This window comes from Saccopteryx leptura, chromosome 2 (genome assembly GCF_036850995.1).
Source record: "Saccopteryx leptura isolate mSacLep1 chromosome 2, mSacLep1_pri_phased_curated, whole genome shotgun sequence".
NCBI classification, from domain to species: Eukaryota; Metazoa; Chordata; class Mammalia; order Chiroptera; family Emballonuridae; genus Saccopteryx; species Saccopteryx leptura.
Window position 1 is genome coordinate 231,593,148 of NC_089504.1, and position 123,436 is coordinate 231,716,583.

At 40.7% G+C, this 123,436-nt stretch overlaps 1 protein-coding gene, 1 long non-coding RNA gene and 1 pseudogene across 4 annotated transcripts; 1 reads left to right on the plus strand and 2 right to left on the minus strand.

The window, feature by feature from the left end:
- Positions 1-566: 566 nt before the first annotated feature.
- Positions 567-1,637, minus strand: LOC136391875 (large ribosomal subunit protein eL18 pseudogene; annotated as a pseudogene).
- A 15,456-nt stretch (positions 1,638-17,093) lies between these two features.
- HORMAD2 (HORMA domain containing 2) lies at positions 17,094-105,607 on the minus strand. 3 transcript variants are annotated; one of them, XM_066370533.1, is made up of 11 exons: positions 105,410-105,607; positions 95,837-95,924; positions 88,390-88,531; positions 79,448-79,511; positions 77,068-77,104; positions 70,654-70,674; positions 69,023-69,049; positions 60,508-60,575; positions 56,049-56,200; positions 55,632-55,882; positions 17,094-18,016 (listed from the first exon to the last, which is right to left on the minus strand). In XM_066370533.1, the coding sequence occupies exons 2-11, from the start codon at positions 95,885-95,887 to the stop codon at positions 17,909-17,911; spliced, it is 921 nt and encodes a 306-aa protein (XP_066226630.1). In that variant the 5' UTR covers positions 95,888-95,924; positions 105,410-105,607; the 3' UTR covers positions 17,094-17,908. The 3 variants fall into 3 exon arrangements, with proteins under 3 accessions (XP_066226630.1, XP_066226632.1, XP_066226633.1); XM_066370535.1 differs by lacking the exon at positions 70,654-70,674; XM_066370536.1 differs by lacking the exons at positions 69,023-69,049; positions 70,654-70,674.
- A 2,832-nt stretch (positions 105,608-108,439) lies between these two features.
- LOC136395551 (uncharacterized) lies at positions 108,440-120,630 on the plus strand. The gene is made up of 3 exons (XR_010749349.1): positions 108,440-108,530; positions 112,365-112,529; positions 119,467-120,630. It is a non-coding gene; the product is annotated as an uncharacterized lncRNA (long non-coding RNA).
- Positions 120,631-123,436: the final 2,806 nt, after the last annotated feature.

Below are 123,436 nucleotides of genomic sequence, written 5' to 3' on the forward strand. Positions count from 1 at the left end.
GAGCTGTCTGGAGCTGGCTTCTTCCTCATGAGTAACTTCCCCAAACGTTGGGAAATTTGCCCAACACCGTGAACTTACAACCACCAGATAAACTTCTCAGAGCAGAGAAAGAAAACCCATCACACTGTCAGTTTTGAAAGCTAGCACTGACCTCTCGTTTCTTTTTTGCTCTTTCCTCACTCTCCTTTCTTGCTCACGGCAATTCCTGCCCCCTTTTTCGACTAAGCATAAAATTTGGGTTCCCAGCTTCGACCTAGAACTTAAAGCGTGGATTGTTGGCCTGCTTGTGGTGTTGCTCTTTCTTATAATGTCTCGGTGATGGGACATTCCGACATCAGGAGGAAGCCTGGTTTCCAGTTATTTCCATTCTGTGCTGCACTATCTTCAAATGGGTCTGTCCATATTTCTAGGACCTTGCAATGCTATAATTGTTCTAGAAAATGAGCCACAATAAAGTTTTTTATCTTTTCCCTCCAGCATCCACAATCTTTTTAATAACAAGGTAGGATCTGGGGTTACTTTTGTAGCCTGAGCTGGCCCATGGCCTCTTGCATGCTTGAACTTAACTAGGGTTTGGTGTGGCTGTGGGGGGTTCCTGGGGCCTTGCTGAAATGCCTGTACACTTCTCTGCCCTTGCAAGGACCAGAAAGCAGGACGGTGCCATGGCCCTTGGGGGAGTTTAGGGCCAGCTGGTCGAAGGTGAGGATCTTGCCCCCAGCCTTGAGGATATGGCTCCAGGTGTGGCTGCTCACAGGGAGTGCACACACCTTCAGTTTGGACACCTCCTGGACATGCACGTCATTGGTTATAGTCCCAACAACCACAATGGTTTTGCCCTCCCAGCCAGAAAGCTTCATCTTCAGGACCATCCAGGAAAGGGACAGAGGCGGCCGGTTGGTGCGACTCGTGAGCAACCTCTTCAGCACCACTCGGTTGAAGATGGAGTTGGTTCACCTGGCCAGAAATCTGTATAGCTTGACCAACAGCTTTAGGTAGCTGTCCTGCCTCTTGGGCTCCTTGTGCCAAACCTTTTGGTCTTTGTTGTGGTAGATGTGGACTCCCAGGGTGGTGCCTTCTTCAAGTCCTCAATCTTAACACTTACTGGCTTTCATTTCTTATGGGCTCAGGGCCACTTTCACTGCTCCAGTTTCTTTCCATCCTCCTCTTTCCCTTCCTTCATTTCCTTCTGCTCTCCTTTCCCTATGGGGTAAGCCTCCATGACAAGAGCACCTCAAGCCCGACAGAGCACGGTTGTCTCTGTCACCCCTTACCAGATGTTAGGCTGGGGCATGAACAGGTGCTGATGCAGAACTTAACAGTAGCAACAAGAGATGGCACCACGGGAGTGACCGCAAGACAGGACCATTCTGGGGGTGGCTGAAGGCATACAATTAAACCAGCTGTATCAACCTAATGTCCAGAGCCCACATCCAGAAACCAGATGATTTTTAAATGAGTCTTCCCCTCCATAACATGGTAAATGAAATCAGCTTAAAGTACAGAAAAAAATTGATTCCTTTTTTTAATTGTGATAAAATACACATAAAATTTTACGATTTTAGCCAAATTTCGGTATACATGTAGCTCTGTGGCATTAAGTCCATTCACATTGTTGTGTAACCATCACCATCATCCATCTCCATAACTTTTGCATCTTCCCCAAATAAAACTTTGTACCTATTAAACACTAACTCTCAATTCACCACTCTCCTCCAGTCCTTATCAACCACCGTTCTATCTTGTCTCTATGCTTCTGACTACTCTAAGTATCGCAAATAAGTGGAATAAAGCAGTATTTGTCTTTTTTTTGTGACTGGCTTAGTTCACTGAGCATAATGTCCTCAAGTTTCATCTGTGTTATAATGTGTGTCAGAATTTCCTCTCTTTTTAAAGCTACATAATACCGTAATTCAGTGTATGCATTCACCACATTTCATTTACCCATTCCTTATTGATTGATTCTATGTTGTTTTTATAATAGTGAAGTTTGTATTTTAACATTGGGGAGTTGAAGAGTCGGGGGAATATGGTGAGAAGAGCACTGAGCTGGACATTAGGAAACCTGGGTCTTAGTTCCAGCTCTGAAGCGGGTAACCTTGGATGGATGGCTCCTGCCACAGTGGACTGGGGGAGCCCCTGCACCGGAACCAGCTGGGCTACCTGGGTGAATTACAGACTCCGTGGATTTGTCTCTGAGAGTCTGTATTTCTAAAAAGCACCCCAGGTATTCTTGTCTATTTAAGTTTGAGAACTGCTGCTCTGGGCCTTATTCTTCCACAGGGCTATCCCAGAAATTTTTCGAATGAGGCTGCACTGTTGCGCGGAAGAACAGCAGGGTTTCCAAGAAGGACAAGAGGACTCCCAGGTGTGGGCATGCGAGACCCAGAGCAAAAGGGAAATTCAGAGGCAGGACTTGTGTCCTTGCCCCTACTTGCTTTATCTCTTCTGCCTCTTAAGAGTCTACAGAATTCTTTAAAGAAACATTCAAACCAGTAGGATCATATTAAAAACCACTTCTGGCCCTGGCCGGTTGGCTCAGTGGTAGAGCGTCGGCCTGGCGTGCGGGGGACCCGGGTTCAATTCTCGGCTAGGGCACATAGGAGAAGCGCCCATTTGCTTCTCCACCCCCCCTTCCTTCCTCTCTGTCTCTCTCTTCCCCTCCCGCAGCCGAGGCTCCATTGGAGCAGAGATGGCCCGGGCGCTGGGGATGGCTCCTTGTCCTCTGCCCAGGGCGCTAGAGTGGCTCTGATCCTGGCAGAGCGACCCCCACCCCAGGGGCAGAGCATCGCCCCCTGGTGGGCATGCCGGGTGGATCCTGGTCGGGTGCATGCGGGAGTCTGTCTGACTGTCTCCCCATTTCCAGCTTCGGAAAAGTACAAAAAAAAAACCCAACAAAAAACCACTTCTACTGAAATTAAATGAATTTCAAAATTACAAAATGTATTTTTGAAATTATCACTGAGTACTAAACATGATTGTTTTATAAACTTAATTGGTTTTGAACTCTCTTGTTTAAGATTTAATACAAGGTTGTTTTAATTTAATTTTAAGCTCTGGCAAAAGGTTTCCATAGAGCTCTGGATGTTCTTCCTGCCAAACTGCCAATAGGCCATTTCTGTAAATGGGCTTTTAGTATGTAGACTCAGTTCTCCGCGGGCCCTGTAGAATGCATATTTTGGTCCACATGTCATAATGCTGCCTAATCTCTAATAATTCTAATTCTTGATTATAAAGTATGACCTCTGGGCAAAGCTAGCATCTAATTTCCACTCTCATCTTGGCTCCACCTGGCTGTTGTTTGATCTTAGACAAGTCCCTTAACCTCTCTACAGGAGACCTCTTTTCTCTGGTTACTTCCCTAACCTCCCAGCCCCTCTCCTCAATAAACTGGGTAACAGAAAGAGCCATTACAAAGAGAGACAAGAATGAGTTGTGTGTGTAGAAAGAAGCAGAAACAGTACCCCAGGTACCCTGGGTTTCTAAAGGCTTTGCAATTTCCAGCTCTGGTCCCTTCCCAACAATAGACTGCATGCCTTGGGTTCTATGAGACATTCCCGTTATAACAAATTCTCTCTTTTCTTCCCCTTGGCTTAAACTAACTTAGGATGGTGTCTGCCATTTGCAATTGCTGAATTATAACTAAGATACCCTGTAAAATATGAGTCCAAACCAGTTTATAGGAGTATCATAAGAATAAATTCAGATATTTGTATGAATATGCCATAGAAGTATTAATGCTAATTTATTTTATATTATAATAATAATTATTATTATATTATTAACTGAGTCCCCACTTTCCCTTTTGATAAAAATATTGCATGCATTGGCCAGACTTAATATTCTAAAGTTATTCTTCTATTTGGAATAAGGCATTAAAGGTTGAGGGGATTTTGAAATGAGAATATTTTTCAAGTAACAGTAACATACTTAAAAATAATTGAGCACTCTATGTGTATCAGGAAAGGCACCAAGAATATTCATTCATTCCTTTCTTGCTTTTTCTGAGTCAGGAGTAGGGGCTGGGACCAACGTGGTTCAGGCCTCAGCGAGCTACAGGCAAGCAAGGGGTGAGCAGCCAGGCAGTGTGTCTTAGGTGCTAGGATGGGAAGAAGACAGGAGAGGGCACAGAGGAAGGCATCTGACTCAATTCAGGAAGACTTCCTGGAGGAAATTTTGCTTAAACTAGAGAATGAATAGAATGAAAAGAATGAATGGGGAGAGTGTGTTGTAGAACAGCCTGTTCAATGTCCTAGGGGTGAAGGAGAGCATTGGAAACACTGATGAGGTGAACAAAGGCAGAGCATGCAAGGCTTGTGAGCCACACCAGGGAGTCCGGACTTGACTCTGAAGCCCTGAGCAAATGGGGAGGAGGGGGGAGCACTTCTGGAGGTTTTAGGTAGGAAGTACTTATACTCTGGAAAGACCCCTTTGGCCAGGGAGAATGTATGCTGAAGACCAGGTCTAGAGGCAGAGGCTGCTGCAGTAATCTAGGAGAGGATTGTGCCTTGAAATTTGTTTTAGGAGAAAAAGACAGGTTTATGGGGAGAGAAGGAATTCAGTTGACAGATATAACATTCTGAAAGTGATCCTCACAGGCAAAGAATTGTTATCTCCATTTTAAAAGTGAAGCTTAGAGGGACTGAATTGTTCGCCCAAACTTACACAGTAAGTAGTCCCGAGGGGTTTGGGGGTATTAGAATAATATGCCATTGCCAGCTCTTAATCTCTTGGTAAACATTGGCTCCCTAAAAGGACTTGGAAAGATGGGGGCAGAGTGAGTTTAATTGTGAGAGAAAAGGTCAAGGTTCAAAGTGGACTGGTTATCCAGGAGGTAACACCAGGCCTGGGTGCAGTGTTGCCTCAGGGAGTCCTTGGAGAAAGGGAGATATGGGGACAGCAAGGATCTCAGGAAAGGAGCCTCAGGACGAGGTAGAAGGACACCAAGACCAAATGTTGGCTATTTAACAGAATCGTTTAACTGGTCAGTAAGCCTTGGAAAAAGACACCCCATGACTGCAGTATAAGACATCCCTTTAGAGCTGGACAAGGTGTGGATGAGGGTGACCAAGTGTGAGGGGAGAAGGAGGCCTCAGTGCACACATCACAGCACTCAGACCCAGGTACGATGTCACTGTGATCTGGGGCAGGCAACACTACCTCTGAGCTGTGGACCATGGTCACCTACCTCATGAGACAACTGTAATATTTCAGTGAAATGAAACACATTGGAAGTACGTTGTAAATCCTATGTAAAGGTGAGCTCTATATTGTCCTGAGTCGCAGTTATTATCTACTCAAGTCCTCTCTGGAGACAGGTGGTTAGTCTGGTTTTCGCCATTCATTCTTGCCCAGATCTTCAACCCCTCCCTTGAAGGAGTCTCTATGGAATCTGAGAGAAGTGATGACCCTGAACAGCTCACAGTTAATTGGAAGAGGCGATTAATTCCCTGTCCCAATGCCTTGTCATTCCCCCAGGACTAGAAGACTCAGACAGAAAGAAGTAGAACTAGTTTTCAAAACACTTGCATCACAAAGAGAGAAAACAGATTTGACCTTAGTTTTAGGGTCAAAGAAAAAGTTCATTTTATACATGTGACTGCCTGGTATTGCATCTTAAATTTCAAACAGCTTCTGCCTGCAACAGCTCCAAGGGGGCCTAGGACCAGTGACTTTGGTAATTTAAAGGGGAACAAAAGGGGAGGGATATATTTAGAGGCTCTAGTTAGTAAATTCTGGTTTACAAAAAAAAGCCAAGTTTGACTTAGCAATTGAGATACACCTGAGCAATTGAAATACACCTGATTTTCTGGTAGCACAACTCAAGTTAGAACATTGGACAGGAAGCTTGAAAGAGCAATTCAGTTGTATGCAAACTCCAGAAGGTACTTATTGTGGAAATTTATGTGCATACAAAAGTAATTCCCAGAGAAGGCCCTTTGAAAAGGTTGGCCCTTGGCCCTCCTCTCCACTTCCTCACCTGCAAATGAGTGAAACAGCTCAAGGAAAGAGTGAAGATTGATATATCCGTGTTTGTAATGACTCAAAGACTTTTTTTTTTTTCAGAGATCGGTGTCATTCTCTGACATTCCCTTTTGAATACTATTTTCTGTTTCTGCCTCTTTAATCAGAGCTAGAAATTCAATTAACAAGGAGGAAAAAGGGAAAGTGTTTTCAAGCCAATTTCCTGGTGCTCATGAGAGGTTTTAAGGTTAGGTCAGCACATATCTGTGCTGTTTACCTCTCTGGCTGTTGACAGGATGACACGTGACTGAGCCAAAAGCTATCGCCAGCCATAACAATGACCATGACTGACTTGGCTTTAGAGAGACTGCTCTTCAATATCTTGGCATATAATAACAGTTTTGTTTACCAGGTAAATGTTTTTTTCCCGAACATTTATTATTTTTGCAACACCTATCAAAGAGAAAGCAGCTATGCCAGGGTATGATTAGAGGCCACTGTGCTGCATCAAGGACTTCAGATTTCCTGTTGACTAGCCTACATTTTTCTTTGCACTAAGACTCACCCCCCTGCCCCTCCCCTAAGAAAACTGAACAATACAAAGTGGACATAACATGAAATGCTTTGAAGGGGAAAGTCACGCTATGTTTTTAGGCTACAACACTTTTTTTCAGGCTGGTTAAAAGAACTCAAGCTGAGTCCATTTTCAGGGAAGCAATTTGAGCTTGGAGAAATAAGGCATCTACTAAGACAGCATCCCCCCCCCCACTCACCCCCCCCCCCAATCATTAAGCGCTTCTGAATGTGGAGGGGCTGATATTTACAAGGTAGACTAAGAAAATTGTTTGTTCAATCAAATTAGTATCTTTCTATGGGAAAATGTTCATAAGATATTGCTGAGAGAGAAAGAGGTTCCACTAAGTTAAACGCTTTTTTGTATTACACAAAGGAAATATACTAAAATGGGTGGTGAGATGATGGATAATTTTTTCTTAGTGGCCCTGGCCGTGGCTTCTGGCTTTACAGATCTGCTCCTGTATGTGCCCTGACCAGGGATTGAACTGGCAACCTGTGTGCTTTGGGACGAGGCTCTAACCAACTGGGCCATACAGCCAGGGTGATAATTTCTTTTCTTTATGCTTTTCTTATTTTTCCAAAGTTCCTACCATAAGCAGGTATTACACTTATAGTTTAATACAAGAGCCAGACTGACTTGCTCAAATCCTTGGTCTACCACTTCCTGTATTGACATTAAAGCAAATTACTGATTTTTTTCTCTTTTTTTCCTAATCTGTAAAATGGTGATAAGGATTATACCTATCTATTGGGTTGTTAGGAAAACTAGAGTTAATAAGGGTAGCGTGCTTAGAAAATGTCTAGCACATAGTAAGTACTATGTAAGTTTGTTGTTAAAAAATAATTTTAAATTTAGTCAAGTTTTGGTTCATTTTCTCTGGAATGTCATTGGCCATATTCATATTTTACGATACATGTTGCTAAAAAGAGTAGACATATATCCCTATGTCTATATTTACCCTCAACTAATATAGTTTGGGTAGATAGATAACATTTGACAGGTAGCTAAAATTCTTAGTTATTTGCCAGGTTATGACAAAGAGCAGGAATTTCCCAAGGGTATATACTCTGATTTCCCTCCCCACCCTCCCAGTTTGGTCCTAGATGAATTACAGCAAGCCTATTTCTCTCCTAAACCACAAGTTACACTACCACAATTTGATTCATGACGTCCACAGAACTGAAAGGATCCTTGACCTTTGGTAAATTCTGCCCCCTTGCCCAGGTTGAAATGCCCTGGATAAACCTGTGTTGGGTGATACGTGCTTCACTTCCTCACGTAGGCCAGGGAGGAGCAGAGGGAAATGAGAACCGGCTTTGTGGTAGATAATCAAATAATTGTGAAATTGTTAATGACTGATAGGAGAAGATGAAGGATATAATGACGAGGCAGAATGAGTTCAGAAAGATCTTTTCCCAACATTAAGAGAGTATCCACACAAAAGCAAATCCATAAGCACATTTTATGTCATCTTGCAGACTAAAAACTGAATGATTGAGTTCATTTGTCATTCCGTAATAAAAATGTTTTGGCGAGGTGTAGCCCAGGAACTGACAGAAATAAATAAATTAAAAAAAAAAAAGAAGCAACTAGCCCCAAAGGTGGGGTGCCTCCTGCCTGAGGGAGGGAGGACAAGATGGCACTGAAAATCATTTAAAACCACACTGATGTTGTTTCCTTTCGGGCAAGGGAAAAATATTCTAGAAAAAGGAAACTCCAAATCTCTTGTTTACCCAGCTGTCTGTACAAAGTGAATTATTCATGATTAAATGTGAATAATAAACCTATGCAAATATTTGTTGTATTTTCAATTTTGAGGAGGTTGGGGGAGCAGCAGGAAATGAAGTCACTTTAAAGTGATTTAGTTAACTATCTTTTTTAGAAATATATCAAGAAAATAAGTTTTGATTGTTATTTAAATAACACTCCCCCCTAAAAAAAGGTTGGGTTTTCTTTAGGAATCTGTGTCCTATAGGCAATGACAATCTATAGCTTTTCTCTTAGTATCATGACCTTTATATAATTTCCTTAGAAACTAATTGTGAAAGTTTTTTTTAAATTTTCTGACATTAGAGGGTTAAAAAGCTTACAGCAGTTCTTATAATGGGAAACCTTAACTGACAAGTTTCCAAGTACTGCTACTTACTGTAAATTCTTACCTATAAATTTCAGTTATAAGTTTTTGATAAAGGGAATATTACAATAATACTGATACCTGACAGTTTTAAACTATTTATCTTTTTGGTTACAGAGTTGGTTTAACAGTTTCCATTAGAACTGTTAGAATTTTAGCTAGAACTAGGTTAGGACTAGGTAACTTGTCCATTCTAAGAAACACAAAATCCAAGCGATAGCAAAATACTGAAAGGTGTTTTTATCATCTTGCAACTTCTGTAACTTTTCAAAGTCACTTTACATAGTGTGTCATCACCATAATCTCATAAAGAGTTTATAGCATGCAAATGACTCTCTATGTATACTGTAATCATAAATGAGTTTCATTAATTAAAAAAACAAAACAAAAAACTTTCCCCTGAGTCCTATTCTTATGGGTGAGTTCATTCTGACTCAAGCCCATGTTTCAGTTAACCATTTAAGACCTTGGTCTAGGTTCAGATGAATTTCACTTTTGCTCAACAATAATCTTAATGTCTGAAGAAGGGGCCAGAGAATTGTCTGGTCTCTCTTGGCTGCTAGGCTTCAGGTTCTGTCCAGAACCACTGATGAATGGCTGGCCCTCCAAGGGAGCTCTCATCCCTCCTCCAAGTTGTCCCAGAGCCCAAGCAGAGGGACTTCAAACACCATACCAGAGTTAGGGTACACTGCCACACCACCCATTGCTTCTACATCTTGGTTGTTAAAAACCCTCGGTGGGTCACTATCATACACTTTTCTCAGCTAACAGAACAGAAGAAGAGAGAATATAAACAATTCACCCAGAGAAAAAGGAAAAATTAAGATTAAGGTTAAAATCCAGACTTCGACTGGCTAATCTCTGGTAAATTCTCCACATTACACTACCCTGTACAACCTTCCCCAATCTACCCAGAAACCAGTGAATTGGTGGTTTATCAATAACTAGCATAATCCCTAGCGCTATCAATCCTTTGCCATTATCTTTTTCTCCTGCTATTGTCATTTCTGGAAATGTGAACAGTGTGACAATGGGCCACACAGAGAATGAGAGACCAGAGAGTCATCTTTTCTGCTCCCAGGTGTTAGGCTGCACTGCACTGAAACAATCCTAGACTTTTAGAAAAGATACTTCTACCACCTTCTCTCAAATTTGAATCTCACATAATGCATCTGTAATGCATTTTATTACATTCTATGTTGACTCAAGATAACTATTTTATTAAAAAACACATTAAAATTGCATTTTAAAGTTAATTGGCAATATTAGTAAGTGGCAAACATGGGCCTCAAGTAAGAGTTGGTAGTAACAAACTTGAAATGTTTAGAAAAATATAATTTTTTTTAACTAGACTACAGGACCACCATCATTTATTATTATTATTATTATTATTTTTAATTTATTCATTTTAGAGAGGAGGGGGGGGAGAGAGAGAGAGAAGGGGGGAGGAGCTGGAAGCCTCAACTCCCATATGTGCCTTGACCAGGCAAGCCCAGGGTTTCGAACCGGTGACCTCAGCATTTCCAGGTCAACGCTTTATCCACTGCGCCACCACAGGTCCGGCCGAAAAATGTGATTTATATTTAATAAAACTGTATCAGTGAGTGAAAACTGGCTTCATTATTAACATTTTTCACTACCCTGTTTCTCCTTAATTTCTTCAGTTATCTTAGCAAATTTGCCTCTCACTTTATAGGAACTTGTCTCCAATATGATTTAGTTCAGTGGTTTCTTTCTCATTCTATTACAGCTGAGGAGCCATTTCATTATGCTGGGAAGTTTCTGAACCTGTAATGTAATTAATTCCTTTAATAGGCTCCTCTTTAGGGAAGGCATTAGTAGACATCACTATGAATTAACATCTTAGTCCAGGAGAAAAGCTCTTTGGAGACAAAGTGAAACAGATAAATCTTTGTTGAGAGATGTGACCAGGGGACTTAACCACATTCCTTGTGGTTTCAGAATGACATGCATATTCTGGGACCCATAGATAGGCAGAGATAGTCGTTCTCAGTAATGCCCTGACCACACCAGTTCTTTAACATAAAAAGATAGTTCTAAATGTTATAATTTCTTAGAAGAAAGCAGCGTGGCTGGTGTGCATATTGAAGGAAAGGGAATGAAATTCTGCCCACGAACTAATGCCTGTGAAGAAAGTTTACCAATCATTTAAAGGACACCCGAAGGCTGCTGGACAAATCCATTTTATATTAACCTATGAAGGATTTATTTTTCTCCCTTGATCTTGTTAAATAGTACCAAAGTCTTCCTGTTGGAGTTTGAATATTTTATTGATTATTTTCGCGTAGTCTCTGGAAGATTACTCTGGGTTCAAAATTCTGCTCTTTACTAGCCGTGTAAACTTAGACAAGTGATTTAACTTCTCTGTATCTTAGATTTCTCATCTGATTGAGATGACAGCAGCACTTGCCTCATTTGCTTGTGGAGAGGATAAATGAATGAGCACATGTAGGTGCTTAGAAGAGTGCCTGGCCCAGAAAAAGCACTACTGATGTTGACTGATACTATGATTAGATCTGCTGAGTGGAGGTCCCACCATGCCACGTAGGTCTAAAACACAAAAACTGAAAAAACTGACAAAGCAGAGGAGTAGGTGTGTGGCCCCGGAACATTGGCTATAAAAGGACATGAGGGAATGTCTGGAGGTGACAGAAATGCTCTATATCTTGACTGTGGTGATGGTTACCCTGGTGTAAGCTTAAAAAAAAAAAAAAAGAAAACACTTAATTCTCTCCCTGATTACCCCCTGAAGACTAGTCCAGGCCCTACTCACTTTACATCTTGGTTAATACAAAAGTCTCCTGGTTGATTTTCCATCTCTGAGCTCCCCCTTCTCTAACCTCCTTAGTGTGCCCATGCTCACCCCCACTTCTGGGGCCACTTCAATAAATATGCCAAGTACAGTATATTTTGTCATTTGTTTCAAAAGAAAGGAAAGAAATGAATGTGCTAGTAAAGTAAGTCCTCAATGTCGTTAACAGGTTTCTGGAACTGTGGCAAAATGACACATAAGAAACTAACTTTACCATAGGCTGATTGATATAAACGAGGTAAGCGACTGCGGCATCTCATCAACATCATAACAAAATGACACTAAACAAAAGGACATTACTGGAAGACCTGCTGTATGTTTACTTGTTTATTCCTAAAATAGCTCTGGAAAGATATATGAGAAAGTGGTTGTACTAGTTACCTACAAGGAGGGGAACTGGGTGGCTGGGAACAGGCTAGGAGGGATGTTTTTCACTATAGTCTATTATTCTTTTTGAATTTTAAATCATGGAATTTATTACTTAATCAAAAATAAATAGAATGTAGGAAATAATAAGAACCCTGCCAGGTTAATCTATTCAATTAAAAGAAGTTTACTATTGCAGGGTTAAAGTATCCATAGCCATGATTGTTTCACTGGGATCCTTGATAAACTGTGCATCACAGGTCCTGCCTTCTTGTTTAGCTTGAAAGGTTGCTTACTGGAGACAGAAAGTGCCTTAGTTAATTGCAGTGGCCATGGCTGACATATGATCTAGGAAAAAACAAGGTCAGGATCAATTATGCTATAAAGGACCTTCTTCCATATACTGAAAAGACGTAAAAAGCTGTAGAGTGGCCAGGATGTCAGATAATACCTCATAACTAACAGGTATTGAGCATTAACTTTCTATGTGCCAGGAATTCTTCTAAGTGCTTTACCTGTGTTAACTCATTTAGTTCTTACAATAACTCTGTGAGGAAGACACTATTATTGCCCCATTTTATAGATGAGGACGTTGAAGAACAAAGAATGTGAATATCTCACCCAGAGTCACACAGCAAGTAAGCAGGATGGCCAGGGTTTGAACCCAGGCAATGTCTAACTCCAGAATCCTGTTTTAACCACTTTACTACCTTTTTGGGAAAAGATTTACAAAATGTATCTTGCTCTAAAATATGTCTGTTGAAATTCTTTCATTAATTAAAATGTCATAGAATTTTACCACTGGAAGAGGCCACAGTATACATTTGAATCAATTCCAATTCAAAAGGACAGCATCCTGGACAACTTGGTTTGAACATCTCTCGAGATGGGGAGCTCATTAAAGCTAGAAGCAGTCTGTAGCTGACAGCTCAAATTTCTAATAAAAACATTAAAATGTCAATCACCTTCCACGTGCCAGGCATTTTTGCTAGAGCATGGGAGAGAAATTCTTAAACATGTTAAGCCCATATTTGCCTCCCTGCAACTTCTTTCCACTGGGTCTGTGTTCTGTCTTTGGAACAACACTGAGTTTGTGTTTCCTTGCATTTCACAACAGCCTCATATATATTTGAAAGTTCTCCTCAGACTTTCCCCTGTTTATTCAATCTCTCTTATATCAAATTCCCTAGGTGAGATTCATTGTTCTTATTAGCAACTTCTGTTTTAAAATGCAAATGTGGGAGGGCAGCACATTAGGCTTAATCTAATGCTTCCTTCCATCAAACTGTCTTGAGGGAAAGGAAGTTCTGATTTGGGGAAAGGAGTGGGGAGAATGCTCAGAGCAGAGGCAATCAAAAGTATGATTCAAGTGCTAGCCCAAGCTTGGAGAGGATGTTGATGCAGGAGTTCTGGGTAGGCAAAAAGCAGCACAAGAATCCCGAGCTCCTGAGAATAAGGAAGAAGTGCCAAGTTAAAAAATAGCAATTATGGGCCCTGGCTGGTTGGCTCAGTGGACAGAGTGTTGGCCCAGCATGCAGATGTCCCAGATTTGATCCCCAGTCAGGGCCCACATGAGAAGCAACCATCTGCTTCTTTTCCCCTCCCTTTCCCCCTTCTCTCTCACTTCCCCTCACACAGCCAGTGTCTCAATTGGTTCAAGTGTTGGCCCCAGGTGCTGAGAATAGCTTGGTTGATTCAAGCATCATCCCCAGACAGGGTTGCCTGGTGAATCCCAGTTGAATCATATGGGGGAGTCTGTCTCACTGTCTCCTCTCCTCTCACTTAAAAAAAAAGCAATTATGATGAACATCTGTTAAGCACTGACTACATGTGTGTGTTTGAATTGCTTCGCTTAATCCTCACAACAGTGTTACTAGGCAGGTATCATTATTATCCATGTATTACTGGTTGAGTAAAATGAGGGCAACAGAATTTCTAACCTGTCTAGAAAATGGCAGTCAGGTTTTGAAGCAGCAACCTAGACTTTTTCTTAACTACCATGCTAAAAGGAAGATGAAAATCTAACTTTGCCTGCTTCCTCTAGAGCTGATTAGTAATTATCTAAATGGAAACTAGATGCCCCAGACTTCTCCCACCTTTGGGAGCCCTGCAATATCCTAATGAAGACCCCCAAAGTCTACTCTTACACCAGGTTTCTACCCCTAAGTGTTTGAGTCCCCAAGGAATGTTCTGTGCTCCACCAGTCTGTCTTAAATGCTTTTGGCGCGCGTGTGCATGTGTGTGTGTGTGTGTGTGTGTGATAGAGACAGAGAGAGACACAGAGAGAGGGACAGATAGGGACAGACAGACTGGAAGGGAGAGAGATGAGAAGCATCAATTCTTCGTAGCAGCACCTTAGTTGTCCATTGATTGCTTTCTCATATGTGCCTTGACCAGGGGGTTATAGCATAGTGAGTGACCCCTTGCTCAAGCCAGTGACCTTGGGCTTCAAGCCAGTGACCTTTGCGCTCTAGCCAGTGACCATGGGGTCATGTCTATGATCCCATGCTCAAGCCAGTGAACCCATGCTCAAGCTGGCAACCTTGGGGTTTCATACCTGGGTCCACCACGTCCCAGTCCAACACTCTATCCATTGTGCTGCCTGGTCAGGCAGATGTTTTTGGCTATCGTAATCAGCCTGCCTCTCCACTCCTGCCATGGGAAAACCCTCATACTGCTGAACCTCATGCCACAGTTAAGTCCACACTAAAATGTTTAGTGAGACTTTTTCTCAGGGTCCCCTAATGAGCAAATCTCATGTGCAACTTGCAGCCAGTTGGGTAAGAGATCAGTCTAGCCACTGGCCCCACACAGTCAGTTTGCAGTATTTGTGAGACCATCACATCTTACAAGAGTCAGTCTCAACAACTTTGACATTCCCAATAAGTAAAACTCTATTTGCAAAGACGTAGTACACCAAAGGGGAAATTACATGAGATTAGTACCTCAAGTCTCTCAATTTCTGGATAGGATCTTGGCTTTTCAATGTATAACCAAAGGGCCCATTAAGGTCCTCATCCTCTACAGAAACTGAAAACTGCATAGCAAGTCTCAGCCAGGGCTTCATTATACAAACACTAAATCACACTTAAAATACTACTTTTTAAAAATATAAACTAATAATTTCTAGAAAGGATACATTTGGGACAAAGAAAGGCATTTTCTCATTTGTATAGAATCATACAATGTGGAGGACCTTACTTTAACTCTTATAAGTAGAGTATGGTAAGTCTCATTTAGTCATCTGGGTCCCACTTCTGAATGATGATGATTATAACTAAGAATTATTTTTACTGTAAGAATCTGTGGAAATCTCTAAGGATCCAAGACTATTGGATTTGAAACCATAAATTAATTGAACATTTTAAGACACAATGAAAACTGGCTGTAATGGTTAATGTTATTTTAAAAACATGTACATGATGTTGAACTTGTATGAGTGCAACTTTGACACTGATGAAATGTTCAGCTTCACTTCCAGCCTCTTCTTGGCAGAGGTAAGCTGGAGAATGAAAGAACGCAGACACCAGAGGGACCCGATAGAGGGGAAATGAAGGTGCGGTTTCGGTGCCTGGCTTCAAAGACTGGCGGCAGTCAAGAGCCTAACCCCTCTCTTTCCAGCTAGACAAACTTTCTGTAAAGACAGAAAAACCCCAAACAGCCAAAGTCAAATTTCCCCTGCATAATTTTTAACTTAACAATGTCCCAGTTTCCAAGCTATCATCATCTAATCTTTGTAATCACACTGATGAACCACGCACAGTCAGGGTGAGGGAATGGCTAGTGTGGGGACAGCTCAGGCTCCCAGCTCGGGGTCCAAGTTTTCATTCTTTCCACTGAAGTTCCAGCTTCTTGATGAACTTGTGTTTACTCATTTTATTACTATTAAGGACATAAATGAATAGACTAGAGAAAATATTTTTTTTCTTAATAAATCATTCAGTAAATAGATTGAATACCTTCCAATCTTGATATCTGGTTGCACATATAAGCTCTGCCATGTAAAATCAGCTAGTTCACATTTTCATGGTTCTCAGGTCCTCCTGATAACAGATCTTCTTCCCTGTGTACTCAGCCAAGGGCATAGGCCCAGCAAATTCTCTCTATTGCCTCACACACACTGCATTAGACATACATGTTTTACCTATTGGCATCGATAAAAGACTGTTTATTGGGGCAGGGAGTATTAATAAAAACAATAAAATCATTACAAAAAAATTCTAGACAGATTCAGATTCTAGACTTTAACTTAAAGGATCTGTCAACCTTAAGCTAAGTTTATAAAAAGTGTAAACATAGATTGAGAGCTAAATTCTCTTTTCAAGCAAAATAGTTCTGTCTGAAATCCAGACTGACTATTCCATGTAACTAATTTGCTTTGAGTGTCAAAAACTCCTAGAGCCTTTGTAAAGCTCCTCCATGTTCAAACACTTGTAGTGGAGGTATACTCACTACCTCACAAGGCAGCAGCCCATTTCAAAATTTTGACAACCTGTGGAGTTATAAAGTTCCTTCTTATACTAAGCAAATTGACCTTCTGTAGCTTTCAACAATTTGGTCTTAGATCTACCCTCTGGAGAGACACAAAATAAACCTAATCCCTTTAGTAGACAGCTAATCTCTTTATATGATTCTCTTAAAAGAAATTGTGGTGACTCAGGCTACAATTCTATTAAAGATATAATAAACGCAATACCTTTTCCCTTCTGCTTTTAGTGGCAGAGTAAGCTTATGTGAGTACACTTAACATGCTGGGAGAAAATGCTTCTTTCACAGCAGGCCCTGGTGTACAGCCTACTTCAGACCCCCGTTTGTAGGCTGCCTCTGGAAGGTCAGAAATAGATGACAGTCTGGCCGACGGTGTTGCTGGACAGGCAGTCTCCCTCAAATTTTCCTCTCTTTGATAACACGGGCTTTTGCTAGCTAAAGTGGCTGTCTGGCCCAGACATACTTTTATTAGTCTGGGTCAGAGGTTTTAGGTTCTCAATATTTTGTGTGCGTTAGAATCCGGGAGTTTTTCATAGGGCCCCACCCCATGGGATTTTGATCCAGTAGAAATGAAGAAGGCCTTGTAAACATATTTTAACAAGTGCTCCAGGTATTGATGTCCTTACTACACTTGAAGAAACATTCACCTAAGCCAAGAAGAAAAGGCAAGCAAAAAAAATCTTGCATTTTGGTTTATTTAACCAGAAAACTTAATATCTCATATATTGGCCCTATCCATTTAAATGATTAAATTTCATGTTATATAAATAATAAAAACAACACTTTAAGTAATTTATAACTCATTAAGTCTATCAAAATTCTTTCAAAATAAGGAGGGAACTAGTAACATCATCTGCAAGTGACAGACTGATGTGTAAACTGAAGGCTTGTTGGGAAGCATTGACATGGGTTTTACTTGCAAAGGGAGTCCGGCTCCTGCGTTGCAACCTATTTCCCAGTCTCAGGTTGGCCAACAGATCAGGGCCTAGGGCCAGATTTGAAGAACTTTACAGGGAGAGTACCTTTTGGTCCAACACTTAGCTTATTAATCTCGTGACTGAAATTAACACAAAAATCACACCTGAATAAGCACCACCGCATACATCCTATGCAATTCTGTGGGAATTCTAATAAAGCTGTAGGGGGATTCCAGAACACAGGTTACAACAAGTTAAAACATTTCATAGTAGTCTAAATACCTGGGGAGTTTAATTATGCAAAGAAAATCCTTTCCTTTGAGAACAACAGCTTATTTCTTTTCAAAACAGCTACTGTAGTTCTTTTATAGATATGAAAGATGTCTCATCTTTAAATCGGTCTTCAAGTAATGCTATCCCAAGGCAGCCCTGGTGACCATGTTTCCTTGTGGCAAAGTTAACACAGGAACTCCCCAGTAATTTATCACTTAGTAAACTGACTAATTAAGTTGAGCAACACATTTAGTAAAAGGTTTTGGTGATAGGAACTTACTCTACTACTAAGACTCTTCATGTAGCTTGCTACAAAACAAAATTATTTTAGAACAAATGTAGCAAAGGCCATCTAACTTTCATTTTCTGTCAGGGATGAAGACTTTTGCTGGTTCGCTGATCTTCCTCTTCTTCCTGAAGCTCTCAGGAGAACTTTGCTGACTGCATACATTATTCATTCTTTGAATCTGTGAGAATCACCAAAGAGAGGCACAATTCAGCAAAGATTTTGACATCTGCATAAGGCATATACAAGACAGGTAAACCAAGTATTAATCCTTCTAGCTGCATAACGGATCCAAACCTGCTTCCCTGTGGGCTGGTTTGGCCCTGCACAGAGGCCCTGCTGCCAGTATCAGAGTCTGGTATTCCAAGTTTCAGGAGCTGAGGTCCCCTGGAGGCAGCCAGTTTCAGGGACAGTTTCTTGGCTCTCTTTAGTGAATTCAGCACATCCAACTCTTGAGGGAAAAGTTGTCAAGGTGTGGGGCCAACAAGGAGCAATTAAGGGTCAGGAGAGATCTAGGGCACTGATTGCTTTAGAAGCAAAAATAATTTAAGTCCCAATTTCATTTAGCAGAAACACACAGCCTTATCTTTTCTATCACAGGTTCAGATTAATGAATTGGGAAGGACCATGGCCATTCTTTCTTCTTGAAGAGAAGTGGATGTTATTGATTAAAGGAAAGTTGATTAGTGAATCATCATAGGTATATAATTCTCCATTGGCAGCTTTGGTAAAGATTTAAAAACTTATTTTTGCTTAACTGAATGAACAACTAGATATATTATAATTTGTCAGACAATCTCTAGTGCCTGAAATTGCAGTAAACACATAGAGTAGATTTTTATAGTTTGTAGCCACTAGATGGGAGGAAAGCTTTTGCCATGTCCTCCGTTCTTTCTTTGGTAGAAAAAATAGAATAAGAAATATTTTTAAGCAAGACTTGTCATAATATCTAGTACAGCTTCCAACATTATCCTTTTTTCTTTTGTTATAGATATAGGTTATTATTATTACTATTGATATGTTATTACAACAAAATAGTGGGAGTGTCAATAAAACATTTAAGTGCCATTTACATTAAAAAATTGGCTCTACAAATGGTTAATCCAATCACTAACTTTTAGTTTTAGGGAGAAGTTGAAATTCTGATTTTAGAAACCACAAATTCCCTTTGGCTTAAACTAAGACACTGACTACATAAAACAGTAAAACTGAGAAATAAATAGAGCAGCTTACCAAATAATTGGTTTGCTCAGATATGTAAAAGCTCTAAAGTAAGAAAAATAGCAATATAAAAACCCAAAGCACAAAAACCAACTTCTTTATCTATTCGTCTCGGTGGGCTGTAAAAAAAAAAGTACTTGCTAAGATTTGCTTTTCTAGAAATATTGCTTGAGAATACTTGTCATTCAAATGAACTTATCCTCAATTCTATCAAGTCTTGGTACACTGGGAAGAAAAAAAAATGGATATACAAATCCTCAAATGACAAGTTGACCTGATGGTTTTAATAGTTTTGTTTTTTTCCCCTTTTTGCTTAAAAGTAAACCAGAGTTTTACTACAAGTTTCAGAACTATAATTTCATTGCAGTGGGTTGATGGCAATTTAAATAATATATACAATCTCAAGGAAGCCAGTGAGACCTGGGAACTCTCAATGGTTTACAGAAAACTAGTGGGTTCAAAAGATCAGTCAGGGGACACTTCCTAAATAGATCAATAATCTATATGAACTATATAAACCAACAAATTTATCCATACAGAGAAATATATTTCAGATGTGTTCCAATAGAATGAGTTTGCATATCTGATGCCAAAGCCAATCAATCAGGCAAGCAAAGGGCCAGTGATCAGGTAGGCTAGACAAATTATCTAGGTAATTTGAGCAATACTGATGATCATCAAATGATTTGTAATGCATGATATATATATATATATATATATATATATATATATATATATATATATATTTATTTATTTATTTAAATTTTTAGTGAGAGGAGGGGAGGCAGAAACAGGCTCTCGTATGCATCCCTAACTGGGATCCACCCAGCAAGCACACTAGGGGGTAATGCTCTGCCCATCTGGGACTGTTGCTCAGTTGCAAACACAGCCATTTTTTAGCGCCTGAGGTGGAGGCCATGGAGCCATCCTCAGTGCCTGGGGCTAACTTGCTTCAATCAAGCCATGGCTGCAGGAGGAGAGGAGAAGAGAGAGAGAGAGAGAGAGACAGAAACAAGAAGGGGAGGGGTGGAGAAGCAGATGGGCACTTCTCCTGTGTGCCCTGACTGGGAATCGAACCCAGGACATCTGCTTACCAGGCCAATGCTCTACCACTAAGCCAACCAGCCAGGGACATGATATATATTTTAAACAGATAGACTTTAAAGTGTTTCTTGTATATAGAGTAACAATGATCCACTTACTAATAGAGCCTCAGGAATAGAGTATTGTATCTACAATATATGTCTGGAAAAAAACTCTGAACTTATGCTTTCTTCTGTATAATATTTTCCTACTTTTCATTTTTGGTTTGCTAACATATTCTCCACTTGGGAAGCTAAAGAGCAGTTAGCTGAGTTGGTAGCGGTATTTGAACAGCACTGGAAGGGGTCTCTTCTTTTAAATGGGTCCACTTGTCCTTCATTTACTTTTTTAAACGTTTGGTATTTGAATGTTACTGCTTTTGGCTGTCTTTTCTCCTTATTCTCTACACTCTCTGGGTGTGACTCCCAGGAAGCAGTTCACATGGATAAGCAAAGACCCTTACATTTTTTTTTGTATCCAAATATGTATTGGGATGGTTCTCCACTTATCTTGAGTCAGGGTGCATTTAGTGCTGCTTCCTTCTGAGGGAGCATCCTTCTATAAGCCTTGCTTTTCCTCCTGTAGGCTGGCAGAGGACAGTGGAGCAGCTAAGACACAAAACTACAATTCATGCATGGCTAAAAACGGAAAGATCACTACATTTATACATTCAGCCTAGATCTTCCTTTTGAATTTCAGATCCATGTGTGTATTCAACTGCCTACTAGAAGTCTCCACATGGATGTTCCAAAGAAAACTCAGATGCAATGTGTTCAAATTGGATTTGATCATCTGCCTCTTTGTTCTCTCTGTGATTTCCCTGGAGGTGTCCAAGTTATATACCTAGGAGTCATCCATGCTGCTCCATCATTCTCACCCTAACATCTAATCAGTCACTAGTTCCTATTGATTCTACCTCCTTAATATCTCTCAAATCCATCCATTTTTCCCTATTGCCCTGCCTCTATGTTAGCCCTGTCCAGCATCATCTCTCCCAATTCCTGGGCCTGGATACCTTCTCTTACTGCTTCTCCAATCCATATTCTATTCTGGAGCCTAAATAGTCCTGCGGTCTATCTGACCACCTCACTCTTCTGATTCATCACATCCATCCGTTAATGACTTCCAATTGTCCTCAGGATAAAGTCCAGATTCCTTACAGCCCTGGCCTATCACTATATCTTCATCTTGCCCTAGACTTGCTTAGCCACCTGCAATTCTCCAAATCGGCCCTGCTCTCTCCCCGTCTAGACTTTGCCTTTTATGCCCACTCCCATGCTCTGCTCCTCCCTTCACCACCAGGCCTAGGGTCAGCTCTTGAATTTCTTCTGCCTACTGTCCTTCCCTGATACCTCTAGCACTGTGCTCTGTTCTTACCCTTGCTATAGCATTTACTATATAGTATTAACAAGGCCTATTTACCAGTCTTCTAATCCCCAGTATTAACTACTTGAGATCAGTGATACTATATTAGTCATCGTTTTATTCTTGTGTTCCCAACATTTGGTAGGCACTCTTAAATTATTGGCTGAATGAATGAATGCATTTTGAAATTAATTTTAAGTCAGGCATTGTTCTGGGTGCTAGCACCATATCTCTAGTAATATAAAAATGAAAAAGACACAGTCATTATGAAGAAGTGAGTCTTATAAGGGAGAGCATAAAGCACATGATTACAATATAATACAATATAGCCCTGGCCAATTGGCTCAGTGGTAGAGCATCGGCCTGGCGTGCAGGAGTCCCGGGTTCGACTCCTGGCCAGGGCACACAGGAGAGGCGCCCATCTGCTTCTCCACCCCTCCCCCTCTCCTTCCTCTCTGTCTCTCTCTTCCCCTCCTGCAGCCGAGGCTCCACTGGAGCAAAGTTTGCCCGGGCACTGAGGATGGCTCTGTGGCCTCTGCCTCAGGCGCTAGAATGGCTCTGATTGTGGCAGAGCGATGCCCCAAGATGGGCGGAGCATCGCCCCCTGGTGGGCGTGCCGGGTGGATCCCGGTCGGGCGCATGCGGGAGTCTGACTGCCTCCCTGTTTCCAGCTTCGGGGGAAAAAAAATACAAAAAACCCAAAAAAACAATATAATACAATATAATAGACATTCATTTAATAGCCACAACAGACATTCATTCATTCAGCAATTATTTACTGAGTGTCACTTCTGTGCATGGTACAGTTTTAGGTGCTTTGGGCACATTAGTAATAAAAGAGATAAAAAATCCCTGCCCTGTAGATTTTACAATCCAGCCATTTTGGGCTCAATAATGTCCAGTGGCCTCTCACTGCTTTTAGGACAAAGTCCAAAGACCATGCTTGGGCCTAGAGAGGGAGAGGTGTCACAGACTGACTCTAAGACCCTGATGAAAGCTATAAACTCCTCAGAAAAATGTTCACAAAAAAGAAAAAGAAATGCTTACAAACTCATTTATTGTAGCAGGCCATTTGAGGGGGCTCCGAGACCCCTTGAATTCCCCCCAATTAGAGAATGTCCCCCAAGGCCTGGCTGTGCCCAGCAACACCAGCCTCATTTCTTGCACTCTACTTCTCACTCTCTGTCTACCCTTTCAGTTTTCTCATACTTTGCTTCTTCCTGATTCTAGACCTTTGCACGTTATGTTCCTTCTGCCTAAAATGCTCTTTCCCCTCCATCTGCCCTCTCTTTGCCTAATTAATTCCTAGTCATTCTTCAGATCTCAGATGAAAAATTATTTCCTCAAAGACATTTTCCCCACCCATATTACAACTTAGTTAGGTCCCCTCAATCATATGCTTTTAAATAGTGTTCTAGGAGAGCAGACACATGCCTGTCTTGGTCACAAATTGCACATAGCAGGGGCTCAATAAATATTTTTCAATGAATGAATAAATCTTTAAAGAGTACTCTGCTAGCAGTGTAGAAAGGTACTGGAGGCATCAAGTGGATGCAGGGTGATGAATCATGCCATTGTAGTAGTCAGGTGATAACTTGTAGGGCAGTGCAGATAGAGAGACATCAACAGTGAGAAATATTTAGAAGGTAGAATCAAATGCATGGCCAATTGCTTATGATGGTAAAGAAGAGGTAGGTATGTCAATAATGATTCCAGTTTCTGATTTAGCTAAATTCATAGATGAAAGTATGGTTTCCTCCTGTAGAAAACAATAGGAGTTTTGAATGTGTTGAGTTTGGAGTATCTGTGAAATCCCAAGTGGACATATTGAATAAGCAGCTGTATATAGGAGTCTGAAGCTCAGGAGAGAGGTCTGTGTTAGAGATGTAAATTTGAGAGTTATCAGGATATGGAGGCTAATTAATGCCATGGGTGTGGAAGAGTTTGCTTATTGAGAGATCAGAGCGTGAGAAGGGAAAGGGGCCAGGACATAGCCTAAAGAACTCCAACATTTAGAGATTAGGTGGAAGATGAGCCAACAAAGGATACTAAGCCAACAAAGGATACTGAGAAAGAGAGATAAAAGAAGACAAGCAGACTGTCATATAAAGAAAACCAAGGGAAGAGTTTTAAGAAGAGTGAGTGGAGAAAATAAAAGGAGTGATGGTGGTGGTCAGTAGTTGCAAGTGTTGCTAAGAGGTCAAGGAAGATGAGGACTGAAATATGTCCATTTCTTTTTTTTAATAGTTTTTTAGATTTTATTTATTCATTTTGGAGAGAGGAGAGAAAGAGACAGAGAGAGAGAGAAGGGGGGAGGAGTGGGAAGCATCAACTCCCATATATGCCTTGACCAGGCAAGCCCAGGGTTTTGAACCGGTGACCTCAGAGTTTCAGGTCGACGCTTTTATCCACTGCGCCACCACAGGTCAGGCTATGTCCATTTCATTTAGCCACATGTAGGTTACTAGGTATAGGTATAATGGATTGGTGGAGTTGGTGGGGGCAGAAGTCATCTTGAAGTCAGTTGAAGAGAGTGAATAAATTATATTAAAAAATGAGATAGCAAGTATACAAAGTTTTCCATTCTTTTTTTTAAATTTTTCTCCCACTGATTTAGAGAGAGAGAGAAAGCATCAACTCATTGTTTACTTAGTTGTGAACTCATTGATTGCCTCTCATACATGCACTGACTGAAAATCAAACCCATGAATACAAAGATTTATAAATAAAAGAAATTGAGCCCTGGCCGGTTGGCTCAGCGGTAGAGCGTCAGCCTGGCGTGCGGGGGACCCGGGTTCGATTCCCAGCCAGGGCACATAGGAGAAGCGCCCATTTGCTTCTCCACCCCTCCCCCTCTCCTTCCTCTCTATCTCTCTCTTCCCCTCCCGCAGCCAAGCCTCCATTGGAGCAAAGATGGCCCGGGCGCTGGGGATGGCTCCTTGGCCTCTGCCCCAGGCGCTAGAGTGGCTCTGGTCGCAGCAGAGTGACGCCCCGGAGGGGCAGAGCATCGCCCCCTGGTGGGCAGAGCGTCGCCCCCTGGTGGGCGTGCCGGGTGGATCCCGGTCAGGCGCATGCGGGAGTCTGTCTGACTGTCTCTCTCTGTTTCCAGCTTCAGAACAATAAAAAAAAAAAAAAAAAAAAAAAAAGAAAAAAAAGAAATTGAGACAGCTAGTATAAAACATTTTATAAAAGTCAAGAGGTAATGATCAATAGCCTGGGGAATTTAGAGAGGGCTTCTTACCAGAAGAGGGACTTGACTTGGGTCTTAAAGAATGAGTAGGAGTTCACCAGACTGGAGATGATAGGAGAGGTGAGGAGAGGTCACTCTAGGCAGAAGGTCAGCATGTTTAAAGACACTGAATCATGAAAAGACATGGAAGGTATATGGGACAGTGAGGAATGTCCCTTTATTAGCTTGGCTCTTAGGGTAAGGTGCTATATACCTAACACACTCTGTTAAAAATGTAAATTCCCCTGGTATTATTATTCAATATGATGTTAGTGTAAGTTAACTTATCAAACGGTCCCCAAGTGGCAGCCTGCTGAAAGCAGGAACTCACAGGCTTTGGAAAGAAGACAGATAAATTTCTATATAGAAAGAGCAGTCAAGGCACAGTACTTACTTTGCATTAAGAGGTAGACCTGTGTGGGGAACCATGGCAGTAAGGGCAGCCCCAGGCAACCAGAAAATATCGTGACTACTTTGTGTTCATAAAGTGAATATATAGAGAATTTTGCTTACTTCAAAATTATTTGTCAGGTCAAATTTGGCAAAAAGTCTTTTCTTTCTTTTTTTTTTTTTTTCTTTTCTGAAGCTGGAAACGGGGAGAGACAGTCAGACAGACTCTCGCATGTGCCCGACCGGGATCCACCCGGCACGCCCACCAGGGGCGACGCTCTGCCCACCAGGGGGCGATGCTCTGCCCCTCCGGGGCGTCGCTCTGCCGCGACCAGAGCCACTCTAGCGCCTGGGGCAGAGGCCAAGGAGCCATCCCCAGGGCCCGGGGCCATCCTTGCTCCAATGGAGCCTTGGCTGCGGGAGGGGAGGAGAGAGACAGAGAGGAAGGAGGGGGTGGGGGTGGAGAAGCAAATGGGTGCTTCTCCTATGTGCCCTGGCTGGGAATTGAACCCAGGTCCCCCGCACGCCAGGCCGACGCTCTACCGCTGAGCCAACCGGCCAGGGCCAAAATGTCTTTTCTTTAGAAAACCAGAATACATTTAAAATAAGTGCTAAGTATGGGATTTTTGAATTTGGAAGTTCCCAGATCAAGAAATGTTATGGTTCATATAGGGTCTGTGCCCCTATAAGTAAGTTGTTTTAGCAGTGATGTTAGTTTTAATTCCTTTCTTGGACATTTACCTTTTTTTTGCACAATGAAAAGTAGATCAACAGCGATTATAAAATAAATGCTGTTAGCATAAATGTATCTCATGTTAACATGTGATAAATGAGCACTAAGAAATCAAATGCTTAAAGAGAACACTTACCTCCAACTCCAGTGGAGCTGTGAGTTCTCTGATAGTTTGGGAAGTGTTTCATGTTTTATTGGGATTAATGAAGTTTACCCATTCATTTACATTCTTGATTTTCTGTAGTTTATGACCAGGGTTCTGGACTATGGCTATCTCTATTTAAGAGTAAATAAATATATATATTCTCTTTAGAGTCATAACCACATATTTCCATTAATCTCTAAAAGTTATTAAATCAATTCTTCCTTCCTCCCTATTTTCTAAGGGATTATATGGTTTTAAAAGTTCTGTAATTAATTTATTCAACAAATGTTTTTGAGCATCTTCTTTGTGCCAGACATTGTGCCAATAAGCACTAAAGACACTAAGCTGGTCAAGTCAAACTTATGTCCTCAAAGAGGGTCTGGTGGGAGGAAACATACTGGTTATAGATGAAATGATAGAATCATGTATGCAGTGATTATCAATCTTTTTACACATCAGGATCGGTAAAAATAAGAGAATTGTTTTGGGGTCCACTAAGGCAGAAATCACCTAAGGCATAAGTGAATTTGACTAAGGTCATTAGGTCTATAATCTTCATACAACATCAGGGTCCTTAACTCTTTCATGGACCAACAGGAAATTTCTGGCGAACTAGTCTGCAGATTGGCAGCTGAAAAGCACTGAATTGTACAGGGTAAAGAAAAGGTTCCAAAAAACTCTTATCAGCTCTTCCTGGGGAGGCCTGGCAAAGCTTCAAAGGGGTTGTGAAACTTAAAATAAGTAGTACAAGATGAGCAGACATCCACTAAGCAAGTGGCAGTAGAGACTAAGATTGCAGAGAGAACATTCTGGACAAAAGCAGCACAGGTAGAGGGATACAAAACAGAATACTTCTGGAGAATTGAGAACGGGAAGGGTGTAGGGTTAGACATTGTCATTCCCTGAAGTTTGGGCCACTGAAGTGTTCTAAGCGCATATTTATTTTTGAAAAGGTCCCTGTGGCAGCAATGTGAAGAGTGGACTGGAGAGGAGTGAGACAAGAAGCAATGAGGCTTCTTCGGAAGAGAACTTTTCTGAACAAGAACAAGAGCAGCAATGAGGTTACAGAGGAGAGGACTAGTAAGGCAGAGAGCTGAGGAGAGATAAAATGAATGCCTGAACCCAAACTCTAACATGACTTGATCATTAACTGAAATAGGCACAGGGATAGCAAAGGAAAGAAAGGAGTAAAAAATTACAAAAATTACCCACATTTCTGGTTATGCCAATGACCAAGATGGAAAACAAAAAGCTGAGGGGGTGGGTGATGGGAACACAATGGGAAGGGTAGAGGGAGAAATAACTGACTCTGCTTTAAGATTTTGAATTACAGGTGAGACAGCCAAATGAAGATGTCCACCAAGGCCTTGACTACATGTTCTGGAGCTCAGAATGGAGGAAAGTGCATCAAGAGCACATATGCAAAGATGTATTCACTTTGGACAAGAGATGTGATTTTACTTTCGGTCTGGAAGAAAGGAGATAAAAGTGAATACAAATATAGATAAATTTTAAAATATGGGGGCAGGAAATAGAACGATGGTCTTAATTATGTCTATGAAATAGAGTTTAGGTTATCAGCTTAGAAAGGGAGGGAACTGGTAGTCTTGAGTAGCGCTTAAGACACTTATGTGATGAAATTAGGGACAATAGGAAGGGAGTGAACAATAGACTTTTAAAATTAATATTAACTGTTGCTTAGAATCCAGATAGCTTTAAGATGTATCACCTTCAAATTAAAACTTATCAGACCATATTAAAATTTTTGCTCTTCTTTTTACAAACATTTAAAAGCTTACAACAGACCATATACTGTGCTGATAACATTACAAATGTTACCTCAATTATTTCTCAAACTACAGTGTGAGGACAGGGGGAGTTTTTATTTCTCTTTTACAGATGTGGAAACTGAAGTTCATAAAAGTGAAATGACTTGTCCAATTCACATATTTAGTAAATGGAAGACTTGAACCCAGACCTGATTTCAAATTTAGTGCTCTTCATAATTTGCTTCTTCAACCCAAAGGGGAAAACAAAGGTAGAAAATTGCAGGTGAGACAATCAGAACTCTATGCAGGGTTCATAAGTTTCTATTTGGGGTTGACCCTTTTGGGACATAAGCTATGGGGACCTCAAACTAAACATAGCCAAAGCCAAGTTCATTGTTTTTCCTTCGTGAGCAATTTTTCCTCATGACTTTTCAATTTGTGTTAATCACCATTTCCCAGTCATCATTAAAGTAAAAAACATAGTTACTTCAGATTCCTCTCCCACCCCCTAGTGCCTACAAAGAGTTCTTATAATGAGTAAGTGGAATAAAACAGAGCACCTGGTACAACATCACACATATGCAAGTCATTCAGTGACTGATGGCTGTTATCATTCCTACTGCCTTAGGTATCTCATACCTAGCCAAACTGGACAGTTGTGGTAGACTGAAAAATAGGGCACCATTTTTCAATGTGACCATCAAGGCAGAGACTGGAGTGATGTAGCCACAAGCCAAGGAATGCCAGCAGCCACCTGAAGCTGGAAGAGGCAAAGAATAGAATCTCCCCCAGCGTCTCCACAGGGAGTATGGCTCTGTGTACAACTTGATTGCAGCCCAGGGTCACTGATTTTGGACTTCTGGACTCTCATGAAAGAATCAATTTCTGATGTTTTAAGCCACCAAATTTGTGGTAATTTGTTACAGAAGCCCTAGAAAATTAACATAGTTACATTCCCCAAACATGCTTCATTCCTTCCCCTCTTCTATATTTCTCCACATTTTAGAAAACAAAACTCTTCCTTTACTTATGCATTTTAAATTTTGAATAATTCCTTCAAGGTCAATCACTAAAACGATTTCATCCATAAAGCTTTTTCAGATCCTTTAATCATATATAAACTTTCTTTCTTTAGCAAAATCCTACAGCACATTTCTGTACTTTTGTTTTTATTTCTTTTTCTTAATTGAATTTTTATTGGGATGACACTAATTAACACAATTAAATGACTTTAGGTGTCTAATTCTACTACACATCTCTGTACACTGTATTGTGTGTTCACCCCCCCCCCCGCAATGTGATCGTGTTTTTCTGACAGAATAAATATTTTTAAACAATTTGTCCTTTACCTGGGAATGGGTTTTTTTGTTTATTTTATTGTTTGTTTGTTTTTAGAGAGTCCGAGAGAGGGGTAGATAGGGAAGACAGACAGGAATGGAGAGAGATGAGAAACATCAATCATTAGTTTTTCGCTGCGACACCCTAGTTGTTCATTGATTGCTCTCTCACATGTGCCTTGACCAGGGGCCTTCAGCAGACCGAGTAACTCCTTGCTGGAACCAGCGACCTTGGGTCCAAGCTGGTGAGCTTTCTGCTCAAGCCAGATGAGCCCGCACTCAAGCTGTTGACCTCGGGGGTCTCGAACCTGGGTCCTCTGCATCTACCTGGGAATGGGTTTTAAGTTCTTTAGGAATTTATTTGTATTTAACATTATGGTCTTTAGACTCTGTACCTTATGCAATGTCTTTCACACAGTAGGTATTGATCATTCTTTTGCTATCTACATTTACTACCTACAAAAGTGTTCAATTACACAGTGATTCATATATCCTAAAGGTTCATTGTTTATTACGGTAGCCATTAGACACATGTGAACATTTAAATTTAATCAAAATTAAATAAAATAAAAATTTAGTCCCATTTCAAGTGTTCAACAGCCATATATGAATGTTCAATTCTAGCATTCAATAACATATAGTAGACATCACAGATATAGAACATTTTCATCATCATAGAAAGTAAAATTGGAAAGAACTGCTTTACAGAAGCTATCAGAGTATAATCCAAGAAAATACAAAATTCCCTGTGGACCATAGAGATAACAGAAACTAAAAATACTTTTTTTTTCTCAAACTGCAGAGTTATTACTGTAAAAATGTCAATTTTCCCAAGATTGTTTTATCAAGTCAATAGAATCCCAATCAAATTCCAATTATATGTCTATTGGGATTTTAAAGCTGATTCTAATAGTCAACTGAAAGAGAAATTGTATGGGAAAATCTTTAAAATACTGGGGGAAATGTACTATAAAAGGAAAAGAGTTGCTCTTTCAGAGAGCAAATTGTAATATCAAGCTAGAGTAATTAAAGCATGATAGCAGTAATATAGAAGTAGACAAATGGATCAGTGATATAGAATAGCAATTTAAAACCAAACCTATGTTTCTATGGGTTTTTAATTTACGATAAAAGTGGCATTCAAATTAGCAGGGAAAAGACAGACAATTCAAGTGGTACCAACACAATAAAAAATGTTCTCACATTGAAAAATAAAAAAATCCCAGCTACTTTAAGGAGCCAAATGTAGAGAGCAAATATAGAAATTTATTAGAAGCAAATATAGGCCCTGGATGGTTGGCTCAGTGGTCGAGCATTGGCCCAGCATGTGGTTGTCCTGGGTTTGATTTCTGGTCAGGGCACACAGGAGAAGTGACCATCTGCTTCTTCACCACTCCCCCTCCTCCTCCTCCTCTTCCTTCTTCTTCTCTCTCTATCTCTCTCTCTCTCTCTCTTCCCCTCCAACAGCCATGACTCGACTGATTTGAGTGCATCAGCCCCAGGTACTGAGGATGGCTCCATGGAGCCTCTACCTCAGGTGCTAGAAAATACTTCAGTTGTGAGCATGGCCCCAGATAGGCAAAGCATCAGTCCCAGATGGGGGTTACTAGGTGGATCCCAATTGGGGCACATGCAGAAGTCTATCTCTCTGTATCCACTTCTCTCTCTTGGAAAAGAAGGAAAAAAAATTTTTTTAAAGAATAAAGAAAAATTTATTTATAACTTTAGCATTGAGAAGAACTTCTTAAGCAAGATATAAAATGATCAAACCATAGAAATACAACCCATGTTTCTAAATTAAAAGAGTTAATATTAAGATGTCAATACTACCCAAAGCAATCTACAGATTCAATACAACCCCTACCAAAATCTTAATGACACTTTTTGAGGTAATAGAAAAATCTATTCTAAAGTTTATATAGAATATCGAGGGATCCTAAAATTCCAAAATAATCTAGAAAAAGATCAAAATTGGAAGCCTCACTCTTCCTAATTTCTTCCTGATTTACTACAAAGCTATAGTAATCAAAATATGTGATACTGGCATAAAGACAGACATATCGACCAAGGATAGAATAGAAATCCCAGAATAAACCCTCACTTATATGGTCAAATGATTTCAACAAGGTTGTCAAGAATGTTCAATAATTTGCAACAAATTATGTTAGAAAACTAGATATCCACATGCAAAAGAATGAAGTTGGACTCTTATACCACATACAAAAATTAATTCAATACTTCAAATGCACATAGCCTCTGACCCTTAGGCATCTACTCTAGGAAATGCTTGCATATGCACACAGAGTCATGTTCAAGGACATTCCCCAAAGTACTGTTACTAAGAAAAAGCAAAAACAATTTAAATGTTCCAGTAATAGCAAAAAATTGAAATAAATCATAGTACTTTACCACTGAGGAATACCACGCAAAAGTAAAAAAGAATGAGGTTAATATAAATATACTGACAAAAATCTCCAAGATATGTTAAGTGAAAAAAGTAAGTTTCAGCCTGACCAGGCGGTGGCGCAGTGGATAGAGCGTCAGACTAGGATGCAAAGGACCCAGGTTCAAAACCCCAAGGTTGCCAGCTTGAGCATGGGATCATAGACATGACCCATGGCTGCTGGCTTGAGCCCAAAGGTCGCTGGCTTGAAGCTCAAGGTTGCTGGCTTGAGCAAGGGGTCACTTGTTTGCTGGAGCCCCCCAGTCAAGGCACATTAGAAAGTAATCAATGAACAACTAAAGTGCTGTAAATGAAGAATTGATGTTTCTCATCTCTCTCCCTTCCTGCCAGTCCCTATCTGTCCTTCTCTGTCCCTCTCTCTGTCTGTCACACACACATACACATAAACAGAAAAAGATTTCAGAAAAATACAGTATTATCATATTTATGCTTTAAAAAGTTCACAAATCAAATATATGCACATATGTATATATGTATATCAACATAAAAATTATTGAGATAGTTTATATTCTTTTTTCTTACTACATCTTCACAATTCAGTAGATACCTCAACTCAAATTAGCCATATTTCAAGTTCTTAATAGCCATATGTAATTCTCTTAAAATTATTTTTTATTTGATATTTTTATAATCAACTTGCTTATTACTTCATCTCTTTCCTTTATTTCATTGTGATGAAAGCTTTATTATGAAACTATTTTTTATTTGTAAACTGAAAAGGTAATGAAAGAATACAAAAAATACCTTAACATTTATTTGGCTTACCTTTCACAATTATAAACTATTCAAAAATATGATTAGGTACTTTTCATAGTGAATTCCTTTTTTTTTTTTTTTTTTAGAATTTTTTATTTTTTATTTTTTTATTCATTTTAGAAAGGAGAGAGAGAGAGGCGAGAGAGAGAGAGAGAAGGGGGGAAGGAGCAGGAAGCATCAACTCCCATATGCGCCTTGACCAGGCAAGCCCAGGGTTTCGAACCGGCGACCTCAGCATTTCCAGGTCGACGCTTTATCCACTGCGCCACCACAGGTCAGGCCAGTGAATTCCTTTTTTTAAAATTGACTTTAGAGAGAGAGGAGAGAAAGAAGGGGGGAGAGGAGCAGGAAGCATCAACTCATAGTAGTTGCTTCTCATATGTGTCATGACTAGGCAAGACCAGGGTTTCGAATCAGAGACCTCAGCATTCCAGGTTGACACTTTCTTTATCCAATGCACCACCATAGGTCAGGCGATTAGATACTTTCAATAGACAAATGTCAGTTACTTCCCTAGTTTCAATTGTCTGAGTAATTAACTATCAATTCTGTGGTAGCTAAAGTAGACATATAAAATCACACTCAAGCACATACTTGAAGTAATTATAAATGAAAACGTTTTTTCTTGGTTTGTGGCCTGTAGGAGGAAACCTACAGGCAATGACATGATGATGTTATTAGATGTACTAAATTTGACATAGATTTGCTGATTCTTCAAAAAAGAGATGAACAGATCATAGATACAGAATTGGAAATGTGATACCCTGCTTCTCATAGACTTGCTATGTAGGTCATTTGCTTGAATCTGAGTCTCTATAAAGTACTTTAGCAGGTGTCGAAAGGATCATAGCATAACTGTGAGTATAGAAATGATTATAGAGATAGGTCCCATAAATATACAGCAAAAGACCACTCTGCTGTGAAGTTTGATATCCAAATGTCAGGTCATAACTGCCTACTCTCATTGCAGGAAGAAGAGGGCAAAGGAGATGATACTTAGGAACTCTGGCATCCTCTAAGTAGTTCTTCCATACAAAGTAGAAGCAGAATGGCAAAGATATATTCACTAAGAAGTCAGAGTGTCAGCCTGGTGTATGGACGTCCTAGGTTCAATTCCCGGTCAGGGCACACAGGTGAAACAACCTGCTCCTCTCCCTGCCCTTCTTCTCTCCCACTTCTCCTCCCGCAGCCAGTGACTCAATTGATTCCAGCATCGGCCCGGGCACTGAGGATAGCTCATTGGTTTGAGCGTCAGCCTCAGGTGCTAAAAGAAAAATTGCTCTTTTGATTCAAGCATCCGCTCCAGACAGGGGTTACTGGGTGGATTTCAGTCTGGGCACCTGAGGCAGTCTGTCTCACTATCTCCCCTCCTTTGACTTAAAAAAAAAAAAAGGGGTCAAATTTTTCACTTTAAATTGTCCCTAAGTTCAATTGAAGAAAATAAGACAAAAGAGAAAAAAAAACCCTAAAGAGAAGAAATTGGGTGTTTAGAGTAAGGATAAGTTTTATATGAGGAGCAAACACTTAAACTTACTTTTTATTTTGCTTTTCCCGCAAACAGTGAAACATTTTCAGTTTCTAAAACAGAATGAAGTAATCATTATCTCTCTTTCTGATCTTTTATTTTTAACATATTTGAATCATTTCCTATAATTAACAGAATTTTCTATGGCATTAATTTAAGTTGATGTCTAGTTATTTAATTGCCTACTTCCACTTTTTATTTACTTCAATTATTAATATGATCACATAGTATAAAATTCAAAAGGTAAAATAAAGATACAGTGAGACATTCCTTGCCAACCCGGAGCCATTCAATTCCCCCCTAGAAAACAACCACTGTTACCAGTTTTTTGTACATCCTCTTAGAAACTGTGTTCTGTTTTCATTTTGAAATCATCTGTTTCACTAAAAACTTAAACTGCTATAAAATTGACAGTATCATTGTCTTCAAATTGTTTTACGAAAGCTGGAACAGGCCTGGCCACAGTAAGAGTAAATGAGGAGGTAAAGCCTTGAGACAAAGTAACACTCCAATCTGCAGGGTTACTCTTGAGCTTATATTTTATGGATGTGGGCTTTCTTCCCATTGCCTCCAGTTATTTTCCCCATCTAGAGATCATGTTTTCCTCAGGACTAAAGGGAAAAAAAGAAAATCAAAGAGTGGGAGGGTAAAAGACAAGGGTCAGGAAAGCGGAGATTCAAGGTACCATGCTAAGAGCTGTGGTGGTGATGGGTGCAACAGGCTGGCACAGTAGGGATGGGCAGCCGAGTGTTTCAAGGTAGTAAGGAACATAGGTGTGTAAACAACAAAGTCGAACCAACACTTAGCACAAGTAGGATGAAGTAAGAGCTAAATAAAGATACAAGCAGTATGTGGTAGAAATGTAGAGGAAGGAGAATGGGGGGAGGGACCTCGTAAATAAGCCCAGGGCTGGTTGAGCACGTCTGATGAGCTTCTTAAACCGCACACGTTTTCCCTGACTCATGGAAACCTAGAGTTGGAAGAATGCCAGACCAGTGTGCTGAAGCTCAGTCAGTAGAGAAATCTTTTGAACGAGTATGGAGAGAAAAAACTAAGAACTTTGTACACACAAAAAACATAAGGAATAATAATAAATGTCCTACTGCAGGTCACAACAGATCTTTAGTTGTGAATCAGAGAAAAAACGAGCATTTTCAAAAGCTTTCCTAAAGTCAGGGCTGCCAGGCATTGCTCACCTTCAGGGGGCGCCACTCAGATTGTTGTCTGTTTTAGCTATTACTGGAGTTGTGCAGTCCACAATCAGTGGCAACCATCATTAGGGCAAACATCAGTTTTTTTGACAACCACTTTCTAAATTTCCCCATCATTAAACTTTTATTTGGGATACAGGGTATTCCTTTTGGCTAATATTTCCTATGACAAGGAAAAACAAACAGAATGTTATGAATATATTTTCTTAAAAACCCAAGGTTGTTGAGTATAAACTGCAGTGTAGCTATGCTACAGAATATGACTAGATTATATACCTAAAGTATGACATACTGTACATATTTTCCAACCTATAAAGATTTTCCATGATGGAGTAGGGCTGCTCAGTTTCAAATTAAACAGTATTTATTTAGAAATGTAGGGCCATTTCAAATCAGGCTAGGCCAGAAAGCAGAGTAGACTAGAATTATTGTTGCAGGGCATCTGGCACGTTTTACTCTGAGGCTTTCAGAATTTAATGATTAAAAGTTGAAAGTTTCTCCTCATTATAGAAGAATTTTTCTGATTTCCTCACTCACTATCTCTTTTCACTGCCATTATCTAATTCAGCAATGTACAGACATCCCCCAATTTGGACAACAGCAAGACAGTTAGTTGGTCATATAAAACAATTTAAAAATGAGACGTGAAACTGATTTTTGTGAGTGTTTAAGATCATGCCATTGTAGTTTGTAATTCCTGGTTCTAATATTCCTGATTAGAAAGCATCTAACCAAGTAAAATCAAATACTTGTCATCATAAGATACAGCTGTTTTGTTCTCTTCTCTGCTTTGCATTAATTGTTAAGTCTGCAGGAATGAATCTTTTAAGTTTTGTGTGTGTGTGAATATTGAGCTAATTCCTGGTGGTTTTTTGAATTTACCCACATTTTCCCTTTTTGTGGAAATATTTACACTGGGGATTTCCACTAAGGGAATTAAAGTTAATTGAGCTTTTTTTTTTTTTTTTTTTTTGGATTATAGCAGCTGAGGCTATATTTCTATTAGTGCCCTTTTTTTTTCCTTGCCCTCCTCTCAGAGAGTGTTTCCACACAGGAGACTTAATCTAAATGGTTCTCATGGAATATTACATATGTAAAATAAGATCATGTATTTGAAAATGTTTGGCACAATATATGGTACATGTTAATCACTCAATACAAACTGAATATGTGATTACTCTAAATGAAATGTGCCCTGAGCTGGCATGGGGATTAAAAAAAAATCCAGCCCTGCCTGATAGCTCAGTTGGTTAGAGCATCGTCCTAAAGTGTAGGGGTTGCTGGTTTGATCCCTGGTCAGGGTACATACAGGAACAACTCTATGTTCCTCTCTCTCTCCCACTTTTTCTCTCCCTCTCTCTCCCCTTCCTCTCTCACTAAAATCAATAAAAATTTTTTAAAAATCTAACTTCTCTTGAGGTATGAGAAGTACAAGGAATCTTTGAGTGATAAGTGAGATTACATATTCACTTATCAGTGAATATATCTTTCACTTCAAACTTCAGCTACAAACTTCTAGGGTTCCTATAAATGCAACAATGGGCAATGAACTGCATATGTTTGGAAATGCTTAACTTAAAATGAAGAAGTAAAAGAGCATGGAACCTAGAGAACACTGAAAATTGAAATGCATATGAATTCATAGATACGTCCTCTCAAATGCATACATCCTCTCAAATCCCACCCAAGAAGCAATGAATAAGCTTGAAAAAATTATTCATCTGGCTTTTTTCATGGTTTAGCGCAAAGACTGAGAACTAGGGGGCTGGGTTCCATCACTGACTTGCAAGTTTCCATCACAGTAAAAAAAAAAATGGGAGGGGGAGAATATTTGCCATGTACCAAACAGCGATGCTTTGAGGATTAATGACATAATGTCTGTAAAGAGGCTGGAGCTTGGAAAAAAGACACTACATAAATATAAAGTAGTATTAATATTTAGGCTTAGTCCACAATGTGAGACCTGCTTTCTTTGGCTCATGAGGTCATCAGCAGTTTTGTAAAGTGTGTTCAAACACCCACAGAGAAGCCTTGTTAGGTTCCTTCTAAGTGGACTGTAAAGCTAATCTGACCTACCTGGTCGGAGCAGTCATGGAGGTTATGTTCCCTTTTCATGGTCTCCAAGAGGGTACAGATGGTGAGTGCTTGACTCCATAAAGGAATGAGACATAGCTAAGAGAGCACTTCAATAGCATTTAGGTCTTCCCAGGAATGCAGTGGGAGTTTGCAAATGTTTTGGCTTAGAATTAAACAGAAGTCCAGTCATATCATATCTTGATTTAAAAGAAAGGCCAAATTTGCCTTTCTCAGAAAAAGAAAATTTGAACTAAGAGTAGGAATGAGACAGTAACTTCTTGGAATGGTTAGCTTATATCTTTAAAGGATTTGGAGGCAAACCTGGGTATTTTTGTCCTGGGAAAGACCTTGATGGCAATATCCTGATTCCTCATGAGTGCTTCATATCTGTGGAATGGTTAGCAAGGTCAGTCTTACAGAGGTTTCAGTTCTCAAGTTTCAAAGGATAATTCAATGTAGACATTGCCTTGCAAAGTCTTGTGGTATAACTGAATGACAGTAATGTTATTGTGACAAAATATTTTCATTTTTCAGTTTTAAAAGATAAAATTAATTTTGATCCAAGAGTCTCAGGCATCAGAAACCATCTTCAAAATGGAAGGTTCATAAACTTATTATAATCATTAGCACTCAATAGTGATTCTGAGGCTGTGTCTAAAAAACAGATAGAAAAAATGTGAGGAATCTTTTTACCTGGATGTTTTGCTATTACCTTGATCTAGGTTTAGTGTTCTTTCAGATATGATTTGGCTTCTTGTCCACTGATTACAATGCTATTTCAGATGATTGATGTTGATAATACATGCTTTTTTAAGGGAAAGGGAACAGAAATGTTTTAGCCTTCTCAACTTGTAGTCAAATCTACACTAACTAAAAGGCTTTGCTGAATAAAATATTGACCTTAGTTCTTCTTCGTCTTCCCATCTCATGATGAATATCTTAGTCCTAACGGCAGTTAGGTGCGGCAGAGCAAGGTAGGCATCCACACGGAGAGGTGTCAGAGCCTGGACAGGGTGAGAAGGGTGTCCTTGCGGAGAACAGGCCTGGCATGAGGAGTCAGCGGCTAAATGAAGCGAGGAAGGCCTCACAAGTATTGACCCACAGTAGGATGTCAGAGAAGAAGTCCAGGACAGGATAGTCAAGAGCCTTAAGGAGGTGAGATGGATATCTATGTGTGGGTAGGGAAAGTGGCAAGGATGGGAGTTGGTTACATTTAAGGGGACCAATGAAATAAGTAAATATGTTTAGTAGAATGGGAACCAGGTTTCTTACTGATGGAGAAATTACAATATGGACAGTAAGAAAACTAGAATAATTTCTATAGTATTAAATCAGAATTGTCAATATAGGTGTGAACTCATGGATTCTGTATAAAGACATAAATAGAGATATGTATGTGTGTATGCATGTATGTGTGTGTGTGTGTTATAGATATATTCTCTAGCTCTCTCAATTGAAAGAGTCCACATCTAGGCAACTAAAAGGGACCACTAAAAAACCAGGGGAAATAGCTGACTCCAGAACTGGGACAGGAATGTGCTCAAGATGAGCCTGGAACAGCTTGTTGTGCTAGAATGTAAGAAAGTGGGACATGTCAAAAACACAGCTCAAAAGGGCAAAATCTGAGAGTGCGAGCATCAAAATAAATACATAAATAATAGTAATGATAAAATAAGTATCCAGAGTCTATACTGATATAAATAATAAATAAATGGGAAGTTTAATAAGAATGGGATAATTTACATAGTTTCAAAGTACTTCCCTACAAACTACTTATTTATTACATAGGGGAACAAAGTAAGTTTTCAGTAGAGAAGCTTGGCAGAAACCATCTGAATCAAGTGACCAACATAAACACCCTCAGTAACGGACAGATCAGAATCAAGTGCCATTCTACGGGAAGCATTGAGTATGAGTACTTGGCACCTTCTATGGTATTCTTGAAAAAGATGCATACCCTGAATTTATGCATAAGGAAACATCAGACAAACCCAAACTGAAGGACCTTCTACAAAATAAGTGGCCCATTCTATAAATACATGTTAAGGTCATGAAAGTCAAGGAAAGACTGAGGAACTGTTCCAAACTAAAGGAGGCTAAATAAATTTAACAACTAAATGCAACACCTCTAACCTGGATCTTTTTGCTATAATGGGCATTATTGGGACAATTAGAAAAATCTGAATTTGAAGGTTAAATGGTAGTAATGTATCAAAATTAATTTCCTGGTTTTCATGGTTGTATTGTGATTATGTAGGAGAATGTCCATGCTTCTAGGAATTGCATTCTGCAGTATTCTGGAGTGCTGAAACAACTGGTTCAGAAAAAAAAAATCATTTGTGTTGTACTTGCAGGTTTTGTGTAAGTTAAGAGAGTGTTTCTTTCTTCTTTTTAAGTGAGAGGAGGGGAAATAGACAGACTCCCACATGTGCCCTGACTGGGATCCACCCAGCAACCCAAAGCTTGAATCAACGGAGCTTTTTTTTTTTAGCACCTGAAGCTGACCCTCGAACCAACAAGCTATCCTCAGCACCCAGGACTGATGCTCGAACCAACTGAGCCACTGGCTGCGAGAAGTGAAGAGGAAGAGAATAAAAAGAGGGAGGAGGAGAGAAGCAGATGGTTGCTTCTCCTATGTCCATAGCCTGGCCAACACTCTATGCACTGAGCCAGCTGGCCAGGGCCTAGAGAGTGTTTCAAATTAAAAATTTATATTAAAATATTAATTTTAGTCTGACCAGGCAGTGGCGCAGTGGATAGAGCATCAGACTGGGATGCAGAGGACCCAGGTTCGAGACTCCAAGGTCGCCAGCTTGTGTGTGGGTTCATCTGGTTTGAGCAAAGCTCACCAGCTTGGACCCAAGGTCGCTAGCTTGAGCAAGGGGTTACTCAGTCTGCTGTAACCCCACGGTCAAGGCACATATAAGAAAGCAATCAATGAAAAACTAAAGTGCCACAACGAAAAACTGATGTTTCTCATCTCTCTCCCTTTCTGTCTGTCCCTATCTATCCCTCTCGCTGACTCTCTCTCTGTCTCTGTCAAAAAAATAAAAAATAAAGTACATATATCTTTACAAAATATATTAATTTTAAAAATATTGTATATTTTCTTATTTTTTCTTGTTAATATAATATATATTTTACAGACAAATATTGTAGAAATTGAAAACATTTATTCTATTCAAACCTGTCCAGTGATTATTTTGAAATGTGTCCATGTGAAAGTGAGGTATCAATAAGCTTGACTGGTTTTAGAAACAGAAAAAAGGCCAGAGAAGCTGGAGATGAAGGAGTGAGGAGAAATTGGCAGGAGCTAGGGTCAGAGCCTTAGGCTAGAGCAGATCAGGTATGGCCTTGAAGGCCATGGAAAGTGAAGGGACATGAACAGATTCATATCTTTAAAAGATGACTTGATGTTTTATGTCAAATAAACTGTGTGAGTAAAAAATGAAAATCGAAAGACCATTGCATTGGTACTGTTTACTTGTGTTAAAGTGGTAGCAATGAGATAGTGATAGTGGTGAGATCTGAAATATACTTCAAAAGGAGAGCTCACTGGACTTGCTGGTGGACTGGCTGTGGGTTACAAGGGAGAACTAAGAATGGCTCTGAGGGTTCAGTCAGAGCAGGTGGGTAAACTGGCAGTGTCATTCACTGAGATAGAAAAGACTGAGAAAGTGACTATTGACTGGAAAATAATGAGAAATATGTATTGGACAGTGTAGTAGTGGGGTTGAACACCTGATTAAAATAGCTTAAAGAGAATAGAAAGTGAGGAAGTAGACCTAGCAAACATAAACAACTCTCTTGCAAGATGGATATGATTTGGTATCAACGGAAAGAAGAAAGGCATTCCAGGCAAGAGAAAGTATATTTGATAAGATATGGAGGCAGAAATTAACTTGGCTTGTTCTCGTGACAGTAAAAAACTGACCTAACAAGGAAAGGGAACATGTTGGGTAATAGTGGGAAATGAGATAGGTAACATGGAGCCAGATCATGAGCGGCCTGAAAGCCTGTTAGAGGTGTTTAGACTTGATGTAGTAGGAAGTAGGAGTCATGAGATACTTCAATTAGGCAAGTGATATGATGAAAGTTATATTTAAAGACGATTAGACTGGCAGTGGTACATGGGATAAGAGCAGAAGGCTGTGGGAGAGCCTGGAGGCTGTGGCAGCAATTCAGATGTGAGAGGATGAAGGCCTGGACTCAAGTTTTGGCAGAAAGAACAGGCTAGAAAGGGAAGGCTTGGGGGAATTTTGATACCTGACTAAATAAGGGGAATGATTTCAGGATTCTGAACTTCAGACACTTAGAGCATAAAGGTGATGCCGAGAGGCAGGGAAATTGGGTAGGGAAATGTCCTGGGTGTGAAAGACAGAGGACAGTGGTGAATAAAAAGGTCAGTATACAAGATTTGACATGATAGTGAGTCACCAAAGTGGAAATGCCTAACAGAAGGTTGAAGATATAGTGCTGGAGCTCTGGGGCATGATCAGGGCTCAAGATCTAACATTTGAGAGTCTACCATATGGGTGATGCTTGAAGCCCTGAGTATGCAAGATTCTCCAAAGGAAAGTACATGGAGATTGAAGAGTATATGGTCAGAGTCCTTGGAGATATCAGGGTTCTCCTGTAATTAGGGGTGGGAGGAGGAACAAAAGTGACAGAGAGAAACAAATGGCAGGTAAGACAGATGGAAAAAGAATGAGAACAGTTTAACATCATAGAAATAAGAAGGAACATTTAAAAGAGAGAATATAATCAACATCACAAAATAGGTCAAGAAGAATAAAAGCATGTGTAAAGGCTGTGAGGTCAATTAATTAAAAAGTCATTGTTCATTTTGAAGAGAGTAGTTAGAAAAGTGAAGATAATTGAAGAAACCAGCTTTCTGAGTTGAGGAGCACGTGAGGAGGGGCGCAATAATTGGAAAGCATCTTGTGAGAAATTTGGTGAAGAAACAGCAAATAGAGGTGTGATTAGAACCACATGAAAGTTTTTCTACCTATTAGGACCAACGTCACTCAAATTTTCCTACTCTCCTTCTACTCTGAGATTTCAAAGTCTTGCTTTTGAACAAAGTCAGAATTATGGTACGAAGCATCCAAAACCAAGAGGAGGAATTTGATCTTTTTGTGTGTCTTATAAATTAATAAAAAAGTATCTTGGTGGACTTTCAAACTATCTTCTGCCAATTTTTTCCCTAAATTGAAACTATAGATGTTCTGGCAGCTATGAAAAGATATAGTATGATTATATCCAGTGGCCTTTTGAGATGTTTATTACCCAAATGAGGTGTTTATTTCCAAGCAGAAGACTATAAGCTAAAATTCTCTTCTTCAGACCATTTAGACTTAAATTCTTTTAAGTACAATTTTGTAGTATTTTTATAGTATTATGAAGTGTTCTTCATGTTAAATTAGGCAAGACTTTATCAATTCTCAAAAATCTTGTATAAAGTAGTAATATTATCTTTATTCTTCAGACCAAAATACCTAAAGAAAAAAATGCGTGGCTTGTCCTATGAACTAATTTGACTATTTTTTTAATAATATATTTACTGACTTCTGGGTAAAGATGGTAGATGGACACACACATTATTTGGTTTCCTCCTCAAACCCCACCAGAAGGATCGTAAAGAGACTTATTTAAAGAGTAGAAACTCCAAAGGATAGAAAAATAAGAGAGACAACAACAGCAATGAAATTTTGAAAGTGGGAAAATAGACAAGTGAGAGGTAACTAACATAGCTGGTAAATTAGTAGTGGCGCAAACCAAGGACCATCCAAATGTACATTAGTCTAAGGAATTTCCAGCATCGGGTACTTTGGAAGAGAGAATAAAGAGAGTGGGTAAAGGAACTAAAATAAAACCAACTGAGAGATATTATGAAGCAGTTGGGATCTGCAAATCTCTTCCTCACTTTTGCAATACTGAATAGTTGCTCCTTGCCTACCTGGACATAAAATCAGAAGTTTATGCCTGACCAGGTGGTGGCGCAGTGGATAAAGCGTCAGACTGGGATGCGGAGGACCCAGGTTCGAGACCCCGAGGTCACCAGCTTTAACACGGGCTCATCTGGTTTGAGCAAGGCTCACCAGCTTGGACCCAAGGTCACTGGCTCGAGCAAGGGGTTACTCGGTCTGCTGAAGGCCCATGGTTAAGGCACATATGAGAAAGCAATCAATGAACAACTAAGCCTTAGTTGCTAAGGTGTCACAATGAAAAACTGATAATTGATGCTTCTCATCCCTCTCTGTTCCTCTGTCTGTCTGTCCCTATCTATCCCTCTCTCTGACTCTCTGTCTCTGTAAAAAAAATAAATAAATCAGAAGTTTATTCTCTGAAGTTTGTATTGGGTAGTGGGATACAAAGCACAGCTGAGGCAGGGTTATGGTACTGGAAAGAGAATTAAGTGAAAATATGCATACTGAATGTGGAGACTCTCAGCCCTCTATGTGACTCCCAAAACACTGGTGGCCAACATAGATTGTGAGAAAACAGACCAAGACGAAAAAATTTTAAATGAAGATATTGAGAATTGTCCCAAAGGCCTGACCAGATCATTCTACAATGAAGGTCACAATTACAATCATCCACAAACTCAGAGCTTTCTAGCCTTTCCACTCTTAAATATGAACAGACAACCAAGAACTGCCAGCCATCTTTGGACTCCTGAGGAGAGAGAAGTAGAGGAAGTGGATAAGGGTAGAGGAAGAAACAGTGAAGAAACAGAAAAAAACAAACACAGACACATAGAGGGAAGAAATCTATCTAGAGAGAATTAATCCTTTGAGGTAAAAGACAATTCTGTAAGCATAAAGAACAAAAAAAATGCCATAAAGAAGAAGATTCAGAGAACAACAAAAAGCTCTTAGAAATGGAAATATAGTAGCACAAGTAAAAACTCAATAGAAGAGCAGGATTATATTGAGAAGTTATCCATAAGAGCAGAACCAAAGTACAAAGATATGGAAAACTGGAGGAAAATATCTTTTAAAATAAGAGTATTTGTACAGGTGGTCCACTATCTAAATATTAGGAGACCAAAATTAAAAAAAAAGAGAGGAATTTGAGGGAACATAATTTTCATCAAGGAAATAATTCAAGAAAATTTCTCAGTTCTGGCCTGTGGCTCAGTGGATAGAATGGATATCCCGGGTTCAATTCCCAGTCAGGGCACCCAAGGGAAGTGACCATCTGCTTCTCCCTCCTCCTTCTCTCTCTTCTCTCCCTCTCCCACTTCTGCAGCCAGTAGCTTATTGGTTCCAGCATGGCCCTGGGCACAGAGGATAGCTCGGTTGGAGCGCATCAGCCCCAAGTGCTAAAAATAGCTTGGTATTCAAGCATTTGCCCCAGATGGGGTTGCTGGGTGGTTGGGGAGCATGCAGGAGAGTCTGCCTTACTATCTCCCCTCCTCTCACCTAAAAAAAAAATCCCCAAACTAAAGGAATATCCAAGTTACCAGATTCAAATGGGCCACAGAGTGACAAGCATAAATAATGAGTGAAAATAGACCTTCATCAATGTACAACATTAAGAAATTTCAGAGAAAAAAGCTTCCAGACAGGAAAATGTAGATAATACAGTGTTTCTGTAAAGTCATGGTACACTTTTGACTGGTCACAGGAAAGCAACAAAAGACAATAGAAATGTGAAATCTGCACCAAGTAAAAGGAAAACCCTTCCAGTTTCTGTAGGATGATGTGGCAGCATGTGCGCATGTGCAGATGATGACGTAACACCGTGTATACAGCGGAGCAGCCCATGGCCATGCCAGTCGAGATGTGGACAGTACAGAGCAAAGTTCAGTGTGTTCTGTGGCACGCTAAATTCGAATCTGTGACCAAAGTGCAACGTGAATATCAGCGCGTTTATAACGAAGCGCCACCACATAGGAATAACATTACTCGGTGGGATAAGCAATTGAAGGAAACCTGCAGTTTGGTGGAGAAACCCCGTTCTGGTAGGCCATCAGTCAGTGACGAGTCTGTAGAGGCTATATGGTATAGCTACCTAAGGAGTCTTAAAAAATGTGTGCGTGAGCCCACATCGAACTGCACTGAATAGGTATGAAACTGGGAGAGTTTTCCTTTTATTTGGTGCAGATTTCACATTTGTATCGTCTTTTGTTGCTTTCCTGTGACAGGTCAAAAGTGCACCATGACTTTACGGACACACTGTATACAAAAACATGGAATAGAATGGTTTGGAAGTTCTTAAAAGCACAAGTGAAATCTAGAAGACAAAGAAACAATGCCTCAAAATTCTCATGAAAATACTTGTCCTCCTAGATTTTTATTTCCAGCCATACTCTCAATCAAATATAAGAATAGAATAATGATATTTATAGCACATATAAGACCACAAAAAATTACCTTCTATCTAGCCTGTGGTGGTGCAGTAGATAGAATATTGACCCGGAATGCTGAGGTTGCCAGTTTGAAATCCTGGGTTTGCCTGGTCAAGGTATATACAACAACAAGCAATCAATGAACAACAAAAGTGAAGCAACTATGAGTTGATACTTCTTGCACCAAACCCAGCTCTCCTCTCTTTATAAAATCAATAAATAAAATCTTTTTTAAAAAGTTACCTTCCATCACACTTCTCTAAGGAGGTTATCAGAGGATACACTACATGGAAATGAGAGAGCAAACCAAGAATAAAAAATAGGAGATCTAACAATACAATGAGAGGCAAAGGATTCCCTGAAAATTGGTGAAGGGAGATTCCAGGATGAGAGGCAGGCATCAGGCAGAGAGAGCAATCATCCACATTTGGTCAGAGGTGAAAAGCTTCAGAAGTTTCTCAGTGAGGATGAGATATTACTTCTGAATATCTGACAGCAGATTTAGACCAGCACTTTCCATTAGGTCTTTCTGTGACGATGGAAATGTTCTATATCTGCACTGTCCAATACAGTAGTCACTAGTGAGGGCACTTGAAAAGTGTCCAGTGACTGAGAAACTAAACTTATCATTTTATTTTATTAAAATTAATATAAATGTTAATAGCCACATGTGGTTAGTGAATACCTTTTTGAACAGTTCAAGTTTAGATAAGTAGCAAAAAAGTTAAAGTTGAATTAGGAATAAGTATAGAGAAACTAAAGAAATGAAAACAATTACTAACCACAGGTAAAACAAAAACATATTACAAGAAAGGAAAAGCAATCATGGCTTACTTTATAATGCATTTCTTTTTTTTTTTTCTTTTTTTTTGTATTTTTCTTAAGTTGGAAATGGGGAGGCAGTCAGACAGACTCCCGCATACACCCAACCGGGATCCACCCGGCATGCCCACCAGGGGCAATGCTCTGCCCATCTGGGGCGTCGCTCTGCCACAATCAGAGCCATTCTAGCGCCTGAGGCAGAGGCCACAGAGCCATCCTCAGCGCCCGGGCAAACTTTGTTCCAGTGGAGCCTTGGCTGCGGGAGGGGAAGAGAGAGACAGAGAGGAAGGAGAGGGGGAGGGGTGGAGAAGCAGATGGGCGCTTCTCCTGTGAGCCCTGGCTGGGAATCGAACCCGGGACTCCCGCACGCCAGTCCAACGCTCTACCACTGAGCCAACCGGCCAGGGCCTATAATGCATTTCTGTATAGAATTATATAGTTATAAAAATATAACTTGAGGTGGTGAACACACAATAAGTGTACAGATGATGTGTTGTAAAATTGTGTACCTGTAACCTGTATAATTTTGTTAACCAGTGTCATTCTAATAAATTAAATTTAAAAATATATAAGTACAAGTCATTGACATAACCCACATTAAATTATATATTGGGAAGCTCTTAGGTGGCTTATTTTATTTTACCTTTATTTACCAAAAAAGTATAGTACATATATTTTCTCAATATCAATAATATTACTTCTCGCTTGACCAGTGGTGGCACAGTGGACAGAGCATCAGCCTGGAGCCCTGAGGTTGCCAGCTCGATCCCAAGCTCCCCAGGTATGTATGAGAAGCAATCAATGGAAGCACAACTAAAGTGGAGCAATGAGTTGATGCTTCTCTCTCTCTTTCTCAAAAATAAAAACAAAAATAAAAATAAAGAATTTTATTACTCTGAGTTGTTGTTGTCGTTGTTGTTGTTGTTCTTCTTCTTCCTCCTCTTCTTCTTTTGGTAAGTGAGAGGAGTGGAGATAGAAAGACTCCCATATGGGCCGTTTGGGACCCACCTGGCAACCCCAGACTGGTGCTGATGCTTGAGTCAACTGAGCTATCTGCAGTGTCTGAGGCTGACAGTGGGACCAACTGAGCTATCCTCAGTGTCCAAGGCTGAAGCTCAAACCATTCAAGCCACTGGCTGTGAGAGGGGAAAAGAGAGAGAAGGGGAAGAGAAGCAGACTGGGGATCAAACCCAGGACGTCCACACGCCAGGTGGATGCTCTATTCACTGAACCAACTGACCAGGGCCATTTACATTTCTACTTAAATTTTAAAATCAGCTTATCAATTTCTAAAAAGAGGCCTGTGGAATTTTGACTGGGATTGCATTGACTGTATAGATCAACATGGGGAGAAGTGATATTTTAATCAAGTCTTTTAATTGCTGAACATGGTAATTTTTTGCATTTATTGTGATCTTCTTTAATTTATCTCAGCATATTTATTTATTTACTTTAGAGTGAGAGGAAGGGAGAGAGAGAGAAAAACAATTTTTTGTTCTACTTATTTATGCATTCATTAGTTGATCCTTGTATGTGTCTTGAACAGGGACTGAACCCACAACCTTGCCACATCAGGATGGTACTCCAACCAATGGAGGTACCTGGCCAGGCCAGAAACTATATTTTATTTTATTTTTAATTTATTTATTTTTTACAGAGACAGAGAATGAGTCAGAGAGAGGGATAGACAGGGACAGACAGACAGGAACGGAGAGAGATGAGAAGTATCAATCATTAGTTTTTCGTTGCACGTTGCAACACCTTAGTTGTTCATTGATTGCTTTCTCATACGTGCCTTGACCGCAGGCCTTCAGCAGACCGAGTAACCCCTTGCTGGAGCCAGCGACCTTGGGTTCAAGCTGGTGAGCTTTTGCTCAAACCAGATGAGCCCGCACTCAAGCTGGCGACCTCGGGGTCTCGAACCTGGGTCCTCGGCCTCCCAGTCCAACGCTCTATCCACTGCACCACCGCCTGGTCAGGCAGAAACTATATTTTATATGTCTATTTTCCTCACATAGTGCCTAACAGGGCATTATGCTCTTATTAGAATTTTTTTTAAATATCCCAGAAAATCTTGGCATGGAAGGGATCTCAGAGGTCAATGTAGTTCAACCTTCCCCCTATCAGGGGTCCTCAAACTTTTTACACAGGGGGCCAGTTCACTGTCCCTCAGACCATTGGAGGGCTGCCACATACAGTGCTCCTCTCACTGACCATCAATGAAAGAGGTGCCCCTTCTAGAAGTGTGGTGGGGGGCCAGATAAATGGCCTCAGGGGGCCACATGCGGCCCGCGGGCTGTAGTTTGGGGATGCCTGCATCATGATACTCTCTTGTAACACCCTGGAGACAATCATCTCTGCTCTTTCTTGAACACAGCATATATCTATACTTGAACACAGCCGAGAAAAAGTTCAGCTTTCTCAAGACAGCCAGATTTATTAAATTAATTGTCATTTTTAGAAAATTCATTCTGAGGAAGTAAAGAAGCTGAAAGCTTCTGGAAAATGATTTGGTAATACTCATTTAAGAGCTACACTTGATATTTTCTGAAATTCTGAAAATTTAACTCTCAATACTATATCTTAGAAAATAAGGAAAATTCTGTCATGCATACAAAGGTATTTATTACAACACTATTTATAACAACAAAATCAGGAATTAACTTAAATATTTAAAAATACAAAAATGGTGACACAATGAACTAAAATGAAACAAAGGTCATTAAAATTGAAAATATGGTCTGGCCAGGCAGTGGCACAGTGGATAGAGGGTCAAACTGGGACACGGAGGACCCAGGTTCGAGACCTTGAGGTCGCCAGCTTGAGTGTGGACTCATCGGGTTTCAGCAAGGCTCACCAGCTTGAGCCCAAGGTCTCTGGCTTGAGCAAGGGGTCACTCGGTCTGCTGTAGCCCCTGGGTCAAGGCACATATGAGAAATCAATCAATGAACAACTAAGGAACCGCAATGAAGAATTGATGTTTCTCATCTCTCTCCTTTCCTGTCTGTCCTTATCTGTCCCTCTCTCTGACTCTGTCTCTGCCAAAAAAAAAATTAAAAATATGAAGATTAAGGTGGGACATATATAAAATTAATGTCAGGTATAAAACAAATTTACATATATATCATGTTTAAAACTATATACAAATATGTATATCTGTGGGAAAGGACTGGAGGGGCTAAAACATAAACATGAAAACAGTATTGACAGGATAATAGGACAGTTGGAAGATTTGCATTGCTTTTTAAATTACTTGAATGCCATTTTAATATTGCTTTAAAATTTTTAAAGAGATAGTTCTTTCTTCCATTGAGCCAAAATCAACCTCTTCCCTCTCTCCCCATTAATTTTCAATTACTGACTTACATTTTACCCTTTAAAATTACATAAAATAAATCAACTTGAAATATTTTTAAATGATCATCATAGTTTTAGTACCCTCACTCTCTGTCACTCTGGAAGACAGATTAGAGAGACAAGGCTCTGACAGTAGGGAGACTCATTAGGAGACTCAGCTGCCATTCACCAAGAAAGCAATGATGACAGCCTGAATCAGCACAATGACAATAGGGCCAGACATGAAAAATATTTCAAAGGCAAAATAGACAGAAATGGTAACCTAAAGGATGTGAGAAGTATTAAGAAAATAGGAGTTGAACACTCCTGGCCAGGCTGTTTGGTAAAGTGACAATGCAATACCAAGATATGAAATCTGGGAGGGAAAAGAGCTTGTTTGGTCAGAAGTTGAAATTCCATTTGGAATGTCTAATTTGAAGTAGTTACAGGATATATATGTCTATATATATATATGTCTATATGTATATCGATAGAAAGATAGATCAATCTGGAGTGAGGGACAGAAAACCAAACCAGAGAAATAGAAGAAGGCAAGATGAAAGCAAACATAAATGAAATAGAAAAAAAAAAAAAGCAATAGAAGTGATCAGCACAAACAAAAGATGACTTTGAAAAGAGTAATAAAAAACTACTGATATTTGGCCAATATAACCAAGAAAAACACATGGGGCACAAGTAAACAGCACTGGATCTGAAAATAGGGAAATAACTACAGAAACAGAAGAAATTTTTTAAATTATGAGACCTCCATGAATAACCGATACCAAAATATATAAATACCTGAAGGTGGTGGAAAGAAAGTCAGGTATTTATTTATTTATTTATTTATATTGTTTTATAATCTTTTTTTTTTTTTTTTTTTTTTTTTTTTTACAGGGACAAAGAGAGTCAGAGAGAGGGATAGATAGGGACAGACAGACAGGAACGGAGAGAGATGAGAAGCATCAATCATTAGTTTTTCATTGTGACACCTTAGTTGTTCATTGATTGCTTCTCATATGCGCCTTGACCGTGGGCCTTCAGCAGATGAGTAACCCCTTGCTCGAGCCAGCAACCTTGGGTCCAAGCTGGTGAACTTTTGCTCAAACCAGATGAGCCTGCGCTCAAGCTGGTGACCTCGGGGTCTCGAACCTGGGTCTTCCACATCCCAGTCTGACGCTCTATCCACTGCACCACCACCTGGTCAAACAGGTATTTATTTTTGATATAAAGTTATTCATGAAGTTTTTTATAATTTTTAAAATCTCTTCTTTTTTGAAGTAGTTCCCCTTTTTAAAAAAAACAGAGTTCATCTCTATAAACTTCAGACAAAAATTTTAAAATAACAACTTGAATTAATTGATAAGTTGAATTGTACTAAAACTCATACAATTAATAGTCTTTTTATCACAACACATTATTAAAAAATAAAAAGACAACTCATAAAGTCAAAGATATATGTTTACAATACATATATCTGACAAAGGACCTATATGTAGAATAATAGGCAGAGCTACAAATCAATACAAATTAAAGACAATCCAATAGAACCTAATAGAAAAAAACCTGAAAAAGACAGTTCACAAGAGGGAATCCAAAATGGCCAATACATTTATGAAAAGGTGCTCAATTCATTAGTCATCAGGGAAATGCAAATTAAAACCACAATGACACACCCACTCGAATGGCTAAAATTAAAAAGATGGAAAATGCCATGGGTTGGTGAGGATGTGGAGCAACCACAACTCTCATATATTGCTGATGGAAGTATAAATTGGCACAACCACTTTGAAAATTGTTTTGTAGTATCTATTAAAAGCTAAATGTACACATATCCTTTGACCAAGAAATTCTACTCCTAGCAATTCTATTCCTACCAGAAATGTGTACATATGTCACTAAAAACATGTTCAGAATGTTCAGAGAAGTACTGTTCATAATTCTCTAAAACAGGAAATTACCCAAATGCTCATCAAGACTAGATAGATAGTAAGAATGGCCTACATTAATATGCAAAACTATGGATAACATAATATTGAGTGAAAAAATGGCTCATATTCTGTGATTCTACATCTGTAAATAGAAGACAAGGGAAACTAATCTAAGCTAATAGAAGGAGCAGTGACTATAAAGTAAGACTAGGTTTTTGTCGGGGGGGGGGCTGGTAGTATTGTTTCTTTAAAAAAAATTTTTTATTTACTGATTGATTTTAGAGAGAGAGCAAGAGGGAGAGAAACACTGATTTGTTGTTCCATTTATTTATGCATTCATTGGTTGATTTATTTTTTTATAAATTGATTTGAGACAGAGAAAAGAAGGAAGAGAGATAAAGAAACATCAATTTGTTATTCCATCCATTTATACACTCATTGGTTGATTCTTGTATGTGCCCTGACCTGGGATCAAACCTGCAACTTTGGCATATTGAAGTATCTGGCCAGGTCTTGTTTCTCAGTCCAGGTGCTGAAATATACTTTCTCCATAGGGCTGTGACAAGGATGAGGCAAACAAAATACTTAGGGAAGCAAAATTTAAGGAAGTACTTACTCTCACCTTGTTTGCCTCACCCTCACATCAGTCCTGGTATTCATTTTGTAAATATTTATTGAGCTGTATCATTATAGCGTATGCATTTTTCTGTATATATATTATACTTGGATTTAAAAATGTTAAGAGTTCTGGTCTACCTCACACCACAAATAAAAATAAACTCCATGTGGAATAAAAACATAAATGTTAAAATAAAAAAGCCTTTAGAATAAAATATGAGAATATTATGAATGACCTCAGTTAAAGAAGAATTTTTTCTATAGCTTTTTAATTTATTTTTATTTTTTTGTGGCAGAGACAGAGAGAGTCAGAGAGAAGGACAGATAGGGACAAACAGACAGGAAGGGAAAGAGATGAGAAACATTGATTCTTTGTTATAGTTCTTTAGTTGTTCATTGATTAATTTCTCATATGTGCCTTGACCGGGGGCTACAGCAGAGTGAGTGACACCTTGCTCGAGCCACCGACCTTGGGCTCAAGCTGATGAGCCTTGCTCAAACCCGAAGAGCCCGCGCTCAAGTTGGCAACCTTGGGGTCTCAAACCTGGGTCCTCTGCGTTCCAGTCCGACGCTCTATCCACTGCGCCACTGCCTGGTCAGGCAAGAAGAATTTTGAAAGAATATCCAAAAGTACATATTACAGGAAAAGAATTGACTACATTAAAATTAAGAACTTCTTTTTAGCAAAAGGCATCTTAAAGAAAATGGAAAGATACAAACTTGATAAAACAATAGCAACCAGCCCTGGGCCAGGTAGATCAATGGATAGAGTGTCTTCCTGGCACACAAAGGTCATGGGTTTGATCCCCAGTCAGGACATTTATGAGAAGCAACCAATGAGTGCTCAACTAAATGGACCAACTAAGTGGAACAACAAAGTGATGCTTTTCTCTCTCTCTCTCAAATCAATGGAAAAATTAATATATATATATATAGTGACATAAATAAGTAAAAAAGAATTATTATGCAGAATGTATGTTTAAAATCAGTAAGGAAAAGATAAATAACCCAATAGATGCAAGAAAGACGAGTTATTTTATATAAAAGAAAATCAGAATGGCCAATACACATGAAAAGATGCTCAAACTCAGCAACAATTAGTAAGATGCAAATCAAAACTATGTGATATTACTATTCACATCCAGTAGATAGGTAGAAAAATAAACTCCGATAATATGAAGTGTTGACAAGAATGTAAGACATTCTCCTCCACTTTTGGTAGAGTATCAATTGGCACAACCACTTGTGAAAAACAGTTTTGCAAATAAATTATCATCCTAATCTTAAAAAGCCCCCCAAAAGATTTTAAACATTCTTTTCTATTAGGCATCTGAAAATTCTTTATGTTTAACTCAGAACCTTTTTAATACAATGTTGGTATTCAGTAGACTTTATTATCCAGACAACAAGGTGCAGATTTATCAGAACATAGTGGGGCCCTAGCAAGTACTCAACTCCAAGCCTCTTCTGGAGGAAGTAGGAAGGTAAAGGGCTCAGAGCCTTGTCTGTTTGTTTCCAGTGGCTCCTACACCAGTGCCCTGGCTTTCCCTAGAGACCTGGACCCAAAGCTTGTCTCTTTCCACATAATCAAGAGTCGCTATCATTTTGTTTTCACTCTGATTTTACTTTATCCATACTTTTTCCCCCAACCTCTACCCACCTAATTACCCCAGTAATCAAGGACTTATTTATCCTTCCAGTGAATATGAACAAACACCTAGAATAGTTTTTATTAATTTTTAGAAGGGGGGAGGAGAGAGAGAAGCATCAATTCATAGTTGCTTCACTTTAGTTGTCCATTGGTTGCTTCTCATACATACCTTGATGAGGGTAGGGGGTTCAAGCAGAGTCAGTGACCCTTTGCTCAAGCCAGTGACCTTGGGCTCAAGCCAGCGACCTTGGAATCTTATCAATGATCCTGCCCTCAAGCGAGAGACCCCACGCTCAACTGGCACACCCACGCTCAAGCCAGCAATCTCGGGGTTTTGAACTGGGGACCTCAACATTGTATCCACTGCGCCACCACTGGTCAGGCAACAGCTAAAATATATTTTTTTAATCCCAAAAATAACTGAGGAAAGAGTGAAGGCAGGGAATATATGAAATGGAGTCACTTTAACCAAGCTGCTAAAATTATTAACATTATGAAAGTTGAGACATGAGGAAAGACATCATTCTTGTTATAACTACCCTGGAAACTTAAACTCTTTTGAACTTTCCAGTCTTGGGTCAATGCCTAGATATACATCAACTTTCCAGTCCTGCGTCAATGCCTGAATATAATTCTGGACCTCCAGGTAACCTCTTAATTACCCCCTGAAGGACTCACGTATCCAGGCCACCTGCTTACCCCTTAAAGGACTCCTGTATACATCCTCCTGAAATCCATTATCCAGACCACTGAGATGTGACCAGACCTCCTAGCACACCCATCTTCTGGGCCAGCTGGCATTCAACATCCTAACTACCTGTCATCTGACTGATAACTGTTCTGGATCAATCCTACGGCTAAGAATGTGAGACTGATAATTCTCAAGAATGTACTCTTTGACATAACAACTTTGAACTTTTTCCTTCTTTTTGGAACACTTCTAGGTTTTTACCTAGCTGTGTTTTAGTTTGCAAATTCTAAGACCCTCGAATAAATCTCTATCATTTATTTCTAGCAATGCCTCCAGACTCTGAGTAAATTTATTACTTATAAATGAAAAAAAGAAAATCTAAAATTTTCTAAATTTATGGGTATATTTTATATATATAAAGTGTATTGGAAAGTCTTTTTCTCCTCCTAGTCATAGACAATTTTATCTAACAAAGTATATTTCCTTCCTAAAGACAGTAATTTTCTAGAATAAATACTCCTTAAGGTTAGGGAGTAGCTTTCTTTCAGTTCTTTTATTTATTTTTTTTGCATTTTTTTTTTTTTTTTCTGAAGCTGGAAACAGGGAGAGACAGTCAGACAGACTCCCGCATGCGCCTGACCGGGATCCACCCGGCACGCCCACCATGGGGTGACGCTCTGCCCACCAGGGGGCGATGCTCTGCCCATCCTGGGCGTCGCCATGTTGCGACCAGAGCCACTCTAGCGCCTGGGGCAGAGGCCACAGAGCCATCCCCAGCGCCCAGGCCATCTTTGCTCCAATGGAGCCCTGGCTGCGGGAGGGGAAGAGAGAGACAGAGAGGAAGGCGCGGCAGAGGGGTGGAGAAGCAAATGGGCGCTTCTCCTGTGTGCCCTGGCCGGGAATCGAACCCGGGTCCTCCGCACGCTAGGCCGACGCTCTACCGCTGAGCCAACCGGCCAGGGCTCTTTCAGTTCTTATACCTAGCATGCTCCACTAGACCTTGTTACTGTGATATGACCTGTATAGTAATGAAAAATGTCAACTGTTTTGAACTGAAGCAATAGAGGTTCACTAAAACATTGCTTACGTGACTGCTGCTTTCCTCTTCTTCATCAAAGTCTAGACCCTGATGAGCAATCTCAGTAGTGCTGTTCTCCTGAAAAAGATTATTCTCCGAATCAGACACTCTGGTGGCCTCAGTTATAACTTTTAGTTTCATGCTATGAAAGCCAGTTGAGACCATTCCCACTCGCAGGTTTACGGGCTCCCCCTCAAACAGCAGCAAGTGTGAGTTCTCCCCTTCTTTAAACCCAGGGGGCTGGTAATCATGTGGGGTCACTGAAAAATAAAAAGGACAGAAAACTGAGTTTTAACAGAACAAAATCAGATTAATCTTTCATGTGTAGCAACAGACATCTTTTTCTGATGCTTGCAAAATCCTCCTATTTACATAAAATATTACTTCAACACTTAAAAAGAGATTTGACTAGAGGTTTCCACCTACCTGCATTATAGTAGTGGAGTTTCATAGTAAGTGTAACATCATTAGGAAGGGGTCCAAGGTTCTGCATCAGCATATACAATTTACGGATCAGGAGAGTACTAGCTTTCTTAATATCTTCACTGTTTACCCCATTTTCAAAGCTTGTATTAGTGCTATAACCACACAGAAAAATAGCATACTTTTCAATCATATACAATATCACAAATATCAATATATTTTTTTAAAAATAAAAGTTTTTAATAAAATTAAAAAATTAAACATTAACACACTCTTGAGATTATTTTTAGAATGTAAATTAGAGATTGTACTTTTTGCAATGTGTATACAAAGGGTTTCTTACATAGCAAGTTCCCTTAAGGTGGCTTAAGGTATTTTAGATATGACCTGATTTTCTAAAATTCGATTTTCAAATAACCACATGCTATAACAGTGAGAACAATGGACTTAGAATTGGGAAACTTGACATCTAATACTGGCTCTGCTGCTAACTCACTGAATAACCTTGGTCAAATCACTTAGATACTCTAGGTCAGTTAGCTCTTTTGTGAGATAAGTTTACAAACATTTCAACACCTCTTCAAGTATAAAATCAATCATCAGCTGTGGGGCCTTTCTGTCATCTCGTTTTCTCTCAGAGGTATCCTCCCTTTATTCTCATGTGGATTATGACAGTGATAGTCTTCCTCCTTTTTTCTTGTCCACACTGAAAAACATTCTCCACATCACTGCTGAAATAATATCCCCAATAGGAAAATCTGCTCATGTCACTTTCTTGCTTAAAATTCTTCTATTACATCCATTGCCTTTCAATCAAATTCTAGACTGGTGTGCGTACAATGCCTTTCACGACCAGCCATGCCCTCACTTCCACCTTCCTTTGCAAGTACTACTTCTCATCCATATGCAATTGACTTTGCTTTATTGAGCTTTTCCCACTTCTCTTCCTGACTTTCCCAAATTCATCCTTTCATACCTACACCTCATGTGTCACTTCATCAAGGAAGTCTTCTGTGATAATCCAATACCTCACCCTTGTTTATAACTGTTTGTATGTCCTCCTCTAGACTATGAATGGCTATTCATTTTATCTTCACAGTCTAAGTCTGATGCCCAGCTACAGTAAGTACACAATAAAGATTTGTTGAATTAAGGAATAAATGAACAAGTTAGATTAAATTTCCTTCTAACTCTAAACACTCTTTATTTTTCTCCAGAATTTTCTTCCCCAATAGTCTCACATTTGAGTAGTTTCCAGGAAGTAGTATGATTATAATATTTACACAATGCCTTTCACATAGTAAATAATCACTGAAAAATAATCCTATATAACCGAACTATGGAAAGCAGCGTAAATTCATAAAACAAACATTAAGTAAATGCATTTGTTTCTGTTTCAGTTTTAAACAACTTTAAGTTTTGTCTACCATGTTAAACAATTTGAAATAGGTAACCAGATATAACCAAGTAGCTCAAGGGACCCTTCAGTATACATCATATTCATGTAAAATCATATTCAAGACTTCCTTGTACTCTTTCTTTTCTTTTTTGTCCTTGCAACCTTTTAAAATGGAAATTATCTTAAACATGTAAGAGGTGATAAGGTATTTTTTATTGTTGTTTCTGAATTTTATTTTGAAGATCTTATTTATTGAGTTTACAGAGGGGGGGGGGATGAGAAGCAGTTGCTTCACTATAGCTGTTCTTAGGTTGCTTCTCGTCTGTGCCTTGACCAGGCAAGCCCAGGGGTTGTTGTTTTTTTGTGTTTTTTTTTCAGGGACAGAGATAGAGTCAGAGAGGGATAGACAGGGACAGACAGACAGGTACAGAGAGAGACGAGAAGCATCAATCATCAGTTTTTCGTTGTGACACCTTAGTTGTTCATTGATTGCTTTCTCATATGTGCCCTGACCATGGGGCTACAGCAGATCGAGCAACCCCTTGCTTGAGTCAGTGACCTTGGGTCCAAGCTGGTGAGCTTTTTGCTCAAGCCAGATGAGCTCGCGCTCAAGCTGGCAACCTCGGGGTCTCGAACCTGGGTCTTCCGCATCCCAGTCCGACGCTCTATCCACTGTGCCACTGCCTGGTCAGGCGATAAGGTAATTTTATATGATGATCATTTAAATAAATGTCCACCTTTGGCATCTAGGAAATTAGTAATATATTACTTTCTTTCCTTCTTAGTAACTAAAAGATTTGGCCATTTGTCTTACTGCTCTCCTCTTTGACATATATGCCTCCATAACAAAAGATATTACTCTGGTCATTAGTAGTGCTAACATTTGAATATTTAGAAACTAAAGGACAACTGTTTATATAAGAGACTATGTATGAAAAGTGCTGAACAATCTGTAAAGTGATATACAATCTTAGTTAATGATGATTAATATTTTAATTCTCATTCCTAGAACTTACTTCCTCTTTACATCCTAGTGCCGACTGTAAGTTTTACAAATGAGAAAATAATTAGGCCCTGGCCGGTTGGCTCAGTGGTAGAGCGTCAGCCTGGCGTGCAGAAGTCCCGGGTTCGATTCCCGGCCAGGGCACACAGGAGAAGCGCCCATCTGCTTCTCCACCCCTCCCCCTCTCCTTCCTCTCTGTCTCTCTCTTCCCCTCCTGCAGCCAAGGCTCCATTGGAGCAAAGATGGCCCGGGCGCTGGGGATGGCTCCTTGGCCTCTGCCCCAGGTGCTAGAGTGGCTCTGGTCGTGACAGAGCGACGCCCCGGAGGGGCAGAGCATCGCCCCCTGGTGGGCATACCGGGTGGATCCCGGTCGGGCGCATGCGGGAGTCTGTCTATCCCCGTTTCCAGCTTCAGAAAAATACAAAAAAAACAAAAACAAAAACAAAAACAAAAAAACAAATGAGAAAATAATTAAGGAAGTGAATCTTGGAAAGAAATCCTCAAACTTGCAGTGAATGATGAAACAAAGCTAACAGTATGGAAAATTGAGAATTAGGCCACATATCTCTTCAGTCATTCCTTTCAGGGACACTCATCCCCCTGACATGGAGTGCTCTGTCATCCAGCGCTTTGCACCATCATCCACCCCTCCACTTCTATTCCATCTCATCAGCAATATTTAGCTTTATCTGAATGAACCCAAATGTTCCTGGGAAGAAAATAAAAGTTGCTCCTCAATAAAGCATCTCCGGCCTGACCAGGCGGTGGCGCAGTGGATAGAGCGTCGGACTGGGATGCGGAAGGACCCAGGTTCGAGACCCCAAGATCACCAGCTTGGGTGCGGGCTCATCTGGTTTGAGCAAGGTTCACCAGCTTGAGCCCAAGGTCACTGGCTCAAGCAAGGGGTTACTCGGTCTGCTGAAGGCCCGCGGTCAAGGCACGTATGAGAAAGCAATCAATGAACAACTAAGGTGTTGCAACGCGCAAAGAAAAACTAATGATTGATGCTTCTCATCTCTCCGTTCCTGTCTGTCTGTCCCTATCTATCCCTCTCTCTGACTCTCTCTCTCTGTGTCTCTGTAAAATAAAATAAAATAAAATAAATAAAAAAACAAAAAAAAACAAAAAAACAAAAAAAAGGTTAAAAATATAAAACATTAAAAAAAATAAAAATAAAAAATAAAGCATCTCAGTCTGCACTAAGGACCTTCTGAAGCATATGTCCTTGTCTTTGCTATTTAACATATTAGTATTCTAAAACTTGGAATTTTAGACTCGATAGGAAAATACAGTGCTTTCTAGTCTTTCCCATTCTGGGACACATATAGAAAACTATATTTACATGACAAACTAAGGCAAGCAGATGAGAATGATTGTGTCTATAAACAAATAGTTCAGGGGTTTCATCTATCCCAGGTTCTGTCTGGCTATATTGAGGGCAGAGAGGATCAATACCATGGCATAGCAATGGAAAAATTTTGTTTTAGTGGATAGAGCCTTATGGAGTTCTTCAATCGATACCATGAAGACAGCCTCATTTATATAATTTATACTGCTGTGCTGCCTTCAAGGACTACTACCACCATTAGGTTCCATTTACTGAGTGTTTATTATGTACCAGGCATGGGTAAATCTTTATATATGCATTATAACTTAATAATCACAACTGTATGAAGTAGATATTATTAACTCCATTATGCAGATGAGAATGCTAATATTTAGGGAGATTGAGTAATCTGTCCAAATGTGTATAACCAGTAATAGTCAGAGCTGGGATTCCAAGCTGGATCTTTCTGCCTTAGGAATTGGAACTTTTAATCACTAAAATATAACTGCCTTTAGACTCCACTAACATCACCCATGAGAAAAAGAGGAAAGAAGCAAAAAAGCCTATATTCCCATCAGAAATTTTAACAATTATTACAATACCTTTTGTAACAGTGGGTTTTTTTATAGGATTGTTGGGAAAGTTACAAAGGAAGTATAAGGCCTATCCCTGGCCCCAAGAGGCTTATGTTTACCTCAATCATATGTATTTATCATGTTCATTAGACAATTACCTGTCAAAATCCATAGTGGTTCCTTCTTTTGTGTATTTGAATTTGAACTGGTATATCTCTGTCACTTTCTAAAAACATCAAAGGGAATAGAAAAATAAATTACTTTAACAAAGAAATCCTTTTGAGAAGTACAGATTGGTAGTTATAGAACAGTCACGAGAATATCAAGTACAACATAGGGAATATAGTCAATAATATTGTAATAAATATGTACAGTGCCAGGTGGGTACTGGAAATATCAGGGGAACACTTTGTATATTATTGTCAAACCAGTATGCTGTACACCTGAAACTAACAAAATAATATTGAATGCAAAGTATAATTGAAAAATAAAAAATATATTAAAAAAGAAATCCAGAATCTTATCTGATAATAGATAACTAACATTTTCATTATGTGTCTACAATACTTCCTACTCACCTATTTGTTTCACAGCATTACATTATTCAGGAGTAATATTTGCAGACAGAGATAACAATTTTTCCTCTCCATGCTATAAATGAGTTAGATGGCAAATGCTATTATTACCATTTTAAAGTTGGAAAAACTAAGGCACAGAGTCAAGTAAGTGACCCAGCATAGGTAAATGACAGTGGAACCAATTGAGAAACCATTCATTCATGTAATAGGCACTGAAGTCACAGTGGTGAATATGACAGAAAAGGTCCCTGTTTCTCTGGACTATACAACATTGTGGGAGAGATAGTCAATAGATAAACAGATAAAATAACCCAATTTCAGATAGTAGTAAGTGCTATGAACCATATGAAGTTGTGACAGAGAGTACAGAAGGGGAGAGGTGATTTGTTTTGGGAAGGCCAAGAAAGGCCTCACTAAAGAGGCCATGTTTGAGCTGAGTCTCAGTGACAATAGGGTTCAATTACCTGTCAAAATCCATAGTGATCATGTGCAGACCTGGGGGAGAATGGGGTGTCCCAGGCAGAGTGAACACCAATACAAAAACTCTAAAGTAAAAAAGAGAGCCTCATTCAGGACCACAGAGGAGGCTGAGTGGCTGGCAACAAGCAAGCAAGGGGAGAGTGAAGTAGATGAGGTTGTAGAGGAGGTTTGGGGGCCTCGTCAGCCAGAGTAAGGGGTTTAGATTTTATTTTAAGTAAACCAGAGTCCATTGAAGAGTTTTAGGCATGGGAGTGGCTTGCAGTTTTAAAGATCACACTGGCTACTTTAAGAGTGCAAAAGGAGCCTGACCAGGCGGTGGCGCAGTGGATACAGCGTAGGACTGGGATGAGGAAGGACCCAGGTTTGAGACCCCGAGGTCGCCAGCTTGAGCACGGGCTCATCTGGCTTGAGCAAAAAGCTCACCAGCTTGGACCCAAGGTCGCTGGCTCCAGCAAGGAGTTACTCGGTCTGCTGAAGGCCCCCGGTCAAGGCACATATGAGAAAGCAATCAATGAACAACTCAACGAAAAACTGATGATTGATGCTTCTCATCTCTCTCCATTCCTGTCTGTCCCTATCTATCCCTCTCTCTGATTCCCTCTCTGTCCCTGAAAAAAAAAAAAAAGTGCAAAAGGAGTCCCTGGCCAGTTGGCTCAGTGGTAGAGCATCGGCTTGGTGTGTGGAGGTCTGTCCTGGGTTTGATTCCCGGCCAGGGCACAAAGAAGTGCCCATCTGCTTCTCCACCCTTCCCCCTCTCCTTTCCCTCTGTCTCTCTCTTCCTCTTCCGCAGCCAGGGCTCCATTGGAGCAAAGCTGGCCCGGGCACTGAGGATGGCTCCATGGCCTCCGACTCAGGCACTAAAATGACTCCGATTGCTGCGGAGCAACACCCCAGAGAGTCCGAGCATTGCCCCCTGGGGGGCATGCCAGGTGAATCCCGGTCCGGTGCTTGAGGGAGTCTGTCTGTCTGCCTCCCTCTCAAGACCCCCCGCCCCGGCTTCTCAATTTGGAAAAATAGAAGAAAAAAAAAGGGGGGGTGCAAAAGAGAAGTGAAACCATAAGAACAATTAAGAGGCTACTGCAGTAATTAATTCAGGGAAGACTAGAATGGTAACAGGAAAACTAGAAAAATTAGAAAAGGAACTAGGATCTATGATTTCAGGTCTTGATTTTTTTGATCCTGCACTAAAAACTAGGTACTATTGTTATATGATCTCCCCACTGTTAAGAAACCTAGTAATAGCCTAACCAGCGGTGACACAGTGGATAGAGCGTTCATCTGGGATGCTCAGGTCCCGGGTTTGAAAACCCAAGGTCGCTGGCTTGAGCCAAAAGGTCTCTGGCTTGAAGCTCAAGGTTGCTGGCTTGAGCAAGGGGTCACTGGCTCCGCTGGAGCCCTCAGGTCAAGGCATGTATGAGAAGCAATCAAGGAACAACTAAAGTGACTCAATTAAAAGTTGATGCTTCTCATCTCTCTCCCTTCTCCCAACCTTTCTCTCTTAAAAAGAAGGGTAAATTTCCTCATGAGAGATATACTCCATTTAAAATAAAATGATGAGCCCTGGCCAGAAAGCTCCGTTGGTTAGAGCATTATACAGAAGCACAGAGGTTACTGGTCCGACCCCCAGACAGGGCACATACAGGAACAGATTGATGTTCCTGTTTTTCTCTCTTCCTAAAATAATGAAATAAAATAAAATGATGGTTTAGTAGTTGAAGCAGATATTTAGCCTGTAGTGTGTCCACAGCGTTGGAAGTGTTAAGACAGGCAAAGGTATGAGTTTAAGTCAGAGCACAAAAAATACCCTTCATCCATCTGTTTCACTATTTGTTCCTTGGCATTGTGGGCATGAGGATGTTAGATTGATCAAAAAAAGTATCAATTTTCTTGTTACTTTTCTCTAAGATTTGGTACCCCATTAAGCACAAGTGATCAGGTCCCAGGGAAATTAGCTCATCTGCTTAAACTCAAGGAAGACTGATTTTTAATGGAGTTCATTTCAAAAGAAAAAAATATTTTTCTAGCAAGATGGTCTACTTGAGAAATCAAACCAAGTTCAGAAAGGTGTTTTGTGAGTATAGTCGGCCCTCTGTATCTCTAGGTTCTACATCTGCAGATTCAACAAACCACGGATCAAAAATACTTGGAGGCCCTGGCCGGTTGGCTCAGTGGTAGAGCGTCCACCTGGCGTGCAGGAGTCCTGGGTTCGATTCCCGGCCAGGGCACACAGGGGAAGCGCCCATCTGCTTCTCCACCCCTCCCCCTCTCCTTCTTCTCTGTCTCTCTCTTCCCCTCCCACAGCCAGGGCTCCATTGGACAAAGTTTGCCAGGGCACTGGGGATGGCTCTGTGGCCTCCGCTTCAGGCACTAGAATGGCTCTGATTATGGCAGAGCGACGCCCCAAGATGGGCAGAGCATCGCCCCCTGGTGGGCATGCCGGGTGGATCCCGGTTGGGCACATGTGGGAGCCTGTCTGACTGCCTCCCCGTTTCCAGCTTCGGAGGGGTACAAAAAGGAAAAAAAAAAAAAAACCTGGAAAATAATATGTTACGTGGTTGCTGACGTGCACTATGTAGTTATGCCTATGATGGCTGCATCTGTACTGAATGTGTACAGATTTTTTTTCTTGTCATTATTTCCTAAACAATACATTTTAACAATTATTTACATAGCACTTACATTGTCTTAGGTACTATAAGTAATCTACAGATGATTTAAAGTATATGGGAGGACGTGCGTAGGTTATATGTAAATACCACACCATTTCTTATAAAGAACTGGAGCATCTGCAGATTTTGGTATCGACAGGAGTCCTGGAACCAATTCCCCCAAGGATGGTCAGGGATCACTGTACAATAGGAAAGGTATGTGAGACTAGAGGTGCCTATAGCAACAGTTTTAGTTCAGACAGGCTTGTTACACAGCGTCCTCTCTTCACTGATGGTGGGTGTAATTGCCCTGTCAAGAAAACAATGCCTATTCTTCCTGCCTGCCCATGTTTCTCAACCAACTCTAGCTTTGATGCTCTAAGATATCTTTCATTTTTAAAATTGTACCAAGAGTAGATCCGTTAATAGTTGATAATTTTAACAGCTTATTATTTGGTCCCTGAAGCAACAAATAAAATTTATGCTTGTAGTTGTTTTACAGAAGAGGCTAATCCTTGTTAACTTCAATCTGTCTGATTGACCAAGGAAAGTATTTACAGCAGGCACTAGTTTCTTCTTAACACCTCATAAAATGTTCTCCTGGTTTTTAGATTAATGTGTTACCTAATAAAGATGACCCTTTAAACTGCTTATCAATGGTTTCTATTAACCCACTAAATATATCTATACAGACCAAAGCAATGGCAACATATACAGTCTTTCCTTCTCCCCCCACATTTCAATCCATTGGCAAAAAATATTTTCCAATCTATCTCCCCAGCATATTTCAAGTCTATCTGATTTTTCTCTTCTTCATTGCTATCGCTCTATGCAAGCCACTACCAACCATCTCTCTCTATTTGACCTGCTTGGCTTCCAAATTACTCCTCCTATAATGCATTCTCTTTTCTATGCCCAAAAAAGAGTTTTGAAAATAAAAACAGACAATGTTACTCCTTTGCTTAAAACTCCCAGGCCCTGGCCAGTTGGCTCAGTGGTAGAGCGTCGGCCTGGTGTGCGGGAATCCCGGGTTCGATTCCCGGCCAGGGCACACAGGGGAAGCGCCTATCTGCTTCTCCACCCCTTCCCCTCTCCTTCCTCTCTGTCTCTCTCTTCCCCTCCTGCAGCCAAGGCTCCACTGGAGCAAAGTTTGCCTGGGCGCTGAGGATGGCTCTGTGGCCTCTGCCTCAGGCGCTAGAATGGCTCTGATTGCAGCAGAGCGACGCCCCAGACGGGCAGAGCGTCACCCCCTGGTGGGCATGCCGGGTGGATCCCGGTCAGGCACATGCAGGAGTCTGACTGCCTCCCCGTTTCCAACCTAAGAAAAATACAAAAATAAATAAATAAATAAAAGTAAAGAAAAGAAAAACCTCCCAATGGGCCCTGGCTAGGTGGCTCAGTTGATAGTGTCATCCAGCTTACCAAGGTCACAGGTTTAATCCCCCGTCAGGGCACATATGAGAAGCACCCAATGAGTACACAATTAAACAGAGCAACTAAGCAAAACAATGAGTTCTCTTTCTCTCTCACTTGTGCCCCTCCCCCATCGTTTTCTCTCTCTCTCTCAAATCAATGGGGGAAAAAACTACCAATGGTTTTCCACAACCCTTAGAATAAAACCAAAATTTAACTTGGGCCATAGGCCTTACTCATCTGTCCCCTGCCTACCTCTCTGACCTAATCTCATGCCTCTTTCCCTTCCACTAAGTTCCAGGCTCAGGATACCCTCTCTGTCCACAAACACACAAGAAGTCTTCTTGCCTTAAGACCTTTGCACAGATGTACTCTGGAATATGCTGTGTCTTCAATTGACGATAGTAATGATGATATTTGGGCACTGCTCTAAATTCTCTATATCTCTTCATTCTTATGTAGCCAACATTCTGAGATAGGTATTATTATCCTAGATGAAACTAGTCAAGTGATAGGGCTGGAATTTGACTACAGTATCTGTCATGTTAACTACAGTGCTATTCTGCCAGTTACATGCCATTGCATCTCTCTTTTTTTTTTAATTCAGTGAGAGGAGGGGAGGCAGAGACAGACTCCTGCAGGTGCACTGACCAGGATCCACCCAGCATGCCCACTAGGGGACCATGCTCTGCCCATTTGAAGTGTTGCTCTGTTGCTCAGAAACCCAGCTCTTAGTTCCTGAGGTGGAGGCCATGGAGCCATCCTCAGCGCCTGGGGCCAACTCGCTCCAATCAACCCATGCCTGCTGAAGGGGAGGAGAAAAGAGAGAGAGAAGCAAGATGGAGAGGTGTGGAGAAGCAGATGGTCGCTTCTCTTGTGTGCCCTGACCACGAATCGAACCCAGGACATCCACACGCTGGGCCGATGCTCTACCACTGAGCCAAATGGCCCGGGCCCCATTGTATCTCATAGACATGCATAGGCTAACTATGGCCATTCAGTCTCAGCTCAAACAGTGGCCCCTGCTGAAGGCCTTCTGTCCTCCTATTTTCTTCTCCTCTATTTCCTGCCTCAGCACTTTCTAACATACTACCTTATTTTATTTTCTCCATAGCATTATGACTATCCAAAATTGACTTGCAGATTTTTGTTTACTTGTTTATTATTTATACTCCCTCATTAGAATTCAGGTTCCAGAGAGCAAGTACCTTATCTATCCCATTAACTCTTGTGTTTTCATTACTGGCACAGTGCTAGGCACATAAGGAGAATCCAATTAATATTTGTTGAATGAAGAAATAGCCAGGTTAAGGTTCATACTCAATTAGGATTTCAACAGGATTTAAAAATTATTTTTAAAACAAAGTCCCTAAAATCGTATTGCGGCTAAAAACAGGAGCCATCTAAAATTCAGTTCCTGAAGCAGTCTATTAGTAGTGGATGTAATAAACACAAAGGAATAAATGATGAAACAGGAAGAACTGTATCCTCACAATATTCATGTGGTAATTCTTTATAGGTCTCTCATGCATTGAGTTGTATAAATCTTTCCTTAACATATTTACATTTTAGCTTACACTTCTTATTTACACCCTCCACACATTCTCTAGTGTGTGTCAGCAGAAAAGCTTCACTATCCCTCTTCACTACTTTACTTTTGTCAGTTCATCTCAAAACTTCAAGTGCAGAAGCACCACAACTTTGTGCATTGCTCGTTTTATTTAAGACAGAGGATCATTGTTGTACCATGAAAGACTCTTCACAGGTGTGCTGCACACTTTAACTCATGTGTAAAATGTATTTTTGCTTCAGGTAAATATTAATATTGTTATAGTTTGTGCAATTTTGTTTAGGGGAGGATACGCTTCTATGGCTGTGAGTCAAGAAACATGGCACAATATATGATAAATGCCAAATGAAGACTATTTGTGTAAGAATGTTGTTTTGTGAGTGTATAAAAGAATGAGATCAGTGAGGTAAATAGTTCTATTAGTGACTTGATATTAACAGTAACCATAAAGCAGTGTCATTCTGTGGATACTTTCAGATGTTATGAACATTATTATAACATGGTTATACTGTAATTATTACTGACTTGTTGGGTAACCTTTTGAGTCCTTTAATACCCTCAAACATGCGACCAAATTTTTCTTATACTCAAAAGTGTGCCATGAACACAGAGAGGTTAGGGATCACTGCTATAGGAAAGAATCTGTAAGCATTCAAAATATTTTTTCTGGGTCAGAGAATTATAAGCTCAGAGCTTATCATATATTAAGTTTTTGTTTCTAACTTCATTGTTTATAAATATATATATATATATCACATGTAGCAAAGCTCATTTAATAGCTTTCTTCCCACTCTGTAAAATTTTTTTGTAGTTAAGCTTAATTTACTTAGCATTTCACTACCTCAAAACCACTGGTTTCAGAGTAGGAGTTTTGATGCTTAAGAAAACCGAATAATTTATTGCGTTAAGGAAGTGACCAATTTATTACCAATTTATCAGGAGACTTTAGTTTGGGAAACTTCCCCTTAAACCTGTGTGGGGGGGAGAATTTTGAAATGACACAAGAGACAAAGATAATAAGAGATAGTTTGGCATTAAGGAATTGTCACCAACTTGTGTGTACCAGTTTTCTTCCACCTTGCTCAAACAGTTATTTATAATCTTGACAAGAAAGAAAAATACTAAAAATACTTAATATAGTCTTAATGCCACTAATTAGGCTAAATCCATTGGCTTAGAGAAGGAAAATTGAAAGCAAGGAAAAAAGAAAGGGAACAGGAAAGAAAGCTAGGATGAAAAAGAGAACCGAGTAAGAAGAACAGAAGGCTTCTCCCTTCATTTCTATGCCACTGCTACAGCTTTCATTCAAAGCAGCACAAGTAATTTTGTGTCCAAGACTGTAACATTCCCTTTGGGAGACAGAAAACAAGACAAGACTCTTTTCCTCAAGAATTCACAATCTGGTTGGGAAGAAAAAGTAATCTACATGGATCAATTGAGAACGTTAAATTGAAAAGAAAGAAATTAGTGTGAATAGAATAGGCAAAGAGGTTTTCATGAAATGTTTGGACATAAATTGGCCTTGAGGACGACTAGGACTCAATAAGCAAAGGAAAAGAAACTTAGAGAAGCAAAGAAGTAAAAGCTCTGAAAATCTATAAAAAAAGTCAAAAAGGGGAGAATTTAGTTGGCAAAAACAAAATTGAGAATTATGCCGTTATTTTCCAAAAGGCCACAAATGGAAAGGATTCAGAATCAGTTAAAGTAAATAATAAAATGTGGTTTTCATACAAGTAGAGATTCTTAATATTAACATGTTAGGGGACAGGTTCAGTTCTACTTAGTGCTTTTTTCCCCAATGCCCCTTAGTAGTTTTTTAAATCTCATAATAAAGAACTGGTGAAGTTTATAATAAAACACACTGAAAGAGCTAGCTACTAGTTACTTTGCTCATATGGTAGTCTAGTAACATACTCTATGGCCTCAACATAGGTAAATATATTTAAACACAATGTATATATACTGCCCATATGTGTGTTCTTACCTCAGGTTCCTTGGGATTTGTGTAAAGCTGTTTAAAAAAAAACAAACAAACAGCATTTAATTTACGAAAGACACTAGATTACTCCTCACAGAATATATGTTCTATGTGAAGAGTTCAATTTGTGCTATATTTATTGAGTACTGAGATAGATAGTTGGATACCTTTTTAAAATTGATTTGAGAGAGAGAGAGAAGAGAGAGAGAAAGAAAGAGAAACATCGATTTGTTGTTCCACTTATGCATTCATTGGTAATTTTTTATCTGTGCCCTGAAAGGGGATCAATCCCATAACCTTGGCATATTAGGACAATGCTCTAATCAACTAAGCTACCTGGCCACAGCCTGATAGATAGATATCTTAAGATATATATTTCAAGCACCTGACCAGGCGGTGGTGCAGTGGATAGAGCATCGGACTGGGATGCAGAGGACCCAAGTTTGAGACCCCAAGGTCGCCGACAGTTTGAGCGCGGGATCATCTGGTTTGAGCAAAGCTCACCAGCTTGGACCCAAGGTCGCTGGCTTGAGCAAGGGGTTACTTGGTCTGCTGTAGCCCCATGGTCAAGGCATATATGAGAAAGCAATCAATTAACAACTAAGGTGTTGCACGAAAAACTAATGATTAATGCTTCTTATCTCTCTTGGTTCCTGTCTGTCTGTCCCTATCTATCCCTCTCTCTGACTCTGTCTCTGTAAAAAAAAAAAAAAGATATATATTTCATATATTTCAAGCTAGAGATAAAATAAGCTCACTTTGTATAGAGTATTCAATAACACTGACTATAAGGAAATTGATAACCAGGTATTTATGATTAATGTAACTGAGCTACAAATAAATACTAAATAATTTCTATGGTTTACAATTTTTAAATAAATCTTATATCTAATATTCTCAATGGTATCTTTTCATTTTCTTTTTATTCTTAATTATATTCACCATGTGATATCCAGAAGTATTTAAATTTCAAAAAAGTTTACAAAACTTCATTCTGTAAAGTCAACTAAAAAACCAAAATCCTGACAGCCAATGGATGAAGCAGATAGTATATATTTCTTCCCATATATTATAATATACCAAAGGAATATATAGGTTGTGATCTTTCATTACAACTTCTAATATTTTCTATTTTTTTTTAATTCCAAAATGTCATAGGACAGATAAAGAAATCAAGAGGGACCCTGACCAGTGGCTCAGTGGATAGAGCATTGGCCCAGTGTATGGACATCCCAGGCTTGATTCCTGGTCAGGGCACACAAGAGAAGTTACCATCTGTTTCTCTCTCACTTCCTCTCCTTCTTCTGTCCCTCTTCCCCTCTGCAGCCAATGGCTCAATTGGTTTAAGCATCAGCCCCAAGCACTGAGGATGCCTCCATTGGTCCAAGCGTAGCAGCCTCAGGTGCTAAAAATAGCTCAGTTGATTAGATCATCAGCCCCAGATGGGGGTTACCAGGTGGATCACAGTATGCATGCAGAAGTCTGTCTCACTATCTCCCCTCCTCTCATTTTAAAAAAAGTAAAAAGAAGAAGAAAAAGAAATTCAAGAGGGCAGAGGATGAGTACTATTTTAATGTTTCATTTGCCAAACGACAATGAAGTAGAGACAGAGACTTGTTCTTTAAATGTGTACTTACTGTAAGTATTGCCATGTGTAGCTTCAAGAGAAAAAAACTATTGTTATTATATTTTATAAACTTGCACCTATATCATTATTATTTTCATTAAAGACTAATTAAATATGACTTTAGAGAGGTTCTAAAGATTTGAGTAGAAAAATTATTACTCAAAAGACCAGAAAAAGGAATACCAATTATTCATTTATTAAAGTGAATGCCTATTACATACCCAGGGTTCTGCTGGGGAGAGGGATACAAAAAATATAAATAACTAACTATCCTTATTCTCTATAAGTTATCATAGTTTGGGAGGTAAAAGATATAAAAAATAATTACTATTACTAAAAATTAAATATGCCACAAGGATTTCCAAGAAATGTCTTTTGAAACTAATTTACTAAAGTAAAAAATTTAAGTCTGATATAAATCTATAAAACTCTTGCCCTCCTTATATGTATATTACCATAAAAAGCTTATATATTCAGTCCCTGCTTGAATATATATATATATATATATAGAGATTAAGATATAATAAAGTCTATGATAATTTTTTTAAAACTAGAATATAAATAAGAAAATTTCAGGATTAAAATTTTCTAACAAATTATTCACCTTATTTCACCCAAAGGACTAAAACTTTAGTGACACTGTGTGGCTATTTTGGTTACTGCATACAATTGATTTTATTCTTTTTTTTTTTTTTAGAGAGGAGAGAGAGACAGGGGGGAGGAGCTGGAAGCATCAACTCCCATATGTGCCTTGACCAGGCAGGCCCAGGGTTTCTCCCATATGTGCCTTGACCAGGCAAGCCCAGGGTTTCGAACTGGCGACCTCAGCATTTCCAGGTCGATGCTTTATCCACTGCACCACCACAGGTCAGGCCCATACAATTGATTTTAAGACTACACAGTAGCCTGACCAGGCATTGGCGCAGAGGATAGAGCACTGGACTGGGAGGTGGAGGACCCAGGTTCGAGACCATGAGGTCGCCAGCTTGAGCGCGGGCTCATCTGGTTTGAGCAAGACTCACCAGCTTGAGCGCAAGGTTGCTGGCTCAAGCAAGGAATCACTCGGTCTGCTGTTGCCCCCCCCCCCCCCCCCCCCCCGGTCAAGGCACATATGAGAAATCAATCAATGAACAACTAAGGAACAGCAACGAAGAATTGATGTTTCTCATCTCTCTCCCTTTCTGTCTGTCTGTCCTTATCTGACCCTCTCTCTGACTCACTGACTGACAAAAAAAAAGACTACACAGTACAACTATATTTTATATTAATTATTTAATTAAAAGTTCATTTATTAAAAAAACAGACATGGCTTCTGGTCATGGAACATACAGACCAGCAGGAACGAAAATATTAAACAAAAAAAATCACAGGTTTCAATTGTATTAATTGCTCTGAAGAAACAGAACAGGGTGTTTGAGAACATTAAACAGAGGGATAATTGAGGTTGGGGGAAGAGCTGTCAGGGAAGGCCTGTCTGAGAAAGAAAATATTTAGGCTGAGACCTGAAGTATAAATTGGAGTTAGCCAGGTAATCACTGTTGGGTAAGGACGGGAATATTCCAGGCAAAAAAGGAACAACATGTAGAAAGGTAAAAGGCACTTGGCATGTTCTAGATTCCCTGTGTGGCCTGAACATAGTGAGCAATAGTGAGAGTGATGTCTTGGAACAGCAGATAGAGATGAGATCATACAGCCTTGTAGATCAGGTGATAGAGTCTAAATTTTGTTTTAAAAGCCATGGGAGAACCTGACCAGGCGGTGGCGCAGTGGATAGGACATTGGACTGGGATGTGGAAGGACCCAGGTTCGAGACCCCGAGGTCGCCAGCTTGAGAGCGGGCTCATCTGGTTTGAGCAAAAGCTCACCAGCTTGGACCCAGGGTCGCTGGCTCCAGCAAGGGGTTACTCAGTCTGCTGAAGGCCCGCAGTCAAGGCACATATGAGAAAGCAATCAATGAACAACTAAGAAGTTGCAACGCACAATGAAAAACTAATGATTGATGCTTCTCATCTGTCTCCATTCCTGTCTGTCTGTCCCTGTCTATCCGTCTGACTCTCTCTCTGTCTCTGTAAAATAATTAATTAATTAATTAATTTAAAAAAAAAACCTGTTTAAAAGCCATGGGAGATATTTAGGCCTAAGAATGATATGATCAGACTCCGGTTTCTGAAAGACATAATCAGATTCAGGTTTCTGTTCATATAGTATGGACAGAAGGTTAGAATGGTAAGGGATTGAAAATGGGAATAAGACAAATTAGGAGGCTATATACAATATAGTCTCTTTTATATAATACCTATCTAAAACTACATATACATGCTTATTTTAAAGAAATCAAGCATAATGCAGGGTGGGACAAAGTAGGTTTACAGTGATGAGTACATAAAACAGTTTACTCTTACATTATATTTATTAATTATTGTATTATTAATAAATTATTAATAATATTGTATTATTATATTATTAATAAATTATCATTGTATTATTTTCCCTATGAACTATAAATCTATTTTTGTACCACCCTGTATAGTACAAAGAAAACTAAAAATCACACAAAATTTAACTGAAAATAATCATCATCTTCAATAAAACATTTTTTAAGAAATGAGAGCATCCTAGGAAAAGTTGTAAGATACTAACAACTGAAAAACAATATAAATACTACCTACTTAAAAGCCTAAGTCATCCATCTAAAGAGTTGTCTTTTAATCTCTAAAAATAGTAAATTTGACTGATTCAGTTATACAGGTAGTCATTTCAGTAAAACAAACTCCTCAAACTAGGTAAATATTATTTTTATACTACACTGTTATTTTAGTACATTTAATGTTTAAATTACTGATTTAAGTGACTATTAGAGTGTGACCTCCTTGAGTGACGGAATCACGTTTGTCTCATTTTTATTTCATCCAGTACAGGCACAATGTCAGACACAGAATAGGCAAGGGAGGAAGGAATGAGGGAGGGAGGGACAAGGGGAGATAGACAGAGGAGACAGAGAGAGAGAACACTTACATAGTGCTTATTATGTGTCACTCTTCTAAACATTTTAATAAATGGTTCTCAAAGTATGATCCCTAGACCACCAGTCTCAGCATCACCTCGAATTTGAAATGAAAATTTTCACATCAAAGATTTTGGGGTGGATCTTAGCAATGTGTCTTTTAACAAATCCTCCAGGTGATTCTGATGCAAGCTAACATTTGAAAACCACTGCTTTAGATTACTAACTCATTTATGGTTCTATTATTATCCCGATTTTATAGTCATGCTCCAGGCATATAACTTATTTAGTAAAAGGTTTATCTTTGCCTTAAGCAAGCCCTGTCCATTGTTTTTGAGTATCTAGGATTAATAGACCTTTGAAACATCTATCCTTAAAAGAGCACATAATCTCATTAACTATCCTGTAATCCAATCCCCATCTTGCTTTCTCAAACCTTCATGTAATCTTCCTTAGTTCCCCCTTTAATCTCAAATGCATAAAAGAAACTGCAAAAGTTATTCTCAGGAGCATCAAATAAAAATTTTTTAAAATGATCTTTAGAGAGACAGGGGAAGGGAGAAAGAGAGAGAGAGAGAAGGAAGTATTCATTTTTTGTTCCACTTATTGGCTGCTTCTCATATATGCCCTGACTGGGGATTGAAACTGCAGCCTTGGTGTTTCAGGAGGATGCTCTAACTGACTGACCTAACCAGCCAGGGCATATTATAAAGATTTTCTACAGGTTTGAAAAAAAAAATTTTCCCACAGGTTTGGAAATTTTCATGTCCACAAGTGGCAAAACTGGGATTCACTTAAGACTAATTATAAAACTCGAGGTCTTAGTTATATTGTATTGTCCCTAGATGATGGACACTAAGGGAGTGTTGTTAAATGAATGGATGAAAGAGAATGAATGAGTACCATTCAGTATGCTGGTGATGACCTTCTCCCCCTCTGCATCTATGCAAATACAAAGGGACTTCAAAGCTTAAAAGTCACTTTCTCCCAAAGATGTCCTTCTTGCCCCTTACTGGATATAACCCCTCCTTTTCCATACTTTCACTGTGTACAACCTGTGTCTTTCCTCTGGCATGCATCATTTCTAATGAATATTATGGTTACTTATACTTGTGATAGAGGTGATAGTTAAAATATAATATGAAAAAAAATCAATATTTAACAGCCCAATATGGCATAGGTACTGACTAATCAGAAAGGATGCAAACTTAGTTATGGAGCTAGGTTTCTGGAAGCTCCCCTTGGCCAAGTTGTTAACCATTCAGTTGCTAGACTGTGGAGCCAACTAGGACAATTCCAAAAGAGCAACTGATGGGGTGAGGATGAGGCCATGGTGGAGGTTATTCAGGGACTCAAGGAAGCAGCTATTTACCACCTGATACAGAGTAGTCTAACAATAAGGACAGCTGGGCCAGTGTGTAATAACTGGTCATCAGCCATGCATATGAATATAATTTATCTTGTGCCGTGGTCTCTATAAGCTCTTAAAGTGCATAATCCTATACCTGTTTTATTTTTGTATCCCTCAGTTCCCCAGGTCAGTGTTGATTAAATTACAAATAACTGTTCAATGAAAAAGGAAATGTATGTGTGCAACTAAATAATCCAATGTAAAACTTACTTCAAATTTCCTTCCTTCCTTCCTTCCTTCCCTTCCCTTCCCTTCCCTTCCCTTCCCTTCCCTTCCCTTCCCTCCCTTCCCTTCCCTCCCCTCCCCTCCCCTCCCCTCCCCTCCCCTCCCCTCCTCTTCCCTTCCTTTCCCCTCCCCTCCCCTCCCCTTCCCTTCCCTTCCCTCCCTCCCTCCCTCCCTCCCTCCCTCCCTCCCTCCTTCCCTCTTTCTCTCTCTCTCTTTCTTTCTTTCGAGAGATGAGAAGAATTAACTGGTAGTTGCAGTACCTTAGTTGTTCATTGATTGCTTCTCATCCATGCCTTGACCAGCCGAGCCAGTGACCCCTTGCTCAAGCCAGTGATCTTGGGCTCAAGCCAGCGACCCAGTGTCCAGGCTGGTGAGCCTGCAATCAAGTCGGTGATTTAGGGGTTTCAAACTTGGGACCTCAGTATCCAATGTTGACGCTCTACCACGTGACACCACAGGTCAGGCCAAATTTTCTTAAAGAAATAGATATGGACCTTGGCTGGTTTGCTTAGTGGTAGAGTGTTGGCCCGGCGTGTGGAAGTCAAGTCCCGATCAGGGCACACAGAAGAAGCAACCCTCTGCTTCTCCACCCCTTCTCTTTCTCTCTCTTTCTCTCTTTCTCTCTCTCTCTCTCTCTCTCTCTCTCTCTTTTTCCCCATCAACCATGGCTCAAATGGTTCGAGCAATTTGGTCCCCGGCTCTAAGGATGGTTCCATGGCTTCACCTCAGGCACTGAAATAGCTCCTTTTGAAGCAACGGAGCAGCAGCCCAGATGGGCAGAGCATCGCCCCCTCATGGGCTTGCTGGGTTGATCCCTGTTGGGGCACATACGGGAGTCTGTCTCTCTGCCTCCCTGCCTCCCTGCCTCCCACCTCTCACTTAATAAAAAAATAAGAAAAGAAAGAAAGATATTGAAAAGGAGGAAGAAGAAGATACAAATAAAAAGAAAAAAAAGATACAGATGGAGAAAAGAGGGAGAAACAGTGGCGGAAAGTTCATTTATATATATCTTGCCTCTTCAACTGGGACTAGAGCCTCTGATTTTTACACCCTTCATAGCGGTCTTGGGCAGCAAGAAAGATCTGATTCACTTAAAATTCAAGCTGCTTTTCTAAAAATTTTGAGCTAAAATACTAGCTTTTTTTTTAATTTATTTATTCATTTTTAGAGAGGAGAGAGAGAGAGAGAGAGAGAGAGAGAGAGAGAGAGAGAGAGAAAGTGGGGAGGAGCAGGAAGCATCAACTCCCATATGTGCCTTGACCAGGCAAGCCTTGGGATTTGAACCGGCAACCTCAGCATTCCAAGTCGAGGCTTTATCCACTGCGCCACCACAGGTCAGGCAATACTAGCTATTTTGAGAGAATGGGTTATATATAAGCACCAAACATAATTAACAAAATAACCAACATAGAATAAAAACGGATTATTCGAGTCCATTTTTTGCCTCTCTCTGCAAATTGAATCGCCACTATTTTGAACATGTTTGATGTACTAAATGCCAGATTCTTGTCGCCCCTCTCCCATATCCTGTGGATCTCTTCCAGTGATTTCAGAGGAAATTCTGTGGTCAAGAGATATGAGTATGTAACAGAGAAAAATGAGGGTTTCATTTCTAATTGATATAAACGAGACACCAATGGGACAACAAAGATATAAAATAAAAAGAAATTGGTTCATGAATGCAAATGTAGGCACTGGTTCACCCTGAAAACACAATAACAAAATAAAGGCTACACTTTTTTTTAAGGGATGAAAGATAGGTGCAAATATTAAGACATTCTTACGTATCTCTTTTCCAAAGCATCAAAACAACCTTGAATCCTGTCAAGAAATAAATGTTTGATGTCAATTTAAACTAGATGTGAAGCCAAAAAAAAAAAAAATCCAAGTACAGAATTGGTTTACATTTTTTGCTTTGAAGTACATTAAATCGATAATCATTTATCTTTCCCATTTAATCAATTTTTTTTTTGTATTTTTCTGAAGGTTGGAAATGGGGAGGTAGTCAGACAGACCCCCGCATGCGCCCAACCGGGATCCACCCAGCATGCCCACCAGGGGGCGATGCTCTGCCCATCTGGGGCATTGCTCTGTTGCAATCAGATGCATTCTAGCATCTGAGGCAGAGGCCATAGAGCCATGCTCAGCGCCCGGGCCAACTTTGCTCCAATGGAGCCTTCGCTGCAGGAGGGGAAGAGAGAGACAGAGAGGAAGGAGAGGGAGAGGGGTGGAGAAGCAGATGGGTGCTTCTCCTGTGTGCCCTGGCCGGGAATCGAACCCGGGACTCCTGCACACCAGGTCGACACTCTACCACTGAGCCAACTGGCCAGGGCCTTAATCAATTTTTTAAAATTCCCAGTATCTTAAGCAATTTTGAGTTACAGAATCATATCTTATTTTTCTTGTTGGTTTCCATAATGTTTAGGACACTGACATGCCAATGATGAGCAATCAAATATTGGTTGGTATTTTTCTTTCTTTATGCAAGTCCATGTACTTCAAAAACAATATTTGGCGCCTAGCGTGCGGAGGACCCGGGTTCGATTCCCGGCCAGGGCACACAGGAGAAGCGCCCATTTGTTTCTCCACCCCTCCGCCACGCCTTCCTCTCTGTCTCTCTCTTCCCCTCCCGCAGCCAAGGCTCCATTGGAGCAAAGATGGCCCGGGCACTGGGGAATGGCTCTGTGGCCTCTGCCTCAGGCGCTAGAGTGGCTCTGGTCGCAACATGGCGATGCCCAGGATGGGCAGAGCATCACCCCCTGGTGGGCAGAGCATCGCCCCTGGTGGGCGTACCGGGTGGATCCCGGTCGGGCGCATGCGGGAGTCTGTCTGACTGTCTCTCCCTGTTTCCAGCTTCAGAAAAATGCAAAAAAACAAAAAAAAAACAAACATTTGGCCCTGGCTAGTTGGCTCAGTGGTAGAGCGTCGGTCTGGCGTGCGGGAGTCCCAGGTTTGAGTCCTGGCCAGGGCACACAGGAGAAGCACCCATCTTCTTCTCCACCCCTCCCCCTCTCCTTCCTCCCTGTCCCTCTCTTCCCCTCCCGCAGCCAAGGCTCCATTGGAGCAAAGATGGCCCAGGTGCTGAGGATGGCTCCATGGCCTCTGCCTCAGGCGCTAGAATGGCTCTGGTTGCAACAGAGCAATGCCCCAGATGGGCAGAGCATCGCCCCCTGGTGGGCGTGCCAGGTGGATGCCGGTTGGGCGCATGCGGGAGTCTGTCTGACTGCCTCCCAGTTTCCAACTTCAGAAAAATACAAAAAAAAAAAATTTAAAACAACGCTACATCAGCATTTTAAAATATTGAAAAAGCCTGACCAGGCAGTGGCGCAGTGGATAGAGTATCAGACTGGGACATGGAGGACCCAGGTTCAAAACCCCAAGGTCGCTGACTTGAGCGCATCTCGTTTGAGCAAGGCTCACCAGCGTGAGCCCAAGGTCGCTGGCTTGAACAAGGGGTTACTTGGTCTGCTGTAGCACCCCTGTCAAGGCACATATGAGAAAGCAATCAATGAACAACTAACGTGCCACAACGAAGAATTGATGCTTCTCATCTCTCTTCCTTCCTGCCTGTGTGTCCATATCTGTCTCTCTCTGTCTCTGTTACAAATAATAATAATAATAATAACGAAATAATTGTTAAAAATTTGTTGAGGCCCTGGCCGGTTGGCTCAGTGGTAGAGCGTTGGCCTGGTGTGCAGGAGTCCCGGGTTCGATTCCTGGCCAGGGCACACAGGAGAAGCGCCCATCTGCTTCTCCACCCCTCCCCCTCTCCTTCCTCTCTGTCTCTCTCTTCCCCTCCCGCAGCCAGGGCTCCATTGGAGCAAAGTTGGCCCGGGCGCAGGGGGTGGCTCTATGGCCTCTGCCTCAGGCGCTAGAATGGCTCTGGTTGCAGCAGAGCAATGTCCCAGATGGGCAGAGCATCGCCCCCTGGTGGGCATGCCGGGTGGATCCCGGTCGGGCAAATGAGGGAGTCTGTCTGCCTCCCCGTTTCCAACTTCAGAAAAATACAAAAAATAATAAAAAAAAATTTTTGTTGAAAAAGATTTTTAAAGATAGGTAGAAAGATATTGTTTTAAATAAATAATATTACCAAATAAAGTCTTATGGGTAATTTCATCCATTATAAAAATAATGTTCAACTTTTTTAAAAGTTCATTTACTTACCATTTGATAATATGCAGTGACCCAGGACATTTTTTATCTTCTCGGAGGATTTTCAAACTGAGGTCTACAAAAATAGAAACACAGTCTATTTTCATTTATGAAATCAGTAGTTTTCAACCTTTTTACACTTGGGGACTGATGAAAATAGGAGAATTATTTTGGGAACCACTAAGGCAGAAATAAAAAACACTGTCAGTATTTTGTGCATTATCATTTATTATATTTATAATACTACAAAATAAAAATTCTCTAAAATAACCAGATGAACCAGACAAAAAAATATATTTTCAACAGAATATAACTGAAATTTCTAGAGAGTAATATTTAATTCAAGTCAAGCTAGTGCAAAATCTGCTGTTGCTTCTTTGCAAGAATACTTGATGACTGAGGCTGCAGTTTTGTTTCTGAGAGACGAAGCACTGCGTTGACATCCACTCAGTTTCTCTATTTGGTTATTAATGGTAAGGCCAAAAACTCTCACACAAGTAGGTAGCAGAAAGTACAATTAGAAATTTAATAGCTTTGGCCTGACGAATGGTGGCGCAATAGATAAGAGGGTCCACATGGGACACTGAGGTCCAAAGGGTTTTTTGTTTTGTTTTGTTTTGTTTTTGTATTTTTCAGAAGTGAGAAGCTGGGGGCGGCAGACAGACAGACTACTGCATGTGCCCCACCAGGATCCACCAGCCATGCCCACCAGGGGTCGATGCTTGGCCCATCTGGGGCATTGCTCCACTGCAACCGGAGCCATTCTTGCGCCTGAGGTAGAGGCTATGGAGCCCTCCTCAGCGCCTGGGCCAACTTTCCTCCAATAGAGCCTTGGCTACGGGAGGGGAAGAGAGAGACAGAGTGAAAGGAGGGGGGGGGGGTGGAGAAGCAGATGGGCGCTTCTCCTGTGTGCCCTGGCCAGGAATCGAACCCAGGACTTCCACACACTGGGCCAATGCTCTACCACTGAGCCAACCAGCCAGGTCCAAGGTCCCAGATTTGAAACCCCGACATCACCAGCTTGAATGGGCTCATCTGGCTTGAGCATGGGCTCACCAGCTTGAGCACAGGGTCACTGGCTTGAGTGTGGGATCACTGACATGATCCCATGGTCACTGGCTTGGCTGGAGTACCCCCCTCAAGGCACATAAGAGAAGTAATCATTGAAGAACTAAAGTGATGCAACTACAAATTGATGCTTTTCATCTCTCTTCTTCTCTCTTCCTCTCTCTCTCTCTCATTTGTGCACACTCAAAAAAAAAGTAGCTTCATAGGGCCCTGGCTGTCCGAGTACCTCAGTTGGTTAAAGCACTGTCCCAATAAGCCAAGGTTGAGGGTTTGATCCCCAGTCAGGGCATATACAAGAATCAACCAATGAATGCATAAATAAGTAGAGCAACAAATCAATTGATCTCTCTCTCGCTCCCTTCTTTTTTCCCTAAAATCAATCAATAAATAAAAATAAACGTAACCTCAGCCTGACCAAGCAGTGGCACAGTAAATAGAGCATTGGACTGGGATGTGGAAGACCCTGGTTCGAGACCCCGAGGTCACCAGCTTGAGCGCGGGCTCATCTGGTTTGAGCAAAAGCTCACCAGCTTGGACCCAAGGTCTCTGGCTTGAGCAAGGGGTTACTTTGCTGAAGGCCCATGGTCAAGGCACATATGAGAAAGCAATCAATGAACAACTAAGGCGTCACAACAAAAAACTAATGATTGATATTTCTCATCTCTCTCCATTCCTGTCTGTCTGTCCCTATCTATCCCTCTCTCTGACTCTCTCTCTCTCTCTGTCTCTGTAAAAAAGAAAAAAAAAAGAAGTAACCTCATTAAGTGATCTGATCATAAATTCCTAACTGGCAGGTCATGGTGGGTTGTCACATCCCAGGCATACAATTTCTTTTTTTTGTATTGTTTTATTTTTTATTTTTTATTTTTCTAAAGTGAGAAGCAGGGAGGCAAAGAGACAGACTCCTGCATGCACCCAACCAGGATCCACTCAGCATGCCCAACTGGGGGCGATGCTCTGCCCATCTGGGCGTCGCTCTGTTGTGACCAGAGCCATTCTAGCGCCTGAGGCAGAGGCCATGGAGCCATCCTCAGTGCCCGGGCCAACTTTGCTCCAATGAAGCCTTGGCTGCGGGAGGGGAAGAGAGAGAGATAGAGAAGGAGAGGGGGAAGGGTGGAGAAGCAGATAGGCGCGTCTCCTGTGTGCCCTGGCCAGGAATCAAACCCAGGACTTCCACACGCCAGGCCGACGCTCTACCACTGAGCTAGCCGGCCAGGGCCAATTTCTTTAGTAAAAGGTTTATCTTTGCCTTAAGCAAACCCTGTTCATTGTTCTTGTGCATCTAGGTCAGGGGTAGTCAACCTTTTTATACCTACTGCCTACTTTTGTATCTCTGTTAGTAGTAAAATTTTCTAACCGCCCACCAGTTCCACAGTAATGGTGATTTATAAAGTAGGGAAGTAATCTTTACTTTATAAAATTTATAAAGCAGAGTTACAGCAAGTTAAAGCATATAATAATAATTACTTACCAAGTACTTTATGTTGGATTTTCGTTAAGTTTGGTGGAATAAATCTTTATAAAACAACTTATTATAGTTAAATCTATCTTTTTATTTATACTTTGGTTGCTCCGCTACTGCTCACCATGAAAGCTGGAATGCCCACTAGTGGGCAGTAGGGACCAGGTTGACTACCACTGATCTAGGTTAACACATCTTTGAAATGCCAGAATAATCTATTTGTTTTTCAGACCTCTCAAGGCATAACCACTCTCAAGAGTGGTCAACTATCCTGTGATCCAATCATAGAAATTCCCTGCCTTGCTTTTTCTCACCTTCATGTAATCTTCCTTATGTTCCCTCCTTAATTCCAAACTGTGGGTCAAATAAGTTTGTAAATATGATATACTAGAAAGCCCGGCAGTCATATGAAATGACCGCTGTTCTAGATATTATAAATTGTTATTAAAATGATTTGTGCAAAGGTGTCTGCTAATTCAAACTGAATTACCCAGGGCAGGCGACGAGGACGCCCCTTTGCTTAGTGCCCCACGGGGTTTCCCCCTTCTACATCAGAGGAATGCTCAAAAATTAAAGTTTCTCCATTTGAAACTGTTTTAATCCTTTTTGCATTTTGGTCAGCATTACTCTGTCGTTTTTTTTGCATTTCTCTCCTACCTTTGTTCAAGGGACTCATTTTGTTGAGACAGGCTTTTTTGTCTTGCATCTGAGGCAAGCCTTGTTTCTCTATGCTCATCAGTCTCATTTTGCCGAGAAAGACACATTTGCTCTGCAACTGAAGCAAGCCTTGTCTTTCTCTGCTCAGTGGTTTCTTTTTGTCGAGAAAGCCGTTTTTGTGCAGCTTTAACTCCTTTTCTCTCCTTTTCAGTGCTGTATTTTCTAGGAGGCATTCTTAAAAGAAATTACGTTAAGACATAGTTTTTATGTAAAACAGATGATTGCCAATGCAAACAAATGTTCACCTTCCCCCTGACACGCTCAATTTGCATTCAGCCTTAAATTGTTTCAAAAGCAGATGATTGCCAATGCAAACAAATGTTTACCTTCCCCCTGACCCGCTCAATTTGCGTCCAGCCGTGGCAACTTCACCCCATTGGCTAGAACAGTTATGCAAGCAACCAATAAGCTATTGGTGACAGACACTTAAGCTGCATATAATAAAGATATGTTTGCTCACTTATACATAGTTTGCATTGGGTGTGAGGGACAGCTGTAAGCAGGCAGGGTTGTTATAGCTTAAGGGTTAGTTTTAAGACTAAGCCTTTCCCACCCTTGACTGTTGCATGATGTGGGGTGGCGCACTCTCATGAGGAATCCCATTATGCCTCAGATAAGTGATTTTGTATCAGAGACTTCCTTGTTTGTATATTGGATTAAAGGTTTTGATTTCTACACTATAAAGTGGGACAGAGGAGCCCATGCTGTTGGAGAGCAGAGAAAGGCCACATGAAGGAGAGGAGAAGGAGCCAAGATGGCAGAGTGCTGAAGGAGAAGCCAGTTTGTGCAGAGTTAGTGCAGAGAGAAGGAGATGGGGACAGAGGTAAGGTTAGTGAGGTAGAAACCTTGGATTTTAGGAATACTCAGATAAGTCAGTGGCTTTGGAAGCCCTGAATGGAAAGGGAAGTGTAAAGCCAGTGGCCAAGGCCACTATCACAGCCGCCTGGCCCATGCAGGTTCGCATTAGATTCGGACAGTCAGCAAAGAAACAACGGAGCCAGAAACTGGTGGGCCATTGTTGGGCGGATAAAATATATTATGCTCACTTTGTTAAAGATGGCACCGCTGCCCACGTGGAGGCCGTTGCCCAGGTGATATTAATGTGTTGGGGGCAGGCTAAAGGCAGGCAGAATCCTTGTAGCCTGGGGCTTGGTTTTGGGATTAAGCCTTTCCCACCCGTCTTGATGTGGGGTGGTACAATCCAATCATGCCTCAGAGAAGTGACTTTGTATTAGAGACTTCCCTATTTTGTATATTGGATTAAAGGTTTGGATTTCTACACTATAAAATAGGAGCAGAACGGGAGCTTGCTCTCTTGGTTCCTGGGATGATTAGCATGAGAGAGCAGAGGGAGCAGAGCAGAGAGCAGAAAGAGTCCATGTGGTCAGGAGAAGCAGCCAAGATGGCGGAGTGCTGAGTGAGATGCCAGTTTGTGCAGAGTCTGTATCTGGGATAAGGAAGGAGATGGGGAACTGAGGAGAATAAGGCTGGTGAGCTAGAAACCTTTGATTCTAGGAAAGTCGGATAAGTCAGTGGCTTTGTGAGCACTGAATGTGAGTGGGTTTTGGAGCCCAATGTGTGTTTTTACTTGCCCGCCGGGTGCAAGCTAGAATTAAAGACTATGGCCCACCAGTTTGTGGCTCCGTTGTTTCTTTACCGACTGTCTGAATCCAATGCGAACCTGCATGGGCCAGGAGGCGGCTGTAATAGTAACCCTGGCTCCTGGCTTTACAGCCATCATCTTTAATCCTAGCTTGCACCCGGCGGGCAAGTAAAAACACACATTGGGCTCCAAAACCCACTCACATTCAGTGCTCACAAAGCTACTGACTTTTCCGAGTTTCCTAGAATCAAAGGTTTCTAGCTCACGAGACTTATTCTCCTCTGTTCCCCATCTCCTTCCTTCTCCCTGCACAAGCTCTGCACTAACTGGCTTCTCACTCAACACTCCGCCATCTTGGCTGCTTCTCCTGGCCTCCTCCACGTGGCCTCTCTCTGCTCTCCTCTCTGCTCTCTCCTCCAATGATAATCTCAGGAACCAAGAGAGCAAGTTCCCGTTCTGCACCCATTTTATAGAGTAGAAATCAAAACCTTTAATCCAATATACAAAATAGGGAAGTCTCTAATACAAAGTCACTTATCTGGGGAATAATGGGATTGCACCACCCCACATCAAAAAGGGTGGGAAAGGCTTTAATCCCAAAACCAAGCCCCAGGCTACAAGAATCCTGCCTGCCCACAGTCCGCCCTCAACACACATTAATATCACCTGAGTGACGGCCTCCACGTGGGCAGCACCATCTTTAACAAAGTGAGTATTGGCCCTGGCCGGTTGGCTTGAGGAGCCACTGAGCCACTTCATCCGCAGATGTTGTAAGGTACCAGAAACTACAGAATTAATATTTTAAGAGGCTTGGAGAACATTTTATTAATTTGGGTTAAGGTGTGCAGAGAAATTGTGAGAGTAGTCTCTGTACTGTGTGATTGGCATGACCAGGATGGCCCTTGGCATTGTATTGTAAATGCAAAGGGGAGAAAAACATGGATTCCCAGGCATTCCACCAATGCCTGTGGGGAAAAGGGTGAATGGCTAGCCAGGTACAGGGAGAGAAAAGCCAAAATAAACCTTTTCTTATAGCAATGAGCCATTTGCAGGCATTTGTCCCCACTGAAACTATCTCTCCTATGTAAATGCGTGCGTGACTCTGGACAGAGAGATAGCAGATAAACACTAGATAATATAGGAATGCCTTTAATATGTAAAGAGACATCTTTCTACCATTGTGTTGGCTTGTAAATTTTGTTTTCTCCAAAATGATGTATAGCTTGCAAATTGAACATGGTTCTATCATGTTAAAGGACATATGACTATAACCAATAGTGGTAAAGGGCTCCTAATTACAATTTTTGCTTCTGTACTTCCCACTTACAAAACTATAAAAACTAAGTAGAACAAAGGGCCAGCGCGCTTTCCCTCAGATTTCTGTTGGAGCTGCCGCTGCTTGGCCAAGCTAGACAATAAAGCTTTGATGTGTAAACGATGGACATTGTCCCTGTCTTTCATGTTTTGGGTCCCTTCGAATTTGGCATAACAGGCTCAGTGGTAGAGCGTCGGCCTGGTGTGTGGGAGTCCCGGGTTCGATTCCCAGCCAGGGCACACAGGAGAAGCTCCCATCTGCTTTTCCACCCCTCCCCCTCTCCTTCCTCTCTGTCTCTCTCTTCCCCTCCCGCAGCCAAGGCTCCATTGGAGCAGTGTTTGCCCGGGCGCTGAGGATGGCTCTGTGGCCTCTGCCTCAGGCGCTAGAATGGCTCTGATTGTGGCAGAGCGATGCCCCAAGATGGGTAGAGTATCGCCCCCTGGTGGGCATGCCAGGTGGATCCCGGTCGGGCACATGCGGGAGTCTGTCTGACTGCCTCCCCTGTTTCCAACTTCAGAGAAATACAAAAAAGAAACAAAAAAACCAAAGTGAGCATAATATATTTTATCTGCCCAACAGGAAGTGTTTTCCCACTGTGTGTATTTCTTGCCCGCCAGGTGCAAGCTAGGATTAAAGCTAATGGCCCACCAGCTCTTGGCTCTGTTGTTTCATTACTGTCTGTCCGAATCAAATGCGAACTTGCATGGGCCAGGCGGCTGTGATGGTGGCCGTAGTTACTGGCTTTACACAAACATATAAAAGAAACTGCAAATCTGTTATTTTCCAAAGCATTTGAGATCTTGCTTCCCAGTATGTTGTCAATTGGTTCAAATAAACGCATAAAAATTCTCTGCAGATTTAGACATTCTTATATAGACATAGGGAAAAATAGAACATTGTATTATGAGAGTTTTGGTTTAGATCAGTACAAAGCAATCACTGATTCATGTATGACTTTGCATAAGTCATTTCACCATTTCATATTGTTTTGCTATCTTTTTTAAAATTATTATTGATTCAGCAAGCAAGGAAGGGAGAGAGAAAAAAACATCAATTTGTTGTTCCACTTATTTATGCATTCATTAGTTGATTCTTGTATGTGTCCTGACAAGGGTTCTGTAAGGCCAGTAGCCACAGCCACCATCACAGCCGCCTGGCCCGTGCAGGTTCGCATTTGATTCGGACAGATGGTAATGAAACAATGGAGCCTAGAACTGGTGGGTCATTAGCTTTAATCCTAGCTTGCACCCGGCCGGCAAGAAATACACACAGTGGGAAAACACTTCCCTTTCCATTCAGGGCTCCCAAAGCCACTGACTTATCCGAGTATTCCTAGAATCAAAGGTTTCTACGTCACCAGCCTTATTTACCTCTGTTCCCCATCTCCTTCTCTCTGCACTAACTGCACAAACTGGCTTCTCCTTTAGCATTCTGCCATCTTGGCTGCCTCTCTGCTACAATGCTAATCTCAGGAGCCCTGAGAACAAGCCCCTGGTCTGTCTCATTTTATAGTGTAGAAATCAAAATCTTTAAGCCAATATACAAATAAGGAAGTCTCTTATACAAAGTCACTTTCTGAGGCATAAATGGATTTCCTCATAAGATTGCACCACCCCACATCATCCAACAGTCAAGGTTGTGGGGAAAAGCTTAGTGTTGAGAAGATTTTAGAATTAAAAGGGTGGGAAAGGCTTAGTCTTAAAACTAAACCTTAGGCTATAAGGATCCTGCCTGCTTACAGCCTGTTCCCCATACCCAATGCAAAGTATAAGCAAGCAAACATATATATCATATTTGCAAACTTATTTGGCTCACAGGTTTGAACCTGCAACCTTGATGTATCAGGACAATGCTCTAACCAACTGAGCTACCTAGCCAGGCCAGCTATGAGAGATTGAGATTAGTTAGATTTTTAAAATAATATGTTACAAGGATACTTGTAGCTCTCTCTGTTTATTTTTCAAATGATAATTTCCACTTTAGTACAAGTCAGCAAGATTTTCTGAACTGTTATCATAATCCAGCTATTTAAATAATTTTGAAAAAAACTGGAGAGTCCTAGGTGTATTTTTTTAATTCAAGAGAAAGAAAAGAGCCAGAAACAGCTTGTAATATAAGAAAATGAGATCATAAGTTTAAGGACATAAGAAACAAAAGGGAGGAAAGCTGAGGACCTGGCGATTGAGAAAAGACTAAACCTGATTAAAATAATAATTGTCTAAATATCCATGCTAATCAACAAATGGATTTGGCATGAGTATGCATTTTCCTAACATATTTATATATATATTAATAGAAAAAAAGAGTTTTTGATCCTGGCTTTGTTAAACTTGCTCAATGCCAAAATATAACTCAAAGAACAAATTCAGTTGAGGAACAAAATAGTAGTAATGTAAATCCATAACATCCAAATAGATTTTGCTCTGGCTGTTGTTTATATAGATATAGTTTAGAATTATTGGGCTAGTCCACACAGATTTCTTTTCTCCTCAGTCTGTCATTTGGTATCTAGCCAAAAACTAATGGCTCCTATAAGTAAAACCACTAAACAAAATGAAATTAAAATGGAAAACAAATTAGCAAATTGTTCTTGAAAAACAGGCTAATGACTTGGAATTAGCACACTCTCAGAAATTAAAGGAAATATATATCATATTTGCAAACTTATTTGACCCACAGGTTTGAACCTACAACCTTGGTATATTAGGACAATGCTCTAACCAACTGAGCATTTTTCCAAATAGAGGAAAGGGCTACAACAGTCAAAGTACCATTTAGTTAAACTTTACCATCCAAATGGCGTTCTCCATAAGAGCTCTCTGGAAACAGGCCCCTTAAATATGTTATACATGAAATAGAAGTTGCAAAAAGTTTCTTCACCATTATCAATGACTCGTGCTTATTAGTAATATGGGATGGGAAAACTGTTTCCTGGAAAAAATAAAGACGAAAAAGATTAGTATTCTTTAATATAGTCAGTCCATCACACTATTACCACAAATATAATGGAAAGATTTTTCAAGACTTTGAATCTGGGCCCTGGCTAGGTGGCTAAGTGGATAGAGCATAGTCCTGGCATGCCAAGGTTGTGGGTTGAATTCCCAGTCAGGACAACCAATGAGTGTACAACTAAGTGGAACAACTAAATAGAACAAGTTGATGCTTCTCTCTTCTCTCTCTCTCTCTTTACCTTTCTCCCCCCACAATGTCTTTCATCCCATCCATTGTATACTGTTCTCTTAAGTCACCAAGCACATCCATTCATTGACCTCTTCTTAGTCCTCATGCTATGTAATTTCTCTGCAGTGCTTGACACTTTTGCCTACACACTCCCTCTTCTCTCTCAGCTGCCATAAAATTGTTTTCTTTTGATTTTTCACCTATTCCTCAATATATATTTAAATCTCTATTTTTTCCATTTTTTCTGCCCTTTAAATGCTGGTTCCATCCCAGGATTCTGTCTTCACTCCTTTACTTTCTTCATAGCTCTGTCTTCTTGGGTAACCTCATCAGTATAGGCTAGGACTAGCTGTCAGCCATAGCCTATACAGAGATGACTGAGTCCTCATTTCTGTTCTGAGCCCCACATCTATATTTCTATTTTCTGAACATCTGTACCCAACGCACTTTATAGACCCCTCATACTCAGTTTATCTCTGTTACCCCTAACTAAAACCTGATCTCAAGATTCATTCTCAGACAAATGAATCAGCATCACTATAGTCATCCAGGCTAGAAATAGAATCATTTTTGGCTTCTCTTTTGCCTTCATATCCCATATCCAATCACTAAATTCTATTAGTTTTTCTCTAAAAGAGTTCTCAAATCTGTTTTCTCCTTTCCCTTCTCACTGGCACTGTCTTGGCTCAGGACATAGTCACTTCTCCCCTTTATTACTGCAGTAGCCCCTGATCTCCCTGCCAACAGTTCCTTTCATTCATTCTGTCCTTCATATTGTCATCATTAACTTTAAAGACTACAAATCTTATCATGACACTCACAGTGTTTACACAGGATAGAGTTCAAGTACCTTAGTGTGGCATTTGAGAACTATCTAAATCTTATCCTTGCCTAACTCTCCTGCCTCGTTCCTACCCACCTCCCCCTGTCTCTGCTACCTTATCCTCTCCTATGTACCCTACTCTCTAGCCCTGTGGAAATACTATTCACCTACTATTCTACTATCATGTATTTCCACATCTTTGTGCTTTGCTTAATCTAGAGTTCTGCAGAATAGTAAAGTTCTGTAAAATGTCACATAGTGTTCTATAAAAATCAATGCTAACAATAGTTTTCTTCTAAAGTTTATATATATATGTATATACATATACATATATATATGTATGTGTATAACATATTAAACAATTTATACAGTCAGTCTTAAATAATTTGATAGTATGTACAGTCTCCCTTAATAAATAGTGTGCCATATCTGGAATGACATAAGAAAATGACAGATAAGTGAATTTTATTTTAGTATGTAAGGAGTGTCTACCAACTAACAGCCATTTTGCATACAGACTATCTGCTGATAATTTAATTTGTATCTTGAGTTATTTCAACATGTTTGTCATACCAATGTTTATTGTATACATGTATTAACATAGAAATTAAAATGTGATCGTTTTTGTCACAGTTAATTAGTTTATGAGGCTGCTTTTTTGCTTTCTTCTTTAATCCAAGCACAAAATGTCTCATGAACTCCAGCTGGTGTCAATACATTGTAATTTTAAAGTATTTCCTAAATAGTGATAAATTAGACTACATTAAACTAAAGAACTTATGTTCATTAATACACTATTAAGGCCTGACTGGGCGGTGGTGCAGTGGATAGAGCGTCGGACTGGGATGCGGAAGACCCAGGTTCGAGACCCCAAGGTCGCCAGCTTGAGCGAGGGCTCACCTGGTTTGAGCAAAAGCTCACCAGCTTGAGCCCAAGGCCGCTGGCTCGAGCAAGGGGTTACTCGGTCTGCTGAAGGCCCGTGGTCAAGGCACGTATGAGAAAGCCATCAATGAATAATTAAGGTGTTGCAACGCGCAACGAAAAACTAATGATTGATGCTTTTCATCTCTCCGTTCCTGACTGTCTGTCCCTGTCTATCCCTCTCTCTGTCTCTGTAAAAAAATAAATAAATAAAATAAAATAAAATTAGAAAAAAAATACACTTTTAAGAGCAAAGAGACAATTCAAGAGTAGGAGAAAATAGTCTAACACAGGGGTAGTCAACCTTTTTATACCTACTGCCCACTTTTGTATCTCTGTTAGTAGTAAAATTTTCTAACCGCCCACCAGTTCCACAGTAATGTTGATTTATAAAGTAGGGAAGTAACTTTACTTTATAAAATTTATAAAGCAGAGTTACAGCAAGTTAAAGCATATAATAATAATTACTTACCAAGTACTTTATGTCAGATTTTCACTAAATTTGGCAGAATAAATCTTTATAAAACAACTTATTATAGTTAAATCTATCTTTTTATTTATACTTTGGTTGCTCCGCTATTGCCCACCATGAAAGCTAGAACACCCACTAGTGGGCGGTAGGGACCAGGTTGACTACCACTGGTCTAACATATATGTCTGACAAAGGACTCATATCCAGAATGTATAAAGAACACCTAAAATTCACAAAGAAAAAGACATACAATGGAAAAGGAAAATGGGCTAAAGACTTGAACAGACTCTTCACAAAGAGAATATACAAATGGCCAATAAACAATGAAAAACTGCTCAAAGTTCAAATTAAAAGATGTGTAAGATAACTCTACACATCCACCAAAATGGCTAAAAAAATTTTTAAATAAAAAAAATACCATATGTTGACAAGGATATGGATCAATCAAAGCTTTTAAACACTGCTTGTAGGAGTGTAAATGAGTACAACTTCTTTGGAAAATTGCTTAATGGTATCTATTAAAGCTAAATATACTACACATATCTTATGACCCCTATTCCACTCATAGGTATACACTTAACAGATATGTGTGTATATTCTCACCAACAGAATGTCCACAACAGCACTATTCACAATAGTCTCAAACTGGAAACTACCCAAATGTCTATCAAAAAGAGAACAGATACACAAATTGTGGTATATTTCCACAATTAAATACTATTCAACAATGAGAATGATCTACAACTATACTTAATAATATAGATGACTCTCACACATAAAGTTGAGCAATATAAACCACATACACATAAATACTACTCTATGGTTTCATTTATTTCAAGTACAAAAGCAGGTGAAACTAATTTATGTTGTTAGAAGTCAGGATAGTAAGTTTTTGATTACCTTACTCAAATTAGGGTCTTTTACTCTACTGAACATCAACTATTGAAGTCCCCCCCCCCCCCCATTGATTTGAGAGAGGGAGGAAAAGAGGAGGGAGGGAGAGAGAAAGAGAAGCATCAACTCACTGTTTTACTTAGTTGTTCCATTTATTTGTGCACTCACTGACTGATTCTCATAGGAGCCCTGACTGGGGGGGGGGGGGGGAGAATGTGGAGGAACGCATGACCTCTAACATGCCTGGTAGACACTTTACCAGCTGAGCCACCCAGCCAGGGCAACTATTGAAGTTTTAATAATTCTGTTACTTAAATATGACTTTAGATCGAAAAGAACTCCCCAAAAGCTTTTTAATATCTAGATATGGTTCTAGAATTCTAGACATGATTTTGCTATATAAACTTGCTTCTTTGGTACACTAAATAGTGGCAATGAATTACCAGTTCATCCCTTTTGTCAAACCAGATTATATTCAGTTGTTAGAAAGGTATATATAAAATTATTACTCTTGCTAGTATAAGAACTTTGGGGAGAAATTAATATGCATCTTAAAAAACAGGCTAAGAAATTTATGCGTTATTCTGCAATCAATTCTGCAGGTTTGATCAGGTGAGTGTGTAAAATAATTGTTTTAGGAATATTAAGCTATAGCAGAAGTAGGAAATAATGAAGTTGAAGGAGAATTAGGTGTGTATGTGGTGTGAGTGTGTGAGTGTATAAAGTTTTACAGAAAATGTATTGGTCATTGATCTTTGTACCCACAGATCCTGAAAAATTAAGGTTTTTTGGGGTAACTGGGTAATGGCTGGCATGGCATGCATATATAGTAACTAATTAAAAACATGACAAAACTTAGAGGTAATACTTGAGTTAGAATCATATGTAAAATTAAGTATCCTGAAAATATAAAATGTTTACTTTAAATATAAGAATCTAAAGGCCTATTTGTAGTAATGAATATCAATGGTTAGAAAAGGCTTTCAGCCCTGGCCGGTTGGCTCAGCGGTAGAGCGTCGGCCTAGCGTGCGGAGGACCCTGGTTCGATTCCCGGCCAGGGCACATAGGAGAAGCGCCCATTTGCTTCTCCACCCCTCCGCCGCGCTTTCCTCTCTGTCTCTCTCTTCCCCTCCCGCAGCCAAGGCTCCATTGGAGCAAAGATGGCCCGGGTGCTGGGCATGGCTCTGTGGCCTCTGCCTCAGGCGCTAGAGTGGCTCTGGTCGCAATATGGCGACGCCCAGGATGGGCAGAGCATCGCCCCCTGGAGGGCAGAGCACCGCCCCTGGTGGGCGTGCCGGGTGGATCCCGGTCGGGCGCATGCGGGAGTCTGTCTGACTGTCTCTCCCTGTTTCCAGCTTCAGAAAAATGAAAAAAAAAAAAAAAAAAAAAAAAAAAAATATTAAAAAATAAAAAAGAAAAGGCTTTCAGTCCTAGTCAGATAGCTCGGTTGGTTTGCATTGGTCAGCAAACCGCACCTCGCAAACCACATGCAGCTCTTTGGCCCCTGGAGTGTGGCTCTTTGGCCAGATTAGGAGTACCCTAATTAAGTTAATAACAATGTACCTACCTATATGGTTTAAGTTTAAAAAATTTGGCTCTCAAAATAAAATTCAGTTGTTGTACTGCTGATATTTGGCTCTGTTGACTAATGAGTTTGTCTACCACTGAGCATTGATCCAAAGCACAGAGGTTGCCAGGTTGATCCCCAGTCAGGGCACATACAGGAACAGATCTATGTTCCTCTCTCTCTCTGTCCCTTCCTCTTTCACTAAAACCAATACGTAAATGTAAAAAAAAAAGAAGAAAAAAAAAACTTCCAGAGTTCTGTTACAGCTCTATACTCCAGGGTTTTTTTCCTCTCAGCCCAGCTGGTCTAGTACTTTAAGGGCTATCATTGTTTTTATAAATGTCCAATACATGAAAATACTATAGATTGATAATAAAACATCACTTTCTAAATTATTTTAATAAGATAGTGTGCTAATGACATGTTATGTTTGACAGCTTAGCTGTCAGGTTACATAAATTACAGCAAGCTACTTAATTTTTCTGAGTGTCAGTTTATTCCTTATTGCAAGGTTTAATTGAAATAATAATATAAAGCCCTTAGCACAGTGCCCAGCACATGGGAAGTGATGAATAAATCTTAGCTTCTATAGTTATTACTATTGTTGTAAGTAGTGAACAGCAGAGTCATAGTCACTTAAAATTTACTGGGAGAAGTAGCTCATGCAGTCCAAACTACAAAGATTTGTTTATATCAAAAGGTCAATTTGTTAATTTACAGTGAAAAAAATAACTGCCAAGCTGATTGCAATTTATATACCCAGCTCAGCATTTCCCAGGAAGGAAACACTCTTAGAAAACTAAATGAGATCAGGAGCTTGGTTGGTGAGTATATTGAATTTGAGACAGATGACTGCCTTAATTCTCCTTCAATTCCAATATTCCCTACTTCCTCTATAGCTTAATATTCCTGAAACAACTATTTTACTCACTCTCCTAATCAAACCCACTTTCAATTGATTGCAGAATAAAGCATTAATTCCTTAGCCTGGCTATTAAGAGCCATACTATTTGTCCCCAAACTTCATATTCAATTTTCCCCCCAATTTCTGTTCAATATGATGACTCCAGTCCAGTAAGGATGATTCTTATTCTCTGAAATGTGCCATGCTCATTTTTTATTCTGAGTCAAGACAAGTGCTAGGTTTTACTCAGGGAATTCTCTTTTCTCTCCTCTATCCAAATCATTTTCATCATTCAAGATCTACTTTAAGTCCCATCTCCTTCATGAGTAATATACAAACTATTCCAGTCTATACAAAATCTATAATTTTGTATAATTTGTACTGCTTTATTCTTTTTCACATACATGTAATGCATATATTACTTTGTATATTGACTTAACTCCTGCAAATGTAATTTAACCGGATTATAAACTTCTGGAAGATGAAGATTCTTTTTAAATTCTTTCAGAGGGTAACACAGTATTATGCATATTATATAATATTGAGCTCTCAATGAATACATAAATGATTCATTAATGAATGTCACAGGACAAAATAAAATTGCCCAGGTGAACCCAGCAAGTTGCCTAGCCCTGACATGTTTCCCCAGGGTTCCAGCATCCAAGCTTTTCTTATTGTTCTCTCTTTCGTACTTATAACTACATCATGTTGTACATCAGAAGTTTCCTAATTGTTTCAGGAAGTAAATGTCTAACAAAGAACCATTCTCTTTAAACATCTTTTTTGTTTCTGATTTCTTTTACCCTAGAAAATCTAAATATATAATATAAATTTGAAACAAGCACTGACCAGTAAGTGACTTTGTAGGAGTCTTTTTTTTTTTTTTGTATTTTTCTGAAGCTAGAAACCGGGAGAGACAGTCAGACAGACTCCCGCATGCGCCCGACCGGGACCCACCCGGCACGCCCACCAGGGGGCGACGCTCTGCCCACCAGGGGGTGATGCTCTGCCCCTCCGGGGCCTCACTCTGTTGTGACCAGAGCCACTCTAGCGCCTGGGGCAGAGGCCAAGGAGCCATCCCCAGCGCCTGGGCCATCTTTGCTCCAATGGAGCCTCGGCTGCGGGAGGGGAAGAGAGAGACAGAGAGGAAGGAGAGGGGGAGGGGTGGAGAAGCAGATGGGTGCTTCTCCTGTGTGCCCTGGCCGGGAATCGAACCCGGGACTTCTGCACGCCAGGCCGACGCTCTAACACTGAGCCAACCGGCCAGGGCCTGTAGGAGTCTATTTTAATTTTATGAACATCCTCAGTCCATTAGGTAGTTAACATGTAGACATACTCTGCCAGAAATTTTGTGCCAATTAATAGATAAAACTGTCATTTAAAAGAAAATTCCCCCAAAAGACAAAGATTAAAGTCATGATTCTGAACTTACTCACTAAATAGTTACAGATTTTCTTTTAATTCTTAATAAATACCTTAGATGCCTTATGAATTCTGATGGAGTGAGAGAGCTGAGCAGTGGCCATTATAGTAATGTATCAGGATTCTTTTAAGAAGTCTAACCTGCAAAAAACAAAAAAAAAAAAACCACAAAACACTATACAACTATCATTTGACTATATTTTTTGGAAAATTAGTTTAGTAAACATTTTGATCTCCATTACCAATTCTGATATAAAATCTCTGGATTAGTTTTCCCAACCACCCAATGAAAATGTAAGTTGACTATTTGGAGGAGAAAAATATTGTAAATCACCTAATGAGTAAAAAATATATTTTATTCATCCTTGATATTCCTTCAGAGTTCAACAGTGCTTTGTATACAGCAGTTACACCTCAAAAAAATTTCTTGAATTAATTTCATATGTAATTGATTCTCAAAGTCAATTCAAAAGTTAATGTTTACACTTCATACCCATTAGGTTGGCTATTCAAAAAAATGGAAAATAACAAGCGTTGGTGAGGATGTGGAGAAATTAAAACTGCTATTGGTGGGAATGTAAAATGGCGGCGCTGCTGTGAAAATAGTATAGTTGGTCCTCAAAAGGTAAACCAATCACCAAATTATCGAGCAATTCCACTTGTGGGTATATACCCAAAAGAACTGAAAGCAGCCTGGCCTGTGGTGGCGCAGTGGATAAAGTGTTAACCTGGAATGCTGAGGTCGCAGGTTCGAAACCCTGGGCTTGCCCGGTCAAGGCACATATGGGAGTTGATGGTTCCTGCTCCTCCCCCTTCTCTCTCTCTCTCTCTCTCTCTCTCTCTCTCTCTCTCTCTCTCCTGCCGTCTCTAAAATGAATTTAAAAAAAAAAAAACTGAAAGCAGTGACTCAAACACATACTTGTACACCAGTGTTCATATTTACAATGGTGTAAAGGTGGAAACAATCCATATGTCTCAGCAGTTGAATGGATTTTTTAAAATGTAGTCTATACAATGGGAAACTATTCAGCTTTTATTTTTATTTATTTATTTTTATTTATTCATTTTTTTTTTTTTTAGAGAGGAGAGGGAGAGACAGAGACAGAGAAGTTGGGGAGGAGCTGGAAGCATCAACTCCCATATGTGCCTTGACCAGGCAAGCCCAGGGTTTCAAACTGGCAACCTCAACATTTCCAGGTTGACGCTTTATCCACTGCGCCACCACAGGTCAGGCTATTCAGCTTTTAAAAGGAATGAAATTCTGATATATGCTGCAACAGGGGTAAAATTATGCAAAGTGAAATAAGCCAGATACAAAAGGAAAAATACTGCATGATTCCACTTATATGAGGAAGGTAATCAAATTCATAGAGACAATGGAATAGAAGTTACCAGAAATGGAAGGGTATAAGGAATAGGAAGTTTAATGGGTCTAGAGTTTCTATTTAGGATGATGAAAAATGTCTAGAAATGGATAGTGTTGATGGTTGTCTAACACTGTGAATCACCTTAGTGTCACTGAATTGTATACCTGAGAATGGTTTAGCTGGTAAATTTTATGTTATATGCACTTTTTACCACCACAACAAAAAAATGTTGTTTAAAATGCATCTAGCCCGACTAGGCGGTGGCACAGTGGATAGAGTGTCGGACTGGGATGCCGAGGACCCAGGTTCGAGACCCTGAGGTCGCCAGCTTGAGCGCAGGCTCATCTGGTTTGAGCAAAAAGCTCACCAGCTGGACCCAAGGTTTCTGGCTCGAGCAAGGGGTTACTCGGTCTGCTGAAGGCCCGCAGTCAAAGCACATATGTGAAAGCAATCAATGAACAACTAAGGTGTCCCAATGAAAAACTGATGGTTGATGCTTCTCATCTCTCTCTCTGTCCCTGTAAAAAAAAAAATAAATAAATAAAATGCATCTAGTTTTCCCTTCCATTGTTTCACTATCATTAAAAAAAAAAAAAGGTAAACTTTCCTTTTCTTACCAAAGGCTTTAATTTTTTTTTTCCCAAAGACTTTAATTTAAACTGTGGTTTCTTTTCAAGGTATTATACAGTTCTGACCAAAATATTTGTAAAATAATCTATTTAAAGAAATTCTATTCTAGATCACCCAGGAAAGACTGTGACCAGTTTTTGTGTAGAGATTAATGCAAGATTCTGGAAGACTTTGCAAATAAAAGAGGACAGAATTATTTGAGGCCACAAGGTGGTGACAGAGATAATTAAACAGGTAATAATCAATTTCTCTCAAATTACTTCTTCAAAGCAGCACTAGGGGACACTCTTTTACAATATTTATATAAGACTGATAACCACCTGATACACCTTTGGTCCTTAAAGATTCCAAGGTAGCCCAACCTGTGGTGGTGCAGTGGTTAAAGTGCTGACCTGAAATGCTGAGGTCACCAGTTTGAAGCTCAGTCAAGCTGCATACTAGTAGCAACCACTGCATGTTGATGCCTCCCACTCCTCTCCCCTCCTTCTCTTACTCTCCTCTCTCTCAAATCAATAAATAAAATCTAGGGGGTAAAAAAGGATTACAAGGTATCTTTTGTTGACTTCGGAGTATAACCTTCATTTGTAATAAGGTGACCAACTTTTTACAATGAAAAGGAGGACAAAAATAAATTGAAGAAAACAGTATCATAAATAAAAGAAACATTTTATTAATTGCAACAATACACTATAATATGATAAATGCATAATAAAACATTTGTAATATTTTATATTGTAATTATGCTTACATGCCTATTAATTTTTAATAATAATTATAAGATAAAAGTACTCATTTAGATACAAATATGTCACATCACACACAATGGATTGATTCTGCATACAGACATTTACAGATTAATCTTCCAATATCAAAAAGAAGGACATGTAGTAGGACACTTTCCGAGAGAGGACAGAACTTACAAAAGAAGGGCTGTCCTCCCTAAAGGAGGATGATTGGTTACCTTATTTCTAAGTGTAATCTTCAAATCTGACTCAACATATCAACTATCTTCCTTAACTTCAATAAATACAATGGGAAAAAATAACTACAAAAGTTTAAGCCCATTAAAACATGGTAAATAGCCTGACCAGGTGGTGGCGCAGTGGATAAAGCATCGGACTGGAATGTGGAGGACCCAGGTTCAAGACCCCGAGGTCACCAGCTTGAGCGTGGGCTCATCTGGTTTGAGCAAAGCTCACCAGCTTGAGCCCAAGGTCGCTGGCTCAAGCAAGGGGTCACTCGGTCTGCTGTAGCCCCACGGTCAAGGCACATATGAGAAATCAATCAATGAACAACTAAGGAGCCACAACAAAGAATTGATGTTTCTCAACTCTCTCCCTTCCTATCTGTCTGTCCCTATCTGTCCCTCTCTCTGACTCTCTCTGTCTCTGCCACAAAAAAAGAACAAACCCCCCCCCCACACACACACACACACAAAAAACCTCCCAAAAAACAACAATAAAAAAAATGGTAAATAGCCCCAGTAGCGGTTAATTATTAGTCTTAGAGACATTAAATAACAGGAATAATGATTTTTAAATTACTTTCTATTAATATATTGGTGTTTTTTTAAAATTTCTCTATGATCGTAAGACATTCTGATGGCATTTCTAGAGAATGAAACCCTGAGAATAGCATCAGTGAATCAGAACACAAAGTATTACTACATATATATTTTTGGAATGTACATATAACCTGGATTAAACTAATATTATCACTTAAAATTCTGAAACATCCAGGCCACTTGCTTTTGAGAAAGATTTTAAAGTTAGTCACTACTAGCGTTTGATAAATACCTAAGGAGTTAACATTTATAAAATAAGTCAAGTTGAATTTTATACACATATATGCATGTACATGGAGGAAAATAACCAGTAGAAAGAGGCTTTGGCCCTGGCCGGTTGGCTCAGCGGTGGAGCGTCGGCCTGGCATGCGGGGGACCCGGGTTCGATTCCCGGCCAGGGCACATAGGAGAGGTGCTCATTTGCTTCTCCACACACCCCCTCCCCTCCTTCCTCTCTGTCTCTCTCTTCCCCTCCCGCAGCCGAGGCTCCATTGGAGCAAAGGTGGCCCGGGCGCTGGGGATGGCTCCTTGGCCTCTGCCCCAGGTGCTGGAGTGGCTCTGGTCGCCGCAGAGCGACGCCCCCTGGTGGGCGTGCCGGGTGGATCCCGGTCGGGCGCATGCGGGAGTCTGTCTGACTGTCTCTCCCCGTTTCCAGCTTCAGAAAAATACAAAAAAAAAAAAGAAAAAAAAAAAGAAAAAGGCTTTGGAGTTAAGGAGCCTGGGTTCAAATTCTGTTCAATCATCCAGTAATTCTGTGACTTGATCAAATTACTTAATCTCTCTGGGCCTCAGTTTCTTTTGTAAAATAAAGACAATAAATCCTACTTTTCAGGGCTCTTATAGTGTTTATCTTGAGAGATAACATAGCATAGTGGTTAAGCACATGGACTCTTCTGGAGCCAAACTACCTAGGGTCTAATCTCAGTCTGCAATTCATTCACATTTTGGGCAGGTTGTGTGCTTCAGTAATAGTACCTACTTCATAAAGTTGTTGTGAGGACTAAATGAGTCATTATTGGTAAGGCACTTGGAATACTGCTGACACATATTTTATTATATGTAAAAAAAAGTATTTTATTTTATTTTTTTAAAATTTTTTTTTTAATTCTGTTTTCTTTTTTATTTATTTATTCATTTTAGAGAGGAGAGGGAGAGACAGAGAGACAGAGAGAGGAGAGACAGAGAGAGAGAAGGGGGGGGAGGAGCTGGAAGCATCAACTCCCATATGTGCCTTGACCAGGCAAGCCCAGGGTTTCGAACTGGCGACCTCAGCATTTCCAGGTCGATGCTTTATCCACTGTGCCACCACAGGTCAGGCCAGTATTTTATTTTTAAAAATCTTATCATATATTAGTATTCAAACTCCTGGTTTTCTTCCAGCCTCCCAGTTGTTCCTTTTGTTGTCCTCTCCAGACTTCCCTGATCATTTTATCTTTGTGTGTGTGTGACAGAGACAGGGAGAGAAATGAGAAGCATCAATTCTTCTTTGTGGTTCCTTAGTCTCCTTAGTTGTTCATTGATTGCTTTCTCATATGCGCCTTGACCAAGGAGCTGCAGCAGAGCGAGTGAACCCTTGCTCAAGCCAACAATCATTGGGTCATGTCTATGATCCCATGCTCAAGCCAGCGACTATGTGTTTAAGCTAGTGACCTCAGGGTCTCAAACCTGGGTCCTCCGCGTCCCAGTTCGAGCGACTGTCTGGTCAGGCCCTGATCATTTTATCTTTTGGAGTTCTTCAGATTTCTTTTTTTCTTTTCTTTTTTTTTTTTTTTACAGAGACAGAAAGAGTCAGAGAGAGGAATAAATAGGGACAGACAGACAGGAACAGAGAGAGATGAGAAGCATCAATCATCAGTTTTTTGTTGTGACATCTTAGTTGTTCATTGATTGCTTTCTCATATGTGCCTTGACAGTGGGGCTACAGCAGACCGAGTAACCCCTTGCTTGAGCCAGCGACCTTGAGTCCAAGCTGGTGAGCTTTTGCTCAAACCAGATGAGCCCGCGCTCAATCAAGCAGGTGACCTCAGGGTCTCGAACCTAGGTCCTCCACCTCCCAGTCCGACGCTTTATCCACTGCGCCACCACCTGGTCAGGCTCTAATGATTCTTATATGTATATTTCTTGCCCAGGTCTCTCTGGGGATTTGGAGTAGACCTCTAACTGTCTATGAGACAGTTGTATTTTGATGTTCCTAACACACCCAAATGTGAACTCTTTTCCCAAAAAACTATTTTTGTTCCCTAGCTTAGTGAATGACACCATCAAACACCTAGTTGTTCAGGCCTAAAAACTATGACTCCACCCTGCCCCCCACCACCATCACCATTTCTATATCCAGTCTCCTTAATATTTTTCAGATGCCTGCTCCTCGCTTTATCCACGTTGTCATCTCTGCTTTAGATCAGATCATCCTTATCTTTTGCCTGGATTGCTACAACCATCATGCCTGTTATTGGTCTCACCCTTCTCTAGTCTGTTCTTTGTATTGCAGCCAGAATTTTCTTTTTAAATTGCAAACCTGATTATATAAATTCCTAGACTGAAATACTCAAGTGGTTCCCTGTTGCCTTCAGGATAGAATCCACACTGCTTCCATGGTCTCAAGATCTGGCTCACACCTCCTTAGCTGCATCGCTAACCATTTTCCTTTGCACTTTTATGCATCACCTATTCTTATCTACTTTAATTATCCTAAAGGTTCATATTCTCTCTAGCTTTCAGGCTTTTGTAATATTCATTATGTCTGAAACATACTCCTTGGTTGCCAATTCCTACTCATCTCCTTGACATGGTTTAGTATAATTTTTTCAAGGAATTATTTCCTAATTCACCACTACCACCAAGTCTGGGTTATATGCCCATTGTGATACATGTCATTTATGCATCCACCCCACCCTACCATGGGCTAACATGGGGCAAAGTTGTGTCTGCCTAGCTCATTCTTTATTTTTTTAAGTATTTTTTAACTTCAAAAAAATTTAAAGACAATTCAGTGGTTTTTACCCACAATGTTTTGTAACTATCACTACTATCTACTTCCAGAAGATTTTTGTCACCCCCCCCCCCAAAAAATATCATATACCCATTAGCAATCACTTCCCATTCTCCCCTCCTCCTGACCCCTTACAAGCATTAATTTACTTTTTAACCTCTATGAATTTTCCTATTCTGGGCATTTTTTGTAAATGGAATCATATGTGACCTTTTGTGTCTGGTTTAGCTTATACTTGATCCTCCACCCCAGCACAGTACTGGGACAAATTACGTTGACGCTCAATAAATATTTGCTAAGTCAACAGAGAAGCAGCACTACAGGAACAAGGAAGAATTAAGCATCTAGAAGAGAATTACAGAATTTTAGAGGAAGAAAGAATTTTAAATGTCTAATTTTCCAGATAAATAATCAAGGTCCACAGAAGTCAAGTGACCTACCTAGGATCAAAACACTTAGTGGCAGAATTTAGAAAAAAAACTCAAATTTTGACTCACCATATAAGGGTTTTTCTACAATGACTCCCTAAAATGAAATTCTCCTTTGCTTTCATTTCATCTAAAATGATGCACTATTAAAGGCTTTTACCAGTTGCTGGGTGTGCTTGCTTATATTTATACATGGTAATTGTGTCTCCTTCTGATGTTCCAGAATGAGCTTGCTTCAGGAAGGCAGAAAAGATCTAAATAATATTTTTAAATAGCCAGCCCCTTTCAAACTTTATTCTGTTCCTACTGTTGTTTTCCCTTTGAGCAGGTATTTTGTAGAGGTTTCTTATCCAAGTACAAACTGCTTAATTTTGAAAGCTTAACAAGCTGACAACCCCAGGAGGAATGACTCTTGCACTCTTAGAGAATAACTGATTTTTTTTTTAATCACTTTCTTCTGACTTATTTTCTAAAAACCTAGGAGAGATTTCGTAACTATGGATTTTAAAAACAGAACTCTAATCTTCCAAAGTCTTTTCCTTATATATTTGTTTGCATGTTGGATCCACAAACATCTGAAACTTCACAGGGCATCAATACCATTCACTATTATGCTTGATATGTCCACTCTGTGACAAGGATCTTCAGAAAGAGGCCGAGATTTCTATAGTTTCTCAAATAAAATCTCACTCTGGGCTTACTCCTGACCTACATCTCAACTGCCCTATATTAAATGATGGCACAATTACTAAGAATTTTACCCTTTAATTTGTGAATCCAAGATTCAGATAGAGATAAACCAGCTCTTGTTAAGTTTATGAAGGTCCAAGCCACTTTTTAAACTTTTTTTGGCCATTCTGAGTGAAGCAAAAGCAAAGTTTTATTGTTTTCCCAAACACAGTAATAATTGATTTCTTGATGCTCTCCACCCATCTTTCCCAATCTTCCACAACCATTTTTTTTTAATGAGAAAATACCCTTTCTATTGAGTGAATAGTACCCAAGAGCTGGATTCTAAAATGCAACGAGGTGACTTTCCTTACATGTACATGACGAAGTATGGCTTTACTCAAAGGAAGCGCATGTCAATCAACATAAATGGGCTCCACATCATAGAGTTAGAAGAGAGAAGAGATATCCTCTATAACTAATCCAATCCCTTCTTTTTAAAGAAAAAGGCAGACAATTCAAGGGAGGAAGGATAGTCTTTACAACAAACGGTGCTGCCACAATAGGACATCCATAGATGGGGGTGGGGGAAGAACCTCAATCTAAATCTCACACCATATACAAATATTAATTCAAAATGAATCATGAATTTAAATTTAAAATATAAAACTAGAAAGAAGAGGTAAATGAAGTCCAGCAAAAGGACTTTGGTTTGCCAAAGGTCACCCAGTGACTTACAGGTTTGTTTTTTTGTTTTGTTTTTTACAGAGACAAAGTCAGAGAGAGGGATAGATAGGGACAGACAGACAGGAACAGAGAGAGATGAGAAGCATCAATCATCAGTTTTTCATTGTGACACCTTAGTTGTTCATTGATTGCTTTTTCATATGTGCCTTGACGATGGGCCTTCAGCAGACTGAGTAACCCCTTGCTCGAGCCAACGACCTTGGGTCCAAGCTGGTGAGCCTTGCTCAAATCAGATGAGCCCACACTCAAGCTGGCGACCTCTGGGTCTTGAACCTGGGTCCTCCGCATCCCAGTCCGACACTCCATCCACTACGCCACCACCTGGTCAGGCTTACTTAGCGGTTTTTCACAGTTTGTTTTTATAAATTATGACTATTTTAACAAATCCCATTTGGCCCTGATAATTCCCCTACACCATGTTCACTCAGAGTAAATGGTTTCCTCTATATTAACTGGGTATTTGTTCATGCTCTTGTGGTTTTTTAACATTTTCTTCATGCTACTTTAATTATTCATTCACTCAACATTTACTCTGCAACTACAAGGCGCCAGGTTTCCCCTAGGATTACAAAGATGTAAAATATTGTTCACATCTCAAGAGATTTACGGTCCAATGGGGGAGAAATTAGATTATCACCCTAATTAGATTAAACACTCCTTTCAGAGCAAGAATCATTTTTCTTTCTTTTTTTTTTTTCCGTTTTCACCAGCCAAGTACATGATGTACTGCACATCCCGTCCAATGCTCTGCACATTTGAACACATTTCGGTGATTGGCTAATCTTGAGTTTCAAGACACTCGCTCCCCAGTACTGTTTGGGGAACTAAAGTCCACAGAGATTAAATGGCAAATACTGGATAAAGTGAAAGTACAGGTTTGGTCATTTGTGGGGACTCATCGTCACCTCTGGGTCTACATCAAGCATTGATTCTGGCAGAACACATCATTGGCTGGAGAAAACCTGACCTAATTAAAATAAATCTCGAAAGTTCCACACCCTACACCCTGCAATACACAGCCCTGGTCGACTTGACCCACTGCTTGCTTGGCAGCGAATTAAGGTACTGCTTCGTCTACAAGACTGATTTCTTCTCTTCCACCAAAATCTGAATTTAAAAGCCACTTAGATGGTGGGAAGGCGGGTGTTCCCAGTACAATGTTCTCCACTTTTTTTTTTTCTGGTATGCGTGAAATTTTTCATCGTCAAACGTTGACGGGTAAATGTTACCTAGAAGCTGCCCCTCGTCTTTCTCCTCAGCCTCGGACTTCCTGAAGCTTGTCACAGTATTTCGGGCCTCAGCGATCTACTTTCAAATCAAATTTAAAGTCTCAAGTAAAAAAGAAAAGTTAACGTAAGACTAGAGAATTAACAATTCTCAAGAGCCCTCTTTCTCCGCAGACACCGCGTCCGCTCAGCCAGTCGACCTCTCCCTCAGAGCCGGATGCAACGGCCTTTTCGGCCCAAATCCTTCTCTCGGGCTCATGAATAATCAACGAGGTCTTCCTGGGCGGGGCGAAACGCTTCATGAATAATCACTACCTCTCACGGCTTGCTCAGGAGTCCATCCTCCCTCCGCTTTATGAATATGCAAAGAGGGGCGAGCGGCGGCTAATAGGCCCCTGGCGGGCCCGGCCCCCTCAAGACCCGGCCTGTGCGCCCGGCCGGACCCCTGTTCCCAGTCCGCTTACCCTTCCGCTGCCAACGGCGCGTCTGTGCTGCCGTATTTCCCGCCTTTCCGAGGGCTCGTCCCGCGCTCCCGGGCCTGAGGGGCCCGCGCCGAACTCGCGACGCCGCGGAGAACCGGGGGCGTGGTGCTACTCCAGAATCCGATGGTGCCTTCGGCTTGGGCAACCAGTACGTCGAGGGACAGCCTGCCGCGGGGCTTTCTGAAGAGGTGAGGCGGTGTTGGGGAGGCCCTCGCAGGACGCGTGGGGTCTGGGTTAGTGGCCGAGGGCTGTTGGGGTTAATGCAGGCCAAGCCCGGGGCCGTGGGGCCCAGAGAAACCTGAGACACGCGCGGGACGGCGTGGGGGAGGGGAAACTAGAGCCTGGCGTTGCCGGGGTCCGCGGAAGGAGAAGCTAGAGGTCTAGACCAGAGATACTTCGGTCCTTGAGGGCATCTCCACCACTTCCCTATGCGTGGACCCAATATTGCATTGTTTTTAACAGTGATTCGTAATTACGCAAGTAAAACATGTTTTCCCGGCATTGCCCCTGATCCCGGTCGCGTCCGCAGCGGTAAGCCCCGTGAGCAGTTGGTTGTGACTCTCCCGAGGTCCTTTTTCCTGTGTTCAGGCACATACTTAGTACCTACCCTGTGGAGCCTTTCTAAGGTTCGTGGAGTCCCTTGAACCCCTCCCTGCCAGAGGATTTCCTAAAAGAGTGGATGAAGCAGTGGGCCATGTGAAATCTGTTTTTAACTTTGTTTTTGCAAGTAAAGGGAAAAAAAAAAAGATTCAAGTGTGGTAAAAACATGAGTTTATAACATAATGTCTGAACCCAAGATGTGGGCTGTAATATTCCCTTAAGTGCAGAGTTTCTCAAAGTCATCAAGAGTACGCTTCCAAACCCTTCCAACCCCTTTCCAAATCATGACAATCCAAAATGTCTCCAGACATTGTTAAAGGTCCCCGGATGGGGGAGTGGGGGGCAAAATCGCCCACAGTTAAGAACTACTGCTTTAATCCTGTACTTTCCAGAATTAGCTGCTCTTGAAGCTACAGCCACGCAGATCGTCTCTGCTCCAGCCCTTTCCAGCTTCAGCATTTACTTGCATCCCTCTGGCTGAACCACATCTGCCTGCATGCAGGTCTTAGCTCAACTACCACCATCTCCAAAGAGCCTTCCTCCTCTGCGCTCTGCTAACGGTAGTCCACCCAACACCCAACACCTCTTCCCCCCAATTACAGTTATTCTCTCTCATTGTTACCATTTCCTTTATAGAATTTATCACAGTCTGGATTTCATTTTTTATTCATTTGTTAGCCTCTTTTTCTCTCTTTAGCTCCTCTTTTTCTCTCTTTAGCTCCTAGAATGTAAGTAAGCTTCATTAGATACCTCGTCTGTCAGGGTCACCACAGGATCCCCAGTGCCCAGCACAGTGCCTGGTACACAGTTATCACTCAATTGACATTGTTGGACTGAAACAATAAATTACACTCTCTTCCCCCTAAGAACTAGGAAGTTTCTCCTACCCCTTTCTATCCTAATTCCATGCTGGTTTCCTTGTAACCTTGATTTAGAACTTGAATGGATGAATGAGCACCTGTTTTAAGAGCTGAGGGTAAAGCCTTCACTTTTACTGACTTATCAACTTGATGACACTGTCCTTTATTATGTTCATTGAAGGTTTTCACATAGGTGAATGAACCAATCTGCAACTTAAGGAATAGTATTACACAATTAAAAATTGATAGTGCTACAGAGGGCTTTAGAAATCATCAAAAGTCTAGTCTCTTACTTGACAGATTAGAATTTAAGTATTGTAATTTGTTCAGGGTCCCTAAATTTATTAAGAGACCAAGTCACAAGTACAACCTAGGGTCTCATACCCCTCATTTCAAGGCTCTCTTATTTCTAGCCAGTCTAGTTTCTGATTACTTTTCTGTGAACCTGACCTATAACTTGAACACAAAAATCTCAAGCCAAAGTCTTACCTCCTGTCACCTGAAAGCTTTTGAGCTTGTACTCTTCATCTTTTGATTAAATCTAGACCTAGGGATAATGACCTAATGAACTCAAAGTTGCTATATGATACTCAGACAGTTTCCCCTACCTTTCAGTGATAAGAATTTGGAAATTGACCCTGTCAAAGTAAAGTATCTTGTCTTTTTGGAAAGAAAAAATGTACATCATGGTAGAAATTGACCATTGTTTAATAATATCCAAATAACCGGTTGTTTAAGTTTTGTCAAACCCTGTAAAATGTGAAACAGATGAAGATACTTTGAGATGATTTTCATTGTCTAAACTTGACCTTTCTCTCTTTAGACATATTTCATTTTATTCTGTGTAACTGAAACAGTTATCTCTCCTCATTAATCAGTCTCTAGTTAGAGCCTTGTTTTTTGAGAACTAAAGATCATTTTTCCTTCTCAGTTAAAAGAAATTCAGATTTCTTCTTCTCTCTTCTTGACCATTTAAAAATATTTTTTTATTTATTGAATTTACAGAGAGAGAAGGGAGGAGAGAAACACTGATTTGTTGTTCCACTTATTTATGCATTCATTAATTAATTCTTATATGTTCCCTGACTGAGGATTGAACCTGCAACTGTGCCATATTGGATTACGCTCTAACCAACTGAGCTACCTGGCCAATTCTTGATCATTTTATGGAGGCAATACCTGGTTAGTAGAGTCTTGTGGAGTCATGCTGTTAGCTTGCAGAATCTTGGAGTTTCTTCTGAGGTACCTGACAGCACATTGTGTCACAGGAAGTAGAGATACCATTTGATGTATCTCCATCAGGTTCAGTGTTTTGGAAATCTTCTCCAAAATATGGTTTACTTGGGGGTTATCAAAATAGACATATTGCATATAAAATGTATTCCCAGGAAGACATCTCTACATGCATCTCCCTCTTCAATGATACCAAATACAGAGAAAAGAGATTGGGGTGGAAGGGGCAGCTAAGTAGAAAATGTGGTTTCTTTATTCTATTTGCATTTAACTTTTATTAGAATTCATAAATTCATCATAACTTCCAGTCATCATAAATCTGACACCACCATATTTATTCATTTTTCAAGTATTTATTTTGTACCAACCAATATAAAGCACTCTGCTTGGCATTGTAAGGACCAGAGAGATAATGACTTGGTCCCGGAGCTGTTGAAGTTTACAGTTTAATAAGAGTGGGAAACATTGTAAACATATTACTCACATAGAAAGTAGTTTGCAAATATCAATGGAGTTATAAATTTTATGATAGAATGTAGAGAAGGAAGTTATGCATTCTGAATAGGGAATAAAGACAGCTTCACAAAAGATTTTGCATTTTAGCCTGACCAGGTGGTGGCGCAGTGGATAGAGCGTCGGACTGGGATGCGGAGGACCCAGGTTCGAGACCCCGAGGTCGCCAGCTTGAGCGTGAGCTCAGCTTGGACTCAAGGTCGCTGACTCCAGCAAGGGGTTACTAGGTCTGCTGAAGGCCTGCGGTCAAGGCACACATGAGAAAGCAATCAATGAACTACTAAAGTGTCACAATGTACAATGAAAAACTAATGATTGATGCTTCTCATCTCTCTCTGTTCCTGTCTGTCTGTCCCTGTCTATCCCTCCCTGTCTCTGTAAAAAAAAAAAAAAAAAAAAAGATTTTGCATTTTAGGAGGACAGGGCGTGCATATAAGTTCCTTTGCTCGTTCTTTGGCAGTGGTTACTACATCAAACTAATAAAAGCAGATATTTGCCCACCACTTTAGAACTAGGAAATTAAAGGTGTAAAAGCCTTTCTTTCCACTCCTGGAAGCAACATGCTTCCGAAAGCTAAATGTTGTCTTTGCAATCTCAAGTGCCTCAGTCATGGTTAAGAGGAGAGCTGAAAAGAGTACCCTTTCATCTTTGTCTTCTTTCTCACAAAGTTAGGTCAAATGTGACTCTCATGCCAGCTGTATTATTTCAGGCCTTCTCATTTCTGTATTAGGTTGTTATTTTATCCTGGTCTCCATTGGGACATGCAGTAGTCATGTGATTTGGGGGGAGGGCAGTCAGTGGTGTTTATAAATGTGTTTATGAATGTGACTCTGGAGACCTAAAATTTTAAGTATCATTGAGAAGAGGCAAAATGATTTAGATAACTGAAGTTTTGAATCAAGCCTCTGTGTATAAACTGCTATACTACCTAACTTACTTAGGATGTTTTTTAAAGAGAAAGGCAGAGATAAAGGATTGCCAACTTGGCTTTAACTCCTGAACTTGATTCATTTTTGACAGCCAAAAAAGAAGCCAGTCAACATGAAATAAGCCCTGACTATAAGGTCTGAATGTGAGCTCCTACTGCTTTTGCCTCTTCACTGTCAACCTACAAAAGATAATTCCATGTGTAGGTAGTGATTTATTATGGCCCTCATGCCCACTCAGGAGTTGTATATCAATTTCTGTATCCTTTGAATGGATCTTTTCTGACTGGCAGAAGAATCTTAATGTGGGTTGTGTGTTTCTGGGGAAAGCCTATGGTTTAATGAATTGGAACAGGAAATAACGGGATATAAATAACAGGCTGCTGCTTGCATGAGTGCCCTAAGAAATGAAGTCAAAGATGTCACTGAAGTCTCAAACATTATAGTAATGTTCTTTTTGACCACTTGGCTCTGTTTTTTGCCAACTGTGGAATTTTGGTGATAAGTAAAATGATGTTATTTTTCTTAATGTTTATTATTGAATAGAAATGGTTTCAAATGAAATAGATTTTAAATTGAGTTTTCATGATGCTTCTTGGTACATCTGCACAGAAATCTGAGATGAGATGCTGTTCAAAATCCACCAACCTACTGGCAGCCCATATTTTGAGGCCCTTTATAGACATTTTGAGGCGTGGAAAATCACAATTACCAAAAAAGTAGTTTAGAATTCCTATGAAACCATAGGATAGCCTCAGCCGCAAGATCCTGTACTTCTGGCTTTTGAGCCCATGCTTTAAATCAGCAACTCTCAAACTTTTTGGTCTTGGGGTGCCTTTATATTCAGAAAAATGAATGAGCCATGAATGTGGACATAGAGAGCACCTAGAATATCCAAGAAATCTTGATACATTTTATTTATTTATTTATTTATTTATTTATTTATTTTGAGAGAGAGAAGCAGGAAGGAAGAGAGATAGGAAGCATCAACTCATAGTTGTGGCACTTTAGTTGTTCACTGATTGCGTCATATATGTGCCTTGACTGAGATGGAGGCTGCAACCGAACCAGTGACCTCTTGCTCAAGCCAGTGACTATGGGATCATGTCGATGATCCTACATTTAAGCCAGTGAGCCTGCACTCAAGCTGATGAGCCTGCATTCAAGCCAGATGAGCCCATGCTCAAACCAGTGACAGCAGGGTATCGAACCTGGGTCCTAAGCATTCCAGGTCAACACTTTTATCCACTCCACCACCACAGGTCAGGCAACTCAAACAGATATGGAGTGGCTTACTTATACCTTCTTTTGCCCCACTAAAATAGTTTTTTAGTGCACGGATAATTCTGCAAATATTTATTAAGTCCTCATGTTGACCTATCTCTATAGAGCATGTGAGGATGAAAAACCCCAGTTTCAAGGGGTTTATAGTCGAAGTAGTTCTGTTTTATTGGGAAAAGTAGAAGAAAATTCCAACTAAAGGTCAGGCATAATGGAGAGGGACTTCTGGAAGCGGAACATTTGAACTAGACCTTGAAATATTGGTAAGGTTTTTGACAAACATGGATGAGAAGAAAAAGCCAACCATTTTCATATTGTAGCTTAAGTGCTCTGCCTGAAGCACAGTCTGATTATTCTATTTATTTCTCTATCTAAAGCCCTTCAGTGACGAGAAATAGCAACACCCATTTTGTTTTGTAAGATAATGGTACCTGGCATACAATGGATGAGGAAACTGAGGCCCTATAGAGGCCATGTTATTCCCTAAATCAGCTACTTAATGGCAGAACCAGACCAGAACTCAGTGCCTCTAAGGCAGTGGTCCCCAACCTTTTTTGGGCCACGGACTGATTTAATGTCAGAAAATATTTTCATGGACCGGCCTTTAGGGTGGGACGGATAAATGTATCATGTGACCAAGACAAGCGTCAAGAGTGAGTCTTGGATGTAACAGAGGGAATCTGGTCACTTTTTAAAAATAAAATATCGTTCAGACTTAAATATTAATAAAACGGAAATAATGTAAGTTATTTATTCTTTCTCTGTGGACCGGTACCAAATGGCCACGGACCGGTACTGGTCCGTGGCCCAGGGTTTGGGGACCACTGCTCTGAGGAATACTTCGCTCTTTAGGCACCTCAATAACCATGCTTAGGTACTGTACTTATTGTCTTTGATATTACTACTGTAAGTGAATAACACTGGAGGACTTTCCACTTAGCGATCATAGTGTTTCATCCATTGCTCATTAGGATGCAAAGGGCTATGATAATTGGAACTAGAGCATTTCCGCATCCTTTTTAGCAAGAAATTCAAACTTATTTTTGGTTCATTTTTTAAACAGGTGTTTACCGAAGTGAGCAAGGATTTGGAGCTGTTTGGAGCCCAAGTGGCAGATGAGACCAACTTGGGGGTACAAGTGTGAGTTATACCCAGAAGGCTGCTGCAGCAGGATGCCCAGACAGCACACAGACAACCTTCACACCTGCAGAGCTGAGGGGCATCTTGGGTAAGAGGTCCCTAATTGCGCAGTGATTAGGCTTGTGAGAGAATATACTTACTTGAGGTGAGGCCTGGTGGCAGTTTTGGCTTCAGAAACCAGGTTAAGGTTATTCAGTTGCTTTTCCCTCCACCTCCTGAGGGACACTAGGTTGTATTTAAGCAGAACTACATCTCAACATGTAACTGAGTGCCAGAGCAATTGCACTTCTACTCTAAGCTATAAAGAAACAATTACCTAGGAAGAAACATAAAACTGTGTATTTCATAGAAACAAAGGAAGAGTGCTTTTTGCTTTATCTTCCTCTAATTCAGTGGTTCTCAACCTGTGGGTCGCGACCCCAGTGGGGTTCGAACGACCAAAACACAGGGGTCGCCTAAAGCCATCGGAAAATACATATTTATTATACAATACATTTTTAAATAAAATATTTATTTCTGATGGCTTTAGACCCCTGTGTTTTGGTCGTTCGACCCCCGCCGGGGTCGCGACCCACAGGTTGAGAACCGCTGCTCTAATTTATTTATTTTTTTTAATTTAATTTAATTTAATTTATTTATTTATTTATTTTTCCGCTGCTCTAATTTAAATTAATTATTTTTATTTATTTTATTTTATTTTTTTTACAGAGACAGAGAGAGAGTCAGAGTGAGGGATAGACAGGAACAGACAGGAACGGAGAGATGAGAAGCATCAATCATTAGTTTTTTCGTTGTGCATTGTGACACCTTAGTTGTTCATTGATTGCTTTCTCATATGTGCCTTGACCGTGGGCCTTCAGCAGACCAAGCAACCCCTTGCTGGAGCCAGCGACCTTGGGTCCAAGCTGGTGAATTTTTGCTCAAACCAGATGAGCCCGCACTCAAGCTGGCGACCTCGGGGTCTCGAACCTGGGTCTTCCGCATCCCAGTCTGACGCTCTATCCACTGCGCCACTGCCTGGTCAGGCCGCTGCTCTAATTTAAAGCAGTGGGTCTTCCCAGTTAGGAGTGAGATTCATTCCCAGATGAGATAGGCTGCTACTGCCTTGCATCATTACATTGCGAACATATGAACATATATATATGGGACTGGCAGCATAATTTGCAAGACCCAGTACAAAATGAAAATGTGGGGCCCTTGGAATTTCAAGACTAACAAAAGAGCATTAAACCAAGGGCAGGGCTCTTCTGAGCATGGGGCCCTGTGTGAATGCAGAGGGTGCTCACACACAAAATGGTCTGAGTACTAGGAGTAAGAAGACTCTACCCCAAGGAGCTCAGGTACATAAGGAGCTCCTCTGCTAGAACAGCCTCTGCAGAGAAGGGAGGGCCAGGAAAGACTTGGAGAAAGCACAGAGTGGCCAGAGTGCCACTTCCTGAGGGAGTGGATGGTGTGGCCAAGCACAGCGTTCTCTTGGTCCTCTCAGTCCTGATCTGCTTTGGTTATGATTGAGGTGTGAAGAGGGGGTAGTTTCTAGGCATGGAATTACAGTGGTGCCTTGAGATACGAACAGACCAACATACAAATTTTTTTTTTTTTTTTTTTTCATTTTTCTGAAGCTGGAAACAGGGAGAGACAGTCAGACAGACTCCCGCATGCGCCCGACCGGGATCCACCCAGCACGCCCACCATGGGGCGATGCTCTGCCCATCCTGGGCGTCGCCATGTTGCCACCAGAGCCACTCTAGTGCCTGGGGCAGAGGCCACAGAGCCATCCTCAGCGCCTGGGCCATCTTTGCTCCAATGGAGCCTTGGCTGCGGGAGGGGAAGAGAGAGACAGAGAGGAAAGCACGACGGAGGGGTGGAGAAGCAAATGGGCGCTTCTTCTGTGTGCCCTGGCCAGGAATCCAACCCGGGTCCTCCGCACGCTAGGCCGACGCTCTACCGCTGAGCCAACCGGCCAGGGCCAACATACAAATTTTTTAAGATACGAGCTGCAACTTGGTCCATATTTTTGTTCAAGATCCAAGCAAAATTCCGAGATACGAGTCATGATTCGGGAAGCTGCTGCTAGTTGGCGCGTTGGCGCATGGGTCCAGTATCAGCAGTTTGATATATGAAGTGACTAACTTATGAGCTTGGTTACAGAACGAATTAAATTCGTATCTCAAGGTACCACTGTATCCCTGTTTTGTTTTCATTTTATCAACCTTTTTTTTAAAAACTTAAATAGAATGTATCAAATCAAAGTTTCCCAGGTATGGAGTCCCTGTAATGTTGCCCCTCCTGTGAGTGGGCAGAAGACCATATTGACATAAACCACAGGTCAGGCTGGTTTTGAACTTTTAAAGAATGCAATCATATTATATATACTTTTCTTTTTCCATTCAATATTTTGTGAGATTCATCCATGTGATTGTATGTATAACTAGTTTATTCATCCATCACTGTTATATTATTCTCTAAGTGAATTTTTCATAAATTATTTACTTTTTGTCCTGTTGATGGATATTTTTGCTGTTTCTGGCTTATGTGTTTTCCATGCTTTAGTGTGAGACTATCCTGGATGGCCTGCAGAGGCATAGGGATTTGGGGAGAAAGGGAAGGGTGGGGAAGCAGAAGCAGGTCTGGGCATGGGGAACTGGTAGGTGGAAGGGGGTCTCAGGTCAGGCAGGGATGCTAACATGCAGAGCAGGACTAGAGTAACAATGAAGAAAAGGGCACAGGAAGGAGCCTTAAAGTTTGCGCCTACTCTTCCCCTCTAGGGCAAGTATTCTGCCTGCCCAAAGTCAGGTTTAACAGGTTTAACAGGTTCACCTTCCAGACCTGCTGCCTAACACCTCTTCTTTGTTCCCCAAAGGAGTGCAGGGCCAGCTCTTCATGCCTAGAGAGAAGGCCAGGCAAAGCAGCTTATAGCAAAATACTGCCTTAGGGGGACAGAGGAAATAGCACAAACTGGCCAAGGAGTCACTTCTGGTGCCAGGATGGGCATACATCTAAAGATTTGTTTAGAAAGTTTAGGGATCACCCACTGTACATGTAGACATAGCCAGAATGGATGTAAGCCCTGAAGGGAAGGGACCAGCACTGCTGCTGACTACTCTCCCAGCCCTTACCCACGTTGGAAGCGAGGCTACCCCATGGAGCCCATCTCTTGGAGACTCCCAGCAAACCAAGGCAGACCTCCCACCCTCGCCAGAAAACATACAGGTAAGAGGAAGAGTGCCACTGCCTTGGAGCAGGGCAAGCTGCATGGAAAACAAGCAGGATTTCTGCCTCCTCCAACTTGGGACTGCACTGGGAACCAGGTAAGTTGTGGGGAGTCAGGGTAGAGAGTCAAGTGTGAGCTTTGGCAGGATGCCATGTGTCATACTGCAGGGCATCTGCACTTCATATAAAATATGATCTATTTCCTCCTTGGATCCTCAGCAGCTTACTGGGTTGACTGGACAAACATTCTCACAGATGAGAAATTAAAGCAGAGCGGAGAGGTCAAGGCTATACCCTAAATAAGCAATCAAGAGGTTAGAACTCAAGTCCCACAGATATACACACACCCAGGTACTGGCCAGGCAGACAACAGTCTCTAGCTTCTTCAGGCTGAAAGTTGTCTCAACCTGATAGTCAGTGTCTGCTGCCATTTGATCTGAAATGGAGATCTGTCCTTCTGCTAGATGTGGAAGCCTTATGGTTGAGGGAAGGAGCTCCTCCTAAAAACTTGATAAATTTAAGTGGGTAACTAATACCTTCTTGCAATGTGAACTGCTTTGTGCATAATTTAATACAGTCCTGGATTTGGGAAATAAACAGTCTTTCACAAATCCATTGTAATAGCACTAGTACTTTAAAATGAAGGGTTCCTTTGGAATTGCTCCAGAACCCTCTCTACCCCGATTTAGGCCTTTTCTCCTACACGTCGCTTCTTTTTTTTAAAATTTTTTTATTCATTTTTAGAGAGGAGAGAGACAGAGAGGGAGAGAGAGGAGAGAAAGACAAAGAGAGAGAAGGTGGGAGGAGCTGGAAGCATCAACTCCCATATGTGCCTTGACCAGGCAAGCCCAGGGTTTCGAACCGGCGACCTCAGCATTTCCAAGTTGACGCTTGATCCACTGCGCCACCACAGGTCAGGCCAACACGTCGCTTCTTACTGCTCTTCCTACTTCTTCCCTTGCCTCATAGCACCCATTCCCAGCTGGTCTGACTGGAGACTGGGTGTGGGTGTGCAGTGGTTAGGTGTGTGGTCTCTGGAGGCAGATTGCCTGGACTCCAACATGGCTCTGCTTATTTGTTGTGTGACCTCGGGCGAGGGGCTTAACAGCAGTGCTGGCTCAATCATCTTGTTTTCAAATGAGGATATAATAACATTGACCTCACCAGATTGAAAAGAGAATTAAATGTATTAATTCACGGGAAGTATTTAAACAATGTCTGGCCCATAATATATCTTAATTATTACCATCTTGTTCAATTCTCTGTTCCAAAACCTCAAATAGCTATAGATGAGACCAGTGTTTGGCCTGAAGTAGACTTTCTTTGCTTGACTTTTAACAAATATAGCCTGCCTTCTCTCATTCACTACCCCATGCATGCTGGCTCAGTTCCCCAAACCTGCCCTGCTGCCTTGGGTCATACTGACCCAGTGTCACCAGTGGAAGTCACCACCATCCCTCAAGGGCCGGCTCTCTGCTCAGTCATGGTGATGGGCTTTCTTTTTTCCTCTGAACCATATGTAACTAGTCAGTATTCAAGTTGCTATAGCCACTAGGTTGTTGAGGAAAGCTAAAGACATCAGAAATGAAAAATACTCTGCAAACAACCACTTATGACATTACTCTCCAGTTAAACATATTCTCCCTGCTTAACACCATCCACATCCATCATAGCCCATCTCTCCCCTCTTACTGAGATGTTGTAAACTTTTGACATTGAAAAATTTCTTAAAGTTGTGGAAGTATTGTTGGAAAACTGATGCTCAAATGAGTAGTCCTGGCATGTAGGATCTGAGATCCATTAACAAATGAAGAGCACAGCTGCATATAACCAATTTAGCTACATCACAGGGGATGATTTGATTATCAAAGGCCTAAAAGATTTTAGAGAGGTCCTCAGGAAAAGTGAGGAAGCCCTTGACTAACTTTTGCAAAAATGACCCTGATTGATTGCACTGTGGAAATCAAATATGAAATGATGTCCTAATGTGCAATTATATAATTGTGGGAGGGAGGTATATGTAAAATATTGTTCTAAAATAGCCTATAGTTGCAATTACATTTTGTTAACAGACACTTGTTTTAGTAAGAGTTTCATTTTGTAAGATCAAGTTCCTAGCAAACCTTTCTCACTATCTACAATGTGAAACTCTGGTCTCCATTTTAAGTGCACTGACTTCAAGAGGCTTTTTCAAGTCCCGGTTGTTTTTGGATAATAATTTTTTTTTTTAATCTGCCCAGTCTTCCCTAACAGATGGCAAGCACACTTTTAAGGTCAAACAATGCCAGAGATAGACAAATTCCATGCCATCTCATAGAACAGTGGGGGGCAGGGATGCACCTGAGTTACCAATGAAGTCTGTGCAGAGCCACGGCCCTCAGTTCCTTGTTATGTGAATGAGGTACCCAGTGTATCCAGAGCTGTTAGAAGCAAAGATCTCATGGTTGAAGCCACAATTAGGGTCCCCAGCAATGAGGGATAACTGAGTGATCTTGGACAACCAGGCTCTTGTCCTTAGTCCACATCTGAGGTTTCAGATGTTGACAGTGATCTCCAAAAGTCTGGAGTACTCTGGAGGGCAGGGCTACATGGAGGACCTGAGAGTGGCAAGTGTGACCTGGGATGCCCGGGTCAGGAAAGGTAGAAGCCCCTGCTGCCACCCTTCAGCCCTCACCTGGGACAGCACACAGCAGTAGTCTGCAGTGACTTTAGATGCTTTGGCTCATTCCTGCTTGGTATAGTTTCAGAACTTCCTGACTGAGCTTCAGAAACAGACTCAAGGAGATGTCCCCAGTCCTGAGGAAGGCGGGGGAGGGTTTTGGGTGGAATTCCGCTACAATCTGGAAAGAAGTTAACTTCCGACTTGGGGGTGGGTGAGAGGAGGGCACATTGGCAATAATGTTCACCTTCACTCAAAGGACTACTTGGGAAAGAATCATAATACCCTAGTGCTTTATATTCTGCACAGAGTACAAAAAGGAAAGCTGAACCCTTTTTTCAACTGACAAGACTGGGCTAGCAGAGCCCTCAGGTCCATGAGAAATAGTCTCCGAGTTAATGCCTTGAAGCTGCATGGAGGTGGAACAGAAGGGGTGTGTACGTGAGGCATGGCCTTGCAGAGTGGCTCAGGTGGGGACAGTGATACTTTGCAATTTCCCAAGCCCCTGGAGAAGAAGGCCTTTGCTACATCCCTGGCAGTCATATGGAAATATGGGTGTTCCTTTTTTTCTGATTTTTTTTTTTTCATTTTACTATTTTCTTTGGAAATGTGTTTTTTAAAAAGTCTTCATTTAAATACCTTGAAGCACCTGTGTAAGGAGGGCAGAGAACGGAGCCTCAAGACCGCCTAGGGCACTTAGGGAGCAGGGAAAGGACTGTCAAGCAAAGCCCCCAAAGGCCAATTGCATAGGTTTATTAGCAAGGTTGCCAGTATGTGTGGAGTGCTCAGGGAGTGCTTTGCGGCAGGAGGTGGGAGTGTACAGATAGTCCTTGGGTACGTCTGAGTCCTTGGGTACATCTGAGAACAGTGTCAGGGGGCAGTAGGAGTCTCTGAGGCAATAGCTGATTTATCAAGTTAAATGAAAAAACAAACAAAAAAATAGATTCATACCATCCCTGAGGTGTTAGGGGATGCAGATCATGTCCCAGTAGCTAATGGCACTTCACAAGTGAAAGCCACTCCAGTGCAGTGTGACAGCAGGTAACAGAACCTCCTGGGTGACTTTAAAGAACTTCCAGTCCTAGGAATTGATCTTCCAAATAGCAAAATACAGTGAGATATCACTTACCAATAACTCACATCTGTTTTAACTTAGATGACAAAGCCTTAGATATGTTTAGCCACCTTGGACTGCTTTGGCATTGGAGACAGCAGGAGGACCATCTGAATGTAAGTCTTCCTTCCTTTCCTAACCTTGGGCTCTGGGATCCTCATAGGAGCACTCATGCTAAATAGAGCACACAACTTGCGTCTAGGCCTCTGCCTCAGACATCTTTGCTGCACAGATAAGGCTCAGATGGCTCAGCTTGCCCACTCCTCAAACTGGTGAGCTGGTTTACAACATCCCATGATCCAGTCTTTAGTCAGGAACCTAAAACTCATCAGTTGTTCAGCCAAGTGAGGCTACATATGTCTCCACAAGACTCAGAATTCTTAGATGCCACCTCAACCCCCACAAGTGGTTTCTTTCTCTCAGCCCCCTTCCCACTCCTTTTAAACAGTCTTAAAACACCAATGTACCAGCAAACTTGCATCTATTTAAATAATTCTTTAAAATTCTGTAATAAATACAGCCAGTTTGTTCAGTGGTGGAGCGTTGGCGCAGCGTGTGGATGTCCCAGGTTTGATTCCCAGTCAAGACACACAGAAGTGACCATGTTTCTCCACCACTCTCCCTCCCCTCCCCCCTCTCTCTTCTCCTCCCCCAGCCATGGCTCAATTGGTTTGAGGTCATTGGCCCCAGGTACTGAGGATGGCTCTGTAGAGCCTCTGCCTCAGGTACTAAAAATAGCTCAGTTGCAAGCATGGCCCCAGATGGGATTGCCACGTGGATCCCAGTCAGGGGCGCATGCGGGAGTCTGGGAGTCTATCTACCCTCCTCTCACTTTAAAAAAAAGAAAAAATAAATAAATACATATATAAACTTTAAAGTTGTCAACTAGTGATATTTGCAATTTATTGTAAAACTCAAAATCAGAATTGTTCAAGGTCAAAATTTTACCATTGTAAGGTGGAAGAGGCCAGGGCAGGGCCAGTTGTCTTTTAATTTTAATATGTGGTGGAATGGAAGCACTGGCTCTGATGGTTCAGAATGTCTGCCAGCAGCCAGAGAGACAGAAATGCTATCTCATCTCATGGACAGTGGGAAGGGGAGCATTTGCTAAGCACCCACCTCCAACTCCCTCTTCCATGGCACATGCTGTGCTCTAGATAAGAAAAGGCGCAGTTCCTCACCTGCCCACAGGGAACTTAGCTGGTATGGCAGGGCTAAGATTCTTTTTTTTAGGTGTTTGTTTATTTATTTATTTATTCATTCATTTTTTAGGGGGGGAGAGAGAGAGAGAAAGAGAGAAGGGGGAGAGCAGGAAGCATCAACTCCCATATGTGCCTTGACCAGGCAAGCCAGGGTTTTGAACCTGCAACCTCAGTGTTTCCAGGTTGACGCTTTATTCACTGTGCCACCACAGGTCAGGCGGCAGGGCTAAATTTTTTTTTTTTTTTCATTTTTCTGAAGCTGGAAACAGGGAGAGACAGTCAGACAGACTCCCGCATGCGCCCAACCGGGATCCACCTGGCACGCCCACCAGGGGGCGACGCTCTGCCCACCAGGGGTTGATGCTCTGCCTATCCTGGGCGTCGCCATGTTGCGACCAGAGCCACTCTAGCGCCTGGGGCAGAGGCCACAGAGCCATCCCCAGCACCCGGGCCATCTTTGCTCCAATGGAGCCTTGGCTGCGGGAGGGGAAGAGAGAGACAGAGAGGAAAGCACAGCGGAGGGGTGGAGAAGTAAATGGGCGCTTCTCCTGTGTGCCATGGCCGGGAATCGAACCCGGGTCCTCCGCACGCTAGGCCGACGCTCTACCGCTGAGCCAACCGGCCAGGGCAGGGCTAAGATTCTAACCCAGGTTTGTGGGCTCAGAACCCAGGTTCTTTCTACTAAACTAATGGTTTTGAAACTAGCTTTTGTGGCAGTACTTCATGGTTCTCTGTAAACAACTGCTTGAAATATTTTAAATATTAAAAATCATCTTTAATATGTACACTCAGGTACAGAACATGAAAATTCACTTAGGATGCCTGATACCTCATAGTAAGGCCTCCATTGCTGTGTTTGTGTGAGCTTTTCAGGGTCGTTGATCTAGAGGGCTCTAGCTCAGTGTTGTGATCAACCAGCTCAGCTGCAACTCCATGCTAGTGGCTCAACATAAAATAATTTTAGTGATCATGACTATTGGACAGTTCTTACCTGATATATGAAGGATAAGGACCTATAGGAGCTGGATATTCTTCTATTACTCTATTTTTTCAAGCATCTATTTCAGTCTTGTCAATAACAACCAGAGATTGCAGGCAAGTTGTGACTATTACCATTTGCAACCACTACTCTGTACACAATCAGGATTTTTACCTCCATATCATACAAACAAGACAAATTCAGAAATAAAACAAATGCTGAAACAGTTCAAAACTAACCCTTTTGCACTAGTAAAAATGCACTAGTTGTCTGACCTGTGGTGGCACAGTGGATAAAGCATCAACATGGAAACGCTGAGGTTGCCGGTTCAAAACCCTGGGCTTGCCTGGTCAAGGCACATATGGGAGTTGATGCTTCTTGCTCCTCCTCCCTTCTTTCTCTCTCTCTCTCCTCTCTATAATGAATAAATAAAATCTTTAAAAAAAAATGCACTAGTTTTTGATTGGGTCAAAAATTGACCCCACTGATGTAAGACAATGTTATGACTTTAGACAATTCATGCTAATAAACATGTATTTTTTTTTTTTTACACATTTGAAAAGTTAAAAGGAAAAACAAAACAATGGATTAAAATATCAAAACCTTTGATTTTCGTTAGGAGGGTTCTTAGCTTAAGCCTTTTGGTAGCAACTACTAAGCTCTTCTCCAAAATTTCTGGCTTGGCTAACTCAAAGAGAATCAGGTTGGAATATATATAGCTATTTAAGGCTGTCTTCTAGAAACCCAAGAGGAAGAGGGTTCAGGAGAGCATTTTTTAATTCAAATTTTGCTATTAATTCATTGGTAAATCTGGATGAGTCTTTGCACTCTAAACCTTTTATTTCATCAACAAAAACCAGGAGGTTGGATTAAGTCAGTGATTTTCAGACTTACTTTGAGCACCAAAACCTTTCTTCAAACCAGATGTTACCTGGAAGCCCAATACTGAATGGGCCTGGGGCTCCCTCCCCATGAACGCCTGACAGAACAGTATGAAAGCCCTGAAACTAGCTAATCTAAGGTCCCTTTCACCTCTATTCCATACCCCTGCTGCCCCTTCCTGGCCAGGCCCTCCCTATCTCCTGGACAGAGCTCTGATTTATTCCTCACAGCACTGACTAGAGAACCTGAATCTAGCTAGGGGCTGAACTGTGGGTAAAAACGACACATTTATTTAGTTTAGTCACTGAGGCTACAGCAGAATCAATGTTGTTAAAATAGACAAACACTAATGTCAACAGCAACACAGTGTGTTTCTTAAACAGCATCTGAACCTCATTGGTTATGTTTCTGTGTTTTGATTTTGTTTTTTTAAGAGAGAGGCAGGGAGAGAGACAGGAACAGCGAACTGTTCCTATATGTGCCCTGACTGGGGATCCAACCAGCAACCCCTCCATTTTGCGGTGACGCTCTAACCAACTGAGCTGTGTGGCCAGGGCTTCATTTTTTTCTTATTTTTTTTAATCTTTTTATTTTTTAAAATTGATTTTTGGAGAGAGAGAGAGAAAGAGGAAGGGAGAAAGGGGAGGGGGAAGGGAAGTTTTCATCTGTTGTTCCACTTAGTTGTGCTTTCACTGGCTGCTTCTCATGTGTGCTCTGGCTGGGGATTGAACCCACAAACCCACAAGCTTGTCATTTCGGGACAACGCTCTTAACTGAGCAACCAGCCAGGGCCTGTATTTTTTAAAATCTTATAAACCACTTGATAAGCAGTTAAAGGCCAATTTTAAATGCCAATATAAAACAAATGTCACTGGAAATACAATTGAAATGTAATTGCAAGGAGCACTGTAAGAACTAAGTTAACTAAGAACTGAGATATGAATGAAAA

Excerpts from the sequence above, each read along its gene's own strand:
- HORMAD2 (XM_066370533.1), bottom strand. The coding sequence starts at position 95,887 with ATGGCCACTGCTCAGCTCTCTCACTCCATCAGAATTCATAAGGCATCT. Across the intron at positions 60,576-69,022 it reads CAAATCCCAAGGAACCTGAG|AAAGTGACAGAGATATACCA; the intron begins GTAAGAACACAC and ends TGATGTTTTTAG. Across the intron at positions 56,201-60,507 it reads ACCACTATGGATTTTGACAG|CACTAATACAAGCTTTGAAA; the intron begins GTAATTGTCTAA and ends GTGTGGTTATAG.